Here is a 140,562-nt window from a genome sequence, read left to right as displayed (position 1 = left end):
CAGAAGAGCCCAACCCCACCTGGCTACAGCCTCCCTTCAGGTAGTTGTGGACAGCAATGAGCTCTGCCCTGAGCCTCCTCTTCTGCAGGCTGCACACCCCCAGCTCCCTCAGCCTCTCCTCACAGGGCTGTGCTCCAGGCCTCTCACCCTTCTCTGGTCACCTTCCAGCACCTCAACATCTCTCTTGATTCAAGGAGCCCTAATAGGTTTCTTTCCAATCAGACAAAACATGAAGGGAGAAAATGAAAAGGGGAGATGTGTCTTAAGCTCTTTCATTAATAACCAGAACCACTCAAGAGAAGTCATCTTCAGTGAACATGTCCCCATGTGTCTGCCATCCTCAACGTCAGCACATTCCATCCAGGATGGGCCTTGGGTCCTACACAGCACCTCTGTCCCTCTCCCAGCTCAGCCACTCACTGAGCAGAAAGCCACAGAAACACAATGATTGGTCTTTATTTCTATACACATGGGGCATTGATCCTGGGGTCTGTTTTATGGGCTGGGGGGGAATGGGATGGGGACAGGCTAGGGGAGAACACGACTGTGTTTCATTTATAAAGCCAAGCCCTGTTCTAGTGAAAATCAAAGCTCTTGTTTCTTTCCCTCTGTATTAGACTCCCTGTCCTCTTACAGGAAATCTTAATAGAGTCTCCAGGGATGTTTAAAATGATTTTTTTTTTAATAAATAAAAAAAAATCATAATCCCCATATGGAAGTGTTGGCATCAGCAAGATACACCACTGTGTGATAGCGTGGAGCCAGGGAATATATGAGAGCCTGTAAAATAAACTCATTAAATTGGCATTCTGAAAGCATTGCCTATGGAGTAAGTCTCCCATAAGCTACTTCCTATCTTGGGAGCGAAGAGAAAGATGTGACTGAGTTCCAGAGCTAAGCTGTTGGAGGCTGGGATGGAAGAAGAGCAGAGCTGTGTTATGAAGGAAGGACAAACAGGAAGGGACAGAGCCTGGCTGTGAAGCACAGAGCTGGCTTTCTGTTTCATATGAGCCAGCAGTGTGCTCAGGTAGCCAAGATGGACAAGAGAACTTTGGATTGCCTTAGGAATAGTGTGGCCAGCAGAAGTTGGGAAGTGATGGTGCTCAGGTACTAGCACTTATGAGACTACACACTGAATCCTGGGTTCAGTTTCAGGCCCTTCACTCCAAGAGGGGCTGGAGCAGGTCCACAGAAAGGCAACAAAGCTGCTGAAGAGCCTGGAGAAGAGGGCTGGTGAGGACCTATTTTCAAATTGTTCCAGGGCAAGAAGTGGAAGTCCATTGCAGAATGGTTGGCATTGGAAGGGAGCTCTGGAGATCATCCAGTCCTACTCCCCCTGCTAGAGCAGGGGCACCCACAGCAGCTTACCCAGCATCACTATGGCCAGGGGGGTTTGGAATCTCTCCAGAGAAGGAGACTCCACAACCTTGCTGAGTAGCCTGAGGCAGGGCTCCAGCACCCTCAGAGTAAAGAAGTTTCTCTCTCCAGCTTCTCAACAGCAGATTTGGAAGGTGAAGACACATTTCTGTTGTGTCTCAAACAGGGTAACTTCCCTGGTGTCCCACGGCCTCCTTGCAAATACCCTGGCTTTGCCAGGCAGTTCTGTGGGAGGAGAAGACAGCAAAGCTCAGAGAGGCTTCACCACTATTATTTTCCCAAATAAACCAGGAACAAAACTAAAAAGCTTCATCTTTTCACTTCCTCCTGCTCATGCAGGCTTATGATCCTCACCTCAACCCCTTGGGGCACCTCTAGGCTGACATCGGTTTTATCCACCAGGGACTATTTTCTTGATGCCTCTTCCATCAGTGCTGTCCTGGCAGCATTAAGCTACTGTCAGCTGAACTCTTACCTCTCTTAACCAGTGGGAGAACAACATTGGAAGATGATGTGATGGCTCAGGCAGGTAAATCAATGCCATGAATATCTTCTTCAGGAGGGAAAAAAGAGATGTTACCAAAAGAGATCTTACCAAAAGAGATGCTACCAAAAGAGACCTTAGCAAAAGAGACCTTAGCAAAAGAGATGCTACCAAAAGAGATGCTACCAAAAGAGACCTTAGCAAAAGAGATGTTACCAAAAGAGATGTTACCAAAAGAGAGGCTACCAAAAGAGATGCTACCAAAAGAGATGTTACCAAAAGAGATGCTACCAAAAGAGATGCTACCAAAAGAGATGCTACCAAAAGAGCTGCTACCAAAAGAGATCTTACCAAAAGAGATGTTACCAAAAGAGATGCTACCAAAAGAGATGTTACCAAAAGAGATGTTACCAAAAGAGATGCTACCAAAAGAGATGCTACCAAAAGAGATGTTACCAAAAGAGATGCTACCAAAAGAGAGGCTACCAAAAGAGATGCTACCAAAAGAGATGTTACCAAAAGAGCTGCTACCAAAAGAGATGCTACCAAAAGAGCTGCTACCAAAAGAGATCTTACCAAAAGAGATGTTACCAAAAGAGATGCTACCAAAAGAGAGGCTACCAAAAGAGATGTTACCAAAAGAGATGCTACCAAAAGAGATGTTACCAAAAGAGATGTTACCAAAAGAGATGCTACCAAAAGAGATGCTACCAAAAGAGATGTTACCAAAAGAGATGCTACCAAAAGAGATGTTACCAAAAGAGATGTTACCAAAAGAGATGCTACCAAAAAAGATGCTACCAAAAGAGACCTTACCAAATGAGACCTTACCAAAAGAGATGTTACCAACACCAGGCTTGACTTAATAACACAAATAAGACAAAAGACACCCAACACAAACCGCTTTTAAAACTGTTTCTACATGTTACAGAGAAAGGACAAGGTCCCCTCTAGTGGAAAGCTATGGAGTAAGTAAAGCAGGAGATGCTTCAAGTCGTCGGTCCTAGTAGTTTGCTCCCTTTCACGGCACCTTTGTTATGCACATCTGGCTCATTTCATTACTACCTGGAGCCTCGGGACTTAAATGCTGCCTCTGGGTTCTGGGATTTGCTGCCTCACTGATGCTTCCAGAGAAATCAGGGTAGCTCTTGTCAGCAGTGACTGACATAGCAAGGCTTCAGCAGCTGCTGGATGTCAGTTTGCCAATGCAATCTCACCCTCTGGTGGTGTAAAAAGCAGCTCTCAGGCTGCTCTAGGCCAGCTTACTCCACTCCAGCTGTCGTATTTTACGTCCTCTAAGATCTGGCTTTCAGATTACACCTGACCACTGTCATCTAAGTTAAGGCAAAACACTCTAGTTCTGGACCATGCCTATAAATTGACTTCTTTCCATGCCTTTGAGGCATCAGGGCACATTTTGCTAGGCAGTATATTTTCCTGAGAGCCTGCAAGCCCCAGGGATATATTTCCTTCATCCCACCCATTAAATTGTCACTCTGACAAGGTAGAAACAAGTTGATAAAGCCCTGGGGTGGCCCAGGGCTGCTGCTTCTCAAAGCTCTTAAATTTTGTGTGTTATTTTATTTCAACATTTTATTTATATATGTGTATATATATATATATATATTTCTTTTTAAGTGAGGTATTGCCACAAATCAGTCTGATCTGATGGGCAAGCGTTTGAATTGATTTACTGTCTGATCTTGGCTGGAATGGGGCCCTGTTGTAGTCTGGAAAACACTGAGCTTCACACAGCAGTGAAGCTAAGGGAATCATAGAATCAGGCAGGGTTGGAAGGGACCACAAGGAGCAACCAGTTCCAACCCCCCTGCCATGGCCAGGGACACCCTACCCTAGAACAGGCTGCACACAGCCTCAGCCAGCCTGGCCTTAAACACCTCCAGCCATGGGGCCTCAACCACCTCCCTGGGCAACCCATTCCAACCTCTCATCATTCTCATGCCCAACAACTTCCTCCTCACCTCTACTCTGACTCTCTCCACCTCCAGCTTTGCTCCATTCCCCTCAGTTCTGGCACTCCCTCAGAGCCTAAAAAGTCCCTCCCCAGCTTTTTTGCATCCCCCTTCAGATGCTGAAAGGCCACAAGAAGGTCACCTGGGAGCCTTCTCTGTTCCAGCCTGCACAGCCCCAACTCTTTCAGTCTGTGCTCACAGCAGAGCAGCTGCAGCCCTCTGAGCATCCTCCTGGCCCTTCTCTGGACACACTCCAGCATCTCCACATCCCTCTTGTAACTCAGATGAACTGCAAAGGCTCCAGCAGTCCCAGTGCATAAGTTGTAGAGTTTTAATATCTTTTCTGCTAGTGTGAGTGTGGTGGTGGTGGTTGTGTTGTGGAGGAGGAGGTGAAAGGAAGAGATGTTTGACTCGAATGGCTTAACAAGGGCAAATTGTCTTTATTGAGCTTCTGGATCTGCCTCTCTGGTCTCTCAGCAAATAGTACAGGGTGAGCCAGCATCCTCGTCCTGCACATCCATAACAGCATCACAGGATCCCAGCACAGTGGGGCTTGAAAGGGACCTCTGAAGATCATCCAGTTCAACCTTCCTGCTAAAGCAGGGGTACCTACAGCAGCTTGCCCAGCATCACAATGGCCAGGGGGTGTTGGAATCTCTCCAGAGGAGAGTCTACAACCTCTCTGAGCAGCCTGGGTCAGAACTCCATCACCCTCACAGTAAATAAATTCATCCTCCTGTTCAGATGGAATCTCCTGTGTTCTAGTTTGTGCCCCACTGACAAGAGTCTGGCCCCATCCTCTTGCCCCCCACCCTCTCTTGCTGAGCGTTGAGGAGTTCCCCTCTCAGCCTGCTCTTCTCCAGGCTGAACAGCCCCAGGTCTCTCCTCATCTGAGAAGCAGGAGATGCCCCATCCCTGGAACCACTCTGAGTCAGGTTGTTTGGGGCTCTGAGCAACCTGCTCTAGTTGCAGATATCCCTACTGACTGCAGAGGGGTTGGACTGGATAAGCTTTAAGGTCTCTTCCAATTCAGTGTATCCAACACAGAAAATAGGTAGAGCTTTACCCACCACTACAGCTTGAGAACTGTCTCCCATTAGTTTCTTAGCTAAATACTTTGTGGCTGCTCATCTTAAAGCACAAAATGCTGAGATATATACAAAAGATGCCAGGAGAAAAATATCTTCCTGGTCAAACTGTTCTTCCAACTTTTCCAGGTGGTGAGAAAAATAGCAGCCACATACAAGGTGGCACAAAATTCCTGGGTTCAACACCACTCAGGTTGAGAGCAAAGACAGGAATGCATTCAACCCTGAGTCCCTGCTGCAGCATGCTGAGTATCTTCATGTCCCAGTGGACTCCTGTCTTCTGCTGCCTTTCCTGAAGGGATGATGAACTGAGGACAGTCACTGCCTGCAGCAGCACAGATGCAGTCAGTTTGGGTTTATTCCACGTGCATCTTCTTACAGCTTGATTTTTATGTCTTTCATCAGAGAAGAGGGGGAAATGGACAAATCTCCTGGGAAATATGGACTGTTGTCTCCAGCAGCCCAGAGAAAGAGGCATCTGAGAAGGAAGAAACTATCCCACGTGTCCAAGTCACCTTGGATCACACAAACTATGACTTGGAAAACTCCATTCTTTGGAGTTTAGCATCCAGAATTGACTTAATCCCTAAAATGAGCCTCTTGCAAATGCTATTTAGGAGGAGATGAGTGCCAGTAAATACTTGCCAAGCTCCTTAAGGTCCTTGATCAGTACAAGTTTTAAATTAATCATCTCCTCCCATTAATTCAGATCATCATCCATATGCATTTCCATACTCATCCAAAGTCCTGGCTCTCACTGTAGGTTCCCTGCTTATCCAAAGTCTTGATTCCCATTCCATGTTCCACATTCATCCAAAATCTTGATCTCACTCCAGGTTCCCTGCTTATCCAAAGTCCTGAATCTCACTCCAGGTTCCATGCTGATCCAAAGCCCTGCTTCTCACTCCATTTTCCATGCTGATCCAAAGTCCTGAATCTCACTCCAGGTTCCATGCTGATCCAAAGCCCTGCTTCTCACTCAATTTTCCATGCTGATCCAAAGTCCTGATTCCCACCCCAAGTTCCATGCTCCCCCAAAGCCCTTCTTCTCAGTCCATTTTCCATGCTCACCCAAACCCCTGGTTCTAACTCCAGTCTGAACTTTGGTTCCAGTTATTGCTATCACATAGCTCTGCACAGAGCATTTTGATTACAAACTCCTGTTCAGTTAAGTGTTCAGCTTCTTCTTTGGTGGCCAAAAACTCAATGCCTTGGTCTCCAGAAGGTAGTAAATCCATACATCCAGTGGCACTCAACAGGCAGAGAACACGGAGACAGAACATCCTCTCTGCTCCCAGTGCTCTACCCACAGTGATTTGACACTGTCCTCCCCAAAAGACTTCCAGCACTGTCTTTTAGCAAGTTCACTTCTTCTTTGCTGGAGCTTTGGCATTCCCACCAGCCTTGCCATTAGCTTTGCTGCCTCCTCCTGATTTTGATGCTTCCCCTTCTTTTTCATCTTTCTTCCCACCACCTTGTTTCTTGTCTCCTTTTTCTCCCTTTTCCTGTTTTTCTCCTTTTTCTCCTTCTTTCTTTTTGGCCCCATCCTTCCCTTCTTTCTTGGATTCTTCTTTCTGGTCTTTTTCACCATCCTTCTTTTTGGAGTCCTTGGATCCATCTTTCTTACCTTGAGCCTTGTCCACTTTTCCAGATACAGTGGGAACTTCTTCTTTTTTTTCCTCTGCAGGCTGACCTGTATACAAGGGTGGAGAAAAGAAAGAGAAAAGCAGTTAACTTAGGTTGACACAAGCCAGGAAGAGGGCAAAAGTCCTGCTCCCTGCTGGCAAATCTTGGACAAGGGGAAAATACTTCTCCTGGGGCTTTGCCCATGCAGGTGTTTTGCTCACTGACTAGTGGCTTTTCATGTCTGTTTTGAGAAGATAGACTAATGGGATGTAGCAGAACTGGCAATTTCAGGAGCTGAGCTGTGGATCTGTTGGAGGAAATGTCTCCTGATGGTAGGAACTGATCCATCAGCACAGCCCAGAAGCATTTCCCAGTAATGCCACTCAGTGTGCAGTTGAGTCCTTCCACAAGAAGGAACAGAAATATCTCTCATGCAACTCAGTGCAAACTTGTCTTGGGTTTGGGTTTTGTTGGTTGGCTTTTCTAATTCTTTCTGTATGAGATACTTCTCCTGCAACTGAGAGTGGACAGTAGAGATCCTGCTGGGTATCCTGTTCAACATCTGCATCAATGACATTGATGAGGGGACAGAGTGCCTGCTCAGCAAGTTTGCTGATGATACCAAGCTGGGAGGCTTGGCTGATCCAGCTGCAGGCTGTGCTGCCATCCAGAGAGACCTGGACAGACTGAGAGCTGGGCACAGAGGAACCAGATGAGGTTCAACAAGGACAAGTGCAGAGTCCTGCATCTGGGCAGGAATCATAAACTGCACCAGGACAGGCTGGGAGGTGACTGCTGGAGAGCAGCCCCAAGGAGAGGGACCTGGGGGTCCTGGTGGATAACAACCATGGCACAGCAATGGGCCCTTGTGGCCAAGAAGGCCAATGGGATCCTGGGGTATATTAAGAAGAGTATGTCCAGCAGATCAAGGGAGGTTCTCCTCTCCCTCTACTCTGCCCTGCTGAGACCTCATCCTGAATACTGTGTTCAGTTTTGGGCTCTCCAGTTGAAGAGGGACAGGGATCTGCTGGAGAGGGTCCAGCAGATAGCTACGAGGATGATGAGGGGACTGGAGAGCATGGCTGACAAGGAGAAGCTGAGGGACCTGGGGCTGCTTAGTCTGGAGAAGAGAAGACTGAGAGGGGATTTGATAAATGTTTATAAGTATCTGAAGGATGACCAGGAGTGGGGGGACAGGCTCTGCTCACTGCTCCCTGGGATAGGACGAGGAGCAATGGGTGTAAGTTGCAGCACAGGAGGTTCTGCCTCAACACAAGGGGGAACTTCTTTCCTGTAAGGGTCCCAGAGCACTAAAACAGGCTTCTCAGAGAAGGTGTGAGGTCTCTTTCTATGGAGCCTTTCAAGGGCTGTCTGGATGTGTTCCTCTGTGATCTCTGTTAGATAGCATTGTGCTGCTCTGGCAGTGAGGTTGGACTCGATGATCTCCTTGGGTCCTTTCCAACCTCTAACATCCTGTGAGCCTGGGATCCTGTGATCTTTGCTTTCAAAGCACCCTGGAGGTGTTCAAGAAAAGTGGATGAGGCACTTAGTGCCATGGGCTAGGTGACTGGCTAGGGCTGGGTGCTAGCTTGGGCTGGATGATCTTGGAGGTCTCTTCCAACCTGGTTGATTCTATGATTCTAAGGCACCACATTAACTTCTTTGTATGGTAGGAACAAGGTGAACTCCCCAAAATACAGGAGCAGCCTCAGACTGGAATACTTGAAGACCTTTAAGAGAGAATCACAGAATTGCTTAGATTGGCAAAGCCCCCTCAAGCTCCTCAAGTCCAATCATTAGTTTCACACTGGCCAGTCCCTGACTAACCCAAATCCCTCAGCACAACATCTCATCACTCTGAATCGCTATGGTTGGAAAGGACCACCAGGATCAAGCCGAGAAGAAATGGCCTAAAGTTGAATTAGTGGAGGTTTATATTGGATGTTAAGAAAGATTTATGCACTGAAAGAGTGGTGAGGAGTTGGAACAGGCTGCCCAGGGAGGTGATGGAGTCCCCATCCCCAGAGATGCTCAGAAACCATGTAGCACTTTGGGACCTGGTTTAATGGTGGTGTTGGGTTGCTGATTGGACTCAATTATCTTAGAGGTCTTTTCCAACCTTAATGATTTTCTTTTGGATCTCACAGGCTATGGACCTAGACAACACTCAGAGTAAAAGCTAAGTTCTGCTTGAACTTCTCCTACAGAGTATGACTAGATAGATTTGTGAACAGCATTTTAGACACTGAACCCTAAAGTTAATTTTATTTCTATCCAGTGATTTTATTTATATCCATGCTATATTTGAGTGCCCAAAAGTGCATGGAGAACCACTTGGCACTTAGAACATCCCACCATAATAAATCTGAAGGTAAAATAATGCCAAGAAATGAGGGCATTTAAGCAGTGTAATAAATTCATGATTAATAGCATGTGACACAGAAATCTTTAATGCTTTTTATGCTTTAAATCACCTCAAATCACCTCTCTGGCCTTGGATGGGGTTGTCACAGTATATGTAGCTGTCAAATAGACATGGCACTTCAGGACATGGTTTAATGGTCAGTGTTGAGTTGATGGTTGGACCTGATGGTCTTACAGGTCTTTTTCTAACCTTAATGTTTCTATTTTGTGACCAGATGACATCAAGTTGGGATGCCAAATGTCAGCAGGACAAGGTGGAAGAGCATCACACTCTCTGCTGATGGAAATAACAGACAGATGGAGTTTAAAGGTTCTCATGCTCAATGCAGTGTTTAAATCATGGGATGAAACTCTTTTGGAGGACAGGACTCACACTGGTCTCAGAAGGGAGCTGGGGTTGTTTAACCTGGAAAAGGGGAAGCTCAGGGCTGACCTCATTGTTGTCTACAATACCCAAAGGGAGGTTGTGGCCAGGTGGGGTTGGGCTCTTCTGCCAGGCAAGCAACAACAGAAGAAGGGGACACAGTCTCAAGTTGTGGGAGGGGGAGGCCTAGGCTGGATGTTAGGAGGAAGTTGTTGGCAGAGAGAGTGATTGGCACTGGAATGGGCTGCCCAGGGAAGTGGTGGAGTCACCATCCTGGAGGTATTCAAGTAAAGACTGGATGGGGCACTTAGTGCCATGGTCTGGTTGCTTAGAGGGGGCTGGGTGCTAGGTTGGGCTGGATGATCTTGGAGGTCTCTTCCAACCTGCTTGATTGTATGACTCTATGATCACACACAGCTTGTGCATCTAACAGTTTAGGAGCTGACAGCTAAGACAATTCTTTTGGAGATGTAGTTTTTCTTTAAGGCACAATTTATCCTTTCCACTTTAGCATCTCCCCTACCATGCAAGTAATCGCATCCCTTTTATTGTCCAGTGTGCATAAAACCTAGGCAACTAGTGCTGACATAGACTTCATAAATGTGAGTAATGTCTCTGTGGAGAAGATAAGTCCTACCTCAGCACCAGCTTCTTCAGGGCATCTTAGGCAGATTTGGATCTGTCTGGTCCAGGAGCTTCAGAGAATACAACCAGATGCCACCAGCCACCAGCAACCACTCAACATGTAATCCACCAGCCTTCTACCCTGCACCTTAGCTGGACCATCCTGGGATTCTCAAAGGTAAAAGGATGGTCACCTACTCAACTTATACATTAAAGTGAATACAAGTTGAGGCAGTCTGTATGGTGCAGCTGACTGCCCATAAATTGCATTCTTGTAGTAACTTATTCATGAGTTCATGCTGCAATAATTTACTGTGGTCTGATTAACCCCACAGCAAAAAAATAGGTTCTGGATGGAGCATGTGTTTGTGGGATGGAAAGGCTGCTTACAGGAGATCAAAATTTATGAGTGCTCTGGGGTGAAACAGCCATTTCTGCTGCCCAAATACTCTTACTGGGTATTCTTATCCTTGATTTATTGGTTTTCCAGAAGTAACTGATTGGCAAGAAGTGGATGCAGCCATAAATGAGGGAATTTGGCTTTCTGCTCTCTACAGGCATGATCCCTCACACCCTCTGGGATCTACTGATGGGTGGTCTTTATGGAGACTGAATTTGGTCTTTTGGGGGAGGAAATCAAAGGATACAGAGTAAACTTTTCCAGGTGTGATTGCACATACATGTAAGAGATTAACTAGACCTTTGGATGACCTTTGACTTCAGAGGAGATTCAAACAATTGAACTTTATGGACAAGGACTTAGTCATGCCAGTTGGGTTCAGCTCCAGAGGTTGGTCTGGCCATCCTCAGGCATTGTGAGATGTCTGAATAACCCTGAAATACTGAGATGTGTGTAAGTTCCTACTCTTGAGCACTTAGTTCTGTATTTATTTGGTTCTGCTGGTGTAGGACAAACTTTCTACAATGATGTTATCTGCCAGTTTTGACTTTTGACACTATGTCCCACAATATCCTCATAGCAAAGCTTAGGAAGCATGGGTTAGATAAGTGGACAATGAGGTAGACTGAGAACTGACTAAAGGACAGAGCACAGAGGGCTGTGATCATCAGTGCAGTCTAGCTGGAGGCCTGTAGCTAGCAGTGTTCCCCAGGGATTAGTGCTTGCTCTAGTCTTACTCAACATCTTCATCATGACTGGGCTGAAGGACAGGTCAGATCCTCAGCAAGTTTGCTAATGATACCAAACTGTAAGGTGTGGCTCATACCTGATCAGGCTGTGCTGCCATTCAGTGAACCCCAGACAAGCTGGAGAGTTAGGTAGGAGGAACCTCCTGAAATTCAACAGACAACTATAAAGTCTAGCACCTGGGGCACAGCAGATCATTGCACCAGTACAGGTGAGTGCTTGACCTTCTGGAAAGCAGCTCTAGGGAGAAGGGCCTTGGAGTACTGGTGGACAGCCAACAATGTGCCTTCATGGCCAAAAAGGTCTTCTGGGGTGCATGAAGAGGAATGTGGCTGGTATGTTGATGGAGGTGCTCCCCATTTCTAATCTGACCTGGTCAAGCCACATCTGCTATGTTGTTGCATCCTTAATTAGTAACATCCTTATGCTGGCCAGAAGGGGTTTGCTTTTCCATGAAGGAAAACAAAGCCTTACTTCTTCATGGACTGAAGCCATTCTGAGTTAAGGAGCCTCTCAGTTTCTATCAAGCTATAGATCACAGGGCTTGCAGACACTAGATCACAGGGCTTGCAGAGACACAGGGAAGAGAGGAAAAAAGGTTCAGAAAAAGGTATTGAGAAAACAGAGGCCAAATGCAGAGAGGGAACTGAGAAGCAGCGAGTCCAAGGTGTGCTGGATCTCATCAGAAAAGAGAAGCCACAGACAGACAGGAAGGTAGTCTCCTAATGTCCTTGCAGAGTCATTTCATCTTCTTCTTTCACCACAGGCAGGGAGTTGAGAGGTCTGGACTGGACATGTCCAGAGAGAGTTAGGAGAGTTTCAGTAGAGCCTAGGGTACAGAATCAGGAAAGATGAGTGAGAGCAGCAGAGAACAGCGACAGAAATACTCTTGGCCATCCAAACAAGTGACTTATAGACAACATGAAACTCCAACAACACTTCTCCTTCCTGCTGGCATTCCCCAACCCAAGAAGTGGCTCTTGTTGTGAGACAGACCATGGAAACTGTAAACTGAGGAATGACTCTGATGCAGAGTTCCTCCAGTTCCAATGGTGGAACTGTCCCTTTCACCAAAATGCCCACAGGAAAATGGAAGAGTTGTGCCAAGCCATGGCATTATGTTAATGGCTGTACCCAAGGGACCACAATGGTCCACACTAAGGCAGGACCAAGCCCTTTGCATTTGTGCATGCAGAAAGCCACCCCAAAAGAAGAGATGGATCTCATGTTAGAGTAAGTCCAGAGGAAGGTCATGAGGATGCTCAGAGTGCTGCAGCAGCTCTGCTATGAGGACAGGCTACAAGAGTTGGGGCTCTCCAGCTTTGAGAAGACTTTCAAGGAGACCTCATAGTGTCCTTCCAGTATCTGAAGGGGATCTACAGGAAGGCTGGGGAGGGACTATTGACAAGGGCTTGTAATGACAGGACAAGAGGTAATGGGTTTAAACTGGCAGAGGGGAGATTCAAACTAGATGTTAAGAAAGGGTTCTTTACAGTGGGGCTAGTGAGACACTGGCACAGGTTGCCCAGGGAGGTTGTGGAGCACAGAAGCACCCAATGTGATCTTTGATCACATTGGGTGCTTCTGTGCTCCACAACCTCCCTGGAAGTGTTCAAGACCAGGTTGGATGAGTCCTTGAGTGACCTGTTCTAGTGCAGGTTTCTTGGTTGGAACTGGCTGATCCTTGAGGTCCCTTCTATGATTCCATGTGTAAGTGTGAGCTTGGGAAGTACCTCCAGGGATCTCAGTCAGCTCGTTGAGGGGTGGCACAGTGTCCAGCTTGTCTGCATAGTTCTTGGCTGCCTGTCGCTGAGCGTAGCGCGCCTCGATCTCCTTCCTTGTCCGGGGGATCCGGCACTTGAAGATACAGCACAGGGTGATAACTGGCACAGGAGAGAGGGAGGGCAAGAGCATTCAGGTTAGTCAGTAGATCTGGCTGGGCTGCTTGCAGTGGGGAGGCAGCAGGAAGAAGCTGGTGGAGGTCCAGCGGAGGCCACAAAAGTGGTTGGAGGACGGAACACCTCCCCTGTGAAGGAAGGCTGAGAGAGTTGGGCTTGTTCACAGAATCACAGAGTTGCTTAGGTTGGCAAAGCCCTGCAAGCTCCTCCAGTCCAAGCATTAGTTTCACACTGACAAGTCCCTGACTAACCCAAAGCCCTCAGCACAACATCCCCTCACTATGGATCGCTATGGTTGGAAAGGACCACCAGGAGCAGCCAGTCCAACCTTCATCCCAGCATCCTTCATCACTAGACCATAGCCTCAAGCACCACACTCTCCTTTTAAACACCTCCAGGGATGGTGACTCCACCACCTCCCTGGGCAGCCTGTTCCAGTGCCTGACCACCTGTTCAGGAAAGAACTTCCTCCCAACAGCCAACATAAATTTCCCCTCCTGATGCAACTTGAGGCCATTTCCTCTTGTCCTATCATTAGTCATGTGGGAGAAGAGACCAGCTCCAGCCTCACTACAACCTCCTTTTAGGTAGTTGTTCAGCCTGGAGATGAGAAGGAGCCAAAGAGACTTTCTGGTGGCCTTTCAGGACTTAAAGTGGCTGATCAGAAAGCTGGGAACAGACTTCTGAGTAGAGTTGAAGGTGGACATGAGGAATAACTTGCCCAGGGCCACAGTGTCCAGGAGGGCTTGGAATCTCTCCACAGAAGGAGACTCCACAACCTCTCTGGGCAGCTTGGGACAGGGCTGCAGCACCCTCCCAACAAAGAAGTTTCTCCTCCTGTTCAGGTGGAACCTCCTGGGTTTCAGTTTGTGTCCCTTGCCCCTTGTCCTGTTCCCGGGCATCACTGACAAGAGTCTGGCCTTAGCCTCTTGCCCTCCATGGTCCCTTGCTGAGCATTGGGGGGACATCCTCTGAGTCTTCTTTTCTTCTCTGGGTCTTCTTTTTTACACTGGACACTAGGAATAAGCTCTTCACAGAAACAGTGATTGGCATTGGAATGGGCTTCCTGGGGAGGTGGTGGAGTCACCATCCCTGCAGGTGTTTAAAAGGAGACCGGATGAGGCACTTGGTGCCATGGTTTAGTTAATTAGAAGGGTTAGGTGATAGGTTGGACTCGATGATCCTAGAGGTCTTTTCCACCCTAGTTGATTCTGCACTTCTCCAGGCTCAACAGCCTTTTCTCCTCGCAGAGATGCTCTAGGCCCATCAGCAGCTTCCCAGCCTCCACCGGACTCTCTCCAGTTATTCCCTGTCTCTCTTGAACTGGGGAGACCAGAACTGGACCCAGAACTCCAGGAAAGGCCCCAGTAGGGCAAGCAGAGTGAGAGGAAAAACTCCTTCAACCTTCTGGTCACACACTTCTTAGTGTACTCCAGCAGAGAACATGGGCATGAATTTTTGGCACACTTCCATATTTTGTATCACTGACAATGTCTTGTTAAGATTCATACTCATAGAATCATAGAACCAACCAGGTTGGAAGAGATCTCCAAGATCATCCAGTCCAACCTAGCACCCAGCCCTATCCAGTCAACCAGACCATGGCATTAAGTGCCTCAACACTATTGAGGTTGGAGGAGCTGAAGAAATGGCCCCCAAAACCACTCATGTGAAGAATAGCAAGAGAGCCAATTGTCAGCAGATCATTACCATCACAAACAATCAGATGCTTGCAACCCAACAGAGGCTCTGTGTTTGCTTCCACTGCCTTAAACTGAAACAGTGTCTCTCATAATTGAAGCAACTCTAAGTGGTTATGCAAAAGACCATGAAAGGAGCTTGATGGGTTTAAACTAAATATCCATGTGGCCAAGTTTTCCCCTCTTCATGGTCCCTTGTTTCTTTTCACTTAAGTGAATTTAGCTCATCAGCAACAGCACAGTTGCTTCTTGTTTAGCTGGGCAGTAAATGTAAGAAACCAAAATCAAGAAGGAAATAAACAACTGGGTAAGATGTGAAATATCTTCTCCAGGGACTGCTCAGGATAATATTTTAGCAGAGCTGTGATTGAGAAAGGAAAGATTTAAGAAATGGAATCATAGAATCAGGCAGGGTTGGAAGGGACCACAAGGATCATTTAGTTCCAACCCCCCTGCCATGCCCAGGGACACCCTACCCTAGAGCAGGCTGCACACAGCCTCAGCCAGCCTGGCCTTAAACACCTCCAGCCATGGGGCCTCAACCACCTCCCTGGGCAACCCATTCCAGCCTCTCACCACTCTCATGCTCAACAACTTCCTCCTCACCTCCAGTCTGCATCTCCCCACCTCCAGCTTTGCTCCATTTCCCCCAGTCCTGCCACTCCCTCACAGCCTCAAAAGTCCTTCCCCAGCTTTTTTGTAGCTCCCTTCAGATCCTGGAAGGCCACAAGAAGGTCACCTGGGAGCCTCCTCTTCTGCAGCCTGCACAGCCCCAACTCTTTCAGTCTGTGCTCACAGCAGACCTGCTCCAGTACTCTCATCACCCTCCTGGCCCTTCTCTGGACATGCTCCAGCATCTCCACATCACTCTTGTCATGGTGGCTCCAGAACTGGATGCAGTACTCCAGGTGGGGTCTCAGCAGGGTGCAGCAGAGGGGGAGAATCACCTCCCTGGCCCTGCTGGCAACAGTTCTATTGCAGCCCAGGCTCTGCTTGGCTTTCTGGGCTGCAAGTGCACACTGCTGGCTCCTGTTGAGCTTCTCCTCCAGCAGCACCTCCAAGCCCCTCTCCTCAGGGCTGCTCTCCAGCCACTCACTGCCCAGCCTGGGTTTGTGCTTGGCATTGCCTTGACCCAGATGCAGGACCTTGCGCTTAGTGTCTTGTTGAACCTCCTGAGCTTGGCTTGTGCCCACCTCTGCAGCCTGTGCAGGTCCCTCTGATTGGATCCCTGCCCTCCAGCCTGGCTGTTGCACCACACAGCTTGGTGTGGTCAGCAAACTTGCTGAGGCTGCACTCAATGCCTCTGTCCATGGCACCCACAAAGTTGTTGAACAAGACCTGTCCCAGGGCTAAGCCCTGAGGGACTCCTCTTGTCACTGGCCTGCACTTGGCCATGGAGCCATTGACAGACACTCTTTGAATGCAGCCATCAAGCCAGTTCTTTATCCACCCAGTGCTGCACCCATCAAACTCTTGTGTCACCAGCTTGGAGACCCGTGCTGTAGGACAGTGTCAAAGGCCTTGCTCAGGTCCAGGTCAATGCCATCAGTTGCTTGCTCCTCATCTATTAATGTTGTGACCTGTTCATAGAAGGCCACCAGGTTTGTCAGGCAGGATTTACCCTTGGAAAAGGGCAAATGGAAATCAGTGGAAAGCTGGGGTCAGATATTTTAGCTGGGTATGTAGTGACAGGACAAGAGGTGATGGTTTGAACTCAGAGATTCAGATTGGAGGGAAGGAAGATATTTTTTTGTACTGAGGGCAGTGAGACCCTGACCCAGGTTGCCCAGAGAGGTGGTAGCTGCCCCATCCCTGGCACCATTCTAGGTCAGGTTGTCTGGGGCTCTCAGCAACCTGCTCTCACTGCAGATGTCCCTCCTGACTGCAGGGGTTGGACTGAGTGAATCTGAAAGGTCCTTTTCAATCAGAACCAATCTGGGATTCTGTGAAATTGGCTGCAATATGCAGTGGGTTGGTTCCCTTTGAAGCTGAAAGACAGAATCTGCCAGCAGAGCAGTTAATTAGCATAGCTTGTGCTGCTCTGAGTTAATTAAGGAGCCAGGCTGTTGTTAATAATGCAAGCAATGCCTGCAGATGTATTTCATGGCATGTTAAACGCAGCACTGCTGGGTAAACACCCTTTGAGAAGCCTGGAAAGTTGTCACTCTGACTGCAGTGCTGTTTGAAGGAAAGAGGTAGGGTGTTTTGGATGTTCCAGATACTCAAGGCACTGCTAATTACTGTCTAATCGTGAGGATGCAATAATCAGTGAGGGCTACATAGGAATTTAGTTCTTGGGTGGCTGTTTGTAGGACTGGTCACTGAGTGCCAGAATCCCAGCGTGGTGGAGCTGGAAGTGACTTCTGCAGGTCAAGCAGTCCAACAGCCCCTGCTAGAGCAGGGGCACCCACAGCAGCTTGCCCAGGATCACAGTGGCCAGGAGGGGTTGGAATCTCTCCACAGAAGGAGACTCCACAACCTTGCTGGGCAGCCTGGGCCAATGCTCTCTAAGTCCCCATTTCTGATGCCAGAGTCCACCTGTGCATACCATGACCATGTTGCCTTGAGCTTGAATGTCCACTGAGTGGGTGGGAGGATGGAGAAGTAGGTTAGCCTCCTAGCTAGATTTGGAGTCCCACCATGGTGTAGCATCCCTGCTCCTGCCCTTGTAGCTCCAGACACAGCCTATGCGACCTGAGACCTGACGCTTTTGTGATCTGACAGCCTCAGGCAATGGCATTTGCAAAGCTTTTTAGCTGATAGGGATCACAACAGCTAATTTTGTAGTAGCTTTGGGCATGTGAACATGCCTGAGGGAGTTTAAGATAACAGCATAGTACAAAACAAAAGCAGCACAGGTTATTTGCTGTCAAGGAGAAGCAATATTCACTTCAACAATGGTCGTGCCTTGGTGAAAGACAAAGTGACTGGACAAGGGGCATGGGGCATGAATTGGAGCAAAGGAATTTCCACCCAAACCTAAGGAAGGATTTCTTTACTGTGGGGGTTGTTAGATTGCCTCTGCGGGAACCAGCAGGGCATTACTCAAAGGTGCTGCCTGCATCTTCCCTGGTGGGCTGCTGTCCACAGGCCTGGGTTGTATGTGAAGAAGGAAATGAGCAGATGTTGAAACCAAAGGAACACCCAGAAAGGAAAATCAACAGCTCACAGGTCTGCTTAAGAACACTGATAGTGGCTGCTGATACCAGAGAGAGGACAACAAGCAAGCCTTGGGCCAGCTGCTGGTTTTCCTAGGGATGGATGAGGACCACCTCCTCAGTCACACCCACAAAGACTGAGGGCTTTGTGCCAGAAGCACAGCAAAGGGCAATGCTTTTGGGCAAGGTCTTCAGTCTGTGTGGACAAAACAGGCTGTGCAAGATTCCAGGGCTATGACTCAAACCTGCCTTGTCAAGGTGACAGCTTTGGGCTTCAGTTCCCTGTTTACACCTTTCAGAGGACCAAAAAAACCCTCCAAACCTCACCAACCCCAGAAACAAGACTAGGAAAGTAGATAACAATGTCCTGAGTGAATGGAACCCTCCTGACAGCTAATCTCATCTCAGTTGTCTGCTTTTGTCTCATCAGAGTCTCTCCAAGAAAAAGTCAAGTGCAGCCTTTGTTTCTGCTCCTCAAGTGGTCTCTTATCTTATCAACCAGCAACCCAGAGAAGGTGAGAGGTGCCTGGTGCTCAAAGTTAGCCTTGATAAGGACTTCAAGGCACAATTGCGACTTTCCTGACCTCTCTTGCTCTATAACCCAAATGACCCAAAGAAAAGGTTTCCTTTCACCAAGGACAATGCATTTCTGTGGGGTTGGGGTTTTTCTTCACCCCCGTAAAGAAGAAGGGGCAGCAGCTTGGCAGGTGGACGTTCCTCTGACTTTCGTTATGCAATGATGCCATCTCCTGGAAGCTCTGAAGAGCAGGACTTGGAAACCACACCGAGCTCATACTGAGAGGAAGCTGAGTCACCCCTGCGAGGAGGAAAGGCTGAGAGGCTCTCGGCTGTCTAGACTGGAGAAGAGCAGCCTGAGCTTCAATGCTCAGCAAGAGCTAAAGGATGGGGATGGGGGCAAGAAGCTGGGGCCAGGCTCTTGTCAGTGGTGCCCAGGGACAGGATAAGGGGCAATGGGCACAAACTGGAGCCCAGGAAGTTCCACCTGCATGTGAGGAAGAATGTCTTTGTTGTGAGCGTGCTGGAGCCCTGGCCCAGGCTGTTCAGAGTTGTTGTAGAGTCTGCTTGTGTGGAGAGATTCCAAAGCCCTCTGGACACTGTGGCCCTGGGCAAGCTGCTGTGAGCGCCCTGCTTTAGCAGGGGCATTGGGCTGGGTGATCATAGAATCATAGGATCATAGAATCAGTCAGGGCTGGAAGGGACCACAAGGAGCAGACAGTTCCAACCCCCCTGCCATGCCCAGGGACGCCCTATCCTAGAACAGGCTGCCCACAGCCTCCGCCAGCGTGGTCTTAAACACCTCCAGCCATGGGGCCTCAACCACCTCCCCGGGCAACCCATTCCAGCCTCTCACCACTCTCCTGCTCAACAACTTCCTCCTCACCTCCACTCTGAATCTCCCCAGCTGCAGCTTTGATCCATTCCCCCTAATTCTGCCACTCCCTGAGAGCCTAAAAAGTCCCTCCCCCATTCCAGGGTCTCACCACTCCCATGGTGAAGATCTTCAGAGTTCTCTTCCAACCCTACCACGTTTGGATTCTATGATATCTATATTTGTAAGTTCTGTCACTCAGCTGGGGCAGGTCTGTGGTGTGGAAGAGCACAGAGGACCCTGCATGCAGGTGCGGAGCTCCAGTTGGGTCCTGTCGTTGCCCTTAACCATTCTCCTGCTTATCTAGGACATTCTATGTCCATTTCAACTTCAAGTGTTACCCAGTCACCCAGACTGAACCACCTAGCCTCTTTAACTTCTCAGTTCCTCTCCTCAAGCTCCTTTACTCCTGCTGAATGCACATGACAAAGCAGGCACACCCTCAAAGCCTGGATAACAAGGTGAGACAATGAGCTAGTGGGATCCTGTGCAGGCTTGGAGAGGCCCTGGGAAGGATGCTCCTCTCTTTTCTGGTGCAGAGGGTTAGTGCTGTTAGAGGTTTGTGCTGTCTTTTTGCTCTGATTGGGAAGGTGCTCCTGGAACCAAGAAAAGGAAGCTGTACTAAAGCTGTTCTCCACCTCTTGTCTGAGCAAAAGAGTAGAGCCTTGCCTGGCTTTCTGGATTGAGAGCAAGGAAGATTCCAAGAGCTCACTCACAGAAAATCCTGTGCCTGCTTCTGAGACTCAAAGCCTTGCTTGGAAAGCTGGGGAACCATCAGTGCTTTGGAGATCACAAAGAGGAGGAGGAGGAGGAGGATGTTGCTGGAGCCAGATACGAGAAACTGGTAAGAGCTGACTGTACGCTTGACTTATTCTGATGTCCTTATGTTTGAACCTGCCTTGTTTTGACTTGGGCCACAGACTTGCTTAGTAGTTGATGTTCTTACCATGTACTTACTGTTTTCCTAAAGCTGACTGCTTTCATAGAATTATTTGGGTTGGAAGAGACCTCTAAGATCGAGTCCAACCTTCACCTTCAGCCTAAGACCACTCTGGCTATTAAACCATGTCCCAGAGTGCCATGTCTACACGTTTCTTGAACACCTCCAGGGATGTAACTGTCTACAACTACCTGGAGGAACATTGTGCAGAGGCTGCTGCTGGGCTCTTCTCACAGGTAATTGAAGACTGAACGAGAGAGAATGGCCTCAAGCTGAGGCTGGGGAGGGGTAAATTGGATATTAAGAAAAAGTTTTTGATGCAGAGAGTGGTCAGGAGCTGGAATGAGCTGCTCAGGGAGGTGGTGGAGTCCCCCACCCTAGCTGTGTTTAAGGGTGGTTTGGATGTGGTGCTTAGGGCTATGGTTTAAGGTGAATCTTGTAGAGTAAAGCTATAGGTTGGACTTGGTGATCCTGAGGGGCTTTTCCAAGCTGGATGTTTCTGTATGACTCTGTGATTCTGATTCCTTCCTGTGACTCCTCCACCTCCCTGTGTTTGTCAGCCCAACCACATTTCTCACCCTAAACAACCTGGTAATGCCAAAGACAAGTTCTAACCGGGTGAAAACCTCTTAACAGTTTGCTTCTCCCTCCCTGAACCATGAAAAAAGCAGTTACAGAAACTCCTCCACCAGTCTGTGCATTCTAAACTTCTTGCTATTGAGTTTGATGCCTCTTTCAGGTGGTGTATGGAGTCATCAGGGTTAAAGACTTGGCCAGGCTTGCTTTGACCTGTGGAGTTCCTTGTGATTGCTTGCAGAGGCTGCTGTGGCATGTGATGAATTAGCATAAGCTTTGTTGATGGGGAGCAGGCAAGGGGTAGGAGTTGATATCCCTCCGAGTTTGAATGCAGGGTGTGGTGTTTGCACTTAAGGGCAAAGGAAACAGAAGAAAAGGGTGGTAGCAGCTTTGAACATCTGGGCAGCTGGATTAAAGAGAGTAGGGCAACAAAGCTGGTGATGGGCCACATGTCTTGTGAGCAGTAGCTGAGGGACCTGGGGCTGTTCAGCCTGGAGAAAAGGAGGCTGAGGGTCCAATTCCCTGAAAGAAGGTTGGAGTCAGGTGGGGGTTGATCTCCTCTCGCAAAGAACAAGTGATAGAATGAGAGGAAATCACCTCAAGTTGCCCCGGGGGAGGTTTAGGTTGGATATTAGAAACATCTTTGCTGAAAGAACGGTCAGGCATTGGAAGAGGCTGCCCAAGGAGGTGGTGGAGTCTCCATCCCTGGAGAAGGTGTTTAAAAATCATCCAAAACCATGTGTAGACATGGCACTTTGGGACCCAGTTTAGCAGCCGTGGTGATGTTAGGTTGCTGGTTGGACTCAAGGATCTTAGAGGTCTTTTCCAACCAAAACAATTCTATAATCCTCTGCTAACTGCAGTTAGCAGTTTTACAGTGGTGGTTTCCTACTGCCTGGGCCCAAAATTGGGGTTTTAAACTCCTGGAAGCCCTGATAAAATCAAGTTGAAAAATGTTGTCATCTGTAATAGGAGGCAGAGACCTTAATGTTGGTTCTGCCTGTGGCTGCAAACTTGCAGTATGTGGGTTAGCACCACAGGAGCTCACACAGGCTTTGTGTGCTTGTTTGACATGGCAGCTCCATGGCCAATAAGATGCATTTGGTACTCTAGCTATTGCACAGCCCTTTAGTGTCTCTTCTTCTCTGGAATGCCACCAGCTAGGACCTGTTGATACTAGATAAAGCCATGGTGACCAATCTGTGATTCCTTCAAAGACCTCACCTATTTCTCCCTGCTGCAAAAACCCCCTCAGTGAGTAGCTCAAAAAGCCTCAGCCTCCATCTCCACCTGGTCTGTAGTCCTCCAGGAACAAGTCCTACTTGGATTGGTGCAAGGCAGAGAATTACAACTTACTGACTGCCAGGACAAAGATGGCAAAGATACCAACCACCTGCCAGAGCCGCAGCCCCCAGATCACCACCGTCTCCGACGTGACAGGGTCTGGTTTCTTTTTCGGGGGTGCTGTGGTGGCCTGGGAAAGAAGGAGAAAAGAAAAATAACAAAAAGCAACAGAAATATGGTTTAAGACTTGCAAAGGTCCCTAAAACAGTCAGAAAGATGCCAGTGGGACAAGAGAGCACAGAATGACAGGGGTTGGAAGGAACCTTTGAAGATCGATGAGTAAAGTCTGTCCAGTTGTCCAAGTCATTAGTCCTATGTCCTGAGTCCTTAGTTTCTTTTAAGACATGGTTTGCTGGGTATGGTTGGCCTTGATCATCTTCACAGATTATAGAGTGTCAGGGGCTGGAAGGGACCGCCAAAGCTCATCCAATCCAACTCCCCTGCCAGAGCAAGAGCACCTAGACCAGATCACACAGGAATGCATCCTGGCAGGCCTTGGATATCTCCAGAGAGGGAGACTCCACAACCTCCCTGGGCAGCCTGTTCCAGTGCTCTGTCACCCTCACAGAAAAAAACATTCCTCCTCATGTTTCTATGGAACTTCCTATGCCTCAACTTCCACCCACTGCCCCTTGTCCTGCCACTGGGCATCACCCAGCAGAGCCTGGCTCCAACCTCCTGGCACTCATCCTTTACTTATTGATAAACTTTACTGTGGTCACCTCTCAATCTGCTCCTCTCCAAGCAGCACAGCCCGAGCTCCCTCAGGCTCCCCTCATAAGAGAGATGTTCTATTCCTTTACTCATCTTTGTGGTTCTGTGCTGGACTCTCTCAAGCAGTCAGGGCTCTTTTCCAGCCTTGACAACTCTAATCAGTGGCAGCTTCGTTTAAGGCTGATTGGAGTACTCTAATAAGAGAAATGAGATCATTGGGTGTAAAAGGTTAATAAACACAAAGTCTATCTTCAACTACTCTCTGCTGGCTCATCTTCAGCTACTCTCTACCAGTATCCCCAGGGCCCTCCCTATCTGGCTTATCTCAGCCACTCTGTCCCCAGTCTGCAGCGCTACTTGGGGTTGTTGTGGCCAAAGTGTAGAACCCTGCACTTGGCCTTGTTCAATCTCATCCCATTGGCCTCTGCACACCCATCCAGCCTGGCCAGGTCCCTCTGCAGGGCCCTCCTACCCTCCAACAGCTCCACACCTGCTCCTATCTTGCTGTCATCTGCAAACTTTCTGGTGCTGGACTCAATTCCCTGCTCCAGATCATCACTAAAGATATTGAACAGGACTGTGCCCAGCACTGATCCCTGGGGCACACTACTGGTGCCAGCTGCCAGCTGGATGTGGCACCATTCACCAGCACTCTCTGGGCCCAGCCCTCCAGCCAGTTCTTGACCCATATCAGAGTGAACCTGCCCAAGCCATGAGCTGCCAGCTGTGCCAGGAGCTTGTTGTGGCAGAGAGTGTCAAAGGCTTTGCTGCAGTTCAGGCAGACTCCCTCCAGAACCTGCCCCACATTCACCAGGCAGGTAACCTTCTATCCAAGGAGAAAGAGAGGGGCATGGGTCCCTTCTGGACTTACTTTGTCCATGGGGGTAGTTTGTATTTCTGTATTACTTCTCCCTTGTATCTAATAGTAAATACCTGTAAATCTCTTGTGCATACCTTGGAGCTCTCTTCCAACCTGGTTGATTCTGTGATTCTAAATTTAGCTTTGCTGTCAATATAGTTTTAGCTCACTTCCAAGCAGTCTGAGCTGGTCTGGTAAATTTCAGTTTAGGGGGAGAGGGAGGAAGTTCATCAACCCACTACAGCTGCTAGCTGAATGTAGGATCTGCTATGAATTATCAGTCCAGTGTTGATAGAAACTGAAAACAGAGAATCACAAAATGACAGGGATTGGGGGAAAGACCTTTGGAGATCAACTAGTCCAACCCTCCTGCTAAAGCAGGTTCACTTGGAGCAGGTTACATAGGATGGTGTCCAGCTGGGTTTTGAATGACTGCAATGCTGGAGAATCCATCACCTCTCTGGACAGCCTGTTCCAGTGCTCCATCACCCTCAGTGTAAAGGTCTTCTTCATGTTTAGATGGACCTTTCTATGGTCAGTCTTGTGCCTGTTACCTCATCCTGTCACTGGGCACCACTGAATAGAGTCTGGCCCTGGTTTATTTCTGACAACCTCCTCTCCTGAGCAGCCATCTCATTCCCTGCAGTGCTTTTCCCTTCTGCACCCGTGAAAGTGCTGTTAAAACACAGCTGTAATGGACACCACTGAGCAAACTGGAGCTGGAGCTGCTCTCCAATTACTTGCCCATTTGCTCAATACAAACCATGTTTTCACCCCTCCCTAATGAAGGATGTTTCTAGTCATGCCTGGAGTGCTTTGTCTCCCAGAGGGTTCCTATTAGCAATCCATCTGTAGTGCAAAGGTTATTGTCTGAGCTGGTTTCTGCCAAGCTGTCCTGGCTACTCAGCACCACCCAGCCATGAAGTTGTGACAACCACTACAATGCAGGGGCTGGCCGTGGGGCAGCCCCTGCTCAAACCCCAGAACTGTGACAGGGGTCACCTAGTTCCAACTGCCATGCCATGGGCAAAGACATCTTCCACTAGATCAGGCTGCCCGAGGGCTCATCCAACCTGGCCGTGAACACTTCCAGGGAGAAGGCATCCACACCTTCCCCTGGCAACCTGTGCCAGTGTCTCACCACTCTCACAGTGAAGAATTTCTTCCTTGCATCTCATCTAAATCTTCACTCTTTACATTTAAAACCTTTACCCTTTGTCCCTCCCCATCTTTCCTCTAAGTCCCCTCCCCATCCTGGAAAGCATCACCTTTGCAGCTTCTCCAAGTGCCCAGCAAAGGCTGGAAGATGGAAGCACCACTCCATAAGGAGCTGGGTCTGAAATCTGAACTGACATTGGACACTCAGAGCTGTTAAATACCTTCTAAACTCCAAAACATTAAATCACTTCCAGGCTGGTTGTGTTTTTAGGTCAGAACGGTTTGACACTGGGCTTTTGTTTCTGATTCATTTCACACAGGCAGGAACTGTTGTGGTGGTGGGAAACAGAGGCACCATCCCCAGTGGAAAAGGAGATAGCTGCTGGAGACAGGAGTTGTTTGGTTTGCTTCATTAAGCAGCACTTTTCAAGGTCTTTTCTGTATGCCTCTTCTAATGAGGATGGTTGCTGCTAACAGAGTTTATTCCTAATTGCACATCTAAAGGCCACAGATGGTTTGGGAGGGTTTAAATAAAGGGTGCCCTCTCCCTTCCAAGGGACAAGGAGGAGATGGACAATGTGACATCCATGAATGCAAAACTTAACTAGTGAGGCCAGCTAGAGAGACCATCAAAATCCTAGTCAGGGGCGGGGAAACCTTGGCAGAGCCCAGATGTAATGTTGAGCATGCAGGAATCATAGAATAGAGCCATGGACTGGCTTGGATTGGATGTAACCTTTAAAGCTCATCTAGTCCAAGTGCTCTGCAGTTGGCAGGGACATCTGCAGCTGGAGCAGGTTGCTCAGAGCCCCAAACAACCTGACCTGGAATGGTTCTAGGAATGGGGCATCTCCCACCTCTCTGGGCAACCTGGGACAGGGTCTCACAACTCTCAGCACAAGAAATGTCTTCCTTCTCTCCAGACTAAATCTACCTCTTTCAGTTCAAAGCATCACCTCTTGTCCTGTCACAACAGGCCCTGCTCTATAATCTGTCTCCAGCTTTCTGATCACCCCCTTGAAGCACTGCAGGGCCACCAGAAGGTCTAACTGGAGCCTTCTCTTCTCCAGGCTGAACAAGCCCAATTCTCTCAGTCTGGCCTCACAGCAGAGGGTCTCCAGCCCTCATATCACTGCTGTGGTCTCACAGGCTCACAGGATATTAGGGACTGGAAGGGACCCAAGGAGATCATTGAGTTCACCCTTCCCTGACAGAACAGTACCACACAGTCTAGCACAGATCACAGAGGAACACATCCAGTTAGGCCTTGAAAGTCTGCAGGGAAGGAGACTCCTCAACCTCTCTGGGCAGCTGGTGCCAGGGCTCTGGGACCCCTCCAGTCAAGAAGTTGCCCCTTGTGCTGAGCTGGAACCTCCTGTGCTGCAGCTTCCACCCATTGCTCCTTGTCCTATCCCAGGGAGCAGTGAGCAGAGGTTGTCTCCCCATCCTGACCCCCAGCCCTCAGATGTTTATAAACACTTATTAAATCCCCTCTCAGTCTTCTCTTCTCCAGACTAAGCAGCCCCAGGGCCCTCAGCCTCTCCTCATCAGGCAGTGCTCCTCTCCCCTCATCATCCTCATAGCCCTCTGCTGGACCCTCTCCAGCAGATCCCTGTCCCTCTTCAATGGGGAGCCCAAAACTGAAGGCAGTATTCAAGATGAGGTCTTAGCAGGGCAGAGTAGAGGGGGAGAAGAACCTCCCTTGATCTGCTGGCCACACTCTTTCAGCAGCTCAAGGGAGGTTCTCCTTCCCCTCTACTCTGCCCTAGCATGGCCTCCTCTGGCCCCACTCCAAGAGGCCATGTCTTTCCAGTTCACTTTGGTGGGCTGGCTTGGCATAAATTGAATTGCTCAGGATAAGCACATTGTGTAATTGTCTGATGTGAAAAAAGAACTTGTAGATCTCCAGACCAGCCTGTTATTCATCTGCTTGTGGAAATACAGAAACTGATTGCTCATCTAATCTCATTTCTGGAGAGCTGGTAGGCAACCTGCCATGCAGCTCTGTGGTTTCAGAGGAGATTTGTTCCTCCTGATGTATAATAAATAGGCAAGTTCTAATGAAAGTCTGGTGTGAGTAAAGCAGGGCAGAAAAATACAGGGCTTTTTTTAATAACATTTGCCATAATTTTGCCATTTAGCTCTGTTTTGAGGAGGGTCCCTCCCAAGTGTGCACCTGAGAAGCATGATGAAAGGGAACATCTCCCTTGGTGGGCTGGATGCTGTGTCTGCACATGTCCCTGGCTTCAGCGGAGCGTGCTCAGGGAAATGTGCACTGTAAGGGAAAGTTCTGCCTCAGTTGTCACCTTGAGAGCTGCTGAAGGGCTTGGAAATAGGTGCAAAATGCCTACAGCAGGTGTGGGTGAGGTTGTAAAGGAGTTTTAGGTTCCTGTTGAGCTTGCTGTGGCTGTTGTGTTGTGGTCAGATAGGATAGGCTGGTGAGTATCACAGTATCACCAAGGTTGGAAGAGACTTCACAGATCATCAAGTCCAACCCTTTACCACAGAGCTCAAGGCCAGACCATGGCACCAAGTGCCACATCCAGTCCTGCCTTGAACAGCTCCAGGGACAGCGACTCCACCACCTCCCCGGGCAGCCCATTCCAGTGTCCAATGACTCTCTCAGGGAAGAACTTTCTCCTCACCTCCAGCCTAAATCTCCCCTGGTGCAGCCTGAGGCTGTGTCCTCTTGTTCTGGTGCTGGCCACCTGAGAGAAGAGAGCAACCTCCTCCTGGCCACAACCACCCCTCAGGTAGTTGTAGACAGCAATAAGGTCTCCCCTGAGCCTCCTCTTCTCCAGGCTAACCAATCCCAGCTCCCTCAGCCTCTCCTCGTAGGGCTGTGCTCAAGGCCTCTCCCCAGCCTCGTTGCCCTTCTCTGGACACGCTCAAGCATCTCAATGTCCCTCCTAAACTGGGGGGCCCAGAACTGAACACAGCACTCAAGGTGAGGTCTAACCAGTGCAGAGTACAGGGGCAGAATGACCTCCCTGCTCCTGCTGGCCACACCATTGCTGATGCAGGCCAGGATGCCACTGGCTCTCTTGGCCACCTGGGCACACTGCTGGCTCATGTTCAGGCAGGTATCAATCAGCACCCCCAGATCCCTTTCTGTTTGGCTGCTCTCAGCCACTCCGACCTCAGCCTGTATCTCTGCATGGGGCAGCCAGAGGGTTGGGGTAATATTTGGACCATGGGATGGGAATATGAAGTAAGGGAACTGAAGCTGGTGAAGAGTCTAGAGCACAAGCCTTGTGAGGTGTGGCTGAGGGACCTGGGGTTGTTGAGCCTGGAGAAAAAGAAGCTCAAGGGAGACTTCTGTCACTCTACAACTCCCTCAAAGGAGATTGGAGCCAGGTGAGGGCTGGTCTGTTCTCCCAAGGAACAAGACAAGAAGAAACAGTCTCAAGTTGGCCAAGGGAAGGTTTAACTTGGACATGAGGAACAATTTTTTCATTGGTTCAGGCTACCCAGGGCAGTGGTGAAGTCTTCACTGCTGGAAGGCAGTGAAAATGTGGTGCTGAAGGCTGTGGTTTAGTGGTGACCTGCCAGTGATGGGTTAAAGGTTGGACATGATCTTTAGAGATCTCTTTCCACCAAAATGATTCTATTGACTCAGCACAATTGTTAATGCTTCTGCTAAAATCTGTAGGTGAAAGGCTGCAGAGATCAGACTTGGCTTGGTGAAAGGCCAGGGGAGGGGCAGGGTAGACATGAATTGGAAGCTTTAAGAGCCTGAATTCAATTTTTTTTTTTTTTGTTTAAATGAATCTTTTCTTCTTCTGTCAGCCTGTTAGAGCCCTCACCAGGGCTGTGCCTGCATAGATTCACTTTGCAGCAGCTGAGCTAACTCAGAAATCTGAGCTGAACAAGCTCTGCTGAGAGAACATCTCACTCATCAACACCACAGCACTGAGGTTCTCACCACAGACCAACACAGCAGCTGCCCCTACAACGACTCAGACATTACAAGAAGTGATGAAGGGGTTAAAAAAACTCAGCTGCCAATGTTTTAGGCAGCTCTAATTCGTAGAACCATAGGATGGTTTGAATTGGAAGCCACCTTAAAGACCATCCAGTTCCAAAACCCCTGCCATGGGTAGGGGCACATTCTGCTAGCCCAGGGTGCTAAAGGCTTCATCCAACCTGGCATTGAATGCCTCCAGGGAGGGGCCATCTGCAGCCTCCCTGGGCAACCTGTGCTACTGTCTCACCACTCTCACTGTGAAGAATTTCTTCCCAATCCCCAGTCTAGGTCTCCCCTCTTGAAGCTCAAAGCCATTCCCCATCATCATCCTATGACTGCAAGCCCTTGTCAAAAGTCCCTCCCCAGCTTCCCCTCTGCAGGTACCAGAAGCCTGCTCTAAGGTCTCCCTGGAGCCTTCTTTTCTCCAGGATGTCTTCCCAGGCAGGATTCTTACTTCTGCAACTGTTGGTAGCAGAAGCTGTAGTCATTGCCAGGGTGTAGTCCTGAGTTAGGAAACTGCTTTTTGCTCCTGATTCAACCCAGCTTTGCCCTGGGGAGCTGGGGCCACAGGAGCACCTCATTATGCTCAGAGGAAAGCTCTAAAACTGAGCTGTGAGTAGGGACCCTCGCTTCAAGAGTCAGCATTTTGGCTAAAGTGGAGGAAATAGGGGAAAGCAGAGGAAGAAAAACGCAGCCCAAACATTTGACTTCCAGGGACTGGATCACCTGGGTCATGCCTGGTCCTTGTCTTTGAATTTCTGATGTGAGGTGCTTGTTGGACACGACATACTGGGCTAGATGTTGTGCTGTGACTTTGAACTGACAAACACCTCCTAAAGAAGCTTCCAACTCCGTGGAGCCACCTTAAATACCCTGCTGTCTCTCCTCCCTGGATAGCATGCATGGAAACCCCACACACCTGGGCACCCCTGAACCCCCCCTATCCTGTAAAGCCAGATGCTCCTTACCTCGATTAACTGTGCCACAGCAGCTCTTGAGCAGGAGAGCAAGAGGGAGGAAGACCTTGCCCAGGAGAAAGGATGCTGCAAGGGTGGATCCCACGCCATCTTCTCTTCCCAGGATATCTCTGGCTTCTCAGCTGCAGCCCAGAGCAGGGGGAGGTTATGAATTACCCAGCCAGCTCTCAGCAGCCTTCAGCATTTAACCAGAAGTGCTTGCATGCTCTCCTGATCTTTCTTTCCTGCCTCCCTTTCGAACCCAGCAGCCAGAGCTGACACTAGGGAGTCATTAATTAATTAGGGTTGGTGTCACTTACAGAGGGCTCTGCTGTTCCTCAAACTGGGCTTGGTGAAGGGAGGGGGGATGAAGGGAGCAAAGCAGAGCTCAGGGCTGTTGCTGCTTGCTCAGAGGAAGGCAATTTGCTCACTAAGTTCCTGGCTTTGCTTTGTTGTTGGTTTTTTTTACAGCTGCCTGACTGATGCCAGCTCTCTTGCTCTTCTTCTTGGCCTGGTAAGAGAATTCTCTCCCCCTAAGGAAGGACTGTAAGCCAAGCAGATGTATCCTCACCACCAGAGCTACCCTATGCTGGGGTTTGAAACTAGAGCAGGGTAGATTCAGATTGGACATTTGGATGAAGCTCTTTGCTGTGAGAGTGGTGAGACACTGAAACAGGTTGCTCAGAGAAGTGGTGGACACCTCAACCCTGGAAGTCACAGAATTGTCAGGGTTGGAAGGGACCTCGAAGATCATCCAGTTCCAACCCCCCTGCCATGGGCAGGGACATCTCACACTAGATCAAGCTGCTCAGAGCCACATGCAGCCTGGCCTTAAAAACCTCCAGGGATGGGGTCTCCACCACCTTCCTGGGAGATGACCACCAGGCAGGATGAAGCTTTGAGCAACATGATCTGTAGAAGACATCCTTGCCCACAGCAGGGGGGTTGGAACTTGATGATCTCTAAGGTACCTTTCAAGTCAAGCACTTCTATGACATGCTAGCAGAGTTCAGTGTTCCTGGAGATGAGTGTTTGACATCTTGGCATTCTAAAAGTGGCTTTCACTCTTGAAGGATCTTGTGGATGTGTTGCTACAGTTTGTAACTCCATCTGGACTTGATCTCTGAAGGCAGCTGAAGGCAAATGAGAGGAGCATGTGCATAGCATATTGCAGAAGCTAAGGAGGCAGAGCCACCACCTCCAGCCTCAGCTCTGCTCGAGTGGTTCAAGAAAATGGTCTGAATTGGGTGAGCAGGAAAAGCCCAGTGAGGGGGGTGGAGGGAGTGGGGGACTGCAATCTGAACTGTCCTTCCACCATTTGGAAAGATGAGAGGTTGGACTTAGAATCACAGAATTCTTGGGGTTGGAAAAGACCTCTAAGACCATTGAGTCCAAGCACCAACCTAGGACCATCATGGCCATTAAACTGTGTCTTGAAGTGTCACCTCCACATGCTTCTTGAACACCTCCCGAGCTCAAAAGGTTCTTCCAACTATAGTGATTCTGTGATTCAAGGAGCAAAGAAGAGTAGAAAAGCAGGTCAGGAGGACAGGGACTGGATGAATCAGGTTTGCTATGTTCTCCCATATTCATAATTTCTTGTGTCATTCTTTACTGGGAGAAACATGGGGGTTTAGGCAAGAAAAGAAGGAATGGATGCAGGAGGATCTAACACTTGTGGAGGTCAAAGCACAATTTCAGGAGAAATAGCTCCATAGCAAGTGAATATTTTGCAAGCTGAAATAGAGCAGCTTTGAAGTCTGCATTACTGAGCAGACTGTGTAGAGGAATGATGCCAACATGTGCCTGGCTCCAGAGGAAAAGCAGCTGTGGGGTTCTCTGCTGGGTTTGAGCACACTGCAGATGTAGCTGGTGACTGTTGGTTGCTGTGAGTCCATGTGTGAGATGATGGAAAACTGTGTGCTTGGGGCACCTGTGTAAGAATGAGATGCAGTGGGAAGGGAAAGCAGGATGCCTGTTGGAGCAGGATTCTGACCTTCTACTTTGCTTGGCTGAGACTCCACCTGCAGTGCTGGGACCAGCTTTGGAGGCCTCAGCACAAGAGAGATGTGGACCTGTTGGAGTGGGGCCAGAGGAGGCCACAGAAATATTGGGAGGGCTGGAAGCCTTCTGCTGTGAGGCCAGGCTGAGAGTTGGGTTTGTTCAGCCTGGAGAAGAGAAGGCTCCAGGGAGACCTTCTGGTGGCCTCTCAGAACTTAGAAAAGGGGACCTAGAAGAGAAGAGGAGACAGCAGGGTTTGTTGTGACATGTTAAAAAAGGGTGATGATCTCAAACTAAAAGAGGAAGGTTTAGAGTAGAGAGAAGTAATGACACTTTGGAATAGAAGTGGTGAGAGCCTGTTCCAGCTTGTCCAGAGCGGTGAGAGCTGCCCCATCCCTGCCACTATTCCAGGTCAGGATCTCTGTGGCTCTGAGCAACCTGCTCAAAGATGCAGATATCTCTGCTGACTGCAGGGATGTTAGACTAGATGATGTTTAAAGGTCCCCTCCAACCTAAACCATTCCATGATTCTGTGACTAGAAGGCAACAGCTGGTGGCAGCAGGGAGGCAGGGAGTTAGCAGCTGTCACAAACTGTGCAGCTTGTTCATAGAAGCACAGAATCATAGAATCAACCAAATAGGAAGAGACCTCCAAGCTCCTCCAGGCCAACCTAGCACCCAGACCATGGCACTAAGTGCCTCAGCCAGGCTTGGCTTCAACACCTCCAGCAAAAACGACTCCACCACCTCCCTGGGCAGCCCATTCCAATGCCAATCACTCTCTCTGACAACAACTTCCTCCTAACATCCAGCTTAGACCTCTCCTGCCACAACTTCAGACTGTGTCCCCTTGTCCTGTTGCTGCTTGCCTGGCAGAAGAGCCCAACCCCACCTGGCTACAGCCTCCCTTCAGGCAGCTGCAGACAGCAATGAGGTCTGCCCTGAGCCTCTTCTTCTGCAGGCTGCACACCCCCAGCTTCCTCAGCCTCTCCTCACAGGGCTGTGCTCCAGGCCCCTCACCAGCTTCATTACCCTTCTCTGGACACCTTCCAGCATCTCAACATCTCTCTTGAACTGAGGAGCCCAGAACTGGAGACAGCACTCAAGATGTGGCCTGAGCAGTGCCCAGTCCAGGGCCAGAATAACCTCCCAACTTGACCTGCTGGCCACACTGCTCCTGATTCCTCATGAAAATCCAGTCAGGTTCTCTGAACTGGTTTTAATGCTTTGGGGTTTGTGTTTTGTATGGTTTGGATTTTTTTACTGTTGTTGTTGTAGTATTTTTCTGGGGAGGAGGTGATCAGGGTGGGTTTTTTGTTTGTGTAGTTGATTGGTTTGGGTTTGATCATAGTAAGTGATACCTTAGGAGAAACTTCTTCCCTGTGAGGATGCTGAAGCTCTGATCCAGGCTACCCAGAAAGGTTGTGGAGTTTCCTTCTCTGGAGAGATTTCAAAGATACCTAGACATTATGATCCTGGGCAAGCTGCTCTGAGTGCCCCTGCTTTTGTGGGGGGAATTGGGCTGGATGATCTCCAGAGCTCTTTTCCAACTCCAACCATTCATTTCACCTTCTTTCCTTGGGCCAATTTGAAAATACCTGGAGTAGGTCACAGCAGAATCTCCTGCTGCAATTTCAAATTGTATCATTTCATGTTGGTCTTCTGGTCATAGAATGGACTGGGTTGGACATGATGTCTGAAGCTCATCTAATGTAACCTCCCTGCAGTCAGCAGGGATGTCTGCAACTAGAACACGTTGCTCAGAGCTCCAAGCAACCTGACCTGCAATGGTTCCAGTGATGTGGTAAAGCACTCCTTTCAGCTTCCAGAGATGTTGACCCCTCAAGTTGTGTCAGGGGAAGTTTAGGTTGGATGTTGGGAGGGAGTTCATTCCTGAGCAGGTGGTCAGGCACTGGAACAGGCTGCCCAGGGAGGTGGTGGAGTCACCATCCCTGGAGGTGTTTAAAAGCAGAGTGGCTGTGGTGCTTGAGGCTATGGTCTAGTGATGAAGGCTGCTGGGATGAAGGTTGGACCGTCTGCTCCTGGTGGTCCTTTCCAACCATAGCAATCCATAGTGATGAGATGTTGTGCTGAGGGCTTTGGGTTAGTCAGGGACTTGTCAGTGTGAAACTAATGAATGGACTGGAGGAGCTTGAAGGGCTTTTCCCCTCCAATCAATTCTGTGATTCTGTGATCTAGTGCAATCTCCTTGCAGTCAGCAGGGAATCTGCAACTAGAACAGGTTGCTCAGAGCTCCAAACAACCTGACCTCCAATGGTTCCAGTGATGTGGCTTCTACCACCTCTTTTTTGAGATGGTAAAACATTCATTTGAGCCTCCAGAGCTGTTCTTTTTGTTGATTTGATTTTAAATTCCATGACAGGGAGGACAAACAAACTCTGTATATGCAAGGGTCTACTTCTCACTGAGTGAAATCATTCCTGGAAGAACAAAAAAAAAAAACAACCCAAGAAAACAAAGCCAAACCAAAAGTGTTGCAAAACTTCTGAACTGAGTAAGAGTGAGGAACTGGGGGTAGATGTGGCTGGGTTGGAGGGCAGAAGGGCTCTGCAGCAGGACCATGACCGCCTGGACAGATGGGTAGAGTCCAATGGGATGGCATTCAATAGCTCCAAGTGCAGGGTGCTGCACTTTGGCCACAACAACCCCATGCAGAGATACAGGCTGGGGTCGGAGTGGCTGAGAGCAGCCAGACAGAGAGGGATCTGGGGGTGCTGATTGATACCCACCTGAATATGAGCCAGCAGTGTGCCCAGGTGGCCAAGAGAGCCAGTGGCATCCTGGCCTGCATCAGGAATGGTGTGGTCAGCAGGAGCAGGGAGGTCATTCTGCCCCTGGACTCTGCACTGGTTAGACCACACCTTGAGTGCTGTGTTCAGTTCTGGGCCCCCCAGTTTAGGAGGGACATTGAGATGCTTGAGCGTGTCCAGAGAAGGGCGACGAGGCTGGGGAGAGGCCTTGAGCACAGCCCTATGAGGAGAGGCTGAGGGAGCTGGGATTGGTTAGCCTGGTGTGCTAGTTTGAAGCAAGCTAGAATGTTTTGGTAACAGAACTAGATAACGGGCAGTGAAATGAAAAACAATTGTGTCTACTTCTCTCACAGTCACGCTGAGAACTCTAGGAAGAAGAAAGACTTTTTTTCTCCATTTTGTTTCTCTCTCTTGCTTTTGCCTTAGACCTGGTCACATCTCATTAACCCTGCTCCTACTAACCTTGCTCCCTAACCTCTTGGCTGCACCTCTCTTCTTCCTGAGAACTGGGGTAAGGTTGAGAGGGCCGGGGGGAGGTGTTGGGGTGGTTTGAGAGCCCCTCCTGGGGACTCAGGTTTCTGGGAGGGGAGTTGTGCTTTTGTATTGTTTATCCTTTGTATATTTCTGTATATAATTGTATATAACTGTATATATTGTAAATAGCTGCTTGTAAATTCTGCTAGCTGTAAATAAATTGCTTCATCTATATTCCCAGGGTCCGTCTGAGTTAGCTGGGGCAAATACAAAGTGTGGGAGGGGCGGGGTAACCCCCAAACCATCACACCTGGAGAAGAGGAGGCTCAGGGGAGACCTTATTGCTGTCTACAACTACCTGAGGGGTGGTTGTGGCCAGGAGGAGGTTGCTCTCTTCTCTCAGGTGGCCAGCACCAGAACAAGAGGACACAGCCTCAGGCTGTGCCAGGGGAAATTTAGGCTGGAGGTGAGGAGAAAGTTCTTCCCTGAGAGAGTCATTGGACACTGGAATGGGCTGCCCGGGGAGGTGGTGGAGTCGCCGTCCCTGGAGCTGTTCAAGGCAGGACTGGACGTGGCACTTGGTGCCATGGTCTGGCCTTGAGCTCTGTGCTAAAGGGTTGGACTTGATGATCTGTGAGGTCTCTTCCAACCTTGGTGATACTGTGACACTGTGAAATGGTTGCTTCTTCCCACATACAGCTCTAGCAGCAATGACCCCTCACCGGATGGGGTTACTCATAGCTCATATTGCACAGGCTGTTAGGTACTCATTGGTTAGTGCAGGGCTGCCTTAGCCCTTGCTGAAACCACAGGGGCTGTTAAACTGGTCAGCTTCCTATTTGCAGCATGTGTCTTCTGCGTGCTCTTGGGTCATAAATGAGATGTGGCTCTTGCCAAACATGTCACCAGTCACTGTGATGCTGCTGTTGTCACTGCACACAATGCTGTTTGGGAAAGCAGCATGGTCTTCAACTGGGACAAGCTTGAGAACTGGGCTTGTGTGACCCTCAAGGCAAAGAGCAAGGTCATGTACATAGGTCCAGGCAGCCATTCTTTCCAGTAAGGATGGTGAGATCCTTGCACAGGTTGCCCAGGGAGGCTGTGGAGCACAGAAGCACCCAATGTGATCTAAGATCACATTGGGTGCCTCTGTGCTCCACAACCTCCCTGGAGGTGTTTCAGGCCAGGTTGGATGAGGCCTTGAGCAACCTGTTCTAGTGGGAGGTGTCTCTGCTCATGGCAGGGGTTTGGAACTAGGTGATCTTTAAGGTCCCTTCCAACCTAAACCAATCTATGAATCACAAAGAGAAAGATTTGGGATGCTGGTGGAGGAAAAGCTTGTCATGATTCTTTCTGCTTGGGAAAGTGGTGGTGTCACCATCCCTGGAGGTGTGATGTCCAGGGACATGGTTTAATGGCAGATTTGACCCCCAGAGCCCTCATGCCCTCCTGCAGTCACTTCCAGGCTTTCTCTGCTCTCCTCAATTTTCCCTGTCAAGCAGTGAGGTGCTTGCCTGCTGTCACAGATGTTTGGAGGTTTCCAGGCAGACAAGTCTCTCAGTTCCCCATCTCTCTTCAACCCAAGCAAGAGCAAAGAGAGGGCAGCCTCAGGGTAAGGAAGCAGAGCTGGGAGCCAGGAGAAAGGGTGGAATGGATCTTCTTTAATCCTCAGGACAGGGTGAAATGTTTGGGTATTTTTTGCTTCACCTTGCAGCTCCTCTTTAGGTATTCTCTTCCTGGAGACACTCAAGGTCAAACTTTGATCTAGCTAGAGATGTCTTTGCCATGAGAGTGGTGAGAGCTGGAATGGGTTGCCCAGAGAGGTGGTTGGGGACCCATTCCTGAAGTAGTTTAAGACCAGGCTGGATCATAGAATCAAAGAATCAGGCAGGGTTGGAAGGGACCACAAGGAGCAGACAGTTCCAACCCCCCTGCCATGGCCAGGGACACTCTACCCTAGAGCAGGCTGCACACAGCCTCAGCCAGCCTGGCCTTAAAATACCTCCAGGGATGGGACCTCAACCACCTCCCTGGGCATCCCATTCCAGCCTCTCACCACTCTCATGCTCAACAACTTCCTCCTCACCACCACTCTGACTCTCCCCACCTCCAGCTTTGCTCCATTCCCCCCAGTCCTGCCACTCCCTGACAGCCTCAGAAGTCCCCCCCAGCTTTTTTGTAGCTCCCCTTCAGATCCTGGAAGGCCACAAAAAGGTCACCTGGGAGCCTCCTCTGCTCCATCCTGCACAGCCCCAACTCTTTCAGTCTGTGCTCACAGCAGAGCTGCTGCATCCCTCTGAGGATCCTCCTGGCCCTTCTCTGGACATGCTCCAGCATCTCCACATCCCTGGATGGGGCTCTGGCCAGCATGCTCTAGGGTAGAGTGTCCCTGCCCGTGGCAGGAGGGTTGAAACTAAATAATCCTTGTGGTCTCTTCCAACTGTGATTAATTCTATGATCCTATGTCCCTGCTCACTGCAGGGCAGCTGGACAAGATGACTTTCCAGGGTTCCTTCCAACCTGATGCATTTATGATTCTATGGTTTCGTTTGAAGATTGTCCTCTGTCCTTGCAAACTGCAGCTGAGAAACCTCATTTGTAGGAGAAGTGTGGAGGTTGTGTTTATTTTCAGCTGGCCCTGTCATAACTTGCTTGCCCTGTGCACCACAGAAGGAGCTGAGGGCAAACTCAGGAACATCCTTTGCCTACGGGGAGCAGCAGCTCCACCTCAACCTTCTGCTGCTGCTGCCATTTCCCCTTTAAATTCTCTCAAAGCCATTCCAGTCTCGAGTTGCTGACTGAAATTTAATGTGGAGACCAGCCAAGCTGTGGCAGCCTGCCAAAGGTTTCCATGTCTACCAAGAATGTTTTGCACTGCACCTTGGGAGAGGAACTTTACTTCCTCAATTGCTTTCTTTCTGTCTCTCTTTCTTTTTGTCCCCTCCCTTTCAAGTGAATAATTAAAGCATCTGAGAAGTTACAGCCTGCAGCATTCATCATCAGCTCCTCTTTCCATCCACATGGCTACGTATCCTGGTTGACTGCTCAGCCCATGGTAAGATAGACTTCTTGCTCAGGTGGGGTTTGGTTGCCTGGAGATGCCCCTAAACTCTTGTGCTTAGAGATGTGGTCTGAAAGCAGTGTAGAGGGAGATAATGGGTTAGGGTTGGACTTGTTCTTGGGTTTTTCTTCAACCAAGCAACTCTATGAAGTGGTCTCATGGGAGATTGTGGTCCTATATATAGGCTGGATGTTAGGAGGAAGTTGTTGGCAGAGAGAGTGATTGGCATTGGAATGGGCTGCCCAGGGAGGTGGTGGAGTCACTGTCCCTGGAGGTGTTGAAGCCAAGCCTGGCTGAGGCACTTAGTGCCATGGTCTGGTTGATTGGCCAGGGCTGGGTGCTAGGTTGGGCTGGATGATCTTGGAGGTCTCTTCCAACCTGCTTGATTCTATGATTCTATGATTTGTCTCTGCCAAGAAGAATATTAGGGGAAACAGGGTGAAATAAACCCAGAGTTTATTGTTTGGGTTTACCATTTTATTTGGTAGCATTAGGAAAAGATGTGTCCATGTTTAAGAAGCAAGTTTGGGGAGGCTGTGGGCTGAGCCAAATCCTGCCCTCTCTGCCTCCATAAACCAGGAATGCTGCTCATTTCCTACTTACATCAAGGCAACTGTTCACAAAATCCCTCCCGGTGCTGAGAGGGTGTGTGCTGCATAGCTGGGATGGAGTGGTGTGATTCACCACAGCAAGGTGGCTTTGTTTCTCCAGCACCATATCTCCAGGCAGTTACAGGGAGGTGGGAGTCCATGTGTTCTCCCGAGAGACAAGCCATAGGATAAGAGGAAAGGGCCTCAAGTTGCTCCAGAGGAGGTTTAGGTTGGCCATGAAGAACAATTTCTTCCCCTTGAGGGTTGTCAAGGCTTGGCCCAAGCTACCCAGGGCAGTGGTGGAGTCCCCATCCCCAGGAGGGTTTCAAAGACATGGAGATGTGGTTTAGTGGTGACCTGTCAGTGCTGGGTTAACAGTTGGACCCAATGATCTTTAAGGTCTCTTCCAAGCAAAAAGAACCCATGACTCATTGTGTAAGTGACATGCCTCCTGGCTTTAGGTCACTTCCAGCCCTTTCTGTCCCTGTGTGACTGCTGAAGGGAGAGGTGGGACACAGCCAGTGTGATGCCACGGGAAGAGCACTCAAAGGCAAGGAGAGGGCTGTTGATTCCATGTGGCTAGAGGGAGAAAATCATCTTCTACTGATTTGCTCTTTCCAAGATCAGTGTTGGAGTCACTGTTACCTTTACAGCATTAGAGGGTTGCTGATGGCCTGCCTGGTTTATCCTGCTGTCTCAGTGGGGTTTTGCGAATTGGGAGGGATAGGAATGGGGAAAGACTAGGCCAAGGCTTGCTTCTGTCTTCTGAATTGCACCTCTGCTGGGTGGCCCTCAATTCCTCCTATGCTGCCTGTGTTTGAGGAGAGCCTTTCCCAGCCCTCTCAAATCAAAAGTTGACCTTCTCAGGAGGAATCCATAACATGCATCCAAGTGATGGAGAGACTGGTCTTGGCCATGAGAAATGTGTCTTGCATTAAGAAAGAACACCTAGTTGCCTTCTGCTGTCATCCACCTTCAATTATCTGTATCTCAGCACCTTTGCTCCTCTCTCTGTCTCCACAAGCCAGATGTCTCTGGCTATCTGATTGCTCTGATCCACCAGCTGGATGCATCTGGCATAGCTTGGGACTGACTCCAGATGTGACACCAGCTACAGCTGAACTTTTGTATCCAGTTTTGGGCTCCCCAGTTCAAGAAGGCAAGGAACTACTGGAGAGAGTCCAGCAGAGGCTGGGAAGCTGCTGATGGGCCTGGAGCATTTCTGTGAGGAGGAAAGGCTGAGAGCCCTGGGGTTGTGGAGCCTGGAGAAGAGCAGACCCAGAGGGGATTTGATTAATGCTCAGCAAGAGATAAAGGGACCACGGGGGTCAAGAGGCTGGAGCCAGACTCTTGTCAGTGGTGCTCAGGGACAGGGCAAAGGGTAACAGGCACAAACTGCAACCCAGGGTCTTCCTTCTGAAGATGAGGAGGAAATTCTTCCATGTGAGCATGATGGAAGAGTGTGCCAGGCAGCCCAGAGAGTTTGTGGAGTCTCCCGTGGAGAGATTCCAACCCGCCCTGGGCATTGTGATGCTGAGCAAGCTGCTGTGGGTGCCCTGCTTTAGCAGGGGGGTTGGGCTGGATGACCTGCAGAGGCCTGTTCGAATTCCCACCATTCTGCAGTTCTAGAGGCAGTTCTCCTCTTTAGCAAGGCCTTTGGTCAGACAAGCTACCACAGGGCAACACATAGTTTGGAATTTAGGCCATTTTTCCTCCTTAAAACCAAATAAGCATCCTGGGTTTATTCAGAGAATGCTTCCTTCTTTGCCTGAGTTGTTCCAGAGATGTAATCCTCAAGTAGAGACCCAGTGGATTCCTTGGTCTGGTCAGCTGTCCCTGTTGAGAGAGGCTGCTCTAAGGACTGGTGTTTCTGTCTGGTTGGTTATGTGGAGGAAGAGTTAGAATTGCTTGACTGCTTCTTCATATGGTGCCTCAAATGTCTTTGGTGTCTTTGGACATGGTGTGGGGCTCGCTCTGATAGCAGAGGTGCTTGATAGCTTCCCAAAGTGTTTGTGAACATCCAGGCTTTCCAAAGCTCTGAGAGCAATGTAGCATGCTGAGCTTTGGTTGGTAGCTAAGGGCAGATGCTGCTTTATCCCTCTGCCTTCAGTGTAGAAGCAAATACCACAGATCACGTGGAGGGACACACACCTTGAAATGGTGACCATCCCCACCGTGGCCATCTAGTTCTCCTACCTTGGCAGCCTCATCCTCTGCACTGTGTAGTACTGTGTAGGATGAGGGGAGGAAGGGACCAGTCGGTGCAGCTTCTGGTGTAGTTTCAGCACCACCTCGTTGCAGCTGGAGTTTGTCCAACAGGCTAAAGAACTGGTACAGCTTGACTAACAGGCACAAGGAGACCTGTTACTCTTGGGTACTTTCTGCTCCTTGGATCAGGGCCAATGTTTCACCCCTTGTGTCGGTGACCAGTCTGCTTCTGTGTGGTTTTGCCCCTTCCCAGCTCTTCTTCGCTCTAAAAAGAACCAGATGCTACCTGGTTAAAGGCCATCAGCCAACAGCTACTGTCTGTCCAGGGTCTTGTCAATGCCTTGGATGACTTAAACCTGTTATAGGCTTCTGCTGATGATTGAGCTTTGACAATGCTGGTGCTTAAAGAACTGTCTGCCATAGAGCAGGCATTGCATGGAGATGTCATCATAGATGGCACCAGGACCAGCTGCTGTCTAACAGAAGAGAGCATACAGGTGGAGTGGACTTGTCAAAGGTCATGTAAACAGCTGGGGCCATGGTATTTAGGTCATGTAAGCTCAAGTAAGGCTGAAGTGCTTAGACTCTGCACACTTCCAAGGATTAACTCTTGACTCCTCAAGCTGAGAGTCTCTGTGGCAACAGCACTGTAACATTTGAGCTCTCTCTGACACAGAGGAGGTTGTAGGAAGAAGCAGTTCCTCAAACCTGTGAGGGCCTTTCTTACATAAAGAAATGAGCATGGCAAGGGAAGTGTTAAGTGCACATGAAGAACTTTTCCATGTTCTCTTCTTATGCTTGTTCTGTGCCTGCTCCTGGCCAGTCTTGTGCTGAGATCTGTCCCTGGTCTTGTCTGACTGTCCTCCCCATCTCTTATGGACAGGATTACTATTGCAGACACATGACTGCTTGCAGTGCTTGATACCCACAGTCTTCTGGACATACTGATGTCAGCCTGGAGAGTTTCTAGAAGCATCTGATCTCTGGGTGGGTGGTAGCTCAGCAGAAGAAGACACATCTGTATCCATTGTTGGTCCCAGTTTCTCATTCCTTGCTCCTGCCCTGCATGCCTGCCTTATCCTGTAGGGACTATCCTCGTGTGGTGAAAGGAGCTGGGACGAGTTTGATTGTCAAGGAGATTGTGAAACTTCTTTTGCATGAGATATGAGTAATTGCACACTTAGCTCCTGTTTCCATGCATAGTTTCTCATTGGCATGTACAAATACCCTGCTTCTGGGCTTGCAAGGCACACGAGTTGGAGTACGTGCTTGAGTAGACATCCACCTCCACGCTGGAGTCCTCTGGGTGAGTGAATGTGAGTGTGTCAGCTTGGTGGTCCTGTCTGGGGTGGGTGCTGCTGTGTTAGATCCTTAGCTGGATGAAGTCTAACAGATCCAACGAGCTCCAAGCTCTGAGTGCCCCTTTCTTTGCCAAAGATCCTGTGGCATGGCAATAGGATGGCAGCAAAAATATCAGGTTGATGCTAGCTGGGATTATGGCCCTAGTGCCACCTTGGATTTGTGTTGTCTCTTTCATCTCTTAACTCAGTCTTCTTGACACCAACATGCATCCTAAACTCTTGGAGTGTCTTGAGGGGCAAATGAAGCTGCTGAATTTTAAAGTAGCTTTCTGGAAGAAAAAGCAAGCTGGGTGATACTGGGATTTGTGCTAGGAGGAACTGTCTTGTCTAAAACTAGATAAGGAGAACCATCTTGACTTAGAAATGCTGGAGCTCTGGATGAGGCTGCCTGGAGAGGTGCTGGAGTCCTCTTCTCTGGAGAGATTCCAAACCTGCTTGGACGTTGTGATCCTGGAGCACCTATTTTAGCATGGGGAGCTGGACTTGATGATCTGCAAAGTTCCCTTCCAACCTCAGCCATGCTGGGATACCATTCTTTGACTTTCCTCACATCTTCAAACAACCTTTCCCTGGAGGTAAGCAGAAGCTGAGGCTTCACTGACTGATGCTGAGGGAAGGGAGGCTGCAGGCTGTGTGCTGCTGCTCCTCTGGGCCATGATTCAATAATCCCATATCAGAGCTTGTAGAGTCAAGGACATTCTTGTAACTGAGTGAGTCATAAAGCAGCTATTTCAAGAATGGTTGGTTCTTGTAACCTGAGGTGGTTGTGCCCTGGCCAACAGAGCTGGTTCAGCACCAGTGTCCCCACAAGTCAAGAATTTGCTCGGGACCTAGTTTCAGCAGAAACTGGACTATAAAGAGGCCTTAGCCAAAACAAAACAAAATGTCCTTGATGGAAAAGGCAACAGGGAAGCTGTATTTAGAGGAAATTGAGGGTGGTGAGACACTTTGGCGTGAGGGCACTGAGACATTAGAACGAGTTGCCTAGAGGAGTTGTAGATGCCTTATTGCTGGAAACGTTCAAAGTCAGGTTGCATGGGGCTTTGAGCAGCCTAATCCAGCAAAAAGTGCCCCTGCACACAGCAGAGGGGTTGGATTAGATGACAGAGAGCTCTTCCAAGCCAATCCATTCTGTGAGTCTATGGAAGGAGATCTTTTGGCATGGGGTACAAACTGGAGAGAGATTTGGTGGAGGTCTGTGTTCTCATGGCTAAAATCCCTAAGTGGAAGGAGCAAGATGGACTCCTCCTCTTCCAACTTTCTTGATCAGTTTGGTATTTCTAAGGGAGTGAATGGTTTTCTTTGCTTGCAACTGGTTGCATGCCAGTTTGCTGTGCCTGGAAGAGGTTGCCCAGAGAAGTCATGGATGTCCCACCCCTGGAAGTGTTCAAAGCCAGGTGGCTTTGAGCAACCTGGTCTAGCAAAAATGAGCATAAATTTCTTTGTTGCAAGAGTGGGCAGGGATTGGAACAGGCTACCCAAGGAGGTGGTGGAGTCCCCAGCCCTGCAGGTGTTCAAGAAACCTGTGGACACGACACTTCATGGCATGGTTTGATGACCACTTCACCAAAACTCTTCAGGGGCAGGACACAAAGCTGAGTTGAAGGCCCAGACCCAAAGGCAGTTACTGGTTTGAACCAGAAGACATTAGGTGTAAGGTGGGCTCTCCAGTGTCTGTCTTATCCAACATGGAGCAGAGATCCTTGGATTTTCATGCCAGGATTTGGGGAGATGGAGACTCCCAAACTTTCACACTCAATAGGGAAATGTCTGAAACTCTCCATTCTTTTTTGGAGTGTAGCCATTATCATAAGGTCTGCCAGAGACACCTCCATCCACCCAGGATCTGGAGGCTTGGAAATCACTTCTGGGCTCAACCACCTAAGTTGAAAGGACTTGAGGCACCTGTCTGCTGTCTAGTCTCCTTGTTCTTCAAGGATATGGAAAATCTGATTACATTCCAAGTTTTGGACTGGGAGCAAAAGCCCTGGAATTATGCTTAAGTCCTAATCACCAGCTCTTTGACTTTGCAGCCTGTAGAGCAGGTAGGAGCCTGGCAGTGAGATCATTGCTCACTCATCCTTTCCATTCCCTGGCTGCATCCTTCCCTGCTGGTGTTTCCTGCTGTGCAAAAGGATTGCTGCTCTTGAGTGTTGCTGCCTGCTGTCAAACATTGTCTTGAGGCAGACAGTGAGTTATGGGCAAATTGCTCTCTAAAAAGACCCCAGGAGTCAGGAGAAGTGGGAAAGAAGTGAAGACAACAGAAGAACCTCTCTGAACAAGAGGTGATTGAAGCCTCTCTTGGCTCCTTGTTCTACCCTGAACATCCTCAGCTTGTCCTGATCCCTCAGCCTGAAGTAAGTTACAACAGTTCCTTAAAAAGACAGAGCCAGGGAGTAGGGAAGCTGCTGAATGGGAACATGTTAGAGTGTCTGGGAAAGAAAGAATGGGGCTTTGTTCGTGCTCTAAAGCAGAAGGGGAGGGCATGGGGGTGTTGTTGGGCAGCAGATCTCCTTTTTCTGGTGTGGAGAGCAAATACATGGTGGCAGCTGCTGCCTGAACAAAAATGCTTGTGAGGATTTTAGACTGGAGATTAGAAATGCTTTGCTGGGAGGATGGTGAGACACTGCAACAGGTTGTCCAGGGAGGCTGTGGGTGCCCCCTCCCTGGAGGTGCTCCAAGCCAGTTTGGATGATGCCTTTAGCAATCTAGTCTAGTGGGAGGTGTGCCTCCCCATGGCAGGGGGGTTGGAAGTCGATGATCCTTAAGGTCTCTTCCAACCCAAACCATTTTGTGATTTCATAATAATTTGGGATCAGTTGGAGAAATGCTTTGGTGCTTTGGGAGGCTGGGTGGGAGCTGGGCTGTAATAGATGGGCTGGGGAGGATTCAAGGTTCTCCTGATGGATGGACCTGGGTCTTTGTTATGTTTTTCTTTTCAGAAGGGGGGAGGGGGGGGGGGGGGAAGAGTCACTGCTGGTTGAGGGCCAGCAGAAGCCAGGCTTTGCATGCATCACGTGCAGGCTGTCACAGGCTCTGAATAGCAGGAAGCCTCCTGTTTCCCAGGGTTTCCGTCTGCAAGCTGCAGCCAGCACACCAGCAGGACAAGGGCAGAGACTGGCAAAGACAAGGGCAGAGACTGGCAGGACAACAGCAGAGACTGGCAAAGACAAGGGCAGAGACTGGCAGGACAACAGCAGAGACTGGCAAGGACAACAGCAGAGACTGTCAGGACAAGGAGAAAACACAGGAGGACCTTAATTTAGCACACTAATTCACTTGACAATTTTATGAGGAGCATCTAAGGGAGCTGGGGCTGTTCAGTTTGAGGAAGAGGAGGCTGAGGGGAGACCTCATTGCAGTCTACAACTACCTGAAGGGACGCTGTGGAGAGGCTGGAGCTGGGTTCTTCTCACAGGTAATTGGAGATAGAACAAGAGGGAATGGCCTCAAGCTGAGACTGGGGAGGTTTAGATTGGATATTAAGAAAAAGGTTTTCAGGGAGAGAGTGGTCAGGGACTGGAATGAGCTGCCCAGGGAGGTGGTGGAGTCACCCACCCTGGCTGTGTTTAAGGGTGGTTTGGATGTGGTGCTTAGGGCTATGGTTTAAGGTGAATCTTGTAGGGTAAAGCTATAGGTTGAACTTGGTGATCCTGAGGGGCTTTTCCAAGGTGGATGTTTCTGTGATTCTGTGCTCTGGGAACGTTCTGTAGGTGAAAAGAGATCAGAGCAGAGAAACACCTCCTGCACAGAGCAAATCCCACCTTGTCCTCTTCCCCTTTTTTAGCTGCCTGCACCTTTGAGTTTCCTCGAGCCATCAGCTCCAAGAGCACAGGGCACAACATTCTGCCTCCTTCCAGCAAAACAAGCAAGAAGGCAAAGAGCAATCTTTTAGCAGCTCTCTATTTGCACACATTTCGTAACTGTCTCCCTGGGCTCTGTGGGTGTCTGGCCTCATGAACAGGCCCAGATCTGTGCTTCAGCAAAGGAGGTGGCTGGATGTGGGAGGGAGAGGTGGGAGGGGAGAGCGGCGGCAGCTGGGTGAGCGCAGAGCGCTTCAGAAGCTCGGGCAGGAGCTGCCTGCTGGAGTGTTGGCCAGAGGGAGTTTTAATTGGTTGCCTTATGCAAGGTAGGGTGCTCTGCACGTTGGTTACTTTTGGGGTTCAGTGACTGCTGTTTGGTGGTTGCTTGGGTTCCCATTGGTCCTAAGGCTTGGGGTTTAGGTTTAGCCACCCACAGAAGGGGTTTAAGGTCACTGCAAGAAAGATGTGCAACTTGCTCCAGGTGAGCCTGCTTGATAATCTCCAGAGGTTCCTTCTGACCTCTAGCATTCCATGATTCTGTGCTACTGAGGTGCTGGAGCACATCCAGAGAAGGGCAATGAAGATGGTGGAGGGTCTAGAGCACAGGTCTTGTGGGATTGTTTAACCTGGAGAGAAGGAGAGGAGACCTTAGAATCATGGAATCATGGAATCAAAGAATCAGTCAGAGTTGGAAGGGACCACAATGATCATCCAGTTCCAACCCCCCTGCCATGGGCAGGGACACCCTACCCTAGATCAGGCTTCTGTCTCTCTACAACTCACTGAAAGGAGACTGGAGCCAGGTGGGGGTTGATCTCTTCTGCCAAGGAACAAGCAATAGGACAAGGGGAAACAGCCTCAGTCTGGACCATGGGAAATTTTAGGCTGGACAAGAAAAACAATTTTTTTTTTCCCCTTGAGTGTTTTCAAGCCCTGGACTGGGTTGCCCAAGGCAGTGGTGGAGTCTCTATCCCTGGGAGGATTGATAAACCATGAAGATATGGTGCTGAGGGCCATGGCTTAGTAGTGATCTGTCTGGATTAATGGTTGGACTTGACCTTAAAGGTCTTTTCCAACCCAAAGTGCTCTATGATTCTATCAGCCTTAGCAGGCTGAAGGGACTGTTGAAGGCAATGTGCTTTGAGTAAAAGTTCTGAGGCAGAGTAAAGTTTGGGAGTGTTTTCTACTGTACAAAGGACTGGATGCATGGAGTTTATTTTCTTGGGGTGTAAAATGCAAGCCCATGCACCCCTGTGCTTCATCTAGGCCACATGTTGGCCTTAAATGGAGAGGGTGCATGGTCTTTGAGGTGTTTAATTCCCAGGGTGGTGTAGGCATTAGCTCCTCTGCCATTGCCTTGTGCTTTCCAGAAAGAGATGCTGGAGCAGCTTGTAGGCTTGTGGTCCTTCTCCTGCAGGCAGCTGCTTGCTCCTGTGTGTGTTGAGGCTTGCTCCTGTTTTGGGGGAAGGATTTCCACCCGTGCCAGTCTCACCTGGCAATACAAGCCTGATGAAGTAAGGCTGGAAAGCCAGCAGTCAGGCTGGAGTAAAGAAAGGAATACCCAACCAATTAGTCATGGTGAGAGAGGCTGAGAGGCTTCCTGAGGTTCCTGCAAGCGGTCAGATGCTTGCAGGTGTCTTAGGTGTGAAATGAAACGTCTGGGTCAAAGGCACAATTACAGGAGAAGAGCAACAGACTGAAGGCTTTTGAAAAGGTCCAGGCAGCTACGTGTTTAGAGTCATCTGAGGAGGAGCTGCATTTCAAAGGAGGGATTGTTTTAACCTTTGGCTTAGTTTGTTCTGGACCCCAACCAAGGCAATTATCTTTGTCTGCGGAAATTTCCTGTGGTCTGGAAGCTTCCTTGACCTCACAGCTGCTCCCTGAACTTGGTAGTTTCATTAGGGCTACTGCAATGGCTTCAGTTCCCAATAAGCTGCATGGCAAGATTTTTGAGGCTGTGCAAGGACACCAGGTGGATTTGTCCTTCAAGACCCTGCCTTCCATTTAGCAATGTCTTACGGAGGCAAACAGCATCAGAGGAGGGATCGTGGCACCTCAGGATGTGGTTTACCAGGCACAGTGGTGTTGGGTTGAGGGTTAGGCTTCATCTTAGAGGTCTTCTCTAAACCTAATGGTTCTGTGATTCTAAGATACATTCAGAGACTACCTGTCTACAGGTAGACACTAGGAAAAGGGTTGCACCCCTTTGAGATATCTACTGCAACGCTTGGCTGTTGGAGGAAGGTAAGAGGACCTAAAGAAGTGGCCAAGCTTACATCCTCTGAAGCACAGCTCTTATTCTTACTGCCAGACCAGCTAGACTACTGGCCTGGCCTGCTTGGGTATTGTTTACATTCCTGTTGAATTGGAGAGGGCTCAGGCAAAGCACCTTGGGCTCAACAAACAGGAACTGTCTTGTGAAACAGTTTTGTCAGAGCACTGACCAGCTCTTCAGGTCATCAAAGGGCCCAGGCTTGGATGCTCAAGCACCTCAGTGCACTGGGGTGTCTCTGAGTGATCAGAGGTTAGGAGGTACAGGTGACTCTGTGCAGGTCTGTCCTGCCTTCAGTACCTTGTAACTTGTCCTCCAAGAGGACCTGAAGACTTGGGTGAAACACTAGAAGCTTCCTTGGGTGAAATACTTGAAGCTTCCTGCTACACTCAGCCTTTGGTAAAGGCCTTGTGCACTAGAGCAGAGAAGAAGTAAAATTTGCCACCCCTTCACTTAGGTTTGCTGTTGATATTCTAGACAAGACCCAGTTTAAGGGACTCAAATAGAAAGACCAAGGCTGAGTGCAAGAATTCACCTAATCCAAGCAAGTCTTTATCCATTGCAGTCCCTTTGTAAGGCATTCCTGTTCTTTTGTAAGGCATTCCCATCCCTTTGTAAGGCATTCCTGTTCTTTTGTAAGGCATTCCTGTTCTTTTGTAAGGCATTCCTGTTCTTTTGTAAGGCATTCCTGTTCTTTTGTAAGGCATTCCCATCCCTTTGTAAGGCATTCCTGTTCCTTTGTAAGGCAGGTTCTCCTGCCCCTCTACTCTGCCCTGATGAGGCCACATCTGGAGTACTCTGCCCAGTTCTGCGCCTCCCAGTCCAAGAGGGACATGGAGCTGCTTGAGAGAGTCCAGTGCAGAACCACAAAGATGCTGAAGGGAATGGAACATCTCTTATGAGAAGATCCTGAGGGAGCTGGGGCTGTGCTGCTGGGAGGAGACTGAGAGGTGACCTCATCAATGTTTATCAATAGGTAAAGGTGAGTGCCAGGAGGCTGGAGCCAGGCTCTGCTGGGTGGTGCCCAATGACAGGACAGAGAGCAGTGTCTGGAAGCTGAGGCATAGGAAGTTTCATTTAAACATAAGAAGGATTTTTTTTCCCTTGTGAGGGTGACAGAGCACTGGAACAGGCTGCCCAGGGAGGTTATGGAGTCTCCCTCTCTGGAGATATTCAAGACCTGCCTGGCTGTGATCCTGTGTGATCTGCTCTAGGTGCTCCTGCTCTGGCAAGAGGGTTGGACTGGATGAGCTTTGGGGGTCCCTTCCAGCCCCTGACAGTCTGTGATTCTGCCATTCTGTGATTTCAGCCCTGCTCTCTGTCTGGCAGGTGTCGAGGATGATGTGACATGTCTAAACTTTGCACAGGTCACATCCTAGGTCTTCTAGGGCAGACTTAGAGTCATGGAATGCTTTGGGTTGGATGATCTTTTAAGGTTGTCTATTCCAGTCCCCCTGCAGTCTGCAGGGATGTCTACATCTAGAACAGGCTGCTCAGAGCCCCAAACAATCTGACCTGGAGTGGTGCCAGGGATGGGGCATCTCCCATTTTCTTCTCATGATCTTCTTTTCTATGCTGCCTCCAGACAACCTGTTGTTGCTTCAGATCTGCTTTGAAGTTTCATCCAGTAACTCCAAGTCCTTCTGTGGAGTTACTGGGTCAAAGCAGTTATGATTCTGCACCCATAAGCCGCTTGTAAGTGATAACAATAATGACACTGGGAGCTACCAGGCCATAGAGGATTAAACCACTAAGTAAACACCTCACCTGTGGGCCTTGCCATACTTGCCTTGCTGTTTGCAAAGGCTGGTTGATGTCCTTAACTGCAGTTGACTCCTCCAGCCTTAGCTGTCAACAAATGAAGGGTCTTATTTCATAGAATCATTTTTGCTTGGGAAAGACTTTTGAGCTGTTTAATTCTGCAGTTAGTGGACAGGAACCAGGCATGCCCAAAGGGTTACTCACCTCACTAAGGCTGGATTGAATCGACCTTCTCACTGTCTGGCTACTCTTGCAGGAAGGAAGTTTTTCCTAATATCCAACCTAAACATCACCTGGTATAATTTCAGGCCATTTCCTCTCATTCTATCACTTGATGCTGAAGAAAAGAGACCAACTCCCACCTGGCTCAAACCTCCTTGTTGGATTCAGAGAGAGACAAAAGGTCTCTGCTCAGCCTCCTTTTCTCCAGACTAAGCAATCTCAGGTCCCTCAGCTGCTCCTCCCAAGACTTGTATCTAGATCCCTCATCAACTTCATTGCCCTTCTCTGGATACATTCCAGCCCCTCAGTGTTTTTCTTGAAGTGAGTGGCCCAAATATGACCCCAGGGTTTGAGGTACTCAGCAGTGCCCAGTCGAGGGAGCAATCCCTTCCCTGCTCCTGCTGGCCACACTATTTGTGACTGATGCCAAGATGCTGTTTGCCTTCTTGGCCACCTGAGCACACTGATGGCTCACGTTCAGATGTCAACCAGCACCTGCATGATAAAGCACACTCCATACTAAAGCCTAACCCAAGATCCAAATAACTGCTTCCTCTTTTCTTCTCTCTTTTTTTTTTCTTTTGTGCTGCAAAGGCTTTCTTGGGATCTGAGGTTTTATTGTCTTGCTGCTCCATTTATTCCCAATTACCTCTTAACTCACACACTTAGTGCTTCTCTCTGCTTATGAGGTGGCTCCAAAGAGTTGGACACTAATTCAATCCAATCTGAGGCTGAACAAGAGCAGAGCCTGAATGAGAGCATTTGATCCAGTGTGTTGGTGTTGGTTAAACAAAGTCTGGGATTGTGTTTCCACATGACAGGGTGGTCTTTGTGTCAGCCTGAATGCAGCCTCAGCTGGAACGTGACACATGAGGGGGGAAAGTTGTTTGGAAACACAATTAGGATGTGGGAGGATAATTGTCCCTATAGAAAAGCAGCAAAGTTTGGGACAGAAACAGGAGCAGTGTCTCACTGTTGGCCATCAGAAGTTGTCCCCATGGTGTTAAAGCTCCTGAGTTCATGGATTCTGAGCTAGCACTATTAATTGAATGAGGACATCCCACCTCTTTCATATGTGGAGTCACTGTCCCTGGAGGGCTTTAAAAGATGTGTGGATGTGGTGCTGAGGGATGTAGTTTACTGTAGCTCAGTGGTAGTAATGGGATTGTAAGCTCTGAGTGAGTGGTTGGGTGAGGCATGGTGACTCCACCACTTCCCTGCACAATCTATTCCAGGGCTAGACAACCTTTCCTGTGAAGAATTCTTTCCTAGTATCCAACCCAAACCTCCTCTGGCACAACTTGAGACCATTTCCTCTTGTTCTGTCACTTGTGGCATGTGAGAACAGACTTGACCCCCACTTTGCTCTAACCTCCTTGGAGGTAGCTGTAGAAGGCAATGAGGTCTTCCCTCTCTATTTGCCATGGGCTGTGGTAGGGAGGCACTTAGTGCCATGGTCTAGTTGATTGGCCAGGGCTGGGTGCTAGGTTGGACTGGATGAGCTTGGAGGTGTCTTCCAACCTGCTCGATTCTGTGATTCTTTTCAGCTGCATGTATGCAATGACTTGACTCTTAAAAGACAGGGGAAAGAGGGTTTTTTTGAGGGCTGACAAAGGGATGGACTGGCCTCATCTTTGAGTCATTTGGTAGTCAAAAGCTTATGAATTGTAAGGATGGATGAGTTTGGAAGACCTACAAAAATCAGGGTGGCTTCTAGAATGGCTGATGTAGAGAAAGAGAAGAGCTGAAGGAGGGCTACAGCAAACATGGCCTTGCCATGGACATCCCACCTGGCTGCATATTAAAATGCCTTCCCCAAGTCTGCCACAGTCCATGACAGGTTTCTCCCATCTGAGAAATGGCTTTGCTGACATCAGCACAGAGGGAGATTCCCAAGAGGAAGATGGAAAATGGATAGTCCTCCTGTGGATGTCCAGTTTGTTCCTTAATGAAGAGAAGCTGATAAGGCTGTTAATACTAGAGTGTGTTTCCATGAGAAGCCTTGTGTCAGACCTCAACACCTATGGGGGCTTTCCAGACATTTTCCTGGTGCAACAACTGCCTCAGAGCTACAGACTCCAAAGCAGAAAGAGGTCTGTGAAATGCAGATGATGAGGCTCAGGATGCCAGCAGGATGTCTCTTGGTTTCCTGTCTGTTCTAGCCACCCTTCTGACCATTTCCTGTTGAGGCTGCTCAAGATATGTATTTTCTTGCTGAAACATGCATTTAGAAGCTTTGGACAGACCCTGTTGAGGAGGAATGCTTCTAAGCCTTTAAAATGCTCATACCTATTGGATGCTCAACCACCACTTTAGGTTGGGTTTAGCTTTACAGCCCCTTTATTTTGTATTTTTTCTGGTCTCATTGTCACACTCAGCAGACAGGCTAAGAGCATGAAGAACCACATGGATCTGGGGACTCCTACTGATGTAGTTTCTCAAGGTCTTTTCCCTGCTTCTACCTGGATCACAGGATATTAGGGGCTCACAGCAGAGGGCCTCCAGCTGTGGTCTCACAGGATATTAGGGGTTGGAAGGGACCCAAGGAGATCATCGAGTCTAACCCCCCTGACAGAACAGGACCACACAATCTAGCACAGATCACACAGGAACACATCCAGACAGGTCTTGAAAGGCTCCAGAGAAGGAGACTCCACAACCTCTCTGGGCAGCCTGTGCCAGTGCTCTGGGACCCTTACAGTGAAGAAGTTCCCCCTTGTGTTGAGCTGGAACCTCCTGTGCTGCAGCTTCCATCCACTGCTCCTTGTTCTATCCAAGGGAGCAGTGAGCAGAGCCTGTTCCCCCACTCCTGACCCCCAGCCCTCAGGTGTTTATAAACACTTATTAAATCCCCTCTCAGTCTTCTCCAGACTAAACAGCCCTAGGTGCCTCAGCCTCTCCTCATCAGGCAGCTCTCAGTCCCCTCATCATCCTTGTAGCCCTCTGCTGGACCCTCTCCAGCAGATCCCTGTCCCTCTGAAACTGGGGAGCCCAAAACTGCATGCAGTACACATGAATGAATATATGAATATGAGAACAAGTCTCTTTAATTACAGAGCTGTGCTGCACACCTCTCTGGTATCTTCCTTTAGGGAGAATAAACAGATGTGTATCATACTTTGGCAAAGGTTCTCCTAGGTAGATCCTCATCATGGAAGCTCAAAGCAGGCTGGTAGCTGTTTTATTTTGCCAGGGGAAGTCTTCATCCTCAAAGGCTTTAGAGTTTTTGATTTGGCAGATGAAACTAGAAGCTGTCATGTCATGCACAGCCAGCAGACCCTACCTTAGAAGTATACCACTTGTAGATGAAACTAGAATCATAGAATCAACCAACCAGGTTGGAAGAGACCTCCAAGCTCATCCAGTCCAACCTAGCACCCAGCCCTAGCCAGTCATCTAGACCATGGCACTAAGTGCCCCAGCCAGGCTTTGCTTCAACACCTCCAGGGACGGTGCCTGCACCACCTCCCTGGGCAGCCCATTCCAATGCCAATCACTCTCTCTGACAACAACTTCCTCCTAACATCCAGCCTATACTTTCCCTGACACAACTTGAGACTGTGTCCCCTTCTTCTGTTGCTGGGTGCCTGGCAGAAGAGACCAACCCCACCTGGCTACAGCCTCCCTTCAGGTAGTTGTAGACAGCAATGAGGTCTGCCCTGAGCCTCCTCTTCTGCAGGCTGCACACCCCCAGCTCCCTCAGCCTCTCCTCACAGGGCTGTGCTCCAGGCCCCTCACCAGCTTTGTTGCCCTTCTCTGGACACCTTCCAGCACCTCAACATCTCTCTTGAATTGAGGGGCCCAGAACTGGACACAGCACTCAAGGTGTGGCCTGAGCAGTGCTGAGTACAGGGGCAGAAGAACCTCCCTCATCCCACTGGCCACACTGCTCCTGAGCCAGGCCAGGATGCCATTGGCTCTTCTGCCCACCTGGGCACACTGCTGGCTCATGTTCAGCCTACAATCTGCCATCACCCCCAGTTCTCTTTCTGCCTGGCACACTGCTGGCTCATCTTCAGCCTACTATCTATCAGTATCCCCAGGTCCCTTTCCTCTTGGCTGCTTTCCAGCCACTCTGTCCCCAGCCTGTAGTGCTGCTTGTGGTTGTTGTGGCCAAAGTGCAGAACCCTTCACTTGGCCTTATTAAATCTCATCCCAAAGCTATCATGTCATGCACAGCTAGTACATCCTACCTTAGAAGTATACCACTTGCAGTTCTGGCCATCAGGTGTTCACCACCTTCAAAGGTTTTGACTGCCCATCAGTAGAACCATGCATGAAGAGCAGACTCAAAATAGAATAGGCTTTGGAGTTGCTCTGCTGAAGCTTTGCCTTGCTCTTCATGGAGCAAGTACAGAAATACACATTCATTGTCAGACCCCACCCAACTCTGGTGCCTCCAACACAAGAAAGACCTGGATCTGATGGAGAAGGTCTAGAGGAAGCCACAAAGATGACCAGAGGGCTGGAAAAGCTCTTCTACAAAGACAGGCTGAGGGAGTTGTGCCTGTTCAGCCTGGAGAAGAGGCTCCAGGCAGACCTTAGAGCAGCCTTCCAATATCTGATGAGGGCTAAAGTAGAGCTGGGGAGGGACTCCTTCTAAGAGCTTGTAGTGACAGGACAAGGACCAATGATTTGAAACTAGAGTGAGGTAGATTTAAACTGCACATTGGGAAGATGATTTTCACTTTGAGAGTGGTGAGACGCCGAACCAGGTTGCCCAGAGGATTTGTGAATGCCTTTTCCCTGGAGGTGTTCAAAGCCAGGTTAGGTAGGGCCTTCAGCAGCCTGCTCTAGTGCAAGGTGTCCCTGCCCCTGGCAGGGGGTTGGAATGAGATGTTCTTTAAGGTCCTTTCCAACTTGAACTACTCCATGATCAAGTTAAGTGAAAGCTGTCTCCCCCTGTAGAAGACATCACAGTCAGCCTCAGGCTTCTGCTCAGTGCTTCCAGCAGCACTGCAGCCTGCATTCAGGTTCTCACACATGACTGTGCAATGTGACCTCTGTGTGCCCTTGGATGGTCCTGATTGTTTCCCTTCCCCTCTGTGGCTGAGCCAGCGTCGGTTTTGTTCTCTGGCTGATGAACTTCAAAACTTCTTTGCCTGACTGGGCTAGAACAAAAGTGCAGATGCTGTTGGCAGAGAAGTGATGGAGAAAGCCTGGAAATGGTGGCTGAGAGTCATGCTTGCTTTGTCAGTGGCGTGATGTGATGTGGCAACTTGGGTCTTTTTGTGGTGCCGGAAGGGCTGTTTTGAAAGCTGCCTGGTGTTGCTCACCCATTCAGTAAATGATCCCACACTGTCCTGTTCAGGCAACAGTTAGCCCAGCAATTTACCCAGGAATTTGCCCCACTCTGTGGAAAAAGACCTGGGAGACCTGGTGAAACAACAGGATGACCATGAGCCAGCAATCATAGAATCGAGCAGGTTGGAAGAGACCTCCAAGCTCATCCAGTCCAACCTAGCACCCAGCCCTAGCCAATCAACCAGTCCATGGCACTGAGTGTCCCATCCAGGTTTTGCTTGAACACCTCCAGCCATGGGGCCTCAACCACCTTCCTGGGTAACCCATTCCAGCCTCTCACCACTCTCATGCTCAACAACTTCCTCCTCACGGCCAGGCTGACTCTTCCCACCTCCAGCTTTGCTCCATTCCCCCCAGTCCTGGCACTCCCTCAGAGCCTAAAAAGTCCCTCCCCAGCTTTTTTGTAGGCTCCCTTCAGATCCTGGAAGGCCACAAGAAGGTCACCTGGGAGCCTCCTCTTCTGCAACCTGCACAGCCCCAACTCTTTCAGTCTGTGCTCACAGCAGAGCTGCTGCAGCCTCTGAGCATCCTCCTGTCCCTGCTCTGGACATGCTCCAGCATCTCCTCAGCCCTCTTGTAATGGGGGCTCCAGAGCTGGATTCAGTACTCTAGATGGGGTCTCAGCAGAGCAGAGTAGAGGGGGAGAAATCACCTCCCTGGCCCTGCTGGCCACACTTCTGCTGCTGCAGCCCAGGCTCTGCTTGGCTTTCTGGGCTGCAAGTGCACACTGCTGGCTCCTGTTGAGCTTCTCCTCCAGCAGCACCCCCAAGTCCCTCTCCTCAGGGCTGCTCTCCATCCGCTCACTGCCCAGCCTGGATTTGTGCTTGGCATTGCCCCAGCCCAGCTGCAGGATCTTGCAGTTGGTCTTGTTGAACCTCATGAGGTTGGCTTGTGCCCACTTCTCCAGCCTGTTCAGGTCACTCTGAAATAAATTAAGTCCACTGGATTTTTACTCAACTGCCACTTCCAGCCCCAGTGACTACCTGGTCTGATGAAGCACTAGGAATGATGTCACCCATTTAGCCTGATTTTATTCACTGATTAAGCTACTTGGTGCCTACACATTTCTAACGAGCTTGAGTGGGCTCTGTAGGATGTGCAAGAAACAGCTTTGTCTTTGTGTCTACAAGACAGGAGATTAAATGGTGGTAAAAGCATGAATCAACTTTTAGGTCCTTCCTGTCCTCTTGGTGCTCTAGGGTGAGAGCTGGCTGGGGCTACTGTTGTGTTTTGCTTTGTTTCCTGGCTCAGCTGCCTGCATTGGGAGGGACCAGGAGGAGTCTGAATTCCAGCTTTTTGACCTGTTTACATGCTTAGATCTTTCCTCTGGGATGAGTCCTGCTGGTGCTCCTGAAAAAAAAACTGAATACCTTCATGATCATGCAGACCTCGATGGATAAAAACTTGCAAGCTAATGAGATGATGGTTGGGGGGTTTCAGACAAATGAATTTGAAGAGGCAGTGGTTACTAAAGAAAAAATCTTGTTATTCATCTCGGAAGTTGCTTCTGCCTGGGTCTGAAGAAATGCCTAAACTCAGGTCAGCCAAACATTCAAACTGCAAAGCACCCTTTGTTCCATGACCCTTTCTTCAGCCTCAGCTCCAGGATGACCTGGAAAAGGAGTTCCTAAGCAGTGTTTGTTGACTTTAGGAAGGTCAAACTCTTCTTTAGCAAGAAATCCACCCACATGTGGCACTTAAAAAGGAGACGTTCCCACCTAACTTAGTCTCCCCACCCTGGTGACCTTTTAACAGTCTGTGCTGAGATGTTTGGGATCTTTCTTCCCATGAAGTTTAAAGTAGGGTTAAGCTTTTATGTCTGACTTCCTGATGTCTTAACACAAAGGGAATGACTCTCTGACTCTCACCTATTGTTTGCAGCAATCTGGGTAGAGGTTCAGGATGTCTTAGAGGGTGCTACCAGCAGATAGGCTCAGTTTAGCTCTTCCTGGAAACAGTGCAAAGATTTAAGCCTCCATTAATAATTAGATCCAAGCCCACAGCCAAGTGGTGATTGCATAACCTCTACAGAACTGATTCGTCCTCGCCTCCCAGGGCACCATCACTCTTTGCAAGCTGCCAGTTTCATGTGGTTCCTGCACCATATCTGAGCATCGTGTGCCAAGCAGCACCTCTCTCAGACACCAAAACTGGGCCACAGCCCCTTGTGGGCAGAGGCCAATGGGATGAGATTGAACAAGGCCAAGGACAGGGTCCTGCACTTTGGCCACAACAACCCCAAGCAGCAGTACAGGCTGGGGACTGAGTGGCTGAGAGCAGCCAGGCTGGGGGTGCTGGTAGAGAGGAGATGAAAATGAGGCAGCAGTGTGCCCAGGTGGGCAGCAGAGCCAATGGCATCCTGGGCTGGCTCAGAAGCAGTGTGGCCAGCAGGACAAGGAAGGTTCTTCTGCCCCTGGATTCATCACTGCTCAGGACACACCTTGAGTTTTGTCTTCAGTTCTGGGCCCCTCAGTTCAAGAAAGATGTTGAGGTGCTGGAAGGTGTCCGGAGAAGGGCAGCAAGGCTGGTGAGGGGCCTGGAGCACAGCCCTGTGAGGAGAGGCTGAGGGAGCTGAGGTTGTTTAGCCTGCAGAAGAGGAGGCTCAGGGCAGAGCTCATTGCTGTCTACAGCTACCTGAAGGGAGGCTGTAGCCAGGTGGGGTTGGGCTCTGCTACCAGGCAAGCAGCAACAGAACAAGAAGACACAGTTTGAAGTTGTGGCAGGGGAGGTCTAGGCTGGATGTTGTTAGGAAGTTGTTGTCAGAGAGAGTGATTGGCATTGGAATGGGCTGCCCAGGGAGGTGGTGGAGTTGCTTTTGCTGGAGGTGTTGAAGCAAAGCCTGGCTGAGGCACTTAGTGCCATGGTCTGGTTGCTTGGGCAGGGCTGGGTGCTAGGTTGGACTGGCTGAGCTTGGAGGTCTCTTCCAACCTGCTTGATTCTATGATTCTATGACACCAATGCAGCACCCTAAATCTCTGCAGCACAACTCCATATCCTTGTTGCCTTACTTGAGCATGGACCTCAATCAGGCTGAGGATCATCTTCGGTCCTTTGCTGTCCTGCTTCACATATTTAAAAGCAGCTCTGAGTTTAGTGCTTTTATCCTCATTACTAAGAGCAGCTGACTCTGCCCATGGTGTCTTCACCATCTGGCCATCTTCCAGAGCAGTATCTTATGACATGCCATTAGCTGGCTGTGCTCACTTCCTCTGATAGACTTCTTTGGGAAGGAGGAACCTCCTGGAGTTTGCTCACGTGGGTTTGATGCCTTTCTTCAAGCACTGCCCACTTCCACTTTAGGCAAACTTTCCTTCTGGAGGCACCACTTGTGACATACCACCAGCAGTGCACTGGAGGGTTGGATGTTTGGACCTGGCTAGCAAGGCTTTGCAGGTCCATACAATAGCTTTTTAATGCCAAAAGGTGCAGACTGAGGCAGCTGGGCAGAAAACTGGTGAGAGATATGGGAAGAAGCTCTTTGCTTCATCTTTTGCTTCCTTGTGCTTCAGGAATTTTCTTCTGGGAGAACAGATCTGGCACCTAAGCAGCATTGACACATATAGAGAAGTTTAGGGCCCTTCCAGTCATGTGAAAGAGGTATTGTGGCTCACCTGAGAAGATCCTGAGTGTGAGGCATCAGCAAAATGGGCTGTAGCCTTGGTGGTCTTCTGCACCACCAGCTTGAGTTGAGCTATTTGGTTTGTAGTTCATCTCTAACGTTTCCCAATGCTTTTTGGGGACAGCAGTTGCACCCTTGTGTGCTGTCCAGAGCAGGAAAGGCTGGCAGCTTGTGAGGAGCACTGAAGCCTCAGTAGATAGCTACTCTTGCAGGGAAGTTAATGTGTACCTTCTGCGTTGCACCCAGGACATGTGCACGGCTGAAGCAACTGCGTCTCTGCTCCAAGTGGAGGAAACCTTCTCAGCATGCCTGGCACGGATAGATGCTCTCATCCTCAAGCCTCTGCTGCAGGCAGGTAGGTTGGAGAGGTCTGTATTTTTTTTGGTCTATAGTTCTAGCCTTGAGACACCTGTGAAGGGATTTATAACTCAGACTCCACGGTTGAGGGTTTGCTAGAGGCTGGTTTGCTGGAGTAAGTGGTGTCTGGAGATGTTGCATTTAAGATAGTGAGCTCTATAGGATGTCAAGCCTAGGATTGTGGTTCCTCTTGGGTTTGGGCTGTTAATCCAGATTCTAACCTGTACCAGCCTCTACACCCACTCTGAGGCTTGTTTCCAGCACAATGTGTGGAAATCCTTAACGTGTCTCACACCTACATGACCCCTAAGCAGTGCCCATCTCACCTCCCTGCTCTTGGTCCATAGCCATGCCTGTCTTTGAAGGTAAAACCTGTGGGTGCAGGTTCTGAGCTGGCACTAAATGAGAGCAGCTCCACTGAAATAAATTCATCTAAATATTCACAAACCTGTCTGGCCAAAAGTGGAATGACTGGATTAAGCCTGTGGGGTGGTTCCCTCTCATGTCACCTCCTCTTTGGTCTAGCCTCCAAGAAGACTGGGAAGAGCCCTTGGGGCAAGAAGCAGGAATTTTCCTCTGGTGCTTGTGTCTGAGCCAGGGTTGAGCCTCATGCCACACAAAATGGGAAGGGTAAAACCTTTTATCATGGATAAATCATGAAGCAGTCAGAGGGACACAACTCTTAATCATCATCATCATCTCATTCCTACTTGGAAAGGTTTTCCCTGTGCTTTGCATGGGGAAAATGGGCTGAGCATTAGATCTGAGCAATGTTTCCACAGGATTTCATGGAACTCAGGCTTTCTAATTATCTTCCCTCCCCCATCTCTTCCTCAAAGAGCCTAATGACCAGAAGGGAAAGGAGAACTTCAAGCTCTTTCAGCTCCTAAATGATCGATTTCAAGCTCTATGGAACCTCACAGAAGAAAATTACTGGATACTGAAACAAAAATGGAGCACCTCTGAGTCCTTCTGCATCCAGGACATCTACATCATCTGGAAAGGAGACTTGTTTCTAAGCCTTTACATCCAGTATGTACAGAAAACAATGTCATGGTACAAAACTCTCCCTTGTCTCCAGTCTGAATCTCCCTCTTTCAGTTCAAACCATCACCCCTTGCCCTGTCACAACAGGCCCTGCTCAAATGTCATAGAATCATAGAATCAAGCAGGTTGGAAGAGACCTCCAAGCTCAGCCAGTCCAACCTAGCACCCAGCCCTGCCCAATCAACCACACCATGGCACTAAGTGCCTCAGCCAGGCTTGGCTTCAACACCTCCAGGGACGGCAACTCCACCACCTCCCTGGGCAGCCCATTCCAATGCCAATCACTCTCTCTGACAACAACTTCCTCCTAACATCCAGCCTAGACCTCCCCTGACACAACTTCACACTCTGTCCCCTTCTTCTGTTGCTGTGTCTGTTCCCAGCTTTCTTATAGATCCCCTTAGGTACAGAAAAGCCACAAGGAGGTCTCTCTTCTTCAGAGAATTGAATGTGCTTTGCCTTAGAAATGCATAGAAAAGATGAAACTATGTGCTGAGGCTTCAGATAACAGAGGAGAAGCTTATCTTAAGATCTGATTTCCCTTCATTTTGAAATGAAAGCCTGATTCTTCCCCACCTCTGCTGACTCACCTTCTGCAGACCTCATCCTACAATGTCTCATGCTTCCTGGAATGATACAGGAAGAAGCAAAGCTGCTGTTTAAGGATTTGAAATACACAGATAAATGTCTCTGAGAGGTGTAACCTCTGATGAGACCTGTCCCTGCCTATGACAGGTGCTTGAAACTAGATGATCTTTGTGGTCCTTTCCAACCTAAACCATTCTATGATAGAGACTGGACATGGTACAGGACCTAGCAAAACCACCTCTGGAGGAAAGCCTGGCATTTGCTGACAAAACATGGCTCGATCTCCCTCTAGTGTGAGTTAGGATACATTGGTGTGGGACGCCTCGATCAGAATTTATCATCAGTAATATAGACCTGAGATGTTTACTTCAGCCAGGAGAAATTCACTCAGCTGAAGGTGATCTCCTAAGCTCAGCCTTTGCAAATTCACTTCCCAGGACTGCTGAGCAAGTTTGCTTCACGGTTTTGCTAAACAGCAGAGGGATTTAAACTTCCTGTGACAATAGTGGTGGTTAAACCATGGAGCTGGCAAAGGGGACAAAAAGGGGAATGAGCCAAGGTGAGGAGCAGAGTAGCTATGTCTGTTTTGCCTACTTTGTGCAATTGCAGAAGCAGGAAGTTGTTTTGGTTGGAAAAGGCTGCTAAGGTCACCATGTTCAAGAGTCAGCCTGAGACTACCATGGCCACTAAACCACCTCCCAGAGTGTCATGTCAACACACATGTTGAACACCTCTAGGGATGGTGAGTCCACCTCCTCCCTGGGCAGCCTGTTCCAATGTCTGACCACTCTTTCAGGAAAGAATTTTTTCCTAATACCCAGCCTAAACTTTCCCTGATGCTGCTTGAGGCCATCTCCTCTCATTCTATCACTTGATACCAGGGAGAGGGGACCAACCTCCACCTGTCCCCAACCTTCTTTCAGTGAGTTGTAGAGAGCGGTGAGGGCTCCCCTAGCATCATTTTCTCCAGACTAAACAATTCCTATTCCCTCAGCCACTCCTCATGAGACTTATTCTCCAGACCCTTCACCAGCTTTGCTCCCTGGAGGTGTTGAAGAAAAGCCTGGATGAGGCACTTAGTGCCAGGGTCTAGATGACTGGATAGGGCTGGGTGCTAGGTTGGACTGGATGAGCTTGGAGATCTCTTCCAATCTGGCTGATTCTATGACTCTATGACCTGACATGGCATTTTCAAGGGGCTTCTTCCCTCTGCCACTTGAACCCTGTAGGTAGTGTGCACATCTAACTCAGCTCATGGTTATGTCTTTGTTTTCTTCTTGCCAACAGGTACTTTGTCACTTTTGCAAACTACGTTGTGGTCCAAGGCTTTGAACATGCCACAAAGAGCAAAAGGTGAGTGGGCTGAGAAGTGGTCATAGAAGAAGCTGGTAGGAACATAGAAATGTTGTATGGGTCAAGACACTAAACCAGAGTGAGCAGCATCAAGCATTGCATCTTACAGTCATCATTATTTCATGGTCCAGCTTCCTCTCCTCTGAACTGGTCACACTGGCTGCCCCTGACATCTTCTGAAGCCACAGTAGCAGCTGTTGTATGATTTTCTCTGCATCTCTCTCTCCATCTCTTTCTAGTCATGCACAACTCCTTTTGTAGAGGAGGTAAATTTGGGGGTTCAGGTAAAGGTTGAGATCTGAGAAAGGATAATGTGGGAATCTGGCAGGAAATCTCCACTGTTTGCCCCAGATAATGTCAGTCTCATGGAAATAGCAAACAAAAGCAGGAGCACTAGAGCTGATCGGATTCATGGAACCCCAGCACGATGAGTTTGGAAGGGCCCTCTGGAGATCATCCAGTCCAAACCCCCTGCTAAAGCAGGGGCACCCACAGCAGCTTGCCCAGCATCATGATGGCCTGGGGGGGGGGGGGGGGTTGGAACCTCTCCAAAGAAGGAGAATCTACAGCCTCTGTGGGCAGCCTGGGACAGGGCTCCAGCACCCTCCCAACAAAGAAGTTTCTTCTCCTGTTCAGGTGGAACCTCCTGGGATCCAGTTTGTGCCCTCTGCCCCTTGTCCTTTCACTGGCCATCTCTGACAAGAGTCTGGCCTCATCTTCTTGCCCTCCATGGTCCTTTCAGCTGTTGCTGAGCATTGATCAGGTCCCCTCTCAGACTACTCTTCTCCAGGCTCAACAGCCCCAGGGCTGTCAGCCTTTCCTCCTCACAGAGATACTCCAGGCATCTTCCCAGCTTCCACTGGAGTCTCTCCAGTAGTTCATAGCCCATTTCTCTGAGTCACCTTCTCAGTGTGCAAACCACTAGGACTGTCAGGCTGCAGCCTGAGTATTTGTGAGTGTGAGTCCTATTTGTGAAGAATTCTGGGCCAGAGGCAGGATGGATAAAAACTTTGGTTTGCCTCAGCACCTTATTTCTGTGCATTTGCTCTGCAGATGTATTTGGCCCACATTATCTCCTGCTCTTTCAAGTCCTTCTATGCCCTCTCTGGGAAAAAGCACATAAAGTTTGGGAGGCAGAGGAGTGGGAATTTCCAGAAGTAATCACTGAATCTTTGTGTCAATGCTCCACCTTGCAGTGAAGTCTGGAAGCACCACAAGACAGTGCTGAAGCAATTCCTCACAGACTTCACCTCTGAGAGCTCCATGTCACTGGCCTTGTACACTGTTCTCCACAAACCCATCCGAGAGCACATCGAGCAATACACACAGCTCCTTACCAAACTGAAGGTGGCTCTCCAAGAGGTAGGAAGCTTTATCTGATGTTGCTTCACTGGCTTACACTAACACCTTACATAGTGCTTGTGGGACTTTGTGGTGGTAGCAATGAATTCAAAGCAGGCTGGAAGGAGAATGGTTGCCAGCGTACAGCTGGGGCAGAGTGGCTGGAGAGCAGCCAGGCAGAAAGAGAACTGGGGGTGATGGCAGATTGTAGGCTGAAGATGAGGCAGCAGTGTGCCCAGGTGGGCAGCAGAGCCAATGGCATCCTGGGCTGGCTCAGGAGCACTGTGGGCAGCAGGACAAGGGAGGTTCTTCTGCCTCTGGACTCAGCACTGCTCAGACCACACCTTGAGTGCTGTGTCCAGTTCTGGGCTCCTCAAGTCAAGAGAGATGTTGAGGTGCTTGAAGGTGTCCAGAGAAGGCTGGTGAGGGGCCTGGAGCACAGCCCTGTGAGGAGAGGCTGAGGGAGCTGGGGGTGTGCAGCCTGCAGAAGAGGAGGCTCAGGGCAGAGCTCATTGTTGTCTACAACTCCCTGAAGGGAGGCTGTAGCCAGGTGGGGTTGGGCTCTTCTGCCAGGCAAGCAGCAATAGAAGGAGGGGACACAGTCTCAAGTTGTGCCAGGGGAGGTCGAGGCTGGATGTTAGGAGGAAGTTGTTGTCAGAGAGAGTGATTGGCATTGGAATGGGTTGCTCAGGGAGGTGGTGGAGTCTTCTTGCCTGGAGGTGTTGAAGCCAAACCTGGCTGAGGCACTTAGTGCCATGGTCTGGTTGATTGTCCAGGGCTGGGTGCTAGGTTGGACTGGATGATCTTGGAGGTCTCTTCCAACCTGCTTGATTCTATGATTCTATGGTGCTAGTAAACAGTACTGGTGGGGTGCAGCCCACCTGAAGGTCTCAAAGCAAGGAACAGTGTGGTATGAGCTACTCATAATACAGAAAATCTCCAAAGGGTCAAGTATCCAGCTGAAGCTTGCATGCTTCTGCTGGTGACAGAGTGAATGCTGGAGTTTGGAGACTTCCTGCATAGGGGCTTGGAGAATTAGCTCTCATGAACCCTTTGGATTCAGGGTTGCTGAGGTCTGTTCACAGCTGTAGCCCAGAGAGTAGGTGTACTACACAGCCATGCCCGAAGCATTGCTCAAGCCTTGCCTTTTTTGATCAGGGCTCTGAGAAGGATGTGGTTATCAGTGCCATCAAGGAGTACATGAAGCTGGAGTCTTTCATCAACCAAGTCCTGGATGAAGCTTGTTTTACCAAGTCCTTATGGAAAAACCTGAGCTACAAATTCACGGTGAGTCACAGACAGAGAAAGTGGCTTGGTGAGGGGGAGTTCTTTTGGATGCCTTACACTTCTGGGGGTGTGCAGCCTGCAGAAGAGGAGGCTCAGGGCAGAGCTCATTGCTCTCTACAACTCCCTGAAGGGAGGCTGTAGCCAGGTGGGGTTGGTCTCTTCTGCCAGGCAAGCAGCAACACAATGAGAGAACAGAGCATCAAGCTGTGCCAGGGCAGGCTCAGGCTGGATGTTAGGAGGAAGTTGTTGTCAGAGAGAGTGATTGGCATTGGAATGGACTGCCCAGGGAGGTGGTGGAGTCACCATCCCTGGAGGTGTTTAAAAGGAGACTGTACAAGATGCTCAGTGCCAAGGTTTAGTAAATTAGAAGGTGTTAGGTGGTAGGTTGGACTTGATGATCTCAAAGGTCTTTTTCCAACCGGTTTAGTTCTGTGATTCTTACACAGGGAGGAGACTTAGTAGGGATCAAGCATTTGAGGCTAGGTTTGGAAGCCAACAGAGCAGGACAATGTGGAAGCCTGGAAGAAACCAGGTCACTGGGCACTTTAGAAGCTGAGCTCTGTGTCCAGTTCTGCTGGACTGTCAGCTTGTGCTGTGGGTCAGATGGTCTCTGCAGGAACTGTTGGCTTGAGTGGCATGTCCTTTCCCATATCCTGGTGGTTCTTGGTGGTTTTGGTCCTCCATCTTGACCTCTGGGGTTCTTTTCTGCAGGACATCCTCTGTGTACCTGAAAGGAGGCTGCTGGAAGATAGCAAAAATCTTCCCATCTCTGCCAGCACCAATCGATCAGACCGGATCTTGCTCTTTGATGATGTTCTTGTGATCATCCAGGTGAGCCTGCTGCCCTTCAGAGGGATTGAAAGGACACTCAGCTTTGGGTTCCTTGGATATTGAACATGCAGCAGAGCTTGGCTGCTGGTCAGACCAATGGGAGCCTGATGAGTCAAAGACATTCTGCTGTAAGCACTCATGCATAGGACTAAGGAGGAGCTTTCATGTTTGACTCTGCTAGCTGATGGCATGGGAGCAGAAGTTTCAGGTGCTCTTAGGGCTGTTTCAGGAATTTGGACCTGGGTGTGGGACAGACAGGGAGAGTCTGCATCCCTGGGTAGCTAGATGAATAGTATGTGATCAAAGCTGCTCTGCAGTATGTTAGCCAAGCCCAGCTTGGCTTGCTCTGAATGACAGCTCCTGTAGCCTAGCAGGGCTCTCTTCATGTGCACCTTTCTTGCTCTTTAGTCATGTGCCAGCCCCTCAGGTGTCCACACACATGACTGCCTTGTGAGATGATGTATCTGATGGGACTCTTCCAAACACGATGCTGAGAAGTCCTATTCAGCTTGCAGGGTCTGAGCCTGAGGACATAGGGTGGTGATTATCTCATCCAGCTTTACATTGTAGATGTCTCAGCACTGCTGTGAGCAAGTGCCCCCAGGCTCCCTTTATAGTCAGGGGAGAGAAGGATGAGCCATCTGGGTGTGGTCTACCTGGCCTAGTTCAGATGCCAAAAATTAGGGTGAGATAAATCATGTCCTCAACTAGGTTGAGAGCACAAAGTAGCTCACATGGAGATATCTACATTGCAGATTATCTCTGTTCAGTCAGTGGTTCCCACTCACTAAGTCTCTTCTGCTGCTATAACTGATATTGAGGCTTGGGAAGATATAATTGGACAGGATTGGATCAGGGAAAGCTGCCCAGATGGAAAGGACCTGAGGGTATTGGTCTGCAGTCAGCTGAAGATGAACCAGCACATGCTCAGGTAGCCAAGAGGGCCACGAGCATCCTGGCTTAGATCAGCAATAGTGTGGCTGGCAGGACCAGGTCAGGGATTGTCCCTCTGGACTGGGCACTGATGAGGCCATGCTTCAAATCCTGGGTTCAGTTTTGGGTCTCTTACTCCGAGGAGGACATTGAGGATGTGGAGCAGGTCCAGAGAAGGACGGCAAAGCTGGTGAAGGGCCTAGACACACATCTTGTGAGAAGCAGCTGAGGGACCTGAGGTTGTTGAGGCTGAGGGGAGACCTTCTGGCTGTCTACAGCTCCCTGAAAGGAGGTTGGAGCCAGGTGGAGATTGGTCTCTTTTCTCAGGGAAAAAGTGACAGAACAGCAAGGTTTAGAACAGGAGGTTGAGGTTGACCATGAGGAACTATTTCTTCCCCCAGAAGACTGAGAAGCCCTGGCTAAGGCCACACAGGGCAATGGTGGAGTTCCATCCCTGGAGAGGTTTCAAATCCATGGAGATCTGGTGCTGAGGGACATGGCTTAATGGTGACCTGGCAGTGCTGGGCTAACAGTTGGACTTGATGAATTAGAGGTTTCTTCCATCCAAAACGATTGTCTGATCAGCCTGAGCTGCCAGCAGAGGTTTGATAATGAGGACTCTGGTGCTGAGTATCTGAAACTCCTTCCCTTCCCTCTTCCACTAAATCCAGTGGTTACATCAGTTGTCAACTTGTGGTGAACTCCATGGTGTTTGTACCTAATATTGGCCAACTAGATCCATGCAGACAGAAGCTCTGCAGCACGGGAATCTGGGTTTTGGATGTGGAAGAAAGATGTGATATTAAATTTAGACTTTGCCTGCTATTTCATCCATTTTAGTTTCTTCTGCTTTGGTCTCTTCTTGATTGCAATGGTGACTCCTTGAGTGGTGTACTTGTGAGCATCTGTGGGCTGTGCCACCTGGATTCCAAATCTTAGGCAGATCATAAGAAAAGCTTGGACATCACAGTATCATCAAGGTTGGAAGAGACCTCACAGATCATCAAGTCCAACCCTTTACCACAGAGCTCAAGGCCAGACCATGGCACCAAGTGCCACGTCCAATCCTGCCTTGAACAGCTCCAGGGACGGCGACTCCACCACCTCCCCGGGCAGCCCATTCCAGTGTCCAATGACTCTCTCAGGGAAGAACTTTCTCCTCATCTCCAGCCTAAATTTCCCCTGGCACAGCCTGAGGCTGTGTCCTCTTGTTCTGGTGCTGGCCACCTGAGAGAAGAGAGCAACCTCCTCCTGGCCACAACCTCCCCTCAGGTAGTTGTAGACAGCAATAAGGTCACCCCTGAGCCTCCTCTTCTCCAGGCTAACCAATCCCAGCTCCCTCAGCCTCTCCTCGTAGGGCTGTGCTCAAGGCCTCTCCCCAGCCTCGTCGCCCTTCTCTGGACACGCTCAAGCATCTCAATGTCCCTCCTAAACTGGGGGGCCCAGAACTGAACACAGCACTCAAGGTGAGGTCTAACCAGTGCAGAGTACAGGGGCAGAATGACCTCCCTGCTCCTGCTGGCCACACCATTGCTGATGCAGGCCAGGATGCCACTGGCTCTCTTGGCCACCTGGGCACACTGCTGGCTCATGTTCAGGCAGGTATCAATCAGCACCCCCAGATCCCTCTCTGTTTGGCTGCTCTCAGCCACTCTGACCCCAGCCTGTATCTCTGCATGGGGTTGTTGTGGCCAAAGTGCAGCACCCTGCACTTGGAGCTACTGAAGGCCATCCCCTTGGACTCTGCCCATCTGTCCAGGCGGTCAAGGTCCCGCTGCAGAGCCCTTCTGCCCTCCAACCCAGCCACATCTGCCCCCAGCTTGGTGTCATCTGCAAACTTGCTGATGACTGACTCGATGCCCTCATCCAGATCATCTATGACATGATGACATGCTGTGTGCCAGGGACATACTGGGTGTTGGGAATGCTGTCATGGGATAGGGAAGAAAGCCTTGTGGAGGTAAATTCTGCCTGAGAAGGTCTGTTGCTGTTAGTTGTAGCCATGGAGTTATGGAACACCATGGAAGTGATTAAGATTTGTCTTCCTTCTACATTTCTTCTATCTCTGAGGTCTGTCATCAGTGTGAGGCTGATATGTGGACCATGAATGAAAGAATTCAGTGCTACCAGTCTTGTTCAATGGCTTAGCAGAACAGGGACAAGTGTTACATTAGTAACAGGAATATCTTCTCACTTTTGTTCCAGGGAAACAGCTTCCAGAGTTTTGATCTGAAGCTTGTATGGATAGATGAAAACTACAAGGAGAAATCAGCTCCAGGACTGTAAGTGAAAAATTGCTGCTTGGAGGTAAAAATGAGAAGGGTTCAACTGGGTTATGAAACTGAAAAGAAAAAAAGGTGGTTCCATTTTTTTTTGGTCCCATCTCCTTTCCACCCAATGGGCTTGGTTCTGGCTAATTGGAACACCTCTGAGATGGGCTCATAGCAGCTTGGACTTGTGCTGTTTGAATCTGACATACTGAAACCCATCAATAATCAGAGAATCATAGAATGAATCATAGAATGGTTTAGGTTGGAAGTGACCTCAAAGCTCATCCACTTCAAAACCCCTGACATAGGCAGGGACACTTCCCACTAGAACAGGTCATTCAAGGTCTCATCCAATCTGGCCTTGAACACCTTCAGGGAGGTTGTGGAGCACAGAATCTCCATAGGCAGAGACACCTCCCACTAGAACAGGTTGCTCAAGGCCTCATCCAACCTGGCCTTGAAGACCTCCAGGGAGGTTGTGGAGCACAGAATCACCCAAAGTGATCAAAGATCAAAGATCACATTGGGTGATTCTGTGCTCCACAACCTCTCTGGGCAACCTGTGCCAGTGTCTCACCACCCTCACTGCAAAGAACTTCTTTCTAACATCTAGTTTGAATCTCCCCTCTGCCAGTTTAAACCCATTCCCCCTTGTCCTGTCATTACAAGACCTTATCAATAGTCCATCCCCAGCCTTCCTGTAGCCCCCTTCAGATACTGAAAGGTTACTCTAAGATGTCTTCAAAGCCTTCTCTTCTCCAAATCAAATGCTTTTGACTCCAGACTTAGAGAATAAAGATGATACTGAAGGTATCAGATACTGAAAGGTTACTCTAAGATGTCTTCAAAGCCTTCTCTTCTCCAAATCAATTGCTTTTGACTCCAGACTTAGAGAATAAAGATGATACTGAAGGTATCAGATAGTGAAAGGTTACTCTAAGATCTCCTCAAAGCCTTCTCTTCTTCAAATCAAATGCTTTTGACTCCAGACTTAGAGAATAAAGATGATACTGAAGGTATCAGATACTGAAAGGTTACTCTAAGATGTCTTCAAAGCCTTCTCTTCTCCAAATCAAATGCTTTTGACTCCAGACTTAGAGAATAAAGATGAATTGACTAGTTGAGTGCCTCCTGAGAAGGAAAAAAAAATCTAACTCCAAAAGAACCCTTAGCTTCTGAAGAGGAATGAGAAGTGTAGAAGTGCTGGTTGCCTGAGAAACTAAGTACTTCATAGTCACTGCAATGTCTTCTGCTTCACAGGTATGGACTCCGCATCATAACCCCTGAAGAAACATTCTTCCTCACTGCCAAAGACCCACAGATGAAGGTTAGCAGTGGGCAAGGTGTTTCTGTGCCACCTGGAAACAGAAGAATGGCATAGAGGAGAGGGCAGCTCTCTAGTGGAGGCAAAACACTGACTACTGAGTGAAAGAGTAAATCCTGCTGAGCATCAGGATCATGGAATGGGTTGGGTTGGAAGAGATCTGCAAGATCTTCTAGTTCCAACCCCTGTGCCATGATCAGAGACACCTTCCACTAGACCAGTTTGCTCCAGGCTCCATCCAACCAGGCCTTGAACACTTCCAGGGAGGGGACACCTCCTGAGAAACCTGTTCCAGTGTCTCACTGACTTTAGCTTCCTGATCAGAAGATGTATTAGTAGGTTCCACACCTGAGGCCTTTCCACTCCTAATTTTGCCTGGTTTAGAAGTTATTTAAAGCAGAACAATTAGCAGTGTGTGGTTTGTTGGTGTTTTTTTCCCTCTCTGTGGAGCCAGCACTGTATAATTTGGCCAGATATGGCTTAAACAGTTGATGGTAGATGACAAATATCCAGGTGCTGTAAGCCATCTGCCCCGAGCAGAGTTTGGGACAGTACATCAATGTGGTCCTGTCACAAGGCCAATTATAGAATCACAGAGTGGTTGTGGTTGGAAGAGACTTTTCAGATCATCAAGTCCAACTGTTAACTCAGCACTGCCAGGTGACCACTAAACCATGTCCCTCAGCACCACATTTCCACAGCTTTTCAATCTCTCCAGGGATGAGGACTCCACCACTGCCCTGGGCAGACTGGGACAGGTCTTGACAGCCCTTTTAGGGGGGAAATTGTTCCTCATGTCCATCCTAAACTTCCCTTGGCAATTAGTGGTGGTGAAAGTCAGGCTTAAGTGAGACTGACCTATTGTGCATTGCTGCAGCATCCAACCTGCAGAACTCAAACCAGCACCTCCTGTTGAGGCTGCAGATGGGCAGCCCAGCCTGCTGAATGGCACAGAAGTGATGGGAACCCAACAGCTTCTTGCTGCTGCTCCTGAAGTATCTCTTGTTGGGGAGCTATTATGCTTTCCTCACTTGTCGGAGTGATGAACTCATCATCCCTGTTCCCCCAGGCTGTTTGGCAGTGGAAGCTGAACCAGGCTGTCCGCCAGGCACTAAATGGGAAGAGAGATTTCCCCTTGTGGGGCAAGACTGGTGAAGGCACCGAGCCCCCATCCCGCCGCTTCTTCACCTATGTCTTCAGGCTGGAGGGCAAGTTCAAGAGTGCAACCTACGAGGGCGAGTGGCACTGGGGAAAGCCACATGGCAAGTAAGGAGACTCTTTTTTTTGTCCCTTTCACAGAATCACAGAATTAACCAGGTTGGAAAAGACCTCTGAGATCATTGAGTCCAACCTATCACTTAATCCTTCTAATTAACTAAGACATGGCACTAAGTGCCTCATCCAGCCTCCTCTTAAACACCTCCAGGGATGGTGACTCCATCACCTCCCCAGGCAGTCCATTCCAATGCCAATCACTCTTTCTGCCAAGAACTTCTTCCTGTCATCCAGCCTAAACCTGCTCTGGTGCAGTTTGAGACTATGTCCTCTTGTTCTGTCACTTCCTCCTAACATCCAGCCTAGACCTCCCCTGCCACAACTTCACACTCTGTCCCTTTCTTCTGTTGCTGGCTGCCTGGAGGAAGAGACCAACCCCACCTGGCTACAGCCTCCCTTCAGGTAGTTGTAGACAGCAATGAGGTCTGCCCTGAGCGTCCTCTTCTGCAGGCTGAACAAACCCCAGCTCTCTCAGCTGCTCCTTGCATCAAGGGGCATGTCCTGAGCAAGGACATGCAAAGATGTCTGTGTAGCACTACCTGAATCTAGTGGATGGGGAGATCTGGAGGTAGAGATGTCCCAGAGTGTCTCTGGACATGAGGTGATCCATTCCATGCTGAGGTCCTAGATCACAGGCTCCGGGCTGGTGATCTTCCAATGTCTGCCAGCTTCTCAGATTCACATCTCACTTCCAGAGGGCAATTTGGAATTGAGGATGGATTGAGGGGCAGCTGGCACACATTTGGCTCAAAGCTTGAGTCCTGACACATGACCTACTGCAGATATCTTCTGGTGTTACTGATTTATGCAGTAAATTGCAGAGGTTGCCCCAGTAATGTGGTAATGATCACATTGCACTGGACTATGCCTCTAATTAGGGACTTAGACTTGAGCTGATGTTTATTTTCAACATCTCAGCCTGGGGCATAAAAATCTTATCACAGTTTGGTCCTGTGCTATCAAAATCCATTTTATCACCCAAATTATTATCTAGACAATTGAAAACCATATAGAGTCATAGAACTGTTTTGGTTGGAGAAGACCTGTCTGATCATTGAGTCCAACCTTCAACCCAACACCATCATGGCCATTAAACCGTGTCCCAGAGTGCCATAACCACACATTTCTTGAGTTCCTTCAGGGAAGGTAACTCCACTACTTCCCTGAGCTGCCTGTTCCAATGCCTGACCTCTCTTGCAGCAAAGAAAGTCTTCCTAATACTCAACCTAAACCTCCCCTGATGCAACTTGTTTAGGTTGGAGGAGACTTGCCAGATTGAGTCTAACCGTTACTCCAGCACTGCCAGGTTAAATGGTGTCCCTCAGCACCACATCTACATGGATTTGAAACACCTTCAGGAGTGGGGACTCCATCACTGCCCTGGACAGCCTGTTCCAGGGCTCAACAACTCTTTTGGGGAAGTTTTTTTTTCCCCCATTATCTGGCCATATTTTCCCAAAAGGGAAGGAGATGCCTTCACTGAGAAGGAACTCCAACCCTCCCCATGGCTCACCCTTCTTTTGCTAGCATTCACCCTAGCAAAGCAAAAGGAGATGGAATTTAAATCCACTCCAAATCAATTTGCTCCTTTACCTATAGATGAAAGAACAAGAACCTGTCTCATGTGGGTGTTGAAAACAACCTCAGTGAAAGTCAAACAGATGTGTCATGGTTTTGGTACTGCACCATCTTCTGTTGTCCCTGGATGTGTGTAGGGAGCTCCCTAAGTCTGAGATGGTGCAAGAATTGAAACAGTGAGTGGGTGTGGGTGGAGTGGGAGACTGGGAGGGAGGGAAATGTGACAGGGCATGGCTCTGCTGTAATTTGCCCATCGTGTTGACTGTTTCAGTCTCGTTGTTGCATTCTTACCTCGTGTAATCATTTCTGCAACCCCCCACGCACAGCAGATGGAGAGATACCATCGCTCCAGGCCAGTGCTTGTCTCTTTTGTTTTCATAGTGCTCAGCACAATGAAGTGCTGGACCACGGTGTCATTATGCTGTCTGCAGGGATGTGCCCTGCTGGAACTTCAGCTTAATCACATGTTGCATTGCAGTTACAAGAGGATCATGTGAAAGGGCCCTAAATGGATGACCCAGCAACTCTACATAATGCTTTTGAGATTAGAGAAACTGGAAGAGGATTCTTCCCCTTCATTACGGGGCATGAAAACATGATGGTAGTAAATCACAGAGCTGTTTCACTTGGATGAAACCCTTTAAGATCATTGAACCCAACCATTGACCTAACATCAGCATGGCCATTAAACTGTGTCCCAAAGTACACATGTTTTTTGGAACACCTCCAGGGACAGTGACCTTCCTGGGCAGCCTGTTCTAGTGCCTGACCACTCCTTCAGTACAGAAATTGTTCCTAACATCAAAGCTAAACTTCCAGTGGTGCAATTTGTGGTCATTTCCTTTCATGCTATCACTCCTCAGGATAAGAGGCAAACACCCACCTGACTCCATCCTCCTTTCAGGTAGTTGTGAAGAGCAATAAAGTGCCCTCAGCCTCCTCTTCTCCAGTGCAAACTCAGTTTGCTCCTTGCAGCGCAAACCAAGAGCTGCTGGGAGAATTTGTCTGTCTCCTGGGGAAATGTTTTGGTGTCAACCATTTCTAGGCTGTGCCTTGCTACCTTCTGTTGTAGCTGTGAATGCTGCTGGTCATCTCCCTCACATAATCCTTGCCTCAAATTGCAGGGGGACACTGAAGTGGCGTGATGGACGCAACCACGTTGGAGACTTCAAAGATGGCTTGGAGCACGGGTAAGCCTCAAAAAGCAGGGTGATTCTTGGCTTGTTTTGAAAGCAAGAACCAGTTCTTCTCAGAAGAGCAGGGACACTGACATCTTGTAGGGGGACTCTGCTGTTACTGCCCAATTCATCTGACACAGAAGCACAGAAACATCCAGGTTGGCAAAGCCCCTCAGGATCACCAAGTCCAACCTAGAACCCTACTCTACAAGATTCACCTTAAACCATAGCCCTAAGCACCACATCCAAACCACCCTTAAACACATCCAGGGTGGGGGACTCCACCAATTCCCTGGGCAGCTCATTCCAGCTCCTGACCACTCTCTCCCTGAAAAAACTTTTTCCTAATGTCCAGTCTAAACCTACTTAGTCTCAGTTTGAGGCCATTCCCCTTTGTTCTGTCTCCAGTTCCCTGTGAGTAGAGCCCAGCAGCAGCCTCTCCACAATGTCCTTTCAGGTAGTTGTACACTCAGCTTAAGGCTATGTTGTAACCTAGAGTGGATTGGCACTGTCTGCAACAGAAGTGTGCAACAGATGACCAGTTCAGATCACAGTATCACCAAGGTTGGAAGAGACCTCATAGATCATCAAGTCCAACCCTCTCCATAACTACCAGATACAGACATTTCCCTTGAGCTGGATGAATCTGACCCCTGATCTCTTAAATCAAGGTGGATTTATTCACTGGAAATTCCTTGGGGGGAAAAAATAAAAGAAGCTATTTTTAGTTATCTTTTACAACCTCTCTTATCTGAGAACTTTTCAGGGGGGAAAAAACAGTGTCCTGGGATTCAAAGGTTATTCTTCCAAGGCTTTTTGGAAGTAAGACTTTCAGATTTCTAATTTTTACACCACTTCCAGAATAAGACAGAGAGAAACGATTTCAAATATTGGAGTTTGTTTGGATTAAGAAGCCAACAGAGGTTTTTCTCCCCCCCTGCCCTGCCTTGGTGAGACCACATCTGGAGTATTGTGTCCTCTTCTGGGTTCCCAAGTTCAAGAGGGACAGGGGTGTACTAGAGACTGTCCAACAGAGACTACAAGTATGATGAAGGGGCTGGAACATCTGTCTGGTGAAGAAAGGCTGAGAGACCTGGAGAAGACTGTTAGAGGACCTTATTAATATTGATGACTATCTGAAGGGTGGGTATCAAGAAAAAGTTGCAGTCTCTTCTCAGTTGTACCCTGTAACAGGACAAGGGCCAATGCATACAAACTAGAACCCAGGAAGTTCCACTTCAGTGTGGGGAAATACTTCTTTACTGTCAGGGTGATTAAGCCCTGGAGAAGGCTGCTCAGAGATGTTGTGGAGTCTCCTTCTGTGGAGACTTCCATGACCCATTTGGATGCATTTCTGTGTGACCTGCCCTGGTGGTCCTGCTTTAGCAGGGGTCTTGGAGTCAATGATCACTTGAGGTCTCTTCTACTAGTTTTTTAGACCAAAACAATTGCTTTGGTAGGCTAAAATAGACATAGGATAGAATCATAGAATCAAGCATATTGGAAGAGACCTCCAAGCTAATCCAGTCCAACCTAGCACCCAGCCCTGTCCAGTCAATCAGACCATGGCACTAAGTGCCTCAGCCAGGCTTGGCATCAACACCTCCAGCAAAAACGACTCCACCACCTCCCTGGGCAGCCCATTCCAATGCCAATCACTCTCTCTGACAACAACTTCCTCCTAACATCCAGCCTGACTTCCCCCAGCACAACTTGAGACTGTGTCCCCTTGTTCTATTTATGGTTGCCTGGGAGAAGAGAGCAACCCCACCTGGCTACAACCTCCCTTCAGGTAGTTGTAGGCAGCAATGAGGTCTGCCCTGAGCCTCCTCTTCTGCAGGCTGCACACCCCCAGCTCCCTCAGCCTCTCCTCATAGGGTTTGTGTTCCAGGCCCCTCACCAGCTTTGTCACCCTTCTCTGGACACCTTCCAGCACCTCAACATCTCTCTTGAATTGAGGAGCCCAGAACTGGACACAGTACTCAAGGTGTGGCCTGACCAGTGTTGAAAACTCCAAGAACACCAAAAGTGGCTCTGTAGAAGCAATGAAAAGCTGTGACTGCATCTCACAAGGAGATGAGATCTTCCTTGGACCAAGTGCATTGTCACTTGGAAATAGTGTCAGAGGTAGAACTGACCTCAACCATGCAAATCCACTTGGGAGTCTAGAAGATCCTTAGTTGTCAGGCCTCATTTAGAACAACTGAGTCACTTTCTGCCATGCTGACCTCTGCCACACGTCCCTGGTAGGTTTGGAATATGCCTTGTCCCACGCCAGTCTGAAGACCGCTATGACTGCTACAAGTGCCACTGGTACGAGGGCAAGATGAGAGGCTATGGAATCTGTGAGTAAGTAAACCCCAAAGCTGAGCTCTGGAGGGGAGGGGTGAAGGGAAAGGACTCCATTCATTTTGTGTTCCCGGCTTGGGGTAAAACCCAGGGTAATGAAGTCAGGCACCAGAAGCTTTGCTGTGAAGATAGACACTGTGGCTTCACAAACCTGAGCCTCCTAATCATTACAGAGTAAGAGCTTCTCTGCAAGCTATGACCACTGTAATTACCTGCCACTGCATCTTCTGTGCCTTATAGGTGAGGTTATAAGCTTGCATTCATGCTTGTGTTTGAAGAGAGCTCATGGTGAGCCTTATGGGTGAGGTTGTAATTTTGCTTTTGAAGGTGAGGTTGAAGAGAAGAGAGCTCATGGTGAGCCTTAAAGTCTTTGTCTCTCTCCCTGCAGGTATGGGAATGATATGGTCTACAAAGGTTACTTCAAAGACAACATGCGTGAAGGGTTTGGGATACTGGAGAACATCTCAGCTGAGCATCCATTTAAATACACTGGACAGTGGGAAAGTGACAAGAAGAGTGGATATGGAGTCTGGGAAGACAAAGATAGGTAAAGGCCATTGAGATCAGTTCACTTGGAAAAGCCCTTTAAGATCATCCAGCCCAACCATTCTCTAACTCTGCCAAGACTAGTGGCTCTCAGCACCACATCCCTGCTTCTTTTCAACACCTCCAGAGATGGGGATTCAACCACCTCCCTGGGGAGCCCATTCCAGTCTTTGAGAACACTTTCAGTGAGAAAGTTTCTTCTGATACCCAACCTAAACCTCCCCTGAAGTAACTAGAGGCCACTTCATCTTGTCCTATCACTTGGGTGAAGACACCAACCCCCACCTGGCTCCAACCTCCTGTCAGGGAGTTGCGGAGAGCCAGAAGGTCTCCTCTCAGCCTCCTCTTCTCCAGGCTCAACAACCCCAGGTCCCTCAGCTGCTCCTCACCAACCTTGTTCTCCAGACACTTCACCAGCTTTGTTGTCCTTCTCTAGACCTACTCCAGCCCCTCAATGTCCTTCTTGGAGTGAGTAGCCCAAGACTGAACTCACTATTTGAGTCGTGGCCTCATCAGTGCCCAGTCTAGAGGGACAATCCCTGCCCTGGTCCTACTAGCCACACTAAGAAGTGCTACATCAAATTGTGTGAGGTGTAATAAAACAGGAAACAAAACATCATTTGGGTTTTTTTGTTACCATCTAGGGGGGAGAGATACATAGGGACGTGGCTGGATGACCGCAGACATGGACAAGGCATTGTGGTAACCCAGTCAGGTGTCTGCTATCAAAGGATGTTCCATGCTGATAAAATGGTGGTGAGTACCCCTTTTCAGTGACCTTTCTAAAGTGATGGGACCTGGAATTCCACACCAAGGGCAAAGTTTAAACTGCTTGATCCTCAAAAGTAAGGAGGAATTTTTGACAAGGAGGGTAATGAAACACTGGCACAGGTTGTCCAGAGAGATGGTGGAGTCAACATCCCTGGGGGTGGTCAAGAAAAGACTGGATGAGGCACTTGGTGCCATGGTCTAGTTGACTGGATAGGGCTGGGTGATAGGTTGGCCTGGATGATCTTGGAGGTCTCTTCCAACCTGGTTGATTCTATGATTCTTGGTAGAGGCTCCATCCCTGGCAACCATCCAGGGCAGGCTGGATGGGGCTCTGAGCACCTGATCTAAGTAAAGATCTCCATGCTGACTGCAGGGGGGGTGGATTAAATGGCCCTTAAAGGTCCTTTTCAACCTGAAAATTCTCTGATTATATCTTTTGAGGGAAAACAGAAAGGAAGGAAATGTAAGCACTGATATTTTACCATAACTAACATTAAAGTACAAAGTGTAGATTTAGTCCTCATTTCTTACCATCTTCCTGAGCTGCATGGAGGAAGCAGAGGTGAGACTGCCACTTCTTGCACTTGCTAAGACACCTTCTAGGTCTGGTTGGTCAACTGACCATCAAATTAAAACTGTAGACCATAGAATCATAGAATCAAGCAGGTTGGAAGAGACCTCTAAGCTCATCCAGTCCAACTTAGCACCCAGCCCTATCCAGTCATCTAGACCATGGCACTAAATGCCTCATCCAGTCTTTTCTTGAACACCTCCAGGGACAGTGACTCCACCACCTCCCTGGGCAGCCCATTCCAATGCCAATCACTCTCTCTGACAACAACTTCCTCCTAACATCCAGCCTAGACCTTCCCTGGCACAGCTTGAGACCATGTCCTCTTCTTCTATTGCTGGGTGCCTGGGAGAAGAGCCCAACCCCACCTGGCTACAGCCTCCCTGCAGGTAGTTGTAGACAGCAATGAGGTCCTCCCTCCTCTTCTGCAGGCTACACACCCCCATCTCCCTCAGCCTCTCCTCTTAGGGTCTGTGTTCCAAGCCTTTCACCAGCTTCGTTGCCCTTCTCTGGACACCTTCCAGCACCTCAACATCTCTCTTGAATTGAGGGGCCCAGAACTGGACACAGTACCAGAATTCATATGTAAAGCAGTGCAGTTATATTTGGTGCTTCATCTACCTTGGTGATCATAAAGCCTTTACCTTACCTATGACCAATTGGCTGCCCAGTTCATTGAGAATTTAGATGTTGGTGGGGAAAGAAGGGGTTGGCAGAGTTAGAACTGGCTTGGAAAGAAAAAATCAGTTCCTCTGATGAAAAAAAAAAAGAAAATGGGCTTAAAAAAAAACCAAAACAAACAACCCCTTCCCCACTCACCAAATTAGGAGAAAATGTTTAGCATGGAAAATTTGTCAGAAGGGCTTTCCATAAAAACCTCCATCTGCAGGGGAACCAAAATAAAAGTTCTCTTTTGGTCTGCCAGCAGCCAGAGGCTACTTTAACTTCACAAGGCTTCCATGTGGGGAGCAGTCACTTCAGGTTTCCTAGTGGAAAATTGCTATGGCCAAGAAGCTTCCCTTGGAAACCTTTTATTTTTGCCAGAAAAAAGGAGCTTTCCATCAAGAAAACTGCTCCAGTGGAAAATGTGTTGCAGCTCTAAAAGTGACCACATTTGCTTTCTGGCTGGTGTGGGCAGCTTAACATCTCTGGGCTCAAACCATGGGCTAAACCCTAGCAAAAAGACTCTTCCTCCTCTGATATCCTCCTGAGCCAGTTCTATGCCTTGATTCTCCTTCTCTAAAATGTGTGTAACTGGGATTTGGGAGGTAATGGAAGGAGTTACTTTATGAAGGCTTTGGAGTAGCTCATTAAGACCTTGTTGATTGCACAGCAAAGGGACAAAGCTAATTTGACTCAGCGGCCACCTTCCTCTTTCCTCTTGCACAGAATAACACAACTGGCTACAGTCCCCTAAAGCTCAGAGGATTGGGAGGACCACGAGTCTGACCCAGAAGCAAATTCTGTTCTTAGAACAGGAGCCCACTTTTTATTCCTTGTTCTAGGGAAATGGGTGAAAAGAGATGTCCCCCAGGGGTCCCTGGGGTCTTCATGAGTGAGAGGCAGTGGGAATGAGTGCACTTTCAGCAAGCTTGTAGATGACACAAGCTGAGTTGTGTCACTGCAGCTGACATACCTGAGGGATAGGATTCAACCAGAAGTAGTAGTGTCTACAACTACCTGAAGGGAGGTTGTAGCCAGGTGGGGTTGGGCTCTTCTGCCAGGCAAGCAGCAACAGAAGAAGGGGACAGAGTGCCAAGTTGTGTCAGGGGAGGTCTAGGCTGGATGTTAGGAGGAAGTTGTCAGAGAGAGTGATTGGCATTGGAATGGGCTGCCCAGGGAGGTGTTGAAGCCAAGCCTGGCTGAGGCACTTAGTGCCATGGTCTGGTTGATTGGCCAGGGCTGGGTGCTAGGTTGGACTGGATGATCTTGGAGGTCTCTTCCAACCTGGTTGATTCTATGATTCTAAGAACCTGGACAAGCTGGAGCAGTGGGGCCATCTACACCTCAGGAGGTTCAACAGGGACAAGTGAAAGGTCCTGCATGTGGGTTGGGGCAATCCTTGGTATCAATACAGGCTGGGGATAAATGAATGGAGAGCAGCCTTGCAGAGAAGGACTTGGGGGTGTTGTTTGATGAGAAGTTCATACCTATGGGGATAAAGGAATGGAGAACAGCCCTGCAGAGAAGGACTTCGGGGTACTGATTGATGAGAAGTACATACATATGAGGACAAAGGACTGGAGAGCAGCCCTGCAGAGAAGGATTTGGGGGTACTGATTGATGAGAAGTACATACATATGGGGATAAAGGACTGGAGAGTAGCCCTGCAGAGAAGGACCTGGGGGTATTGATTGATGAGAAGTTCATACCTATGGGGATAAAGGACTGGAGAGCAGCCCTGCAGAGAAGGACCTGGGGGTATTGATTGATGAGAAGTTCATACATCCCCCAAGCCACTGGCTTTTTCTAGATGAACTTGAGTAGGTAGGAAGTTGATGGCATGAATTCACTACTTGTGTTTTTAACACAAAGGGTTCTGGGATTCTGCTTTTGGAAGATGACTCTGTCTATGAAGGGAACTTCACAGAAGAGCTAACGTTTGTGGGAAAGGTGAGCACACTTCCCTTCATCTCAACCTTTCTGTTGGCTTTCCAGAAGGGCTCATCTTCAAAGTCCACACCCCTCTGCCCCACTTCCCCATGTCTGCTAGAAAAGATAATTTCCCTTGCATTTGTTTGGCTTGAGGTTTCATTTTGACATTGTTATTTTCATGCACAGATGGAAGGCTGCAGCTGAGAGATTTCAACTAGCTGAGGGCTTTGTGTGTGGTTTTGATTTGTGCAGCTTTATTTGTACAGAGGGTTTAGGGTTTGTTTTTTTTCTCTTGTTGGTGGCACTTTTTTTGGCTGTGCTCCACCAAAGGCATTTGGGATAACTTTTGTCTTCTCAGAACTAATAGTTTCTCCTCTGTGGCGTGGCTGGGAAGGCAGGAAACGATGTACACACCAAAGGGAGTTGTAGTATTAGCGCTACGTTAACCTAACTGAGATGTTAAGATAGCTGAAGGACTGTGGAAGCCTGGTTTTGCAATCTGGCCACAGCACTGACAGCTTCAACGTTTTGTGGTTAACAGAAATATCTGGGCAAAGTGTGCATCAAGTGCCCCACTGCAGGGAAAACCAGGCCTGCAGCCTGTTCCAGACATCTCTGATGAGTTAGGGAAGAGCCTGAGGGAGCTGGGGCTCTTTAGCTCGGAGAGGAGGAGACTGAGAGGTGACCTCATCGATCTTTATCAATATGGACACTGGAATGGGCTGCCCAGGGAGGTAGTGGAGTTGCCGTCCTTGGGGCACTTCAAGGCAAGGTTGGATGTGGCACTTGGTGCCATGGTCTGGCCTTGAGCTCTGTGGTAAAGGGTTGGACTTGATGATCTGTGAGGTCTCTTCCAACCCTGATGATACTGTGATACTGTGATACTGTAAAGGGTGAGTGCCAGGAGGCTGGAGCCAGCCTCTGCTGGGTAATGCCTGATGAAAGGATAAGAGGCAATGGGTGGAAGCTAAGGCATAGGAAGTTTCATTTAATCATAAGGAGGAAATTTTTCCCTGTGAGGGTGACAGAGCACTGGAACAGGCAAGAGTGGTCAGGCATTGGAACAGGCTGCCCAGGGAGGTGGTGGAGTCACAATTCCTGGAGGTGTTAAAAAAAATGTGTAGACATGACACTTTGGGGTATAGTTGAGTGGCCATGGTGGTGTTAGGTTGACTGTTGGACTTCATGGCATTAGAGGTCTTTTCCAACCAGAAGAATTCCATCATTCTATCACCACTGAGGGGTGGTTGTGGCCAGGGGGAGGTTGCTCTCTTCTCTCAGGTGGCCAGCACCAGAACAAGAGGACACAGCCTCAGGCTGTGCCAGGGGAGATTTAGGCTGGAGGTGAGGAGAAAGTTCTTCACTGAGAGAGTCATTGGACACTGGAATGGGCTGCCCGGGGAGGTGGTGGAGTCGCCGTCCCTGGAGCTGTTCAAGGCAGGATTGGACGTGGCACTTGGTGCCATGGTCTGGCCTTGAGCTCTGTGGTAAAGGGTTGGACTTGATGATCTGTGAGGTCTCTTCCAACCCTGATGATACTGTGATACTGTGATACCTTCATCAACCAGAAGAGTTGCAGAGACTGATTACAGTGTTTAGGTAGTGCTTCCTCCAAAATGAATAGTTTGAGTGATTGGTCTGAAAACCTGCTTATAGATGTGGTGCTGAGGACATGATTTAGTGGAGAACTGGCAGTGCTGGGTTAATGGTTGGGCTAGATGACCTTAAAGGTCTTTTCCAACCAAAATTACTCTCTGATTCCACTAGCAATGAGGATTTTAGGCTCCTACTCACAGCCAGACCTGTTAGGATATTGTTTGGCTTTGAATGTGATTTGATTTAAAACTTCTAAGTTTGACTCAAGCTACTGAATTTGCCTTGGAGACTTTTCAAGGTTTATCTTGGGAGCATAACCATCTTGAAAGCATTGATGGTGAGCATCATGTGATGGCCCTTACCTGGGAGGCCAAACTTGCTTGTGGTTTTGACTAGCAGATGAAAAAAATGACCAGAGGAGAAATGAAAGCTTGATGTGTTTAGCAGAGGTTAATCATAGAATCAAACAGGTTGGAAGGGACCTCCAAGATCATCCAGGCCAACCTAGCACCCAGCCCTGCCCAATCAACCAGACCATGGCATTAAGTGCCTCAGCCAGGCTTGGCTTCAACACCTCCAGGCACAGCGACTCCACCACCTCCCTGGGCAGCCCATTCCAATGCCAATCACTCTCTCTGACAACAGCTTCCTCCTAACATCCAGCCTAGACCTCCCTTGCCACAACTTCACACTCTGTCCCCTCCTTCTATTGCTGCTTGCCTAGGAGAAGAGCCCAACCCCACCTGGCTACAGCCTCCCTTCAGGTAGTTGCAGACAGCAATGAGGTCTGCCCTGAGCCTCCTCTTCTGCAGGCTGCACACTCCCAGCTCCCTCAGCCTCTCCTCATAGGGCTTGTTCAAAGTAATTAGTCAATTTAAGCCTGGAAATTGGATAACTCAAGGGACTGCCTGTTCCTAAAGCATGAAGCAAATGTTTTACTCTGGGGTTACTTGTGTCCATGTGCCATTCAACACCAAGGACATGTTTTCTCCAGAGACTTGCCAGCTGATTGGTGAAAAGGGGCTCCTTCATGCTGGAAGATGTTCTTAGCTGCTGTTTGAGAAGCTGGCTCTGTTGAAAAGAGAATTTGAGATCTCAGTCCAGCTTGTTTCCTGTGGCTAATGAGATCTTGGCAGAATGACCCTTTGTTTCTCCACTGCAGGGAAAGCTGTCCTTTGCCAACGGCTTCATTCTGGAGGGAACCTTCACTAACAAATCAGGCCAAGGTCTTCAGACACATGGCATCCTCAACACCTCCAACGAGCAGCTGGATGACAGGATAACCAAAGCGTGAGCAACAGCCCTTGGCTTCTTGGGCCAGGCATTGTATTGTGACTCTACCTAGATGAATACTGGTCACAGCACAAAGGGAGCAAGGCAGGCCTCACCTGAAAGGGTTGATCTGAAGTACTGGGTCCTGCACTTTGGTCACAACAACCCTGTGAATGCTCCAGGATGGGAGCAGAGTGGCTGGAAGTCATCCAGTGGAAAAGGACCTTCAGTGTGCTGGTTGGCAGCAGCAGAAGATGAGCCAGTGTGTGCCCAGGTGACCATGAAGGCCACCAGCAGCCCAGTTTGGATCAGTAATAGTGTGGCCAGCAGGAGCAGGGCAGGGATCATCCCCCTGGGCTGAGTGCTGGTGGGTCACACCTTGAGTCTCAGGGTCAGTTTTGGGCCCCTCACTCCAAGGAGTATGCTGAGGTGCTATAGTGGGTCCAGGGAAGGGCAATGAAGCTGTTGAAGGGTCTACAGAACAAGCCTCCTGAGAGGTGACTGAGAGTGCTTAGAGTCATGATTTAGTGGTGACTTGGCACTCCTTTTGGGGACTTGGAGCAAGTCAGAAGGTCTCCCCTCAGCCCTCCTTTTCTCCAGGCTCAACAGCCCCAGGTCCTTCAGCTGCTCCTCAGATGACTTAAGCTCTAGAACCCTCACCAGCTTCATTGCACTTCTTTGGACAGGCTGTTTGTCCTTTGAGGGGAATTCCTCTTCCAGAACTCACTCCATTTCCCTCCTTTTTCTCTTCAAATCATTTCCTGGCCATCAGAATATGCATGGTGCAGAAACTGCTTGGTTTTGCTCCCCTTGCTTTTCAGACAGACACAGCTACTGGTAGTGGCTGCTGCACTGTCATCTTGCTCCCAGACTTCACTGTAAGCTTTCAGGTGAAGAAAGTACAAAACCTGTCATCATTTCACCAGCAAAGATTCAGGTGATTGATGTTCCACACCCTAGGGACTCTCCTTCCCCCAAAGTACCTTCTTGACAGGCCAACAGTCTTGAGCTGCCTTTTGTTCAATTACCAGTTAGGTGCTGCCATCATTCTCTGCTCCCATAGGTCAGGTGTTAATATCAACTGGAGAACCAGTTAGGTGCTGCCATCGTTCTCTGCTCCCATAGCTCAGGTGTTAATATCAACTGGAGAACCAGTTAGGTGCTGCCATCATTCTCTGCTCCCATAGCTCAGGTGTTAATATCAACTGGAGAACCAGTTAGGTGCTGCCATCATTCTCTGCTCCCATAGCTCTGGTGTTAATATCAACTCCTGGAGAACCAGTTAGGTGCTGCCATCATTCTCTGCTCCCATAGCTCTGGTGTTAATATCAACTGGAGAACCAGTTAGGTGCTGCCATCATTCTCTGCTCCCATAGCTCTTGTGTTAATATCAGGTCCTGGAGAACCAGTTAGGTGCTGCCATCTTTCTCTGCTCCCATAGCTCTGGTGTTAATATCAGGTCCTGGAGAACCAGTTAGGTGCTGCCATCATTCTCTGCTCCCATAACTCTGGTGTTAATATCAGGTCCTGGAGAACCAGTTAGATGCTGCCATCTTTCTCTGCTCCCATAGCTCTGGTGTTAATATCAACTGGAGAACCAGTTAGGTGCTGCCATCGTTCTCTGCTCCCATAGCGCTGGTGTTAATATCAACTGGAGAACCAGTTAGATGCTGCCATCTTTCTCTGCTCCCATAGCTCTGGTGTTAATATCAACTGGAGAACCAGTTAGGTGCTGCCATCGTTCTCTGCTCCCATAGCGCTGGTGTTAATATCAACTGGAGAACCAGTTAGGTGCTGCTATCTTTCTCTGCTCCCATAGCGCTGGTGTTAATATCAGGTCCTGGAGAACCAGTTAGGTGCTGCCATCTTTCTCTGCTCCCATAGCTCTGGTGTTAATATCAGGTCCTGGAGAACCCTCCACATTTAAAAGTGAAGTCTGAAACAACAGAGGAGGAGTGGAGAAAAGCTTAATGCCATGTTATGTTTTGCAGTCAGCTGGGCCTTGAGGAGTTCCCAGTGGAGAAGAGATGGAAAGGAATCTATGACCAGTTCCTGGAGTTCATCCACTCTGGTTGCAAAGAAGAAATGGAAGAGTCTTTCACAGGGTTCCACGTACAAACGAGCAAGGAGCTGCGGAAGTCTCAGGAGTACCTCTTCTGCCAAAGGTAGGAGTAGAATCATAGAATCAAGCAGGTTGGAAGAGACCTCCAAGCTCAGCCAGTCCAACCTAGCACCCAGCCCTGCCCAATCAACCAGGCACTAAATGCCTCATACAGTCCTTGCTTGAACACCTCCAGGAATGGCATATGTCCTCCCTGCAACTGAGGAGCCCATTTGGGTAGAGGGTAGTGGTCTGCCATGAGTTATGGACCCAAGCATTGTCCAATTCTTCCTGCTCATAGAAACACTGAGGTTGAAAAAGACCTTTAAGTTCATCAAGTCTAACTGTTAGCCCTAACACTGCTGAGTCCACCACTAAACTATTTCCCACAGCACCATGCCTACATGGCTTTGAAACCCCTCCAGGGATGGAGACATCACTATTGCCCTGGGCACTCTGTTCCAGGGCTTGACAGGTCTTTGGGGAAGAAATTGCTCCTAGTGTTCAAACTAAACCTCCCATGGTACAACTTGAGGCCATTTTCTGTTGTCACTCATTACTTGGGAGAAGAGACCAACCTTCAGCTAGCTCCAACCTGCTTTCAGGGAGTTGTAGAGAGCCAAACTCATCTTCTTGTAAGAAAATGTCTACAACAGATCAGACAGGTGTGGGCAGGATGCAGCTCAGGCTGGCTGTAAGGGGAGCTGAAGGCAGTTGTAAGCCTGAGGAGCAGTTCCACAGGAAAGGGTAGAGAAAAACTAATTTGTCCTACTAGTCTTGTATCCATCTGTATGGCATCTCTCTGCAATACCTCTTCATCCCAGTGCTTCACTGGGTGGCTTTAGTCCTCATTTTTCATCTTTTCAGGGGGACTGAGGAAGTATCCTGGAAGATAGAAGATATTCTTGAAGAGCTCATCTTGCACCAGGAGCTGGAATCACTACAGATTTACTTAGAGAAGGTAAAGTTTCAAGCTGTGATGATCCATATCTGTCCACCAGCATCCTCCTGATGCTTTCTGTTAACAAATATAACTATAACTATCACAGTATCACCAAGGTTGGAAGAGACCTCCAAGATCATCCAGTCCAACCTATATGATGCTGACAGTGACTTCAAGAGTCTTCTCTGAGTTGTGTGAACACCTCTGCTTGTTAAAAGGAGGGCTAACCCTCATGCATTTTGGACCCTCATTTTGTCTGTATCAGTAAAAGCCAGGAAGTGATGAGAGGGCTTCAGTTTTGACACTCAGACTGTCCCAACCAGTGACTGGAAATGATTAATGAACTTCCACGGACTCTTAATGGCTGTTTTTGCACTCAACCAACCTTTCCCTGAAGCAGTCTCTCTTGAATATCCCAGCAGATCTCCTCAGAAGATCATTTCTACTGAGCACACTGGAAGGAGAACAAGCTTGTGGCAGCAAAAATAGACCAAAATTATAGTGGGTTGCCTCTGGGCTTGTTCTCCTTCTCCTACAAGAGAAGGCTGGGTGGCCTTTCACAGTGTGATTCTCTACTGATGGCAAGGGCTGACTTGTGACATTGAATTTTCCTCTGTTATGCAGGCATTGAAGTCTTCCCTACACCCACTGGGAAAGCTGCTGAAGGCTTTGACGATAGCTTTCCAGGCAACATACTCTGGGATTGGGGCCAACAGACACTTGCTGACTATGGCACAAGAGGAAGTCAAGCACTACGCAAAGAAAATATGGGAGTTCTACCAGTAAGTCCAGAATGCTGAGTCCTGCTGTGGGTATCAGCACAGAGGGCTGCTGGAGCAGACTGTTGGCATCTGTTTCTCAGATGGCTTGCTCTAGTGCACAGCATGGCTCACTCTAGTGCACAGCATGGCTCTTGGCAGGCTTGCTCCAGAGTGCTGCTAAATAGAGTCCCTTGCGATGACTCTTTAGAAGAGCAGATTGAGAGGGGATCTACTCAATGCTGAGCAGTACCTAAAGAGTTGGGACAAAAGGATGGGGCCAGGCTCTTTTCAGTGGTGTCCAGTGACAGCACAAGGTGGCAACAGGCACAAACTAGAACCCAGAAGGTTCCATCTGAATATAGGGAGAAACTGCTTTGGTGGAAGGGTGCTAGAGCCCTGTCTCAGGCTGCCCAGAGAGGTTGTGGGGTCTCCTCTGGAGATTCCAAGCCCTCCATGGCATTGTGACTCTGGGCATGCTGCTGTGGATGCCCCTGCTTTAGCAGGAAGCTTGAACTAGGTTGGTCCGTTCCAACCCACCATTCTGTGTGATCCTGTAACTGAGGTCACAGGGACCTAACTAACCTTTATTATGCTCACTGCTCACTTTTAACCTAAGGGCTTTATCTTCATTAAATTTCACTGAGTTGTGACAGCTCAACGAGCTGTGGTCCAGGAGAAGACTTCATTTAGAGAAGCATAAACATGGGGAGGAAACCTTAGGAGGTAACAAGGACACTAAGGGCCTATCAGAGCCCAGAGCAGTGGTGTTTGATATCAGTGTTTGGATGGAAACCAGCTCAAGCTCAACATGCCTCAACAGGAGTTAAGAACATGCAGTGCAAACTCATTGTGGAGGCTCAGCTGATGTGGGTGGTGGCTCTACAGTGAGGATGTTCAGTTGTGTGGTTGTGCCCATGGTAATTAAGGCACAGAGCATCAGAGGTGTGATTAGGGTCCTGTTGCTGGTTTCATATCTTTATGGAGAAGATAGAAGAAATGCCACAGAGGTGGAGACCTCTGCCTCTAGCTGAACTCAGGTGGGTGGTGCCTTAAAAACAAAGAGGTTGGATGAAAGCTCTGCTGTTATCAGAGTGGCCTGCTGTGCTTGAGGAAGGCTGCCAGCTCTGTGATGAGTTGTCTGCCCTGGAGCAGTGTGAGAACAACAGCTCAGCTGATGGGAACAAGTCAGATTTGATTTAACTCATCTGAGCTGTGCTCACGAAGACTGCAACACAGCATTGGTTCGTGTGAAGGTGATTCTGAATTCAGTGCATACCTTGGAAATCTCCATGGAATCATCAAAGGGTTTGGTTTGGAAGAGACCTTAAAGGTATCTAGTTCCAACATAGGTGGGGACACCTCCAACTAGACCAGGCTGCTGAAAGCCCCATCCAACCTGCCCTTGAGTGCTTCCAGGGAGAGGGCATCCACACCTTCTCTGCTCAGCCTGTTCCAGTCTCTCATGTCTCAAGATCTTTCAGATGCAGGGTGGGGAGGGAAAATCCACCTTACTCTGTTGTGCCCCTTGAGAAGCTTCCTAGGCTGGTATTTCTTCATGTGAAAAAGACAGCCTCTTCCCAACCCTCAATTTAAGAGGATGAAGTTTTGGCTTGGAAATATCAAGACAAACGCAAGTTACCTTTTCTTAGAGTAAGAGCATCCTCTGATGTTCATAGGTGGATTAGAGAGTTGGTTGGGGTGACAAGTCCTGAAACTTCATTCTCCTTGAGTGGGAATATAAGGGGATGTGAGACCACAAGCTCTGCAGAGTGAATATCCTACCCTTTACAAGCTGTGGAGATTTGTGAAACACTCACTCCTGATGGCTTCTGCTGCCAATGGAGAAGGCCTTCTGTGATCTCATTGCTGTCTACAACTACCTGAAGGGAGGCTGTAGCCAGGTGGGGTTGGTCTCTTCTCCCAGGGGTGTATTAGGAGGAGTGTGTCCAGCAGATCAAGGGAGGTTCTCCTCCCCCTCTACTCTGCCCTGCTGAGACCTCATCCTGAATACTGTGTTCAGTTTTGGGCTCCCCAGTTGAAGAGGGACAGGGATCTGCTGGAGAGGGTCTAGCAGAGGGCTATGAGGATGATGAGGGGACTGGAAGGCATGGCTGATGAGGAGAGGCTGAGGGACCTGGGGCTGCTTAGTCTGGAGAAGAGAAGACTGAGAGGGGATTTGATAAATCTTTCTAAGTATCTGAGGGCTGCCAGGAGTGGGGGGACAGGCTCTGCTCACTGCTCCCTGGGATAGGACAAGGAGCAATGGGTGTAAGTTGCAGCAAAAGAGGTTCTGCCTCAACACAAGGGGGAACTTCTTTCCTGTAAGGGTCCCAGAGCACTGGCACAGGCTCCCCAGAGAGGCTGTGGAGTCTCATTTTCTGGAGCCTTTCCAGGCCTGTCTGGATGTGTTCCTCTGTGATCTGTGTTAGATAGGATTGTCCTGCTCTGGCAGGGGGGAGTTGGACTCAATGATCTCTTTGGGTCCCTTCCAACCCCTAGCATCCAATGAACCAGCAACAGAACAAGGGGACACAGTCTCAAGTTGTGGCAGGGGAGGTCTAAGCTGGATGTCAGGAGGAAGTTGTTGGTAGAGAGAGTGATTGGCATTGGAATGGGCTGCCCAGGGAGGTGGTGGAGTCACCATCCCTGGAGGTGCTCAAGCAAAGCCTGGCTGAGGCACTTAGTGCCATGGTCTGGTTGATTGGCCAGGGCTGGGTGCTAGGTTGGCCTGGCTGAGCTTGGAGGTCTCTTCCAACCTTCTTGATTCTATGATTCTATGAAACCTGAATACCAAAAGAACACTGCCCAGATGACAGAGAGCTTTACTAATACCCCACTTGATGGTGGGACAGCTGAGCTCCTCACATGTGAATGACAAATTACCCTTAAAATGCATGAAGGAGGGAATTCAACCTTGGTTCTGCTCCTCTTCTAGGAGTTTGCTGCATCTGGCACTGGAGCAGAAAGTTCAACAGCCTGCAAAGTGTGTGGATGGAGGTACAAGGTATGTGTCACCACTGATTGTTTAATTTGAAGCTGCTCTGAGGTCTGGGGTGTCCTCTAAAACACATTTGGTGCTGAGCTGATTGGATTTGTCTGAGTCAGGCTGAGTGCTTTCAAAGCAAGATTTCAGGAGCTCTGCTTGAAGGATCAGAGCAACTTCTAATCATCACAGGCTCACAGGATATTAGGGGTTGGAAGGGACTCCAAGAGATCATCCAGTCCAACTCCCCTGCTACAGCAGGACCACACAATCTAGCACAGAGCTTGATTCATGTTCTGTAGCAGAGCAGAATGGTCAGCTGGAGATGTGTGTGGTACACAGCCTTAAATAGAATCACAGAATGATTAGGGTTGGAGGGGATCATCTAGTCCCAACCACCTTGCTAAAAGCAAGGACACCTTCCCCTAAGACCAAGTTGCTCAAGGTCCTCTCCATCCTGGACTTGAACATCTCCAGGAAGGGGGCATCCATAGTTTCACTGGGCAACCTGTTCAGTGTTTCACCACCCTCAGTGTAAAGAATTTCTTCCTAGGGAAGATGTGGAATATCTTATGGGAACATCATGTGGGAAATGTGGCAGAGGAGGTAGAAGGCAAAAGCTTCCTAGAATGTGAAGGCAGGAATAATTGTGGGAGACCTAGGCTCAGGATTTTGGAGGTGGCAAGAAACATCTTTGCTCTGCTGTCTCCATTTGGCCAGGATTTCTCTTTGCGGTTATCTCCAAACACCTCTGCATGGGCTGAATGAAGCCAAGAGGTTGATGGAATGGCAAGAAGCTAGAAAGGGGCTTTAGCTGAATTAATGTGGCCTTTGTCCTCTTTGTGCTCTGCTGAAACAGCTCAGAAAGGACAGCTAGAGATAGGTCTGTGGTGCTCCAGAGATCTGGAGGAGAAACATTACATTGTCCTGTCCTACAGCATAAGAGGCACTTTCACCTTCAGCCTGTGCACACATGATTGAGTTCTGCAGGTCACTACTGTCCAGCTGTGACACTGAACTCAAAGGTGGAGGGGAGAACAAGAGGACACTTTGCAGTCTCAGAAGCTACCTCTGCATTGAGGCTCAGGGTAACATCAAGGTGGCAGGTCTCACTCTGCACTGCTTTTCTCTGCCACAGTGACCAGAAGGCATGCAGTGTGGTCCTGCCATTGATCTTGCCCTGCTTCTACCCTGAGCTTTCCATGCTCTACATGCTCTATCATGAAAGAGAAGATGACCTCTACTGCCAAGGGATTGTGGATCTAAGCTTGTTTCCTGACATCAAGCTGCTGGAGTTTTTGGATGTGCAGAAGTAAGTGGCTTTTCTTCATGCCAGGTTGCAACAACTCCACCATACCAGCTGGGAAGGCAACAACCAGGGAATGGTCTGGTGGCACAGGAGGAAAGGACACATAACCTGTTCCTGGGTCCATCTCTGAGGTTTTATCTAGGCTGCCAGAAGATGTGCCTGTGATGCTGTCTGGAAGGCAAACAGGGGCTAGTGGAAATCTGCCATTGTCTGTCTTCATTTTCATTGCTGGGTGGCAAAAATCTTCTTTTCTAGCTCATCAAACAAATGGTTTGCTCCAGCCCAGAACCAATGTGTCCCAGAAAGGGCTGGAGTCCACCCAGTGCTACCTACTGGAACAATGCAGGCACATGGTCTCAGGACAGGGGAAGGGGTTTGGAACCAGATGTTTCCTTCATCCACCCCTGCATACAGATCCATTTCTGGAACTGATTTGTGCAACAAGGGGAACAAACTCAGCCTCGTGCACCTGCAAGCCTTCAGCATCACAAAACACTCCTGACTTAAAGTGAAGTGAAGAGATGGACAGCTGCCTTCTAAAGCTTCTCTTTGTAATCTCCTTCCAGACACCTCTGGCCTCTGAAAGATCTCACCCTGACAACCAACCAGGTAAGAAATGATGCTAAGAGCTCTCTTGGTTAATGAGATGGTGTTGGAGTTACATGTTGGTGCTGGCTAATGATGGATATTCACCTAAGTAAGCACAGAGTAGGCAGTGCTCAGCAGTCAGAGCTATGTGACATGTGTTGATTGGAGACATGTGACATGTGTTGATGAGGAGACCTACCTTATAGTGGCCTTCCAGTATCTGAAGGGGGCCTACAGGAAGGATGGGCAGGGACTATTGACAAGGTCTTGTCATGACAGGATGAGAGGTAATGGGTTTGAGCTGGCACAGAGGAGATTCAAAGTAGATGTCAGGAAAGGGTTGTTTGCAGTGAGGGTGGTGAGACACTGGCACAGGTTGCTCAGGGAGGTTGTGGAGAACAGAAGCACACAATGTGATCATAGATCACACTGGGTGCTTCTGTGCTCCACAACCTCCCTGGAAGTGTTCAAGACCAGGTTGGATGAGTCCTTGAGCAACCTGTTCTAGTGGGAAGTATCTCTGCCTATGGCAGGGGACTGGAACTGGATGAGCTTTGATGTCCCTTCCAACCTAAAGCATTCTATGATTCGTTATGGTCTGGGGCTACTGCATAGAGACCATGAGACCATTTTGGTTGGAAAAGAACTCTAAGATCATCAAATCCCACCATTAATCCAGTACTGCCAGGTCATCACTAAACCATAGCCCTCAGCTTTCCATCTCCATAACTTTGAAAGCCCTCCAGGGATGGTGATTCTATCATCTCCCTAGGCAGCCTGTTTCTAGTGCATTGTGTCCTCTTTTCTGGGCAGCAAAGACACTGATTTTGGGTCCAGTGCTGAGGAAATCTCTTGGGGAGATCCAACTTCCAGAAGGACAAATGGGAAACACTACAACACTGAGTCTGTCCTTTAATAATTATTCTTTAATTCTTTAATAATTATTCTGGCTGGAGAGCAGCCAGGAAGAAAGGGAGCTGGGGGTGCTGGTAGAGAGTAGCTGAAGCTCAGGCAGCAGTGTGCCCAGGTGGGCAGCAGAGCCAATGGCATCCTGGGCTGGCTCAGGAGCAGTGTGGGCAGCAGGACAAGGGAGGTTATTCTGCCCCTGTGCTCAGCACTGCTCAGGCCACAGCTTGAGTGCTGTGTCCAGTTCTGGGCTCCTCAGTTCAAGAGAGATGTTGCAGTACTGGAAGGTGTCCACAGGAGGGCGACAAAGCTATGAGGGTCCTGGAGCACAAACCCTATAAGGAGAGGCTGAGGGAGCTGGGGGTGTGCAGCCTGCAGCAGAGGAGGCTCAGGGCAGAGCTCATTGCTGTCTGCAACTCCCTGAAGGGAGGCTGTAGCCAGGTGGGGTTGGGCTCTGCTGCCAGGTTACCAGCAATAGAAAAAGGGATCAGAGTCTGAAGTTGTGGCAGGGGAGGTCTAGGCTGGATGTTAGGAGGAAGTTGTTGTCAGAGAGAGTGATTGGCATTGGAATGGGCTGCCCAGGGAGGTGGTGGAGTCACTGTCCCTGGAAGTCTTAAGCCAAGCCTGGCTGAGGCACTTAGTGCCATGGTCTGGTTGATTGTCCAGGGCTGGGTGCTAGGTTGGGCTGGATGAGCTTAGAGGTCTCTTCCAGCCTGGCTGATTCTATGACTCTCTGTCTCCTTCTCAGAGGCGGTCCCTGATCAAGGACAAGTGCTTCCTGTCTGCCACCGAGTGCCTGCAGAAGCTAATGTAAGTCACTGCCCATAACCTCCAACTGTCAACCAGGACTCTGCTGCTTTCTGGGTAACGCCACAAATGCAAACCTGATCAGAAAAGCATTTTGGAGTCAGCAAGGGGTGGAAGGAAATGGAAGAAATGTGTTGAAAGGGAAGTCATTTGGGATATTATTTCTGTTTAAAAGGGAGGAAGAAAAGGTCCTTCTGTAGAATTATTGCCCTCAATTCTATCAAGGCAACATAGGACAAGAAGCAATGGGTGTAAGTTGCAGCACAGGAGGTTCCACCTCAACACAAGGGAGAACTTCTTTACTGTAAGGGTCCCAGAGCACTGGCACTGGCTGCCCAGAGAGGTTGTGGAGCCTCCTTCTCTGGAGCCTTTCAAGGCCTGTCTGGATGTGTTCCTCTGTGATCTGTGCTAGATTGTATTGTCCTGCTCTGGCAGAGGGGGTTGGTCTCAATGATCTCTTTGGGTCCCTTCCAACCTTTGTCATCCTGTGATCCCTGTAGCCGTGTGGTGGAAGCATCTTTGATGTGACTGTCTCCATCCCAACAGCACCACGGTGGACCCTCGGGAGAAGCTGGTGATCCTGCAGAAGACATACGAGGAGATAGAGAGCACAGTGTCCCGGGTGCTGGAGAAGGACTACAAGCTGCCCATGGATGACCTCTTGTCTCTGCTGATATATGTTGTGTCTCGAGCAAAGTAAGTGGGAGCTGGCAAACTTGAGGCAAAGAAAAGGCTCAAATGCTGACATCTGGGGCCATAACATTCAGAAGCTTTGGGGGCTCAGCAGTCATAGAATCGTAGAATCAAGCAGGTTGGAAGAGACCTCCAAGCTCATCCAGTCCAACCTAGCACCCAGCCCTACCCAGTCAACCAGACCATGGCACCAAGTGCCTCAGCCAGGCTTTTCTTGAATACCTCCAGGGATGGTGACTCCAGCACCTCCCTGGGCAGCCCATTCTAATGCCAATCACTCTCTCTGACAACAACTTCCTCCTAACATCCAGCCTAGACCTACCTCGGCACAACTTGAGACTGTGTCCCCTTCTTCTGTTGCTGTTTGCCTGGCAGCAGAGCCCAACCCCACCTGGCTGCAGCCAGGGAGTTGTAGACAGCAATGAGGTCACTCCTGAGCTTCCTCTTCTGCAGGCTGCACACCCCCAGCTCCCTCAGCCTCTCCTCACAGGGCTGTGTTCCAGGCCCCTCACCAGCTTTGTCACCCTTCTCTGGGCACGTTCCAGCACCTCAACATCTCTCTTGAATTGAGTGGCCCAGAACTGGACACAGCACTCAAGTCATGGTGGATGATTCAGGTTTGTTTGGTGAGCAGTTGGTTTGGCTGTAGATTAGAGAGAAAAGGAGTTTAGACAGAAAAATGGAGGAGCTGAAGTTTTCTTCTGCTTAAACATCTTTGTTGAGATCCACCCTTCCTGGATACCTCAAGCACACAGCCTCCAGAAGGTTGAGGTGATGCAGAAGGGATGATGTTGTGAGCATCTCCGTGAGGAGAAAAGGCTAAGAGCCCTGGGGCTGTTGAGCCTGGGGAAGAGCAGACCCAGAGGGGATCTTCTCAGTGCACAGTAAGTTATATAGGGTGAGGGGCAAGAGGCTGGGGCCAGACTGTTTTCCCTGGTGCCCAGTGACAGGACAAGGGACAGTGAACACAAATTGGAACTTAGGAGGTTCCACCTGAACAGGAGAAACATCTTTACTTTGAGGGTGCTGGAGCCCTGTCCCAGGCTGCCCAGAGAGGTTGTGGAGTTTCCTTGTGTGGAGAGATTCCAAACCCCCTATGGCATTGTGATGCTGGGCAAGCTGCTGTGGGTGCCTTGCTTTAGCAGGGGGGTTGGACTGTCCTTCCAACCCCATCACCATGCTGGGACTCTGTGAATGAGCAATGAACTTCCAGATCCATGCCTCCTCTCCTTAACCTGATTTCAAACATCCACAGACATCAGTGCCCAAAGATTTCTTTAGTCATTAATACTTTTTTTTCCTCCCACACACCCCCTAGAATCCAACACCTGGGAGCTGAAATCCATCTGATCAGAGACTTGATGGACCCCACCAACCAAGGAGGACTCTATGACTTTCTCTTAACAGCACTGGAGGTAAGGAAATGCTTTTCAACAGTGGCACTTGCAAGCTGCTTTGGGTTTTCTGCTCTGACAGGGTGGTTGGGCTAGATGATCTCCAGAAGTCCCTTCCAACCCCCACCATCCTGTGATTGCTTGAGGGGCAGAGACACTGATGTGTCCCACTCTCATTTGATTTGAAGGCTGTTTGCATGTCTAGAACAGGTCATTTTTTTCTTCTAGCCTAAGGAACCTGCTTCTCTTTACTTCAACTTCATACTCATAGAGTACATCAGGTTGCCATGAACCCTTAAAGGTCATCTTGTCCAATTCCCTTGCAGTGTGGTGTCTCAAGATGCTGATGTAGCTTCAACTTAAGTAGCTTAGCTTGATTTATAGGCCTGAAGTTCAGCCTAGGGAATGGTGCTGCACTAAAGAGTAGGAAGGAAGGAGCCTTGCCCATTAAAGGAGAGTAGGGAAGTGTTGTGGGGTCCATCAGTTGGCAGCTCTCAGGTGAGCAGTTCTGGTGAGAGCCTCCCAATGAAAGCCAACATGGCTTTTCTTCTGGGGAAGGCAGCACAGGCTGTGTCAACCTTTGCAGGACTTAGGGCCTACCCCTGGAGACATTCAAGGTCAGACTTGATGGTGCCCTGAGCAACCTGATCTAGTTGGAGATGTCCCTGCTGGCTGCAGTGGGGTTGGCCAAGAGGAGTCTCAGGAGTCCCTTCCAACCCAATGAATGCATTCTGTGACTGTTATGGGCATCTAGCCTAGGGGACCTGCTTCTCTTTCATTCATAATGGTAGAAGACATCAGGTTGGAAGGAGCCCTCCAAGGTCATCTTGTCCAACTCCCTTGCAGTCATGTGTAGATGTACTCTTTTGGTCCATCCTGTGGGGCATCATAGCTTCACTTTGTGTGTTAGAGACCAGATTTTGGCTTCAGAGCTCCAAAGCTTCTCCTTCAATGGGTTGCTCTCTTCCTTTGGCAGTCATGCTACAAACACATACAGAAGATGAGGCTCAACCAGAGAGACAACTGCCACGTGGCTCACAGCTCCTGAGCCTAAGGACCTTAAGGGAAATCTCCTTCCTGCTGCACTGTCTTGATCAAACACTGTTGGATGAAGAAGCAATTGTGTTCAAAAGGACAGGTCTTTCTCAGAGGAGAGTTTCTTTCTGGCTATACTCTTAAACTAGCTCATAAAACACAAGAGCTATGGCTGCTGTGGGCTGAAAGCCTTCAATAAGCAACCCCAGCTTGTGTTTTGGGGACTCTCCTCGTGGAAAGTGGCCAAGGTTTCTTCTGCCCTGTAGTTTTTATTCCATTTTCCTGCACGTAGAAGTCTGCCCTGGAACCTCATTTAACCATTATTTCTGATGATGGTGAACTGACAGAAGGGAAAAGAGTTTGTTTTGTAGGAAACTGTCAAACAAAACCACCAGAACTATGCTGGTTGAGGTTGGGGGGGGACACACTTTTTGTTTGGCAGAAACGTGGTGTGGACAGGACAAGCCAGGAGCATGTTTCTCAAGAAGCTGTTCCTGGAGTGATGTGGACTTCCCTGTATTCCTAAGAGGAAGGTTTGTCCATTCCTCTGCCAAACTCAGCACCTCTCCATCCCCTTGTAAAGCTGCTATGGACTAACTTCTTTCTTTGAGGATACTTAGAAGGGTGTATTTATCCTTTGCAAGACTCTGTGGAACCTCAGGGATATCACACTTGCACCTTAACCATGCTAGTGCTGCTTTGGAATTCTGTTGGGGTTTTGTGTGTGCCTAATAAGGGACCTGGGGAGAGAAATCTCAAACCCACCTGGCTCTCTGCACTGAGAGAGCTGCAGCCACCACTGCTTTCCCTCAGTACACAGCTTAGGGCTGCCAGACCACCCATTTGTAGCCAATGGGGTACAAATAGAGTTGAGAATCAGGCTGGGTTTGATGCTGCCTTTAGGAAAGGCAAATGGATATTTGGTATCCTGTTCCCATCAGACAAAACCCACTAATGTCTGAGTTGCATATTCAGAGCAAAAGGTTCTTCTGAACTGGATTTTAACCTGCTTTTTGTTCCATTTCATTCCTATTGTATTTCCTTTTTTTTTTACACTTTTGACTTCTAATTGTCCAGGTTTGTGACTTCAGGAAAACAATTCCAAACTCTAGAGGCTGTTTGCTGCTGTTTATCACAAGTATTATGCTTTAATAAGTAGTACCATTGGTTACAACAGTTAATATATTGGTATGAGAGGATCCTAATGGATGTTTTGCAGTAACTTTGTACTTAAATAAAGCTGTTTGAAGAGACATTCCAGGCTTGCACGCTTCTTGTTCCAATCTCATGTCTGCCTTCAGGCATCTGAGGATTTGTTTTCATGTCTTTAACCTTTAGAAAACTCTTCCTTGATCATTAATGAGCATGGAGAACTTGAACAACACTTGAGATTCCTGATGTAGTTTTAAGAGAGACTGGATCAAAAAACCCTCATTTTTGGGTTGAAGAGAGATTGGATCAATAAAACTCATTTTTGGGTTTCTATTCCCTGCTGTATCAATCAGAACATGGCTAAAACTTTTAAGATCATTTCCTTTTGTTTTTAACTCTGTTGTCTTGCACTAATCACACTAAGCCTTAACAGGTCTCATGAAGAGGCCTTCAGAGGTGAGTAGCATAGAATGGAGTTGGTTGGAAGAGACCTTTAAGATCATTTCCTCTTGTTTTTAACTATGTTGTCTTGCACTAATCACACTAAGCCCTAGCAGGTCTTCTGAAAGAGGCCCTCAGAGGTGAGTAGCATATTGGAAGAGACCTTTGTGATCATTTCCTCTTGTTTTTACCTTTGTTGTCTTGCACTAATCACACTAAGCCCTAGCAGGTCTTATGAAAGAGGCCCTCAGAGGTGAGTAGCATATTGGAAGAGACCTTTGTGATCATTTCCTCTTGTTTTTACCTTTGTTGTCTTGCACTAATCACACTAAGCCCTAGCAGGTCTTATGAAAGAGGCCCTCAGAGGTGAGTAGCATAGAATGGAGTTTGTTGGAAGAGACCTTTAAGATCACCAAGGTCAACCATGAATCCAGCAATGCCAGGTCACCACTAAAGCATGTCCCTCAGCACTTCCACATCTACATGGCTTTGAAACCCCTCTGGGGATGGGGATTCCACCACAGCCCTGGGCAGCTGGGGCCAGCCCTTGACAACCCTTTTAGAGAAGAAATTTTATCTAATATCCAACCTAAAGTACCACTGGGATAACTTGAGGCTGCTGCTCCTTGTCCTGTTCTGTGCTGCAGAGAGCTTGTGTGAAAAGCCTCTTCTCACTCATGCCCTGTGATAGGACAAGGCAATGGATGTAAACTACAGCACAGGAAAAGTTTCACCTCAACATGAGGCAGAACTTCACTATTGTAAGGGTCACAGAGTACTGGCACAGGCTCCCCAGAGAGGTTGTGGAGTCTCCTTCCTTGGGGACTTTCAAGGCCTGTCTTGAGTGCACTCCTGTGCAACGTGCACTAGATTCTATGGTCCTGCTCTGGCAGGGGGGTTGGACTCTACGATATCTGGAGGTGTCCTCCAACCCCTAACATCCTGTGGTAAGCAAATAAAGATGAGTTGAAAACTCCTTTCTTGAACATCTCTTTAGCCACCCTACCATACTGGTCCATCTTAATTTCCCTGTGGAATAGAACTAAGGAGAGGAACTCAGTGCAGAAGTGATGTCTCTTCCCTAAGGAGTGCTGCCTGGACTCTTGCATCCCAGCAAACTTACAGCATCCATCCATCCAGAAGGAAGCTGTAGACTGCTGGACAGAGTCTAAACTGGTTCTGGATGTAAAAGCCAGGCTTGTGTTCTTGCTGGTTTCACCCAGCAAAGCCCAGCAGGTCCAGCATCACGGGATGTGAGAGGAAAAGTACTGCTCACCAAAGCAAACCCATTATGGAAGTGCAGTGATTCAAGTGTTGCAGAGCATGCAGTGAGACTGGGGAACAGAAGCTCAGAACATGCTTCCCTACCAAAACATCAACCTGGCAGCTTGACTCCGTTGCTCCTCACCTCTGAAATCTCACCTTACTCGGGTAAGAAAGCTCCAAGCTGCCTGCTTGAGCATGTAAACAGCCAAAAGTACCAGCTAGGAACTGTGAATTTCAGAGGCAGTTTTCCAGTCCAAAGAAACAGCCTGCCAGAAAGTTGAATCACTGAGACATGGTCACAGCTGCTTAGAAGGGAAAAAAAATAAAGAGTCTGTTTTCTCCATGCTGTGTTCTTCCATGCTCTGGAAGTTGAATTTCAGGTAGCACTTCCTACTCAAAACGTAGCCTTCTACTAGAAAAGAGGGCATGCAAAAGGCAGGCCATGGGACTACCTACAAAAGGAGGTGATTGTTCAGCTCTACTGAAGACTTCTATTGCACTTCCTAAACAGTTAGCAGCTGCTCATCAGGTTGAAAACCGAGGAGGTTCTTGAGCAAGAATTCAAGTGAAGCCCTCAAGGGGCAACAAAGGTTAACAGTGTGCAGCCATTTGTGCTTCTAGGCTTCCTCAGGAACCAGTCCAAGCAAGAGGGATAGTTCATTGGAGATGCTTTGTTTTTCAAGCCCAAGGGTAGCATTCAGGTTGTAAGTTGTGCTCTCTAACCATGCAGGGGTGCTATCTGGTGTGTGAGGAGCATGTTTTTTCTCTTTCTGAGGAGACAAGGTGAGGCTATGTGCTAGCATCCCTGATTGATCAAATCTCTGCTTGCTAAAATACTGTGCCTCGAAAGAGGTGTGTAGAAACGCAGGAGTACATCCAAGCTCCTCCTGAGTTCAGGTGGATCCTAGAATGAAATTATTAGTGGCAGATTTGTTACCTGCACTGGAAAATCAGGACTTCAGCTTCCTGATTGCTGCGTTAAATTTAACCCTGTGTGTCCTGGAGTAGTGTAAAGGCTGATCCTACCTGAGACTTTCAGCTTTAGAGAGGTATCACTGTACAGGATGAGTACAGGCAGCTCTTCCTCAGCCAGGGTACAGCTATTAGGCCAGCTCAGGCTTTAAGGGTAACTGAAGAGGAAAAGGAAAAGCTGAGCTTTTCAAGACAGGTCTTAAGAGTAATTTAGCTGTGAAGCTTAACTGCTGGAAGCTTGCTGTCTGTGTACAGTGCTCCCAAGCAGAGGGAATATGGTGCAGGTTGCTGCAATCTCAAGTGTTTAGCCCTGACAGACGTAAACTTGATCCACAGAGAATTTCTGCTCCCTTCCCTGAGTGCATGAAAGCATCAGCAGGGCTCCAAATGTGAACAGGATTGGGTTTTTTCAGCTGAGTTGGTGTTTTCCTATATGATTACTCTAGACACTTCACTACTGCCAAAAGTATTCAGTCTTGTGAACATATTCTCTCCACTCTATAGTAAGGCTCTTTGTACTTCAGCTGCAACAGCTCTTAAACAGGGAGGAGTCTACAAACACCCACGCTGCAAAAGGTTCATTTTACAAAGAGCTGACAAATAGGAAGTTAGAGCAGAGCTGTATCTATTGCTGCTTTCAAGTGGTGGAGCAATGCCTCCGGAGGTGGAGAGAGTGATGTCAGGTCCAGCTTCTTGAAATCTTCATTAGCACTCAATGAAGTCAACACCTTCACAGTCCTCTTCAAATCAAACACGGCGTGGAGCATGCCCAAAGTGGAAATAGCAGCTTTTGGGGTGTTCTTTGCTGAAGCTTCATCATCCAGGCCATTTTCCAAGACAGAAATCCTGTTCTCTGCAATGACTTTGAGGAAGTTGTAGAATTCTTTGTAGTCTATACCCGTGCAAGACTTCATGATCAACTAGGAAGGAATAAAAAAACATCAGCAGCGAAATGGAACCAATTCTATTATGTGCTGAATTCTTTTAGGCACTAAATAAAGGTGGAGGGAGGTGATTCTCCCCCTCTACTGTGCTCTGGACAGACCCCACCTGGAGTACTGCATCCAGTTCTGGAGCTCCTGTTACAAGAGGGATGTGGAGATGCTGGAGCATGTCCAAAGGGCCAGGAGGATGCTCAGAGGGCTGCAGCTGCTCTGCTATGAGCACAGACTGAAAGAGTTGGGGCTGTGCAGTCTGCAGAAGGTAAGGCTCCCAGGTGACCTTCTTGTGGCCTTCCAGATCTGAAGGGGGCCTACAAAAAAGCTGGGGAGGGACTTTTGAGACTGTCAGGGAGTGACAGGACTGGGGGGAATGGAGCAAAGCTGGAGGTGGGGAGAGTCAGAGTGGAGGTGAGGAGGAAGTTGAGCATGAGAGTGGTGAGAGGCTGGAATGGATTGCCCAGGGAGGTGGTTGAGGCCACATGGCTGGAGGTGTTTAAGGTCAAGCTGGATGAGGCTATGGGCAGCCTGCTCTAGGGTAGGGTGTCCCTGGGCATGGCAGGGGGTTTGGAACTGTCTGCTCCTTGTGGTCCCTTCCAACCCTGACTGATTGTATGACAACTTGCTAAAACATTCTAGCACAGAATTCTGGATTGCATCTCAAAGGTCATTAAAAAAATAATCTAGGTTTGGGTTGGAAGTGACCTCTGAAGGAAATAGGTTGGACTGGATGATCATGGAGGTTGATTCTATGATCCAAGCTGGTTGATTCTATGATCTAGTCCAACCCCACTGCAGTCAGCAGGGACATCTGTAATTAGAGCAGGTTGCTCAAAGCCCCAGACAACCTGACCTGTGGTGGTACCTGGCATTGTAGGTGCCAATCATCCACAGGGTCCTTCCACTCGTTGATTTCCCGCTGGACAGCTGCTAATTCATCCTGCAGGAAGCACCACATGATAGCCACATTGCAGCCATTCACCCAGTTGTGGTTGATGGAAATGGTGTCCTCCTGAAGGAATGATTGAAAAGGTTGTTAGGCTCAACATACAAAAGTACAAGGAAACAGCTCAACATCAACCAGGCTGCAGAAATATCTTCCTCAGCATGAAAAATGCTTCTCTGTGTGTTAGTTTGAGGCTAATTGGAGTGGTTTACTGAGAGAAATTAGGTTATAGACTGTGAAAAGGAAACAATGGTGGTGTCTACTTCACTCATAGGCTTGCTGAGATGTATAAAAGCAAGGGCACAAGTATAGATAAGAGAGAGTGTGCCAGTCTCTGTCAGAATCTGTGTTTCTCCCTGAGCTTTTGCTGTGTAACTCAACTAATTCTGCTTTCTAAGCCCCCTTGTTCATCCTCCAAACTCACCCTGCATGTAAGGTATACTCTGGGATAGGGTAGAAGGGTGGAAAGAAGATGGAAGAGTGGTTGGGAGCCCCTCGTGGGGACTCTGTCATAACAGGCCCGGCTAAAAGGTCTGCCCCCCAGCTTGCTTTAAGTACTTGTGCTAGTTTGAGGCTAACTGGAATATCTGAATGAGAAAAAATAGAACATAGGCTGTGAAAAGGAAACCATGGTGATGTCCACTTCACTCAAAGGTTTGCTGAGATATAGAAAAGCAAGGACACAAACACAGATGAGGGAGTCTCCATCTGTTAGAGTTCGGTGTCTGTGTTTTCTCCCTGGGCTTCCGCTGCTCTGCTTGGATCTGTGTAACCCAACTAACCATTCTGCTTCTCACCCCCCTTTGCTGATCTTCCCAGCTCACCTTGCATGTAAGGCAGATGCTGGGATAAGAGTGGAGGGTGGAAGGGTGGTTGGGAGCCCCTCCTGGGGATTTCAATTTCCAGGAGTGTTATTTTGTGTTTGTAGATTACTTTTAACTTGTATGTAGCTGCAAATGTCTGTTTGTACATTGCGCTAAGCTGTGAATACAAAGTTTCATTCCTTAACTTCCAGCTGAGTCTAGTCTGGGTGAATTCATTGTAGGTGGGTAACTCCCAAACCACCACAGTACTGAAAGGACTCCAGAAGGTCTCCCTGGAGTCTTCTCCAGGCTGAACAACCTCAACTCTCTCAGCCTGGCCTCACAGGGAGGTTGCTCTATCACTTTTGTGACTTCCTCTAGACTCACTCAACAGGTCCAGGTCCTGCTTACATTCATGCCTACTGCCTGCTTATCTCTCTGTGTGATGAAAAGGATGCTCTCAGCTCTCTTACCAGATTGTAAACCTGATGATGCCATCCACTGGGGATGAAAACTATCTCCCCTGCTTCCTGCACTATTTCAACAGGGGGTTGGCTTTGGTTGTAGCGAGGGTAAACGCTCTTGTCCCGAAGACTTGGTGCAGTTACATCAAAGGGCAAGTTGCCATGGTGGTCTTTGAGGAACTCCTCCTGTCCTGCAGGGTACAACAGCCATTTCTTTCTCCCACATATATTGGCTGACCAGCTATAGGAACGGAACACGTCGGCGTGGAACGGAGTCCTGTGGGGCAAATCAGAGGCTTGAGAGAACACCTAGAATCTGTAAGATGAGAACTCAAGAAGAAGGTGATCTGCTGGAAAGCAGTCCTTGGGAGATGAGCTGCTGCTGGAAAGCAGTCCTGTGGAGAGGGACCTGGGGGTCCTGGTGGCTAACAAGTTAACCATGGCACAGCAATGTGCCCTGCTAGCCAAGAAGGCCAATGGGATCCTGGGGTGTGTTAGGAAGAGTGTGTCCAGCAGATCCAGGGAAGTTCTCCTTCCCCTCTACTCTGACCTGGTAAGACTTCATCTTGAATACTGTGTTCAGTTTTGGGCTCCCCAGTTGAAGAGGGACAGGGATCTGCTGGAGAGGGTCCAGCAGAGGGTTACGAGGATGATGAGGGCACTGCAGGGCTTGTCTGATGAGGAGAGGCTGAGGGACCTGGGGCTGCTTAGTCTGGAGAAGAGAAGACTGAGAGGGGATTTGATAACTCTTTCTAAGTATCTGAGGGCTGACAGGAGTGGGGGACAGGCTCTGCTCACTGCTCCCTGGGATAGGACAGGACAAGGAGCAATGGGTGTAAGCTGCAGCAAAAGAGGTTCTGCCTCAACACAAGGGGGAACTTCTTTCCTGTAAGGGTCCCAGAGCACTGGCACAGGCTGCCCAGAGAGGTTGTGGAGTCTCCTTCTCTGGAGACTTTCAAGGCCTGTGGATGTGTTCCTCTGTGATCTGTGTTAGATAGGATTGTCCTGCTCTGGCAGGGGGGGTGGACTCAATGATCTCCTTGGGTCCCTCCCAACCCCTAATATCCTGTGAGCCTGGGATCAGATATACACACAGAAATCAGTCTCTACTGTGCAAATCTGAGCTTAAACTATCTTAATTCCAATTGGGTTCTGGATTAAAATGCCACTGATATTGCAGTGTTTCATATCCTCTGTGCTTTTCCACCAGCCTGTTTGCAATCTGTCCCACCAATATCTCAACAAGAGGAGGTTCTGTGATGTGAAGAAACAAGAAGCTTACAAATGCATCTTTATCACCAGAGCTGGATGTCAATTTTCACCTACAAAATAGGTGATCGACTCATCAGTGCACTGAGGCACCCCTGGTCCCTCAGTGCTCCTCACCAGACCTGTTCTCCAGACATTTCAGCAACTTTGTTGCCCTTCTCTGAACCTCTTCCAGCACCTCAATGTCCTTCTTGGTATGAGGGGCCCAAAACTTAGCCTAGTCCTCAAGGTTCAGTCTCACCAGTCTCCATTCCAGGGGCACAATCCCAACCCTGGTCCTGCTGGCCACAGTATTTGATGCAAGGCAGGGTGCTGGTGGCCTTCTCAGCCACCTGAGCACTTTGCTGTCCTGATGGACAATCTTACCCTGAGAAAGAAAGAGGAGCTAAGGATGACAGCACCCACTTACCACGAGCCTTTAGGTCCCATGTAGACAAAGCGGTAATCATCCACAGCTACAGCATCCCAGTACTCATTCAGCCAGTCAGAGGAGAAATACACAGGGGTGGTATAAACATCTTGAGCAGGGAAAGCTCTGCAAAAGACAAGGTGTGGGCAAAGACCTCAGAAAAATGCAGCATTGCTCCTTCTACCTCAGCTCCCAAAGCACAGACACAATCAGGTCTCTAACAGGCAGTCAATTCTTGGCTGTCATCTCCTTTATAGCACTGCCAAGGCTGAGCTGTATGCAAAATCCACACATCGATGTTGTTCTAACTGCCAGGAAAGCTGTGAAGGTTAAATGATGCTTGGGAGATTCCTCCTGCTGGCAAAACCAGCTCCTAACAGATACATTCTCTTTAGGCCAGACACCTGCTGGGTGCTAGGTTGGAGGTGTGAGGGTTAGGAGGCTGTGGGACTTTGACAGGTGTGTGGCTTCTTTCCCCCTGGATGTGCTGCCCTTTTTTAGTCCTAGGCTGGATGTGCAGACTTGCTGTCAGAGAAAACAAACAGGGAGGCAAAGCCTGACAATTCTCCACTCTGAGCTACTGGCACACTCAAAGATGAAAACAGGAGTTGACAGAATTTGAGGGTAGAATCAAAGTTGGATTGAAGAGATTTGAGTGAAAAGACATAGAAATCCCACGTGGACATGAGGCATGGACAATGAAGCTTACAAGCAGTGAGCTGGGGGAGAAGGAAAGCCAGAACAGGGTGAGGAGAACTTAACAACTGGGAAGATGAACAGAAAGGGTAACAAAGGATTGTAACTCACACATGCTTTCTGGATTACACATAATTAGAGGTGCTCAAGACCAGGTAGGATGAGGCCTTGAGCAGCCTGGTCTAGTGGAAGGTGTCCCTGCCCATGGCAGAGGGGGGTTGGAATTAGGTGATCATTAAATTCCATTCCAACTCAAACCATTCTATGATTCTATGTCCTCCTTCCTAAGAAGGAAGGTTTGCACTGTAACAGTCAAACTGTTCCAGCCACATAGTTTCCACAGGGATAACACAGAGTCACAGAGCCTTAGAGGCCGGAAGGGACCTCCAGAGAGCAGCAAGTCCAACCTCCCTGCCAAGCAGGTTCCCTTATGGTAGTTCACACAGGAATGCATCCAGGTGGGTTCTGAAAGTCTCCAGAGAAGGAGACTCCACAACCTCTCTGGGCAGCCTGCTCCAGAGCTCTGTCACCCTCACATGTTGAGGTGAAACCTTCTTCGTTCCAGTTTGTAGCTGTTGCTCCTTGGCTTATTGCTGTGCACCACCCAGAAGAAGTGGCCCCAGCCATTTGGCACCCACCCTTCAGATATTTGTACACCTTGATCAGATCTCTTCTCAGCCTTCTCTTCTCCAGACCAAACAGCCTCAGAGCTCTCAGTCTCTTTTTGTAGGGAGGATGCTCAAGTCCCCCAGTCATCCTTGTGGCTCTCTGCTGGACTCTCTCCAGCAGGTCCTTGCCTCTTCTGAACTGGGGAGCCCAAAACTGGACACAGTATTGCAGGTGTGGTCTCACCAGGGCAGAGCAGAGGGGGAAAAGAACCTCCCTAGACCTGCTAGCCACACTCTTCCTGACACACCCCAGGCTGCTACTGGCCCTCTTGGCCACAAGGGCACATTGCTGGCCTGTCCAGCACTCCACTTGTTGTCCACCAGCACTCCAAAGTCTTTCTCCATGGAGCTGCTTTCCAGCAGGGCAGCCCCAACCCTGTACTGGTGCCTGTTGTTATTCCTCCCAATATAGAGTACCCTGCATTTGTTCTTCTTGAACTTCCTAAGATTTGCCTTCACCCAGCTCTCCAGCCTGTCCAGATCTCGTTGGATGGCAGCACAGCCTGGCAGGCTGCAAGTTCAAACACACCTGGGAAAGCCCAGGACTGTCAGTCTCCACAAAAAGCAACAGCCTTGCTGTGTGAAGCACACCAAGAGCAGCACACTTTAGACTGCTGTTTTGCTGGGGAAGTGCTAAGAAACAGCACTGCAGCCATTTAAACCCTCAGACATGACCACTAAGGCCCCAGGACAGCTCCTTGCTGTGTGCAGGGGTTCCCACAGTGCTCTCTTACCTGCTCAGGTGCCAGTCCTTCAGATAAAGGCAGCCTCGGGAGGAGCGGTAGCCATTCCTAATGTACTCCTTCCAGTACTTGATGTACTCCTTGAAGGGAAGCTGCTCCTTTGGGTTGGAATTGTACTCCTTGACATCACAGTTGGCAACAGGAACTACAGCTTCTCCTGAAACACAAACTCTTTGAGCCCATGTAGGCATAGAATCACAGAATGGTTGGAGTTGGAAGGCGTTTTTGGAGAGCATCTAGTCCAACCCTTCTGCTGAAACAGGGTCATGCACAGCAGCTAGGTCTGGATTGAAAGGGACCTTAAAGGTCATCTAGTTCCAACTCCTCTGCCACAGGTAGGGACACTTCTCACTAGACCAGGTTGCTTAAAGCCCCATCCAAAGTGGTTTTGAACACTTCCAGGGATGGGGCACCCCACAACCTCCTTGGGCAAGCTGTTCCTGTGTCTCACCACCTTCTTCTACCTTAAAGTCATTCCCCTTCACCCTATTGCTACAATCCTTGTCCTCAGTCACAAAGTCCAGGTGGGTTTGGAATCCCTCCAGAGAAGGAGACTCCACAATTTCTCTGGGCAGCCTGCCCCACAGCTCTGGCACCCTCACACCAAGAAAGTTTCTCCCTGTGGTCACCCTGGAACCTTCTGGGTTCCAGTCTGTGCCCAGTGCCCCTTGTCATGATGCCAGCCACCACTGAAAAGTATCTGTCCCCATCCTCTTGCTTCCCAGCCTTTAGCTCTTGCTGAGAATTGAGAAGATGCCCTCTCAGGCTGCTCTTCTCCAGGCTCAACAGCCCCAGGTCTCAGAACAACTGACGCTGACAATGAACTCCCTTAACCCTACCCACTGCAGCAGCCTCTAACATCTGGGTCCTGCAATGCTATGTACAGCACAAGCACATAAAGCAGCAAACCCTCACCCAGCTCTTCCTTCCAGCACCATTGGTCTAGGAGTACAAGATTTGTGTCACAAGTCATTTATTTAATGGGATTTGAATTCCCCTCTTCAACTACACTAGGAGTGGGGTATGGTTCCTATGAAACATACCAACATAGAACAGGAGAATACTTCTGGTTGGAAAACCCCTTTCAGATCTTCCAGTCCAACCACTCTCTTAACTCGACCAAATCTGAAGCTAAACCATGTCCTTCAGCACCACATTTCTGAAGCTTTTAAACACCTCCAGGGATGAGGATTCTACCACCTCCCTGAGGAGCCTGTTGCAGTGTTGGAGAACCCTTTCAGTGAAGAAGTTTATCTTAATGTCCAACCTAAAGCTCCCCTGGGGCAACTTGAGGTCATTTCCTCTCATCTTGCATTTTACAGTCTGAAGAGATATTTTACTGTAGAGGCAGAATAACTTCCCCTTGCCTGCTGGGCTGCTGCTCTGGTTAAAGTTAAGCAGAGGTATAAATTGTGATGGTTACAGGAGAAAACACTTTTTATTTTGTTTCATTATGAGAATAAATTTGAGATTAGAACCTATAAAACACACAGAAAATAGAGACTGAACACTAGGCATTGGAATGGATTGCCCAGAGAAGCTGTTGATGCTTCATCCCTGGAAGTGTTTAAGAACAGGCTGGTTGAGGCTTTGAGCAACCTGGTCCAGTGGAAGGTATCCCTGCCCATGGCAGGGATGTTTGGAACTGTGTGGTCTTTAAAGTCCTTTCCCACTCACAGGATGTTAGAGGTTGGAAGGGACCCAAGGAGATCATCCAGTCCAACCCCCTTGCCAGAGCAGGACAATCCTATCTAACACAAATCACACAGGAACACATCCAGGCAGGCCTTGGAAGGCTCCAGAGAAGGAGACTCCACAGCCTCTCTGGGCAGCCTGTGCCAGTGCTATGGGACCCTTACAGGAAAGAAGTTCCCCCTTGTGATGAGGCAGAACCTCTTTTGCTGCAACTTACACCCATTGCTCCTTGTCCTATCCCAGGGAGCAGTGAGCAGAGCCTGTCCCCCCACTCCTGGCAGCCTTCAGATACTTAGATTTATCAAATCCCCTCTCAGTCTTCTCTTCTCCAGACTAAGCAGCCCCAGGTCCCTCAGCCTCTCCTCATAAGCCATGCCTTTCAGTCCCCTCATCGTCCTCATAGCCCTCTGCTAGACCCTCTCCAGCAGATTCCTGTCCCTCTTCAACTGGGGAGCCCAAAGCTGAACACAGTATTCAAGATGAGGTCTTACCAGAGCAGAGTAGAGGGGGAGGAGAACCTCCCTGGATCTGCTGGACCTACTCTGCTTAATGCACCCCAGGATCCCATTGGCCTTCTTGGCCAGCAGGGCACATTGCTGTGCCATGGTTAACTTGTTAGCCACCAGGACCCCCAGGTCCCTCTGAAGCCATTCTGTGAAAATGAACATACTACCTTAGAACAAAGCCTGAAGAATTGCTTGGGTGGCACTTGGTGCCATGGTCTAGCCTTGAGCTCTGTGGTGAAGGGTTGGACTTGATGATCTATGAGGTCTCTTCCAACCTTGGTGATACTGTGGTTTGCCTAGTGGGTTTATTTTCAAGCCTAAAGAAAAAGCTGGCACTCAGCAACCCCATTTCAGTCCAGGAACTGAAAATTCCACCACTTACCAAACTTCTGCAGCAGATGATCAAAGTTTGGCTTTCCATCCCAAGTAACCCAATTTCTCCTGCTGCCCCAGTCTTCAGTGAATTTTGCTGAGAATACACAGGGATGGTTTGGAATCAAATAGTCCCTGAAGAAATCTGAGTAAGTGAAGGACTCTGCTTTCTCAATGAAGTCAACGTGTCCTCCGGGGAGGCAGAATGCACCCTGAGCCGAGCTGCTGTAGTCACGGAAGAAGGCAGTGGAACAGGCAAACGTTGCTCTGTCCATGCAGGCTGGATTCTTCTTCCTGGCTTAGCCAAGACAAGTGTTGAGCAGCTATTATCCAGCAAAAAAAAACCCCACAACCAAAACTCCTAACATTTAAACCAACGAGTGTCCCTGGCCCATGGCAGGGGAGTGGGTTGGAACCAGGTGATTCTTGGGGTCCCTTCCAAACCCTGACTGATTCTATGATGCTGAAGCCTGAGGCTCTGCACCCATGAAAACTCAGAGGAAAACAGAACTGCTCAGACAGAAAACAAGAAGGGATGCAGGCAAATCCCACCGCATCGGGCTAATTAGCGTCTGATGTTTCATGGCAGGGGGATGTCCGCCCACAAAGCTGCCCTAGGGATGGATGGTGAAGATGCTGCTCGGCCCTCGCTGTCTCCTTGCCAAGGGGGCCACGCCCGCTGGGGACGACCAGCACAGGCTGGCTCCTTCCTGAAACAAAGAAATATGACAGCAGAAAGATTAATTTTCGTGGGGTACCTCTGTTAAATGGATTCATTGTAGCGGTAGCGGGAGGGAACCCCCCTAAATAGTCGAGGCCCTAGAAAAAAGGCTGCAACCAGCGACCGTAGTGGGGCTCAGCCCTTTGCGGGAAGAGAAAAGCTCTGGCGCTACACCCTCACCTCCCCCTGTCCCCACTAGACCTTCCTGCGTGGGTCAGGCAGCGATTCTAGGTTAAAAGTGGACTTAACGGTGAATAAAAGTCAGTTCTTTGAGGAGGGGGCGGGAGGCGGCGGCGGCGCGGAGAGACAGCACAGAACGAGAGGGAGAAAGGCCGAGGGTAAATGAGGCCACACAACCTACAGGGCTGGGCAGCAGCAGAGGGGCCGCACGGGAGCGGAGCGGAGGCCAGGAGACGAAGGGCAGAGCGGCGTGCCCAGGGCAGCGGCTCGGGGCCACCATCGGGCGGGTCCCCCCTCACGGAGCTCCAAGGGGGGGAACCCGGACACTACAGGCCGTCGCACACACGGCCCTCGCCTTGTGTTCCCGCGCTGCCAGCGCGCCTGCGGCCCGCGGAAGCTGAGAGGACAGGGTGGGTGGAGGGGGGGGAAAAACGCTGATGCTTACCCCCACCACCAGTGGAGCGGTGACCCGCGGCGAGTGGCGGCGGCGGCGGAGGAGAGGGGCGCAGGGGAAGAGAGGAAAGGGGCGCAGGGGAAGAGTCGCTGCCGGCGGAACGTCAGCGCTCAGCCCGCGGGGGCTGGGGGGAGGCCGAGAGGCGGCGAGCGGAGCGCAGCCAATGGGAGCGGGCGGGCGGCGCAGGCGCAGGCGCGGCGAGGCGAGGCTGGGGCCGGCGAGAGGCTGCGCTGCGGGAGGTGCGTGTGGGGCTGCGGGCAAAGGAGGCGCCGAGAGGGTCTAGGGAAGGTTGGGAGGGTCTAAGAGAGGTTTGGAGGGAAGTTGGAGGTTGAGAGTGGCTGGGTAAAGGTGGTGGGATGAGTGGTTTGGCCTCAGCTTGAGGGAGCGGTGGGGATGGGAAGGTTAGAACAGGCCTAGGGCTGGGCATGAGAGACCGGTTTAGAGTTGGGGGGATTCAAACTCACCTGGGGGTCGCAGTCCTGAGCAGCTTGCTCTGGGTGACCCTGCTTTAGCAGGGGATTGAGGGACACAGCCTCAAGTTGTGCCAGGGCAGGTCTAGGCTGGATGTTAGGAGGAAGTTGTTGGCAGAGGGAGTGATTGGCATTGGAATGGGCTGCCCGGGGAGGTGGTGGAGTCGCTGTCCCTGGAGGTGTTCAAGCAAAGTCTAGATGAGGCACTTAGTGCCATGGTCTGGTTGATTGGCCAGGGCTGGGTGCTTGGTTGGACTGGATGATCTTGGAGGTCTCTTCCAAGAGATGGGTTCTGTGATCCCATCCAGTCTTTTGTTGAACACCTCCAGGGATGGTGACTCCACCACCTCCCTGGGCAGCCCATTCCAATGCCAATCGCTCTCTCTGACAACAACTTCCTCCTAACATCCAGCCTAGACCTGCCCTGGCACAGCTTGAGACTGTGTCCCCTTGTTCTGTTGCTGCTTGCCTGGCAGAAGAGCCCAACCCCACCTGGCTACAGCCTCCCTTTAGGTAGCTGCAGACAGCAATGAGCTCTGCCCTGAGCCTCCTCTTCTGCAGGCTGCACATCCCCAGCTCCCTCAGCCTCTCAGAGGTCTCTTCCAGCGTGGTTGATTCTGTGATTCTATGACTAGATGATCTGTAGAGATTCCTTCCAAAGCTCCCTGTGCTGGAGTTCTGGGACTTGCCAGATGATACAGAATCATAGAATCATTAAGGCTGGAAAAGCCCTCTAAGGTCATCAAGTCCCAGCCTTTTACCTAACACCTTCATGATGATTAGACCATGTCCCAGAGTGTCACATTACTTGTTTCTTGAACACCTTCAGGGAGGGTGACTCCAGTACCTCTCTGGGCAGGCTGTTGCAGTGCATCATTGCTCCTTCATTAAATAAATTGTGCCTAATATCCTGTTATCCCTAATATTGTTGGGAATTGCCCACTGTGGTTTAGCACCAGATTTAGTAGAGTTAGATACTGGCTGGACTTGATGATCTTAAAGATCTTTTTAGCCCAAAAAGATTCAGTGGTTTTGTAGCCAGCCATAAAGGAGGAGAAAAAGTAAACCACCACCACATTGTGGAGTGAACTTAGAAGTTCTCTGCTGATAATGACCCAAGGGCAGATGAGAATCTGTGGCTGAATTTTGGAGCCTGTGAAGCGACTGGGAGCTGACAGCACCTTTACCCCAGTGTCTGTAGCATCTCCTCACACCTGAGATTGTTACTAAGACCTCAATTTCATTGAGTGATCTTAAAGCACTTCCCAAGAGAAGGTGACTCACCTCCTTTTTATAGAAGCAGCCACTCAGTTGTCTGTAAGCAAAAGAATTTCTGTGATGTTGTGGTAATGCTGCCGGAAATAGAATCCTCTGTGAGCTAATCCCAAGTCTTTGCTCTGGGTGGCACTGCACTGAGTTTGGGAGAGTCAAGAACTGACAACCTGATGGCTGAAAAAACAAAGAAAAAAGTGATTAGCAGGATGTGGGTAATGCATTGATGCTGGGAAGCCCAAACTGGAAGAGACTGCTTGTGTCATCTGGTCTGTAGGCAACCATATGTACCTTAAAAAAGGTGAAAAGAAGGAACTTAGGGTGAAATTTGTTGTGAATCAATCCAAATATGAAAGAATTTACTGTGAAGTCCTTTAGGTGCCTCTTCCTTATCCACTCCAATCACGACTGTAACCTTGTCAAGTTGATAAACTCCTTTGTATTTGCAACTAATTTAAAGCCCTTTGTTCATACAATCATAGAATCAAGCAGGTTGGAAGAGACCTCCAAGATCATCCAGTCCAACCTAGCACCCAGCCCTGGCCAATCAACCAGACCATGGCACTAAGTGCCTCATCCAGGCTTCTCTTGAAGACCTCCAGGGAAGGTGCCCCCACCACCTCCCTGGGCAGCCCATTCCAATGCCAATCACTCTCTCTGCCAACAACTTCCTCCTAACATCCAGCCTATACTTCCCCCAGCACAACTTGAGACTGTGTCCCCTTCTTCTACTGCTGGTGTTTTGTTTCTCTCCCATTCTCCTCCTGGTGTGATAAGCTAAAGGATTTACAAAGGCTCACTGCTGTGGTTTCTTTTTTGCTTGTTGTGATCATTGTTGTTTGGCTGTTGGTGTTTTTTTCCCCCCTCCAGTTGTTGTTGTTTTCTGGGTGGGTGTACGGGAAGGCTTAGATTTATGGCAGGTGTGTTTTACAAGTCCATGAATATTCCAGGTCTTGTGATATAAGGAATTTCTTTAGCAAGAGTAGAACAGTGAGGTACACAATCACAGCACCATAGAATGGATTGGGTAGGGAAGGACCTTAAAAATCGTCTAGTTCCAACCCCATCAGTGGGGACAGCTCCCACTAGAGCAGGTTGCTTAGAGCCCTGTCAAACCTGAGCTTGCATGGTTTGTGGGTTGGGACATCTGCCAACCTCTCTGGGTAACCTGTGCCAGTGTGTCTTGTCATTTCTTCATAATATGTAGTCTAGAGGTCTTTTTCTTTCAATTTCATTGTTAGCCTTTGTGCTATCACTCCCTGATAAAGAGTCCTGGCTCATTTTTCCTATATGTCCCTTTAAGTACTCAAAGGCCACCAGAAATTCTCCTTGAAGCTTTTCCTTCTTCAGGCTGAAAGCCCAACTCTCAGCCTGGCCTCACAGCAGAGAGCTTCCAGCCCTCCCAGCATTGGTGTGGCCTCCTCTGGTTCCAGTTCAGCAGGTCCCTGTCTGTGCTGTGCTGAGGACTCCAGAGCTGGACCCAGCACTGCAGGTGAGGTCTCAGCAGATCAGAGGGCCAGAATCCCCTCCCTGCCCCTGCTGCCCACACTGCTGGGGATCAGCTCAGGACACATGTGGGGCTGGGCTGGCAGCACTTGGTGCTCATCTCCAGCTTTTCATTCCCAAGTACCCCCAAAACTCCTTCTCCACAGGGCTACTCTCAAGGCCTTCATCCCCATCCTGTGTTGATACTAAGGATTGCTCCAACCCCAGCGCAGAACCTTACCCTTGGCCTTGTCAAGCCTCATGATGTCCACACATCCATACCTCACCAACTTGGCTGGGTCTGGTTGAATCCTTTCCCTCTGGCACTGGAGTATTGTGTTCAATCACAGTATGCTGTTAAGTGTCCATAGACAGTAGCTGTGCTCTGTAACCCTTGAAGACTGGCTTCATGGTTTAATAAAACCAACCTTGCTTATCCTTATGTGCACCTGGGTTTCTGCAAGGTATAAACTTCCTCTCTGTGTGAGAGAGACAGAAGTAAAAGAGAAGAATGAATGGATTTAATTACCAGAGAGGTTTTTACTTGGAAGTTCTCAGGCACAGAAGGGAGGTGACTCAGGCAAAGCCTTTAAGCTCTCAGGTGAGTCAAAAGTCACGAGAGCCAGGCCATGTACACATACATGCCACAGGCCAAGTGACTGCCTCATTGCTTCTCCAGGACTGAGAAGACTTACTTCACACTTAGGTCCAGGGTTAAATACACATCTCTTCTTTAGACATCATTCCTTTTGATAGCAGGCACAGTAGGAGTTTACTTCACCACTAAGGTTTTTTACCTGCACTTTTGGACTTTGAAGAGGAAAAAATACTCAGGGGAAAAGCTTCTTCCTGCAGTTGGACAATTCTGTAAAGGCAGCAGCCCCTAAAATGCTGCCTGAGGGCTCTGCATCTACAGATAGAGGTAAGGACCTTGATTTAGGAGGACAGAGTTTTGTTTTATAGTTGTGAGGCTGCATCAGACATTAGTATTTCCACAGACTTGATGGTAGAGAGCAGGCTTAAGAGAAAACTGCTGTCTTGATGGGGAGCTAGTGGTGCTTCTACAGAGTTTGAGGAACTCAGCATATGAAAATGGGCTCCAGGCTGAGATTTTACAAACCTGAAAGACTCTTTTGCTTAGTAACAATTTTGGCTCTTCTTGGGTAAAGGCTCCTGTTGCTGTTGGCAAGGTGTGGGAGTTGTTTTTCAGGTGCTGTTCTGTTCTGCAGTGCCTGTCCCAGCAGTGAGTATTGAGAAACTTGCACAAGTTTCTTTTGTGGTCTTCTCCAGGGCTTACAATCTTTCTGTGTCTTGGTTTCACCTTTGTTTATTAAATAATATCTCAGGGCAACAGCTTGTTGTGTGCAGCCTTCTGAGGTTTTGAGAAACCAGAGTTGAGCAGCAAGGACTTGTACTGGGAGAAAGGATGTCAGGATGCTTTGTATGAGCTGCAATTTGCAGCTTCCCTGAATGTGAGGTGCTGCTTCGATAACCTGGGATGCTGATGATTCATTTTAGGTGTTGTGTTCCTTGGGCTGGTGAGCTCTTTCAGTACATTTCATTTGCTTCTCAAATATTTAGGCTGTGAGGAGCCTGAGGGTATAATAAAAGCTTTTGTGAACTGGAGCATCTCTAATGAGGATAGGGTGAGAGACCTGGGACTGCTGAGTTTGGTGAAGAGCAGCCACAGAGGGGGTCTAATCAATGCCCAGCAAGAGCTAAAGAACCCTTGAGGGGCAAGAGGCTGGGGCCAAAATCTTGTCAGTGGTGCCTAGCAATGGAGCAAGGGGCACAAACTGGAACCCAGGAGGTTCCATATGAACAGGAGAAGAAATTTCTTTGGTGTGAGGCTGCTGAAGCCCTGTCCCAGGCTGCCCAGAGAGGTTGTGAAGTCTGCTTGTGTGGAAAGATTCCAACCCTCCCTGGGCATTGTGCTGCTGGGCAAGCTGCTGTGGGTGCCTCTGCTTCTGCAGAGGGATTGGACTGGCTGATCTCCAGAGATCCCTTCCAACCCCACCATGCTGGCATTCTGAGATGTTTATTTTAGTTTCTCATCTACTTACTTTTGTGTTTACTTCATAGCTAGGTAGTGTCAAACAGTTAAACTTCACTTTGCATTTGTATTCTGTAAATCCTGATGAGTAAAGCTCTAACAAGATTTAGTTTGTAACTGGTTTCATCACTAATGTAAGTTCTGTTGTTTAAAGTGTAAAATTGTCAGTTACACTGACAATAAATGCAGTATTATTAGCACATAACTCTGTATCCATATTAGATTCCACTTGAAGTATCCCTCAAAAGCCTCTCTTCTGCTTATGGCTGGTTTGGAATCTTTGTTTCTTTGGAGGAATGTTTGACTGATGGTTAAAAAGTGCTTTACTTTTCCCTGTTTCTTCCTCTATGACAGAAAAAAAATAACACTTGAATAGAAATTATAATAATTGGCTACTTAAAAAGCCCAGTCAGGCTGGAAAAATAACTTCTCTCCATCTGATCTGTCTGATCTTATCTTGGAGTAGAAGAACAACCTTATTCTAGATGCAGGAATTAAGACCAGGGCTTTTAACTTTTTCTCCAAAGTATGAAATCGTGTAGCAAATGATTGGGAAAGAAATACTGCTTTCTAGAACTTCATAGAATCATAGAATGGTTTGGGATCACAGGATATTAGGGGTTGGAAAGGACTCAAGGAGATCATTGAGTCCAACCTGCCTGCTGCAGCAGGACCACACAATCTAGCACAGGTCACACAGGAACACATCCAGACAGGCCTTGAAAGGCTCCAGAGAAGGAGACTCCACAACCTCTCTGGGCAGCCTGTGCCAGTGCTCTGGGACCCTTCCAGTAAAGAAGTTCCTCCTTGTGTTGAGGTGGAGCCTCCTGTGCTGCAGCTTCCATCCATTGCTCCTTGTCCTATCCCAGGGAAGGTGTCCAGAGAAGGTCAATGAAGCTGGTGAGGGGCCTGGAGCACAGCCCTGTGAGAAGAGGCTGAGGGAGCTGGGGGTGTGCAGCCTGCAGAAGAGGAGGCTCAGGGCAGAGCTCATTGCTGTCTGCAACTAGCTGAAGGGAGGCTGTAGCCAGGTGGGGTTGGGCTCTGCTGCCAGGCAAGCAGCAACAGAAGAAGGGGACAGAGTGTGAAGTTGTGTCAGGGGAGGTCTAGGCTGGATGTTAGGAGGGAGTTCCTGGCAGAGAGAGTGATTGGCATTGGAATGGGCTGCCCAGGGAGGTGGTGGAGTTGCTTTTGCTGGAGGTGTTGAAGCCAAGCCTGGCTGAGGCACTTAGTGCCATGGTCTGGTTGATTGGGCAGGGCTGGATGAGCTTGGAGGTCTCTTGCAGCGTGGTTAATTCTATGATTCTGTGATTCTATTTCCCAAGCCAGGCCTGAGGTACATGACAGCTCTTTGTTTTCATGCTGGGAGTCTGTGAGTAAGTCTTAGGACAATTCATATTATGTCATCAAATGACATCATGAGAAAAAGACCTGTCAGAGAGATGCCATGAGGTCACCACTGCCCTGAAGCTTGTGTCTCTTCATGCTGAGTCAACAGAGTCCGTTCTACTCCAGCTCTGATTCTTCTGATTCAGCTTGCTCCACTGCCATATGTCACCATGGTGTCTTGCTCATCTTCCACTGAGATCAATCAGGGTTTTCCCAGCAACATTTTTAGGTTAGAATCATAGAATCAAACAGGTTGGAAGAGACCTCCAAGCTCAGCCAGTCCAACCTAGCCAATCAACCAGACCATGGCACTAAGTGCCCCATCCAGGCTTTGCTTCAACACCTCCAGGGACGGCAACTCCACCACCTCCCTGGGCAGCCCATTCCAATGCCAATCACTCTCTCTGCCAACAACTTCCTCCTAACATCCTGCCTAGACCTCCCCTGGCACAACTTGAGCTGTGTCCCCTTCTGCTATTGCTGTTTGCCTGGCAGAAGAGCCCAACCCCACCTGGTTGTTTCCAGTTCTTCCCAGACTCTTACTTCCAAACATCTTTTGTAGTAACTGAGCAACAACAAATACTTCACACAACAAAAACTACAGATGTGGAGGGTTTATTTTGGCAGCAATGTCCTAGCAGAAGTTCTGGAAACCACTTGAGTTTTGTGAGGTGTTTTTGCAAGGCTCTCCTGAGACCAACAGCCGTGGTCTGAGAGCTGGAACTGGCCATTTGTGGCTGGGTGTTTGTAGGTCCTGTTCAGTGGGGATTTTGGTTTCTCCTGTGCTGTTGGATGTGTTTGATAGACATGCTAGGAGTGGGTCTTTTTAACACACCTGAGTGGAAGGGGAAGCAGCAGTTGTTTACTGGCACTGGAGATCAAAATTGGTCACCTTGTGTTTTGGTACATTTGGAGGTAAGGTATATTCAAATCCAACAATGGGCTGTGAAGCTGATGAAAGGGTCTAGAGCACAAGTCTTGTTTGGAGAGGCTGAAGGACCTGGGCTTGCTAAGCCTGGAGGAGAAGAGACTTGAGGGGAGACCTTCTGGCTCTCTCCAGAGAGGTTGAAGTCAGGTGGGGGTTGGTTTCTTCTCCCAAGCAGCAAGTGAGAGGACAGGAAATGGTCTCAAGTTGCATTAGGTTGGACATGAAGGACAGTTTCTTCCTGGAAAGGGATGTCAAGGCCTGGCCCAGGCTGCCCAGAGCAGTGATGAAGTCACCTTTCTTAGAAGGGTTTCAAAGCAGCATGGATGTGATGCTAAGAGACAGGGTTTAGTGAAGACCTGACGCAGGTCTGGGTCAGTGGTTGGACTTGATGATCTGTTCCAATCAAAATGATTCTGTGACTCTGTGTTGCTAATCATTCTTGCTTCTCTTTTTCTTGTTGACTCAAGGTTCTCCTGGCTTTGAGGGCATTGCTCTTGAAGAAGAGGATCTGAACTTCGAGCTGATGAACGAAGACTTACGGATCCATAGCTGGCCGTGTTCTTACTACTTGGATACCAATAAACAATGGGTCTCTGGCAGGCTCTCACTGACTCCTGTTGCAATCAAATTCACAGCTGACAAGACTGGGGAGCTTTTGGTCAACTTCCATCTTTCTAGTATCAGTGAGATCAAGAAGGAATCTTCAAATATAATCTTCAGCTCCCTCACCATCTTGGAGAAGAGCACCAAGCATTGGTTCAGTTCTTTGCAACCCAGCAGAAATGTGGTATTCAACATCCTTGAGCACTTCTGGAGGGAGCAGCTGCTCTCAAGCCAAGGTGGAGGAGCAGAAGCAGCAGCTTTGCAGTCAACAAAGGGAAAGGAACTGACAGGGTTATTGGCTGGCTCCCAGAAACGTCTGGAGGACACAGCAAAGGTGCTGCATTACCAGGGCGAGCAGTTTGATAACATCATGAAAGGACTCAACAAGATCGAAGGGGATATGGATGTGGCAGACAGGTAATTTAGCACCCTCTGAGCTAAGCTTTGTGTTGTTTGTGCCTAAAATTTGCGAGGCAGATCCATGCTTGTCACTAGAAACCTAAAGTGGTGGCTGTCACTAGAAGTTTAAGCCTGTGGTGGCCTTTGGTGCATCTAGTTCTTGTTATGTTTCTGTATTTCTGTCCTCTCTTCTCTCTGACATTTTCTCATCCAGCTGAAATCTGTGCATCTAAACCCATCCTCTGTCCTTCAAAGAACTTTTCAAGCCACAACTGGCAGAAGTGAGAGAGAGCTCCAAAACACTGAAATCATAGAATCATAGAATCAGTCAGGGTTGGAAGGGACCACAAGGAGCAGACAGTTCCAACCCCCCTGCTGTGACCAGGGACACCCTACCCTAGAGCAGGCTGCACACAGCCTCAGCCTCAGCCAGCCTGAAACACCTCCAGCCATGGGGCCTCAACCACCACCCTGGGCAACCCATTCCAGCCTCTCACCACTCTCATGCTCAACAACTTCCTCCTCACCTCCACTCTGACTCTCCCCAACTCCAACCTTCGTCCATTGCCCCCAGTCCTGTCACTCCCTGACAGCCTAAAAAGTCCCTTCCCAGCTTTTTTGTAGGCCCCCTTCAGATCCTGCAAGGCCACAAGGAGGTCACCTGGGAGCCTCCTCTTCTGCAGCCTGCACAGCCCCAACTCTTTCAGTCTGTGCTCATAGCAGAGCTGCTCCAGCCCTTTGAGCATCTATGTTTGGAAAGAAAAGACTCATTAGGTGAAAGAGATACAAATTAATGTCCCCACTGAAAGACAAGCTGTGGCATTCACATGGTTTAGTGCTGACTTGATGGTTGCACTTGATAGTTTTAAAGATCCAACCAAAATATTTCTCTGATTCTACTATTTCCTGGTTTAGAGAAATGAATTATTCTCTTCTACTCGGTGTGCTGTAGGTTGCATTTAGTAGAAGTCCAAAGCAGAGAGTAAGTTTGTGAGCAGTGCTGTAGTATTTGGAGGTCTACAGCTATGAGTATCTTTGTAGGAGCTGTTACACCTGCATGAAGAAACAAACAAAGTTCAAACTGGTTGTTTTTGGAAGAAACATCTGTTTTCAGACGGATATCATGTCTGAAAGAGAGTGTTGATTTCACAATGGCTCTGGTGATACTCTCCAGCCCCTTTCATGAAAAGCCAAGACAACTGAAAGCTTCAGCAAGAGCTTTTAAAGATCTGGAGCAATAAACAATGAGTAGGAAAATAAACACCTGCTCATTGTTTTTGGAAAGGAGTTTTTGGGTTGGGTTCAGATGCACTGAGAGGTATTATTTGTTCCTCAGGGCTCTGAAGAGCTCAATGCTTTGATTTTAAAGGGGAAAAAAAAGGAACAAGAAAAGGAGGTAGTGACCAAATGGTAGCTGAGAGGCTGTTTTATCTGCAGCGTGGAGAGTTTGGCCAACTTGCCTGCAGGCTGCAGTGCAGCCCAGAAGCCATCAGTGAAACTGTGTTCTAGTTGCTGGTGCTGCTTGAGGTCTTCTAATGCTTTTTGCAGGTGTAACAGGTTTTGTGCAGGAGGAAACGCTGAGAGCAGCCCTGTGGAGAAGGACTTGGGAGTGCTGAGAGGGTGAAAAGCAGGACATGAACTGGTAATTGTGCTCCCAGCCCAGCACCAGCCATGTCCTGGGTTGATCCCCAGCAGCCTGGGCAGTACCTGGAAGGAAGGGTTTTTATCCCTCTGCTGCACTCTGCAGTGCTGGGGCCAGCTCTGGAGTCCTCAGCACAGGAGAGACATGGACCTGTTGGTGTGGAGACAAAGGAGGCCACAGCAGTGCTGGGAGAGCTGGAAGGGATTTGCTGTGAGGCCAGGCTGAGAGAGCTGGGCTTGTTCAGCCTGGAGAAGAGAAGGTTCCAGGGAGATCTGGTGGCCTTTCCGTGCTTGAAGTGACTGATCAAAAAGCTGGGGACAGACTTTTGAGCAGGGCCTGTTGTGACAGGGCAAGGAGTAATGGTTTCAACTGAAAGAGGGAGATTCAGACTGGGGAGAAGGAAGGAATTCTTCTATGCTGAGTGTGGTGGGACCCTGGTGCAGGTTGGCCAGAGAGGTGGTAAATTCCCCATTCCTGAATTCATTCCAGGTCAGGTTGTCTGGGGCTCTGAGCAGCCTGCTCTAGTTGCAGATGTCTCTGCTGACTTCAGGGGGTTGGATTAGACCTTTAAAGGTCTTTTTCAACCTGAGGCATTCTGTGATTCTTATTTTAGTTCAGTTATATGAGTGTCAGGGAATAGTTCTGGAGTGGCCTCTAGATGAGTGCCAGAAGCTCTTTATGAACCTCTCTGCCTTTCCAAAAGGGATGAGAAAGGGAGTAAGGGAGTAAAACTCCTTTGGTTGCAAATTGTCATTTGAGGGTTGACTCCTTCATAGAAGGGCAGAGAATTTGGCTGGAGTTTTTGTTAGGGCTGTGCAGTAGAAAAATCCAGACTCTGAATCAGACATTGCCCAGGCAGGATGTGAGTCCCTGGGGAAAAGGGGGAGGAGATGGGTGAATGATAAAGTGATAAAAAATAAGGCTCAAAGCTCTCCAGAAGAAGTTCCCACAATGTGAACAGAGGTTTAGGCTTGTCAGGACGCAGCTGCTCCTGCCTGAGTGAACACAAAGGCTTTTCTCATGCTGAGTGTGATGAAACAAGCCCATATAGTAGGAATGTAATGACTTTTCAGAGGCTGTGACACGGCCAGAAGCTGTTGTAGCCCTCAGCTACCTTGTTTTAACTCTTTCACACACTAAGAGGACAGCAAATATGCTTTGTGGCCTGTAGAAATGATGAGATCAGGTAATTTGTTTCTGTTTAGTTACACCAGGTAGGATAGAGCATGCCTTTTAGTTTGGAAGTTGGTGTCTGCTAGCAGGGCTTTGTCAGCCCTTTTATGTATTGAACTTCAGTTGAACCTCAGATTCAGAACTCAGCCCTAACTCTCTGCCATTTCACCTTCTGTGACTGTAGAACTTTCTGTTACATCTCCTTTGGTCTGGCTTTTTGTTCCCCCTCTTCACTTTAAGTCATGTTGGAACATCTTCAGAGGGCAGCAGAAAACTCCAGACCCCTTATTCATGTCCGGCGCTATCTACATGAATATCTGATGGTCATGTTTAGCTGAAAGTAGGTTCCAGGAACACTTCATTCTGCTTCTGCTGTCCATGAATTGAGTGGCTGACTCCCAGTAGGATTTTTCCAGCTTTTCCTAGCAGATGAATTCCTTTAGGCAGGTCTGTTTTGAATCTGGAGCAGAATTTTGATGGATAGTAAACAAATTGTATTCAGTTAGGTCTTGCTCTTCCAGATCAGACTTTGTCTGCAGCCAAATCAAACAGAATCTTCTGTAGACACTCTCTGATTCTCTCCTGGAAAAGAAATCATTACAAAAACCATCTTGAGAGCAGCAATGCTTTGATGCATGTTTTATCAGGCAGCACCATTCTGGAGCAGCCTTAAAAGCAAATTGAATCAAGCTGGTTGTCCAAAACAGCAATGAAGCAGCAAGACTTTGTGTTGTGGTCTGGTAAGGATCATAAAACAAGGGGACACAGTCTCAAGTTGTGCCAGGGTAGGTATAGGCTGGATATTAGGAAGAAGTTCTTCACAGAGAGAGTGATTTCCTATTGGAATGGGCTGCCCAGGGAGGTGGTGGAGGTACCATCCCTGGGGATCTTCAAGAAAAGCCTGGATGAGGCACTTAGTGCCATGGTCTAGTTGATTGGATAGGGCTGGGTGCTAGGTTGGACTGGATGATCTTGGAGGTCTCTTCCAACCTGTTTGATTCTATGATTCTATGATTCTATGTTAGAAAAGATCTCTTAAGATCATGGAGTGCAACCATCAGCCTGAGAGTCATTAAACCATGTCCCAGAGTGCCATGTCCACATGTTTGTTGCATTGCTAGGATTAAGAAGAGTGTGGCTAGCATGTTGAGGGAGGTTCTCCTACTCTGCTCTGGTCAGGCTGCATATGGAGCCCTATGTCCAGCTCTGGGCTCCACAGTTTAAGGGAGACAAGGATCTACTGGAGGCTACAAAGCTGCTGAGGGGCCTGGAGCATCTCTGTGAGGAGGAAAGGCTGAGAGCCCTGGGGCTGTTGAGGCTCAAGAAGAGCAGCCTGAGATGGGATGTTCTTAATGCTGGTCAAGGAATGTGCCATGCTACTAGAAAATACAACAGAAAGATCTTAGCCTCCATATCAAGAAAGGCAGGGAGAGACTTTTTACAAGGGCTTCCTGTGATAGGATGAGAGGGAATGGTTTGAAACTTGAGAAGGGCAGATTTAGACTGAAGATTATGAAGAGATTTTTTCCAGTGAGGGTGCTGAGACACTGGCACAGGTTGCCCAGGGAGGTTGTGGATGTTCCCTCCCTGGAGGTGTTCAAGGCCAGGTTGGATGGGGCCTGGAGCAACCTGTTCTAGTGGAAGGTGTCCCTGCCTGTAGCAGAGGAGTTGGAAGTAGATGATCTTTAAGGTCCCTTCCAATCCAAAGCATTCTGTGCTCTTCCTTGAGAGCAGCTGCTCAATTCCTCTGCCAAGGGAGTCAGTCCAGTTACTGCTAAGCTACAGTTTGCCACCAAGGAGACCAGTTTCCTTCAAGAGCTACACCAACAGTCAGGCACACACTAGATGTCTCTGCCGGGGTTTCCAGCCTCAGTCTCACACTCCTGGTATTTTAACTGGCAATGGGAGTTGGGGACAAAGCAAGAGGTGGCATCAGGCTGCGGGGCTGGGCTAGCAGGGAGCAGGAAAAGGCTGTGGTGGTGATGGCCAGGTGGAAACATTGAGGTAAAAGGCAGATGGGTGTAAGCTGACCTGAATGAATCCAAGCTGGAAGTTGGTTTTCTCAGGATCACAATAGTGAGATTCCAAAGTGTTAGCAAAGAAGGAAAAGCTGGGGTTTGAGATGGGTGGGTCCTGATGAAGATGTGGATAGGCTTGAGGAGCAAAACAGCAGAGGGTTGGATTCAGTATTAAGAAATCTTTGTGTCCACAGTAATTTGCTTTGAACTCGTGAGGCAGCAGGACCCTCCTGCTGGCTTCCACTCCTCTAACACTCTCTTTCCTCTGCTAGGTTGTTGACTGAGCTGGAATCTCCTTCTTGGTGGCCATTTAGCAGCAAGCTCTGGAAAGCTCCGTTGGAAGCCAAGCCAAAGGAAACTGCCACAGTTTCCGATTCAAAGAACCAGGAAGGAATCATAATTAGAATTCCAGTTATTATCACCCACAGAACAGACTCGAATGTCAAGCCAGGAAAACTCACTCTCTTTGCTTCTGGTTTGGAAATCAGTGACTGCAATTCTCAGGTCATTCACAGGTTTGAGTCCAAGGAGGTGGATGACATCAGAGTTCATACGCCCTACGAGATCAGTGTCCGTCAGAGGTTCATTGGGAAGCCTGACACCTCTTACAGGCTCCTGTCAGCAAAGATGCCAGAAGCTATCCCCATCTTGGAGATGCAGTTTAGCAAGAAGATACAGTTTTTAGAAGATGCCCTAGGATTTGCTGGTGCCACAAAGTCTCCTCAGATGGATTTGGGGACCTCCATTTGGCAAGCAGGTATGTGACAGACAAAGCAAGCAGATGACTGAAGTAGGTGGCCCTGTTTTAGTCCAGTTGGATGTACTTTCTGCCATAGAGTTGTTGTGGTTGGAAGAGAACTTTAAGATCACCAAGTTCAATTGTGAACCCAGCACTGCCAGGTTACCACTAAACCATGTCCCTCAGTACCACACCTCCACAGCTCTGAAACCCTCCAGGGATAAGGATTCCACGAGTGCCCTGGGCAGCCTTGGCCAGGCCTTGACAACTCTTTTGAGGAAGAAACCGTTCTTCATGTCCCACCTAAATGTCCCCTGGGGCAACTTGAGGCTGTTTCCTCTTGTCCTGTCACTTGTTCCTTTGGAGGAGGGCCTGAGCCCCACCTGACTCCAACTTCCTTTGAGAGAGTTGCAGAGAATCAGATCTCCCCTCAGCCTCCTTTTCTCCAGGCTCAACAGCCCCAGGTCCCTCAGCTGCTCCTCATGAGACTTTTACTCCAGAGCTTTTGCTTCTTTGTCCTTCTCTGAACCTGTTTCAGCTCCTCAATGTCTTACTTGAAGTGAGGGGCCCAAAATTGAGCCCAGGATTCAGGTATAGCCTCACCAGTGCCTAGCCCAGGGGTATGATCACTGGCCTGCTCCTGCTGGCCACACTCTTGCTGATCCAAGCCAGGATGCTGCTGGCCTTCTTGGTCACCTGGGCAATGCTGGCTGATTTTCAGCCACTGTCCACTAACACCCCAGGTCCCTTTTTTGCTTTAATTCTCCTTCTTTACTACTATTGCTCCTAAAATTCCATGGAGGCCTGGTTTTTTTTTGCTGTTTTGAATCCAACCCTGGGTTCATTTGGTGAATTTTTGTCTGCTAGGAATTTATTTCTATCAGCACACTCGAATCCTCTTTTCTTCTCAGTTAATGAGACAAGACTAAATTGGTGGATGGGTTGATTGCCAGAATGTTAAAAAAGGCAGTGAGAAAATGCTACAATAAAACAATGATTAACTAATTTCTGTGCAGCAAAGTAAAGCTGGAGCTTGGGAGGAAGGATAATATCCTCTTGTTGCAAAGGCCATAGCTTGGAAAAGCTTGTTAATTGTGAAGGAAGTAAGTCTTGGACATCTGGCACAAAAATGTCAGCACAACAACTTAGAGGGAAAAACAACCTGCTGGTTTCTTAAGCACAGGGTTATTCCAGCAAATTGGTGTTCAGTTCCTGATGGTCTTAAGGCTGGTTACATAAAATAATTGGTTATACAGCCCTACTGTGCTTAATTTCCCACTGCTCTGCTCTGTTTGCATCTGAGTCAGTCACTCAAGGCTGTTGCTCTCCTCCCCCCACCTGCATCTGGACTGTTTCATTTGGAAATGTCAGTAAAGCAAACTGGAGCTTATGGAAATCCTGACTTCTCCAGCTCCACCAAAAACTCTTGTTTGTTCCTCCTCTGGAGCCTGTCAGCCTCTGCTTTCTGTCACAAGGTGGCACTCATGGACTGTGTTTCCCCCTCTGGGGTTTTTTCCATGCCAGTTCACAGGCTGATTGCTAATTTTTACTTCTTTTTTTCTTCCTCTCTAAAAGCAGGGGAGGAAGAAAGCTCTGTGTTACAGGTGCCCACCTATCAGACACTGCCACTGTTGGAAGAGGCACCAAGGATCATCTGGTGCAACCTTTTAGCCTTTCTATATGTGTGTGTTTGCAGATAGCAAACATTGCTTCAGGGATTTACAGGGAGAGATATACTTGCAGCAGCAGAATCGTAGAATCCCAGCATGGGGGAGGTTAGAAGGGACCTCTGGAGATCATCCAGTCCAACCCCCTGCTAAAGCAGGGGCACCCACAACAGCTTGCCCAGCATCACAATGTCCAGGTGGCTTTGGAATCTCTGCGGAGAGGGAGGCTCAGCAACCTCTCTGATCAGCCTGGGACAGGGCTCCAGCACCCTCACACCAAAGAATTTTATCCTCATGGTCTGGGTTCCAGTTTGTGCCCATTGCCCCTTGTCAGTGGTACCATTGAAAGAGTCTGGTCCTGTCCTCTTGCCCCTCTATGGTCCCTTTAGCTCTTACTGAGCATTGATCAGATCCCCTCTGGGTCTGCTCTTCTCCAGCCTCAATCGCCCCAGGGCTCTCAGCCTTTCCTTCTCACACAGATGCTTCAGGCCCCTCAGCATCTTTGTAGCCTCCACTGGACACTGCACTAGTTCCCTGTATCTCCTGAACTGGAGAGCCCAAAATAACTCAGAGAACTATCTCAAAGAGTTATTTTCCCTCAGTGATGCAGCTCAGAGCCATGAACCTCTCCACAGTGATCACAGTCTCAGCTGAATCCCGTCTGTTTTTATCCTGCTTGTGCCTTATTGCTTGTTTGTAGCAGTAAATACAAAAAGAAAATCATCTTCCCTAACAACTTTGACTTGATTCCACCTACAAGAGAAAGCTGTAATATGTTTTAGGCACACCAGGTTGTCTGAAGGTATTTTTAGCTGCCTTGCACATCTTTTTTGCCTAGGTTTTCTATGGAGCAAGCCACAAGGAGATTGAAAAGGCTCAGGACAAAGCAGTGAGGCTTAGTTTGTAACAGAGGTTATCATAGAATCATTTTAGTTGGAGAAGACCTTTAAGATCACTGAGGCCAACCATTCTCTAACTCTACCAAGTCTGGTGCTAAACCATGTCCCTCAGCACCACATCTCTGTGTGGGATGGGGATTCAACCACCTCCCTGGGCAGCCTGTTTCAGTGTTTGAGAACCCTTTCAGTGAAGAAACTTCTTCTAATATCCAACCTAAATCTTCCTTTGGGCAACTTGAATCCATCTCCTCATATCCTGTCACTTTTTACTTGGAAAAAGAGAGGTTCTTCAGTCCTGCATGAAGCCAGTACTTCCCTAGCCAATAATATCCTCCCTAAGGGCTGAAAACAGCTACCCAGGATTAAAACCACAACAAACCCTGTGGTGCTTCTGCAGTATGTAACAATCTAGGGCAGTTCTGTCTCAATCCTGTAGCTCAAGACTGAACATTCACAGGTTTTAATCCCTTTAGAGGCTGCTGAATTTTTCCTGCTTCCCCTTGTGTCCTCCTTATTTTGAGTTTGCAGCACTTTGTGTGGTGGCTTCTCACCCTCAGTGTGGGGGCAGTGAGTCTTACAGTCCAACTGAGTGGAACAGAAACAAAGCAAACTTGAGCTTGCCTTTTTATTTGGAAGTGTTTCTACACCTTTCTGTTCTCTCTCTTAACTAGAAAATAGCTGGGAAAAGCCAGAATCCTCCTTCATCTCTTTCTGTTTTATATGCTTCTGTCATGTCCTCCTCCTGCTCTTGTCCTCATCAGGATTAACCGAGTGAAATGGAGAGATTTGGGGCTTTGAATGAACTTATTAGCATACGGTGACACTCAGCTGATAAGAAACACAAAGAATCTCGTCTGGCTCTTGGCTGCAGTAGGAAAGTCTGTGTCTGAGGGAGACCAAAACAGTAATTTACCATGAGCAGCATTTTCAGTGCCTGGTTCTTACCCCCTCCAAAAACAAGGAGCGTTTGCACAGGGTAACACTAGCACAGTGAATGACTCGCTTGTCTTAAATCTTGATGGTGCCTCAGTCCAGTGACTCTCAGGCTGATAAACGAATAATTCCAGGGATTAGGAGTTTGCAGTAATTACTTGAGAGGGATTTAGGGTTTGGGACTTTGGGTTCAGCTTTTGTCTCCCTTTTCACAGGAGAAGTAATGCTATCCAGAGTGGTCGGGTGGATGCTGTCAGTTGGGCAGCCAGCTGGAGGTCCCATCTGAGCAGGAGGAAAAGGTTCTTTGCTGTAAGGGTGCTGGAGCCCTGTCCCAGGCTGTCCAGAGAGGTTTTCTTCTCTGGAAAGATTCCAAAGCCAGCTGGCCACTGTGATCCTAAGCAAGCTGCTGTGGGTGCCCCTGCTTTAGCAGGGGGGTTGGACTGACTGATCTTCAGAGGTCCCTTCCAGCTCCACCACGCTGTGTTTTCATGAAGAGCTCTGTGTCCTGGCAGAGAGCTCTGGCATCTTCCTTCCTGCTTTCTGTCCTGATGTACACAAGAGCTACTGCCTTTGTGCTTTGCTGGGCCAGGCCATGTGCTCACAGGTGGCAGTTGGAGTGTTAACTTACTTCTTAGCATTCCTCTAATTGGGAGAGGCAACAGCACCCTGCCTAGCATCGGTGTGGCCAGAAGGACTGGCTCTGGGATTGTGCCCCTGGACTGGACACTGGTGAGGCCACACCTCAAATCCTGGGGTCAGTTTTGGGCCCATCACTCCAAGAAGGACATTAAGAAGCTGGAGTGGGTCCAGAGAAGGGTAACAAAGCTGCTGAGGGATGTGGAGAACAGGGCTGGTGAGGAGAAGCTGAGGGGTCTGGGGTTAAGCCTGGAGAAAAGGAGGCTGAGGGGAGACCTCCTGATGAGGCTGGAGCCAGGGGGCAGTCAGTATCTTCTCCCAAGGGACACGCAGTAGGACAAGAGGAAACAGCCTCAAGCTGCCTCAGGGAAGGTTTAGATTGGACAAAAGGAACAATTTCTTCCCCCAAATGGTTGTGAAGATCTGTCCCAGGCTGCCCAGGTCAGTGCTGGAGTCTCCACATCTGGATTTAAAAGCCTTAGAGAGGTGGTTCAGATGGCTGTGGTTTAGTGGCGACCTGGCAGTGCTGGATTGATGATCTTAAAGCTCTCTTCCATCCCAAATGATCCTGCAATTCCATGTTCAAAGCATCTCTGGAAGCTGTGTGTCTGAATTGTTTAGCACCATCTGAATCAGAAGCCCCAAGCTTTCCTTGCAGCATGCTTCTGCTTACCAGAGTAAGAGCTGGGAATTTCTCTTGCAGCCACAGGTCTCCTGGGAGGAGTGGTGCAGCCTGGCTCTCCTGCCAAAGAAGCAATGGCCAATGACCAGGTTCAGCTGCAGAAGCATGAGAAGGTCTCTCAGGAAGAAGCAAAAGAGCTTAAACAGGTATAAATTGAGATGGTTTTGATATGAGTTGTTCCACTCCTCCTGCTTCCTTCATAACAGGAATTTTCAACAGCCTGAACAGTCACTGTCCTTCAGCAAAACATTCCTCTCCCTAATTTGCTGTTACTAAAAGACACTGATACATTTCTATTGATTTGAAACTATTTTCCACTCAGGGATTATCAGCAAAATCTATCCAGTGACAGGATTATCACCTAAGGAAAAAAAAATCCTTAGCCATAACCTCTTTAAGATTAAGAAGCTTAATAACAAAATCATTTTCAGGTTTGTGTGTGTGTGTAGGTTTCCTTCCCCCCTCCGTGTTCTTTTTAGCTAAGAAGCAGCAGAAAACATCTCCACAAAGCTGAACAGAGTGTTTTTATAAACACACAGAGAGAACTTGTAGTTAGGAAATGAGCAAATTAATAAAAGGGGAAATAGGCTGGAGATTTTACTAGGGACAAAAATATTTATTTAAAGTAATGCAGCCTGAGATTCTTCCTCTAAAAGGCTCTTTAAGGAATTTCTCTCATAGCTGATGTCCAACATTTTTAGGTCAGAATCCATTTTTTTTGTTCTGAAGCAGTGAAGTGACTGGAAGGAGAGTGGATTTTAAGGGGTTTGCTATTGATGATCACAGCTCCATCAGCATTGAAGATTTAGTTCTTTCCAACCCCCACTTTCACCTCCAACATCTTAACTCTTTTTGATATTCCATCTGTAGCTTCATGTTAGCACCTTGTGAAGTCTTTGCTAATTCTTGGCCAAGCCTGCAGTTTTCCAACCTCCTTCTTGTGTTTTATAGCTGGGAATTAGAATTAAAGCAACTTTTGTTAGCTGGAGTGCATCTGAGGTACACAACATCCTCAGCTAGTCATACCAACACAGAAGGCTATCAAGCATGATCTCCCCTCATGGCTCTGAGCTACACCACTGAAGGCAAAAAATGCTTTGGGATAGTTCACTGAACTGTCCTGGGCTTCCCAGTTCAAGAGAGGTTGGACCCTGCTGCTGAAGGGCCTGGAGCATCCTGATCTAGGGTAGAGTGTCCCTGCCCATGGCAGGGGAGATGGAACTAGATGATACTTGTGGTCCCTTCCAACCCTGACTGATTCTGTGATTCTGTGATCTCTGTGAGGAAGAAGGGCTGAAGCCCTGGGGCTGTTGAGCCTGGAGAAGAGCAGACCCAGAGGGGATCTTCTCAGTGCTCAGCAACAGCTAAAGGGACCATGGGGTGCAAGAGACTGGGACCAGACTCTTGTCAGTGGTGCCCAGTGACAGGACAAGGGGCACTGGGCACAAACTGGAATGTAGGAGGTTCCATCTGAAGATGAAACTTCTTTGTTGTGAGGCTTGTGGAGCCCTGTCCCAGTCTCCTTCTGTGGAGAGATTCCAACCCCTCCTGGCCACTGTGCTCCTGGGCAAGCTGCTGTGGGTGCCCCTGCTTTAGCAGAGGGGTCAGACTGGCTGATCTCCAGAGGTCCCTTCCAAGCCCTACCATGCTGGGCATGTGTGAGAGTTACAAGCACTTAGGAGTGACTTGAGAGGCTACAAATGAAACCTTCTTGCTGGAAAAAGCCTATGTGTTAAAACTGACCACAAAGACACTTAAGTTAGTGAGAACTTAACCTTTGCAGATGGTTCCTTTCAGCATGGGTGATGGACCAGAAAGAGTGTGAAATGGCCACTGTTACTTAGAAGAAAACACTCTCAAGATTAACTGGAGCTGCAAAGACAATTCCAGTGTTTATTTATACCACACCAAGCCAAGACTTTTTCAAGCCAGTTAACAAATTGGGGTGAGCTTGTGGAGGTGGCATGGGAGAGGACCTGACATGCCAAACTGCTAGGCCAGTTTTTTGCCCCTCAGTACTTGCTGAGCACCAGCTCCTTCAGAACCAGGCCTTTAATCATCATTCCAGGCATTAATAATATTAAAGTAGATTCCATACATTCTATTTCCTCTATCACTGCATAAGGAGATGATTTTAGACCAATGTTTGCTTCTGGCACCAAAATCCAGTCAAGAATCTTTTGACTGGAATATCTTATTTGGGCTTTTACAAAATCCAAATGGACTCTTAACCATGTAATCATTTTCCCAGGTCATCTTTTAAAGAGCTTATCTCCATGGTCTAGCATTTTATCCCAAAATAACCATTTTCTGAGGCAGCTTTGACCTTTTGGAGGGTTTTAAGGAAGGGATTTGTCAGTTGTAGCTCTGCTAACAGTGGCAATCTGTTACTCATGCATGCATCCACTTTCTGCAGCTGGTGTGTGTTTAGAAGGGCTCCTTGTTCCTGCCTCAAATGTCAACTTTTCAGCACTAGGATTCTGCTTTTTTAGCCTAAAAAGCTAAATATGGGATGATAGGTTGTTGATCCTGGGCTGCTATTGGAGAGGCATTGTGCCCTGCCTTGCAAAAAATGCTCTCTCGGGTTTGCTTCTGCAGGGATAGTTCTTCAGAGGTCACTAATGAGGTCATCCAACTACTTCTTCAGAGCCTGAACATCACCTTTTGGTGGTGCTTGATCTTATCAAAGCAGTTGGCTGTGGCTGGAGAAGCAGAGGAAACATAGGACAAGGAGTTTAGCCTCTTCCAGGAGTTCTGGTGAATGGGGAATTGACCTCTGATCTGGTACAGACTGGTGTGTCTCCAGCTGTTCCCAGCTCTCCAGGCACTGCATTCTCTCCTTGCTCTAAAGCAAAAAGCAGAGGGAAATAGCTCAGGACCTTCTGGTTCTGTTAGTGGAAGAACTCAATTCAAGAGAGATGTTGAGATGCTGGAAGGTGTCCAGAGAAGAGTGACGAAGCTGGTGAGGGTTCTGGAGCACAGCCCTGTGAGGAGAGGCTGAGGGAGCTAGGGGTGTGCAGCCTGCAGAAGAGGAGGCTCAGGACAGACCTCACTACTGTCTGCAGCTACCTGAAGGGAAGCTGTAGCCAGGTGGGGTTGGGCTCTGCTGCCAGGCACCCAGCAACAGAAGAAGGGGACATAGTGTGAAGTTGTGTCAGGGGAGGTCTAGGCTGGATGTTGGAGGAAGTTCCTGGCAGAGAGAGTGATTGGCATTGGAATGGGCTGCCCAGGGAGGTGGTGGAGTTGCTTTTCCAGAAGGTGTTCAGGCAAAGCCTGGCTGAGGCACTTAGTGCCATGGTCTGGTTGATTGGCCAGGGCTGGGTGCTAGGTTGGACTGGATGAGCTTGGAGGTCTCTTCCAACCTGCTTGATTCTATGATTCTATGATACTGTAACGTGTAAAGATGTGGAAGTGAAGGAAAAGGTGACTGAAGGGGAAGGTTCCTACCAGTAGAAGTGGATTTTTAAGGTACAGAGGTCGAGGATGTATCTAATTGGGGTGCCCAGAAAATCTGTGGCAGTGCCAGGTGTATAAATCACATTTTCCAGCTTATGAGCTGGTGTCATAAATTCAAGGTTGTCTCCATGTGAGACTGCCCAGTGCCTTTAACATAGGCCTTTGGTGGGCTCATGCCTGCTGTTTGACTTTGGGTAGCAGACAGGAGTTTCACATTGAGTGTTCATGGCTTGCTCCACCATCCAAATTCTGCGCTGGCACAAGAGGCCCTGCTGCTGTGAGCAGCTGACAGAACTGGAGCAGCCATAACTCCACATCTTGCCATCATTTTGCTTTGCAGTAAACAGTGAGCAGCTTTGGCCAGCCTTCAGTTTCCAGTAACTCTTTCCAGCAAAGCTCCGTGGGCTGTGTAGGAAAAGCAACTTAACCATTTCCTATCCCTTTAGATTGAGGAGCCAACACTCATCTCGAAGGTACTGACAGACAAAGGGTTAAGGGCTTCACTACCAAAATCTCTTTGGCAAAGGGAATTGAGGAGATGAAAGTGAAGCCACTTGCCTTTTATTTTTGTTGTGTGAGTAACCACACCACCCTCACCCTGCTGCCTTTGGAGGCAGAGCCTAATTGGCAGGTGAACTGAGCAGAGCCCTGTAGCTGAGTTTCCATTTTACTGCTTTTCAGATGTTAAAAGCTTTTCTGTCCTCAACAATTGTGTCTTTTTCTGTGTTTTCAACCTTAAGTGTGCCCTAATGACTGCAAAACCTATCAAAAGGAACTAAAAATAAGCAAGGAATCATTTTTGTGGCCAAACGTGGACCTTTTTCTTCTTCTTTGGCACACCTTTGATTTACAGATAAATTGGGTGGCACTTGGAGAGGTGGGGAAGGAAAAAAGCTTGGAGAAAAAGCAAGGCTTTAAGGAGACCTTATAGCAGCCTTCCAGTACCTGAAGGGGGGCTACAAGAAAGCTGGGCAGGGACTTTCTGTAAGGGCTTGTATTGATAGCACAGGGGTCAATGGATTTAAGCTGGAAGAGGACAGGTACAGACTGGAGATTAGGGAGAAATTCTTTACAGTGAGGGTAATGAGACACTGGTAAGGCCCAGGGAGGTGGCAGATGCTTCCTCCTTGCAAGTGTTCAAGGCCAGGTTGGATGACCTCATTTATGTTTGTGAATATGTGAGGGGTGAGTGCCAGGAGGATGGGGGCAGCCTCTTGTGATGACAGGACAAGGGGTAATGGGTTAAGACTGGCAGAGGGGAGATTCAGACTAGATGGTAGGGAAGGGTTGATTGCAGTGAGGGTGGTGAGACACTGGCACAGGTTGCCCAGGGAGGTTGTGAAGCACAGAAGCACCCAGTGTGATCTTTGATCACATTGGGTGCTTCTGTGCTCCACAACCTCCCTGAAGGTGTTCAAGGCCAGGCTGGATGAGGCCTTGAGCAACCTGTTCTAGTGGGAGGTGTCCCTGCCTATGGCAGGGGCTTAGAACTGGCTGATCCTTGAAGTCCCTTCCAACCTAAACCATTCTGTGATTCTTCTCAGTGATGCCCAGTGACAGGACAAGGGGCAGTGGGTGGAAGTTGAGGCACAGGAGGTTCCATGTGAGCCTGACAAAGAATTTTTTCCCTGTGAGGGTGTCAAATCACTGGAACAGGCTGCCCAGGGAGGTTGTGGAGTCTCCTTCTCTGGAGACATTCAAGAACCGTCTGGATTCATTCCAGTGTAATCTTCTCTGGCAGGGACACTGAGCCAGATGAGCTTTTGAGGTCACTTCCAGTCTGACATTCCATGATTGTATGATTCTGTGAGGCCTTGAGCAGTTTGATCTAGTGGGAGGTGTCCCAGGTGTCACCTGGGAGCCTCCTCTTCTCCAGCCTGCACAGCCCCAACTTGTTCAGTCTGTGCTCACAGCAGAGCTGCTGCAGCCCTCTGAGCATCCTCCTGGTCCTCCTCTGAACACACTCCAGCATCTCCACACCTCTCTTGTAATAGGGGCTTTCTATGATTCCATTTCTGTATTTGTTTATACATGGAGAAGAAGCCCACAGGAAGGACTGAGAGACTTCTGAGCTTCCCATTTCCAAGTTGTGAAGTTGCTTCCTCAGGAGAAGCAAAAACTCATTTCACACCCATGTCCTGAATCATACACAGGCTAGATCTGATGATGTCATTTCTCCTACACATGTCTACCACCTCCAGTTTGGGGAGTTCAGCCTCACTTTCCTGTTGGAGTTGAAGAACCTCAAGTGTTTTATTTGGGCTAGAATCAGAGGAGAACTCAGCTTGTAGTTTTGGTAAGAACAGAAGAAGGTAGATTAAGTTTGATCCATGGTTTGTTTTGTATTTGCACTTTGGCAGCCAAATTGCAGACCCAGTTACTCACCCAGCGGTGTTTCTGGCTGCTTGTGATTTATGGAGAGAGATGAGAGATGTTTTATGAGATAATTCTCACTCCTTTGGCCAATGTCCAGCTTCAGTCAGAGCATTTTGCCTGCAGAGAATTCCCCTGCCAGTCCAGCTAGATAGGAGCTTCCACGCTGCTTTTTGCACACTGCTGAGTCCAATTCTGGGCTCCTCAGTTCAAGAGACACAAGGAACTACTGGAGAGAGTCCAGTGGAGGCTGGGAGGCTGCTGAGAGGCCTGGAGCATCCCTGTCAGGAGGAAAGGCTGAGAGCCCTGGGGCTGTTGAGCCTGGAGAAGAGCAGACCCAGAGGGGATCTTAAAGCTCAGAAAGAGCTAAAGCATGGGGGGCAAGAGGCTGGAGCCAGACTCTTGTCAGAGGTGCCCAATGACAGGACAGGTAGCAATGGGCACAAACTGGAACCTAGGAGGTTCCACCTGAAGATGAAAATTCTTCAGAGTGGGGGTGCTGGAGCCCTGTCCTAAGTTGTCCACAGAGGTTGTGGAGTCTCCTTGTCTGGAGAGATTCCAAACCTCCCATTGCAATGCTGGGCAAGCTGCTGTGGGTGCCCTGCTTTAGCAGGGGGATTGGACTGAGTGATCTCCAGAGGTCCCTTCCAACCTTCACTGTGGTGTGACTGATTCTCTGTGACCACGAGGCTGGATTTCCACTGAGGATGATACACAGAGTCATAGAATGGCTTGAGTTGGAAGAGACCTTAAAGGTCATTTAGATAAAGACCATAAAATGCTTCCAGATCTCCCTCTGATTCATCTGAGGGGAGGTAGCTGAGGTAGATACCTTCAGTTCATACAGGCAGACTCATGAAGGGAGCAGCCACAAGAGGGAAGAGCAAGCAGGGATATAACTCAGGCCCTGAACCTGCTGTTAAAAGGAGCCAGTGTGAATGATCAGGAATTGGAATAGCTTTTTCTTCTGCTGTTTGGATCTCTGCTCTTGGACTTGCGTGTATGAACTGCTGATAATTAAAGCTGGATACATCCCATATACCAGCCCATGGTGTCATTGTGGAACATCTCTCTTAGAAGAGGCTGAGAGCCCTGGGACTGCTGAGCCTGGAGAAGAGCAGACCCGGAGGGGATCTGATCAATACTCAGCAAGAGCTAAAGGGACTATAAGGAGCAAGAGAACAGGGCCAGACTCTTGTCAGTGGTGCCCAGTGACAGGACAAGGGGCAATGGGCACGAACTGGAACCCATTAGGTCCCATCTGAAGATGAGGAGAAACTCCTTTGTTGTGAGGGTATTGAAGCCCTGTCCCAGGCTGCCCAGAGAGGCTGTGGAGTTTCCTCCTTCACAGAGATTCCAAAGTCATTCAGGTGTTGTGCTGCTAGGCAAGCTGCTGTGGGTGCTCCCTACTTTAGCAGAGGAAGTTGGACTGGCTGATCTCCAGAGGTCCCTTCCAACCCCACCGTGCTGAGGCTGTGTGTTACAGTTCATCTCAGATCAGATCATCAGAAGAAGACCCTTGTGTCTTTTCAGCAGCACCCTTGAGAGCAGACTCCCAACGAATGCTGTGATGGTTCAAAGCACTGAAATTCTTGCCTGGGCTCTCTTGTGCTTCTCCAAGAAGTGGCTGGTCAGCCCCTGAGTGCTCTCAGTCTTTTCTTCTGACAGATCCTAAAGAAACTGAAGGGCCTTGCCTTGGAGACAGAAGCTGAGCTGGAGAGACAGGACGAAGCTCTGGATTCCATCACTACCTCTGTGGACCGCACCACGCTCAACATCGACAAGCAGAACCGCAGGATGAAGAAGCTGACCTAGCACCCTGGGTGGGGGGCACCTAGGGGATGGAACCCTGAGGAAGAGGAGCATCAGAGGGGATGGAACCCTGAGGAAGAGGAGCATCAGGGATCTGTATTTTGGTTTTATCTTTTCCAGACTGGTTCTTTAATAGACACTTTGGTGGCACGGGAGGCATTTGCAACAGTGTCTGGAATACGAAGCTGCTGTTTGGGGAGTTCCTGAGGGGTTTGAAAACGTTTCCAGACTCGGGGGTGGGAGTAGATTTTGAAGGGTGTTTTAGGATGAAAAAGGACAAACCTTTTAATTGTTGGCTTTGAATTGTGGTGAAGCAATGACAGCTGATTCTTTACTGCAGAAAGCCTGTAAATATGAAGGGGGAGGTGGTGGTGGTGGTATATACTGAGGCAATTTTTATGTGCTCTTTTTTATGTTGCTGCTTTTGAAAGGGGTTGGTTTGTTGGTTGGAGGTGGTTTTTTTTTTCACTGCAATGAAGTGAAGGAGATCTGAACTGCATCTGAGAGTACTTTAGATGATTACAGCCCATTAATTCTCTCTCAAGGTCGTTCTTTAAACCACTTAATAACCCAACTAAGGGCCAGATGTCCAACTGCAAGTCATTGAGACCTGTTTTTTTTTTTGTGCTAAGTGAATGCTTAGGTGAGCAAATGATGATGATAAAACCTTTGTGTTCCCTCAGCAAAGAGTTTTCATAGGTTTCCATTTTGCTTTTAATATATCCAGAAATTTTATAGGAGTGATGAAGGCTTAGTGGCCCACAGCTTTCTGTTGCCATGTCCTGGGATATCAAGAGAAGAAGGTTATTGTGCATGGGTGGGTAGAGACACCTTAGTGAGCAGCTTGTGGGGTTGATTGTTGCCATTTAATAGATTCTTTGCTTACTTAACACACTTATCAAAGCTAAGTGTCAAAGTTTAAGGCATCTTCTGCCTTCCAAAAAGGGATTGCTGATCTTTGATGGTCATCAACACATCTTTATGTGGTCTATTTTTCACCTGTAAGCTGCACATAGAATCACAGGACACCTTAGTGAGCAGCTTGTGGGGTTGATTGTTGCCATTTAAGATGCTTTGCTTACTTAACACACTTATCAAAGCTAAGTGTCAAAGTTTAAGGCATCTTCTGCCTTCCAAAAAGGGATTGCTGATCTTTGATGGTCATCAACACATCTTTATGTGGTCTATTTTTCACCTGTAAGCTGCACATAGAATCACAGGACACCTTAGTGAGCAGCTTGTGGGGTTGATTGTTGCCATTTAATAGATGCTTTGCTTACTTAACACACTTATCAAAGCTAAGTGTCAAAGTTTAAGGCATCTTCTGCCTTCCAAAAAGGGATTGCTGATCTTTGATGGTCATCAACATATTTTAATGTGGTCTATTTTTCACCTGTAAGCTGCACACAGAATCCCAGAATGGTTTGGGTTGGAAGAGACCTCAA

At 48.8% G+C, this 140,562-nt stretch overlaps 3 protein-coding genes across 8 annotated transcripts; 2 read left to right on the top strand and 1 right to left on the bottom strand.

Moving 5' to 3' along the window:
• Positions 1–19,912: 19,912 nt before the first annotated feature.
• On the top strand, positions 19,913–99,051 carry ALS2CL (ALS2 C-terminal like). Of its 6 annotated transcripts, none has more exons than XM_064162415.1 (28): positions 19,913–20,097; positions 30,239–30,281; positions 37,980–38,068; positions 59,461–59,569; positions 60,411–60,603; positions 62,494–62,559; positions 63,756–63,921; positions 65,059–65,187; positions 65,899–66,018; positions 69,157–69,233; positions 70,482–70,548; positions 71,615–71,811; positions 74,523–74,588; positions 76,827–76,925; positions 77,314–77,472; positions 78,116–78,227; positions 81,349–81,426; positions 84,167–84,294; positions 86,268–86,441; positions 87,245–87,338; positions 87,945–88,102; positions 91,017–91,085; positions 92,203–92,376; positions 92,940–92,982; positions 94,616–94,677; positions 95,221–95,370; positions 96,686–96,782; positions 97,738–99,051. In XM_064162415.1, exons 3-28 carry the CDS (start codon positions 38,066–38,068, stop codon positions 97,807–97,809), a joined length of 2,862 nt encoding a protein of 953 aa, XP_064018485.1. In that variant the 5' UTR covers positions 19,913–20,097; positions 30,239–30,281; positions 37,980–38,065; the 3' UTR covers positions 97,810–99,051. The 6 variants fall into 6 exon arrangements, with proteins under 6 accessions (XP_064018485.1, XP_064018484.1, XP_064018486.1 ...); XM_064162414.1 differs by having other exon boundaries at positions 37,967–38,068; XM_064162417.1 differs by lacking the exon at positions 19,913–20,097 and adding an exon at positions 20,381–20,429 and having other exon boundaries at positions 37,967–38,068.
• Positions 98,913–112,563, bottom strand: JMJD4 (jumonji domain containing 4). The gene is made up of 7 exons (XM_064162420.1): positions 112,483–112,563; positions 111,147–111,846; positions 108,555–108,720; positions 106,457–106,582; positions 104,788–105,055; positions 103,431–103,577; positions 98,913–102,547 (listed from the first exon to the last, which is right to left on the bottom strand). The coding sequence occupies exons 2-7, from the start codon at positions 111,409–111,411 to the stop codon at positions 102,236–102,238; spliced, it is 1,284 nt and encodes a 427-aa protein (XP_064018490.1). The 5' UTR covers positions 111,412–111,846; positions 112,483–112,563; the 3' UTR covers positions 98,913–102,235.
• A 134-nt stretch (positions 112,564–112,697) lies between these two features.
• Positions 112,698–139,319, top strand: SNAP47 (synaptosome associated protein 47). The gene is made up of 5 exons (XM_064162934.1): positions 112,698–112,730; positions 120,553–121,105; positions 126,193–126,677; positions 131,498–131,622; positions 138,974–139,319. Exons 2-5 carry the CDS (start codon positions 120,609–120,611, stop codon positions 139,118–139,120), a joined length of 1,254 nt encoding a protein of 417 aa, XP_064019004.1. The 5' UTR covers positions 112,698–112,730; positions 120,553–120,608; the 3' UTR covers positions 139,121–139,319.
• Positions 139,320–140,562: the final 1,243 nt, after the last annotated feature.

The sequence above is a fragment of the Pogoniulus pusillus genome, chromosome 23 (genome assembly GCF_015220805.1).
Source record: "Pogoniulus pusillus isolate bPogPus1 chromosome 23, bPogPus1.pri, whole genome shotgun sequence".
Lineage (NCBI taxonomy): Eukaryota > Metazoa > Chordata > Aves > Piciformes > Lybiidae > Pogoniulus > Pogoniulus pusillus.
Note: the sequence above shows the minus strand (reverse complement) of the source record. Positions and strands in the feature narration are given on the sequence as shown.

Excerpts from the sequence above, each read along its gene's own strand:
- JMJD4 (XM_064162420.1), bottom strand. The coding sequence starts at position 111,411 with ATGGACAGAGCAACGTTTGCCTGTTCCACTGCCTTCTTCCGTGACTAC. Across the intron at positions 103,578-104,787 it reads ATCATCAGGTTTACAATCTG|GAGGACACCATTTCCATCAA; the intron begins GTAAGAGAGCTG and ends TCATTCCTTCAG. Across the intron at positions 102,548-103,430 it reads ATTGGCACCTACAATGCCAG|TTGATCATGAAGTCTTGCAC; the intron begins GTACCACCACAG and ends ATTCCTTCCTAG.
- SNAP47 (XM_064162934.1), top strand. The coding sequence starts at position 120,609 with ATGAACGAAGACTTACGGATCCATAGCTGGCCGTGTTCTTACTACTTG. Across the intron at positions 121,106-126,192 it reads GATATGGATGTGGCAGACAG|GTTGTTGACTGAGCTGGAAT; the intron begins GTAATTTAGCAC and ends TTCCTCTGCTAG. Across the intron at positions 126,678-131,497 it reads GACCTCCATTTGGCAAGCAG|CCACAGGTCTCCTGGGAGGA; the intron begins GTATGTGACAGA and ends TTTCTCTTGCAG.
- ALS2CL (XM_064162416.1), top strand. Across the intron at positions 59,570-60,410 it reads CAAGCCTCTGCTGCAGGCAG|AGCCTAATGACCAGAAGGGA; the intron begins GTAGGTTGGAGA and ends TCTTCCTCAAAG. Across the intron at positions 87,339-87,944 it reads TACAGATTTACTTAGAGAAG|GCATTGAAGTCTTCCCTACA; the intron begins GTAAAGTTTCAA and ends TCTGTTATGCAG.